Source organism: Dermacentor variabilis, chromosome 9 (genome assembly GCF_050947875.1).
Source record: "Dermacentor variabilis isolate Ectoservices chromosome 9, ASM5094787v1, whole genome shotgun sequence".
NCBI classification, from domain to species: domain Eukaryota; kingdom Metazoa; phylum Arthropoda; class Arachnida; order Ixodida; family Ixodidae; genus Dermacentor; species Dermacentor variabilis.
In genome coordinates this window covers 16,261,454-16,405,632 of record NC_134576.1, presented here as the reverse complement: position 1 = coordinate 16,405,632, position 144,179 = coordinate 16,261,454, and the positions used below count along the sequence as shown (strand labels likewise).

Here is a 144,179-nt window from a genome sequence, read left to right as displayed (position 1 = left end):
ATGTGTCGCGATTTCTACAAAAGAATTTTGGGAGCTCAAAAATAGTTGATCCTTTCCGGATAGCCAATTCAGATAGTGTGTGCAAGTACCTGGAAGACAGTTCGCTGAACATTCGATGTGCCTTCACCTTAGATGTAGAAAACCTATATTACTCCCTTCCACATGGCCAGGTTATGAAATGTGTTAAATACTGCATAGTGCGAGACAATGACGAACAAGCCTTCATCAATGGTTGCGGTATCTCGGTAGAGGCCTTTCTTGAACTCCTTTGCTTTTACTTGAGATCTACCTTTGTTTCATGGAAAGGAGGTCTGTATATATAAATATCGGGGGCATGCATTGGCTCATGCGTAGCTCCTAGCATTAGTGACATTTTTCTAGGTTGTGTTGATAGGCAATTAGAGGGCCACCTTTCTAAACTTTCGAATAGGGTTTTTCGCTATGTTGATGATTTCGTTATATTTTTTACCAGAGACATTCACGCCGAAGGTGTTGATGAAATTTTAGCGTTATTCAGGCAGCAAAACATGGGCTTCGCTTTTACTTTCGAAGTCCCTAAGGTCCATCAACTGCAGTTTCTTGACCGGAGAATAATTTTAGGTAAAAATCATGTGTGCTGGAAATATGGTCACAGGTCGGTTAAAACCATTTTGAACTATAAATCCGGTCATTCCAAAGTAGTGAAGCGGGCTATAGCGAGGTCTATCCTGAATGCTGCATTAAGAAATTCGTGTTTTTATATGACGAAGGCTGCTTTTTCCGATCAGGTAACGCCTTTACTGGACGCCGGTTACCCCGAAGCGATCATTTCATCGGTGAGTGAAAGTATGGTTCGTGGCGTCAAGAGCATAAATGACCAAGGTATTCAAACTAAATTAGAAGAAAAAAGAAAGAAGAACGGAGTTTTACTGTATGTACACAAGCTAGCGCACGGACATAAGAACGTTGGTTGAAGGAACAACACTGATGTTCGTTTTTCTGCGAAACATAAGATAGGTCGCATATGCCCGTTACTTGATAATTTCCTGAAGGAAAAGCAAGTGAAAGGAAAATGCACTGTCAAACATGTGAACAGATATATCAGTTGTGCTAAGCAGGCTGTGTATGCCATTCTATTATGTTGTGGTCGAGAGTACGTGGGACAAAGGAAGCGATGTGTGAATGTTCGATTTCGGGAGCATGAGCTATCTCTTCAAGGGGCTGCGCCACTTCATCTCCGGGGCACTGCAAGTCGTGCGGTTGTCGCCCTGAATTTAAAAGAACTAGTGTCATTTTTAAACACGGAAGCCAATTGACAAGGGAAATCGCCGAAGCTCACAATATAAAGATTAGGGACAAAGCGTGTATTTGTGAACCGTCTATCACTCTTTACGACAAGGTACTGCATTACCTATGCCAATTTTGATTATGTGTCACTTTGTCACAGTTGCCTCGACGCATATCTGTATCTTGTGCATGTCATGGTTATAAAATGGCTCCTATATATATGTTAGACATATCTTCAATAAAAATCAGTTGAGAGTGAGCGCTGTGTCATCGTTTTATTCTTTCTATTGTCCTTGTCTTGGGTGCGCTGTTACAACCCTTACCATGAAGGTCAAAACATAATTACAGTCTTCCTTTCCTGACTTTGCAGCTACCATGCATGTGCATTCATCTATTGCGACAAGGAATGCTTGAGTCTTACTGACTCCCTCACCTGGCTTTTTTGATTTCAGCAAAATATACATGGATCACTTCAAATGGTACTTGCGAATGATTAGCGATGATAATTTGATTACCTCTTATACGATACTTGGCCTTCTTAATCTGGTACTGGTGCCAGGTTGGCACGTACTTCTTTATATCTTCCTTCAAATTTTCCCACGTGAATCAACTTTTTATCTTCCAAGAAGTTTTGCAAAATCCAGCATGCACTCCTACTCTGGGCTGTCACGGTATAGCTTGAAAACCTTTTTCACCACAATTAGCGCGAAGAATTTGCCATTATCGCAAGTCAAGTCTTCAGTGCATCCCACAAGCTGTAAACGCGTCCATGAACAGACGTGCTCACTTCTGTGATGTGAAGCCGAGAAAAAGCATCTGCGTCACGAAGCTTATCACCAGGTCGACGGCTTATGTCGAAAGTAAACTGTTCTATTTCATTGATCCAACGCGCCATTCTGCCTTTAGCCTGGGCTAATCCCAAAAGGTACGTTAACACTTGGATATCAGTGAAAAGCCGGAAATGGTGACTCTCTATGTAGGTTCTCAAATACCGGACTGCCATCACAACAGCCACAGCCTCCGTTTCTGTTGTCTTTAACGTTCGTGAGCTTTTTAGAAAGTAGAAGAATAACAGCAAATCACTTTGAGTTGCTGTCCTTCTGCTTCTTTGTGTCTAATTGATATAGAACGGCCTCTGTACTGTATTGTGAAGCGTCCGTGCACAGTTGGAAAGGTTTGTTCAAGTCAGGTAGCGCAAGCACAGGATCCGACGATATAGCTTCAACAAGGTGCTGATGCGCTTTCTGGCCCTCTTCACTCCACATAAATGGCACATTCTTTTGCTTCAACTTAGTGAGCCATCATGTCTTTGCAGCACAATCGTTAATGAACGCACGGAAATGACCAGCGAGTCAAAGGAAAACATGAAGTGAGTGTAGATCGTATGGCTTAACGAGCTTCTTTTAAAGAATCCTCTTTTGTTGTTTTAGTTTTGCCGTCAAAAACTCTTACTCGAAAGACCACATTCTTCTGAAAAAAAATTCACGCTTCTTCTTGTTAATATTTAACTTTGACTTGCTAAGGGCTTCTAAAACGCACGAAAGTTGTTTTCCACGCTCATCTCTTGTACGTGGGTATATGACGTCGTCAATACGTAACAAAAATTTTCCTGAAACCCTTCAACAATGCCATTAATCATTTTCGGAAACCCAGCTCCATAATTCTTGCAATGTAATAGTAAGCGGTTGTACTCGGACAAACCGAAAGACGATACAAAAGCAGTGTACTGCTTCTAATGTTATTGAAGTGGCATGTGCCACTATCCTGTACAGAGGTTGATTCAAGAAAAAAAATTTGGTCTTGCAGTTTCATTGATGATCTCGTCTATTCTGGGCATAGGAAAAGGAAACAAATCAGTCAGCCCGTTTATCTGCTGGTAATCTGTGCAAAGGCGAAATGAGCCATCAGCTTTCGGTACTGTGGTGGTTGGTGACGTGAAGGTGGATGTTGTGAAGACTTTGTAATACCGGCATTTAGCATTTTCTGGAGTTCGGGCTTTAACCAGATATTTTTCTCGTGGGAGATGCTGTACGGCTTTTTACGCACTACTGTTACGTCACGAAGCTTGAAATTAACCTCTAGTACATCTGCTACTGGTGGGCACGTCTCAACACAAATGACTTCGGGACAATATTTGAGTATCTCATCACCATTTGTAACTCTACGATGTGGATTTTCAATTTCACACAAATTATGCCTAAATGATCCGTCAATAGTCACTTCATCTCTCCAAGAAAAATTCATCCTCAATCGCTTCATATCAGGGCATTTACTTTCAAGCGATGTCTATCAAGTCCAATTTCTACTTCTGTCCAGTGTCGCAACCTTCTAGTTTTTCCATCATAGCTTTGAACACTAACTATTTTTCCTTCATACACCTTGCTCGGTTGGACAAATTCCTGATTTACCAGTCTTACGGATACTCCAGTATCAATCAGGGAATCCACACTTTTTCCATTGACCATCATTTTAACAAATAAAAGATTTTGTTTCAAAAGGTATACTTTTTGATTCGTTTCACAATGGTCGGACTTGGTATTAAAGATATTCGACCGGTTCGCCAAGTGTGCCCATGCTAGGTGGTAGAGTACTATGTCTTTTCATGGGACCATGAATTAGGCAATCACTGGGCACGTACTTAAAGTAAGCAAGTAAATCATCCGTGGAGGTTACACGTTGTTCACTAACCTCTCTTTGCGATTCGTTAGTCATGCCTTCAATTATCAGCGGAAGGAATCCAGAATCCGGTAAACTAGGGTCGGCAATGTAGAGTAAACGCCTCTTCTCCAAAAAATAATCCATGCCTGCCGCTTCTCTGTGCCTGAAAGCTATTGCGTCGCCCCGTCTGTCAACTGGATTTCGCTCAAAAGCGGAATCCATCTATGCCATGAATCACGGAAGTGGCTTGCGATTCGCATGTCCTACCATTTTGTGGCATTGCCAGATAAAAAACTGCTCATGTTACACACTTTATTTATTTATTTATTTATTTATTTATTTATTTATTTATTTATTTATTTATTTATCATACCCTCAAGCTACGGTTGTACATTGCAGAGGGGAGGGGCAAAGTAAATAAAGAGGCAAATCACAAAGTAAGGAAGGAAGGCAAACAACATGGCAAAAAACATCGTATACGAAATAAGAATGGCAAATAGAAACTTGTAAGCGTGGCAAAAATACATGGCGTAACAAAATAAAGAAAGGAAAGAACATACGATATAAAAATACAAGCCATATTGTAAAACAATGGCATAAAAGCAGTTATTATACAGGAAAAGCAAACGCAACATTAATATATAAAATGAAGCTTTGAAGTGTGCTTTTAAAGTTAATGGTGTCAATTATGCTTGTAAGTAATGCGGGTAAGTTATTCCAATCTTTGCTCGTTTGGGGAAGAAATGAATATGAAAAGCCGACGGTGTTGCAGTGCGGAATGTTTACCTTTTGGCGGTGGTCTATGGGAGATGAAATGTATTGTGGTGGTTGGACAAAGATAGAACGTAAATATGTGTTGTGGTAGTAGATTTTATAGAAAAGATATACGCGAGATAGTTTTCTACGGGTTGATAACAGCGGGAGGTGAAGGAGAGCTTTCATGTTAGTGACACTCGCAGTTCATTGGTAGTTGGTGAGAATGAAACGGGCTCATCGATTCTGTATTGCCTCTGGAGACTGTATGAGGGTGTCATGACCAGGGTCCCATACTGATGATGCGTACTCTAGTTGTGGATGAATGTAAGTTGTGTACAATAAGAGGTTTAGTGATGATGGTGCTTGAGAAAATTTTCGACGAAAGTATCCCAGTGTACGAGTGGCCTTAGATGTTATGTGATCAATGTGAGTTTTGCAGGATAGATTGCTGGCAATGTGAACTCCCAAGTATCCATATGACGTTACACAATCTAGTGGGATGTTATTTAGCGTATAGGTGGGGCAGATGACGTTAGTACGAGAAATCCTCGTAGTCCTACACTTTCTAATGTTTAATTCCATGCGCCACGTACGACACCACTCATTTATGTTATTGAGATCCTCCTGAATTAGTAGAATATCTGAAGAATTAGTTATTTTACGATACAAGACGCAGTCATCCGCAAATAGACAAATGTTCGAGGAAACGCGAGTGGGCAAGTCATAAATATAAATTAGGAATAATAAAGGACCGAGCACAGACGATTGCGGGACGCCGGAGACAACTGGGGCTAAAGGTCAGTTAGCATCATTAGTGGTTACAAATTGAACACGTGATGTCGGAAACGCGCGAATCCTATTAATTACGGAGGGGTCTATGTTTAGAACGCCTAATTTATGAAGAAGCAATGCATGGTTCACTTTGTCAAACGCTTTAGAGAAGTCGGGAAATATACAGTCTCTTAAAAAACCAGAATCTAAATTGGCATGTAGGACATTAGTGAAGTAGATAAGTTGAGTGTCACAGGAGAAGTTTTTACGGAATCCATGCTGCATAACTGTGAAGATGTTGCTATTTTCAAGAAAATTAACCAGATGCGTGTATATTATATGCTCCATAACTTTGCATGGTACAGATGTAAGTGAAATAGGTCTATAGTTCTGTGGATCATGGGTTGGTCCAGTTTTGTGAATAGGGATTACTTTGCCAATTTTCCAATCATACTGTAAGGTGCCAGAGTTGTAAGATTGCGAGTAAATGCATTCTAGTAGGATTGAACAGTATTCCGCTGTGTTTTGTAAGAATATAGTGTTAATTTCATCTACCCCACATGATGCTTTAGGTTTTAAGTTTTGTACTATGGGCTTTGATACCCGTTGAGTCGAAAACGATCGGATCCATGAAATGGTAGTTAGTTGATTTTATCTAGGGCATTGGATCAGGGGTCTTAGGTGATGAGAATGACTGAGTGAAGGTATTGTTAAGCACAGTAGAACACAATAGGTCAGGTACTGGGTCCCCAGAAGTTTGTTAGCAATGATATTCCAGTTTTATCGTTCTTTCCTCGTATGGCTTCCCAGAAGCACTTTGGATTAGTCTTCAATAAATTTGGAAGTGTACAATTAAGGAATGAAAATTTGGCTGACCTTAGGGCTTTAATATAGGAAATTGCCGCGTGTTTATATGTTAGCCAATGTGTCTGTTTTGAGGAATGTTTCGCTGTACGGAATAAACGTTTTTTCCTGTTCGATAACCGATTCAGATATGTGCTGTACCATGGTGCTTTATTGTTAGCATAGACGGATAGAAGGGGTACGTGTTTGGTGATAAGCTCACTTATTTTATTTTTGAAAATAGACCAGTTAGTTTCTACGGAGCGTTGCAGATAAAGTGGTAGGAAAGTGTCTAGAAATATGCATAGTTCTCTGGTGATAATTAATAATAATAATAATATTTGGGGTTTTACGTGCCAAAACCCCTTTCTGATTATGAGGCACACCGTAGTGGAGGACTCCGGAAATTTTGACCACCTGGGGTTCTTTAACGTGCGCCTAAATCTAAGCACACGGGTGTTTTCGCATTTCGCCCCCATCGAAATGCGGCCGCCGTGGCCGGGATTCGATCCCGCGACCTCGTGCTCAGCAGCCCAACATCATAGCCACTGAGCAACCACGGCGGGTCTAGTTCTCTGGTGATGGCTTGATAGTTAGCTTTTTTATAATCTCGGAACTTTTTCCGCTGTCGGTATGTTTTTTGTTGTGTTGTTGTAAGTGTAAAATGCAACATGTCATGATCACTCAGTCCGGGCATGTGTGTCACCGCAGAAAAGTTATCGGGCGATGACGTTAGAATGAAGTCCAGGAGTGAAGATGTGTTTTGTGCTACACGTGTTGGAAGTCTGACGATCTGCGATAAGCCGAAGTCAGAGCAAATGGAAAGGAACCGACTGGTCTCGGCCGACGAAGGATTAGAAAAGGGATTGACATGTGACCAGACAATGTTAGGAAAATTAAAATCGCTTAAGAGTATAATTTCAGTTCCGGGGAAACGCATGGTAATCTTATTTAAACAATCATATAAGTCATCGCAAAAGGATGAGTCGCTTGATGGGGATCGGTAGCACACACCTAGTATTATTTTTTTTTAATCTAATAGTTATACAGCACCAAATTAGCTCTAAATTGCTATCAATGGTCACAAAAAACAATTAATACATTCTTTAACGGCGAGCAGAACCGCACCACCAATTCTACCAGTTCGGCCACTTCGGTAAACAACGTATTGGTTCTCGCACTCAAACAGTTCGGGGTTTGTTATTTTGCTATTTAACCATGTTTCTGTGAGTACAATGATGTCAGCATTATAGTCGTTAATAGCAACACATAATTCGTCTTTCTTAGGAAAAAAACTACAAATGTTAGTAAAAAGAACTGAACACCCGCAATCTTTTAAGGCACCTCCCCTCGGAAGGCCCTAACTTGGCTGTAACTTACGGCCAGAACGAAGAGTTGTGCCAGGTGTATGCGTTCTGCGCATTTCATAAATACTTTCACTGGCTTCGTCATATGCGTAGCATTTCCCATCCAACATTAGTTTTTTATATCGTAGTTTGAAAAACGTGCTTTTCGATCTGCCATATTCTATTAATTTTTTCCTTATGTTACGAGTTGCTTGGCAGAAATCTTCACTCATTTCTGTGTTCGTGTTTTTTTAACAAACCTTGCTTTGAAGAGACGAGCTCCCTGGTTTTATAGGTTTCAAATTTAGTTATTAATGGTCGAGTTTTTGCTGAATCAAAACGACCAATTCTGTGCGCCCGGCATATGTCAGAACCCGTTATGTTAACCTTCAATGTATTAGTCAGCAGGTTTAGTATCTTATTTTCTGATTCTGATGAAGTTTCGTCTGCGGTGTCCGGGATACCATAAAAGATCAGATTATTTCTTCGGGATCGATCTTCTGCGTCATCAAGACGTGAGTGAAACGCACTCGTGTCTTTTTTCAGGCGCTCTACCGTAACATGCAACTCTTTTATATCTTTTTGGCTCTGCTGGAAAACAGAAGTTTGGATTTCGACTTTCGCTAGTCTGTCCTTTATTTCGGACATCGCTTCTGAAACAGACTGCTGCTGTTGCTTTACTTCAGCTACTGTTTCCAATATTGTTTTTTGCGCTGATTCAATTCTCTTTGTGCGCTCATTGAAGTCCTTCATCGTTTTCAGAACTTCTGCAACATTATCGGGGCCAGGGTTGCTTTCAACATCCCCACAAAGAAGAAGCAGCAAGGAGCGAAAAGGCAATATCAATTATCCGATGACGTCCAGTGGTTTTGCCCACATGAGTATTCATAAAATTTGAGCGACAAGTTGGTGGAATTCGACGCAAACTATCAGGCTTAATATATTCTCGGTGTGGTTTCTGTGCATTTATTCAGTCGGAAACTGCTTCGAGAATCAGTCGCTCTTGGTAATAGTGCGTAGTCTTCTGTTGCAACAGCGCTTGCAAAAAGTTGTTGTGCGTGTGCTTACTCACCTTCTTCCAATCTGCTTCTGAAAGTCCCGGAAATATAGTCCCAAGTTCAGACATAGAAGCATTGATGCGTACCGGAATTTTCCCGACGAGGGCCGCTTCGGTTAGTTGACTGTTCTCAGTGTTGATGCAAAGCACTTCCGATGAAGTCGGTGCTTCCTGAAGAAGCATTGTGTCTTCGCCATCAAGCTGGTAGGTTTTCACCGTCGCCTGCTAAACTGCTCTTCTTACCAACGTTGCTTCAAGCCACATAGCCGGCTGCGCCAAATATAAAGTGCGACTTAAAATACACTCATTTATTTTGTTGTTGTTGTCGTCCTCAGTGGCCGCGGCACATACCCACAGTTGGGCATTGGCCATGTACCGGGTGGTTAAATAAAGTGCATAAAACTAATAATAATAGGGGAGTTAAAAATTTGAGCACTAGAGTTTAGAAGTAAATATTTTTTATTTGGAGAAAAAATAATCAGAAGAAAACCGGGTATGAGAATAATAATAATAAATAAGAACTAAAAGGAAGCTATGTTGAAGAGGGAGAACGATCAGCCTAACATGGAAATCGATTGGTTTCAGTGAAGAAATTTTGGATTGCCAAGCAAACATTTCTGTGACTCAGTCCAACAATGGAGGCTCGAAAAGATAGGATTACATGCACTGATAAATTTAGACCAATAATGCGAAGCGGGATTTCGAGTAGTCGTTTTCTCATAATATAAAAACGCCTGCAAGACAACAAGAAAGGGTCTATTGTCTCCGCTTCACCCCAGAGTGAGCATAATGGTGAGGGGACCACACCAGACCTGTGGAGATAGAAGTTCAACGCAGGTATACGGCAGCGCAGCCTCGTGATGGGCACTTCAATTTTTCGTTTTCGCAAAACTCTCCGTGCGAAGGGTATAAGAAATGTCGGTGATTCGCAGAGTTCGTAATTGTGAAGCCTGATACTGCCTGCATAATGACACTCCTGCAAAATCTAGCAGCAGTAACGTGAGCACTCAAAGGGCAGTAAGGAAGAATCGGGACACTTACCGACGCCTTGGCTTGAGAATCTGCAATTTCATTTATAATTAGTCCTTTATGGCCAGGCACCCAAATCAAACACATGCTTCTCAAGTACCCAGGTGCCAATGATTGGAATGTCCTCATCACGCGAGAATCACGAGAAGCAGTAAGGGATGGGCACAAGGATAACGAATCACTGAATATCATGGCTGACGTAATTGATGGCCCTAATTTGCGTAATTCCAGCACCATGGCCATGAATTCGGCTAAAAAGATCGGTATGAAATCTGGCACCCGAAGAGAAAATGTTCAGTCAAGAAACGGGGAAAACATTCGTACACCTGACGCTTCTTCACATTGTGAAGCATCTGTTGCAATTACAATGTTTGCTTGAAGGTTCTTCAGATGATCTTGTAATATACCATCTAGAATACGGTGTGAAATTAATTTTGCATTATTAAAAAAATATCATCAAATTGAAGATCCGTTGCAACAGCTTTGTCGGGTATAGGTAGCACAGCGCATATGCGCACGCCCAAAGAGTCAAGTAAATTTTCCATGAATATAATTTGCGGAGTAAGTGTTAAAATTAAATTGTGCGGTTTTACGTGCCAAAACCACTTTCTGATTATGACGCACGCCGTAGTTAAGGACTCCGGAAATTTCGACCACCTGGGGTTTTTTAACGTGCACCTAAGTCTAAGTACACGGGTGTTTTCGCATTTCGCCTCCATCGAAATGCGGCCGCAGTGGCCGGGATTCGATCCCGTGACCTCGTGCTCAGCAGCCCGATACCATAGCCACTGAGCAACCACGGCGGGTGCGGAGTAAGTAGTCGCGGCCAGTTGACACCCAAAAGCAACGCAGGCTGTGAAATAAAGATTGTTTGGGGATTACCCAGCGTTGATTCATAAATACTTAGGAATGTCAAAGCCGGACCCTGCACGATAGAGGAGGAACACGGGATTCTAGGTAAAGAATAGAATTTGCAACAAATTTAGGAAGACCTACACACAGACGTAATGCTTCTCTTTCTAAGAGGATTAGAGTACGGGACATGTAGGCTGGAGCTCCAGAGAAGAGCACGCAACCAAATTCGAAAACAGGGCGAGCGTACATACCATATATCATTAGGAGTGTATCTCTTCTCAATCCTATTCGACGACTGCTCAGCCTACGCAGTATGCCAATTGCACGGTTACCTTTTCCAGTCACATGACCTTTGTGTGGGCGCCAGTTGCGAGGGGGGTTTTAAATAATTCCGAGGTATTTAACAGATTCCACCTGTGGTATTTGTTGAAGGTGGTAAGACAATGAGATGTGCACTATGTCACGTATCGGAAGAACGAGAACAGCACATTTGCTGGCATTGTGTATCAAGTGAATAACATATAATCACATCTCCAGAGCACAAAGGTAAGTTTGCAGTCATTAGCATAGCGTGTGGATGTCGTTTGCAGGTGCGAAAACGCAATATCGTTTGAATAACCATAAGTAGTTACTTCTTGATGCCAAGGTAGTATGCTTATGAGAATATTAAAAAGCACCAGGGAAAGGACTGAGCCTTGCGGTACGCCTGTCGTTTGTTTGTGCTTAGAAGGAGAAAATCCGCTTTCGTAGCTATAGAATTCTCTTTTACCTAAGATTGACTGTATCCACGCTATTATATGCCCAGGAACACCTCAGGATGTTAAACGTTTTATCAGTACAGTGTGCTCCGCAGTGTCGTATGCTTTAGCGACAACATTATTTACAGGGTCTGTCTAGACCACTTCCTTCTCTTCTTCCACGTCCTCTTTTTCTTCGCCAGAACATCATAACTTTGCCAACGGGTTGTCTGTAACAGACAAAGAAAAAGAATAAGTGGGTTCGGTGACTGCACCTCAAAGCAGCCATCTATTTCATTTACCAGGCTGCGTTGCCGTATTCCAAGACTTAATTTTTACTTGCACAGGTGTGTTCTGGCGGTATCTCCTCTATGCTACCTTTGCAATGAACCGGAATCTATAGATAATTTTTATTATCCTGTCGGCGATGTTCTGCTCGTCGAGAACTATGTCTAGAAATCGCACTTCAAAATTTAGGATTGCCTTTAAACAGCACTGCTATTCTCTCCCATGGAGCAATAGTATTGGGATACAGCCAGAGGAACGTTTGCCTAGCCATTTATAATTTTCTATGGGGCACAAAAAGAATGCCTTGTTAATAGTTCTTAGTTTCCACAATTGATTTACGGCTACTTCAGTCTAGGAAATTCCAAAATAAAAAGCACAAATGCACAGTTTAAATACTTCTAGTGTTATTATTAAAAAATTTAGCTTACTCAAGTTTAAGTACATGTTTTTTATTATTATTATTCTCTGTTTTTTGTATTCCTATCAACGCAAGGCTTACTATAGTACTGATCACTAGTTTTACTCATGTATTCACAGTTTATTTTTATCTTGGATTATATATTTATTTTACTTTCCTGTGTTAGTTATTTATTAACCAAATTCTTTTATTTATTCAATCATATTACCACCCGATTCGTGGCCTATCCTCCATAGCTAGTTTGTGCCATTGATTGAGGCTTCATCATCATCATCATCTAAACCGCTAATCTTTGCAATGCAGGCGACACTCCGCTTGTTCGTCTGCCTGCTGCTGCCGACCTTGGCTGGCATTTCTGCTGGTGCGCCAGTGGAGTGCGCACTGCTATGCTCCGAAGCAGCGTCAGGATTCCACTACCTGCCGCTGGTCAACAATACCCCCAGGGTGACCATGCCACAAGAGGAACAGTGGCTGCCGCTGGCAAAGGTACATAACGGCCGCTTCATCATCGAAAGCAACCACCTCATCTAATTTAAAAGCGCACCAGCCGCCGACACCGCTCCTGGGCTCGGTGTCTGCACCTTAAAGCATCCATCTAAAGCGCTAATCTCTGCGATGCAAATTAGTAAATCATATAGCCTATTTGCTAAAAAATCCAGTAACTATCTTCCGGTGCAGCTCCCGAGCTCGCAGTGCTGTTTTGCCATTGCCGCTTTGTGTGCTTGTGTAATTCATTCTTCGCTCATGTTGTCGGGAGACATTGAAACTAACCCTGGTCCTGACGGAAATGATGCTGTACTGGAAGAACTTCAAAAAATAACCACAGGGCATACCCAGCTATTTACTGAAGTGCAGAGCCTCACGGACCAGGTAAGAACCCCGGATAAAACAATAACAGGATTATGCAAATGAATGGCTGATCTAGAACCACACTACAAAGCTCTCCTTCCTCTCCGAAAGGACATGGAAAAGATTCGAACAGAACCCAGCAGCATGATTCGAACATTTTAAGAATGAGAAACCACCCTGGATGACGCCGAAAACTGATCACTTCGATATAAAGTAATCTTTATGTTATATCTGAGCCTAATAACAGCGACAGATGCGCCGAATCTAAGGAAGCAATCATTAACTTTGGCCGCAATATACTGGAAATAACCATCGAAACTCGCGACTTAGAGCTCACCCCCTCGGTCGTCATTCTGTTGGTAACAATCGTCCTACAATCGTGAATTTTCCCCCTTACAAAAGTAAAGAAGCAATCTTATCAAGTGGCGATAACCTAAAAAAGACTGACTTTGGCACTGGCGAGGACTTTTCGCCTCGCGTTCGGCATGAACGGAAACAACTAATTACATTTTCAAAGGCTAGAACTGCCAAGTTTTCTTTGAGACTTAAGACCCTTCACATCGCCTCGAAACGTTACATCTTCAATATTTCATCCAACACCGTTAAAAAAATCGCATAGCAGGCGTTCCATCACCATGCACCAGCGAAACGTCAGCGCGTGGCACTAAGCAATCTTCTCTCGTTCTCCGTGATATTCACCACCATCCTCAGTTCTTTTTTTTTTCAAAGCGTGAACTCATCTCGAACGTAGTTTCATCATCACAGAGCAACATACTAAGATTAGGTGAAACTTGGTTGAACACTAACGTTTCAAACGCCGATATCTTAACCGACTTACCCGAATTCCACGTGTACCGTAACGATCGAAAGGGCTCGCGGTAGGGCGAGGGGGCGGTGTTCTTATCGCACCTAAACAAGGCATAGCATGCTCAGTTGTAAACGTAACATAAGAAATCTAATCATGGCTAATTTGTTATGCTACCCCCGTAACAGTACTTTTTGGTGTTTGTTACAGGCCACCACAGACTAATCCTGTTTTTTGTCGGCATCTGAACAATAGCCTAACAGAAGTTGTTGGCACTTATCCAAATGTGCATCCAAAACTATCCGGACATTGAATGGTACAACCTAGGTACTTCTTGAACAACATGTCACAAGGAGGCCAAGAATATTATTCATGTATGTTTACATTTTAATCTCAGCAGCCAGTTAGTCTCAGAAGCAACCCGCGTTAGGCAAGAAAACGCAAACACACTAGATCTGATACTGTTAGCCCTGAGGACCTATCATTCGTCAATTACCTCCCAGAAATACACCACCATAAAATCATACATGCTCTCTTCTCATTTAATTCCACTTGAAAGAAAACATTTCCGAAATCATTACACCTTTACAATAAGGGAAACTATGATAGAATAATGGAAGAGTTTAACACTTCTTTTTCCGAGTACAAACCGGCACTTCACACTCGCACTATAAATGAAAACTGGGCTATATTCAAAAACATATTAACCACGCTCAATAAAATGTTTATTTCGAAGGTCACCTTTCACAGTAATCGCAATAAGTCATGGTTTACTACACATCTAAAACGACTAGAGAACAAAAAGAAACGGTTGTTCCGTTCAGCCAAACGCAGTGACACTCAGACCATTTGGGAAAAATACCTCGGGGTTGAAAAATCATGCTGACTTGCCGTTAGGAACGCCAAGCGCTCATTTTATAACAATGACCTACCAAAACTACAAATCAGCAATCCCAGGAGTTTTGACAAGTATTAAATCCTAAGCACACTCATGATATTACACTAATTAAGCACTCTGACGAAGCTGCCACTGACAATGAAGGTGAGGAAATATTTAACAACGCATTCGCATCTGTCTTTACTAGAGAACTTGACACGCCATCACAGTTATCATCTTTTAACATAGAAGCATCCATGCAATCTATCACAATATTCAAAGAAGGCATTGCATTCATTATTGATAATATTGCTACGGCACAGTATGTGCGATCACGAAAGGCGAGCAGTGTGAAGACGACGACGACGATTAGAAGCTAGCGCAGGCTGTTGCCTCTTGGCCAAGCGCAGCGTGTTGCCTTGTAGCCTTGTAAATATACTTGTAAATAGCTTTTCGTCGGTGTCTTCCTACGTAACATATCTGGTGGAGGTGGACGTTCCCTGTACCTCGTCACGGAGCTTCGCAGTGGACGGTACGTCGTGCCTTCCTTCATGGCTCCCGGCGACGACAACCCGACTCCGCCGGCTCCGACACCTGCTGCCACTTCGACGACCTACATCACTCTCCCCGCTCCCCGTGATCCTGGCGTATTCTCAGGCAAAGATGGGGAAGACGTCGATGACTGGATCAGCCTGTATGAACACGTCAGCCGCAATAACCGGTGGGACCCTACTATTATGCTCGCCAACGTAGTCTTTTACCTCGGTGGCACACCTCGAGTTTGGTATCGCACGCACGAAGATGAGCTCACCAGTTGGGATTCACTTAAGACACAGCTTCGAGACTTGTTCGGCAACCCCTACGGTCACCAACTTGCCGCGCAGAAGGCGCTTTCCGGCCGTGTGCAGACGTCAACAGAGCCCTATGTCACGTACATTCAGGACGTCTTGGCTCTGTGCCGCAAAGTTGACACCCACATGACTGAGTCAGACAAGGTTTCCCACATCCTCAAAGGCATTGCCGATGACGCGTTCAACTTGCTCGTGTGCAACAACGTAGCGACGGTGGATGCTGTTATAAAAGAGTGCCGCCGCCTGGAACTCGCCAAAAGCCGACGTATTGACCCGAAGTTTGCCCGTCTGCCCAAAACCCCAGCGACATCTTCCTGTGCCGACGCTCCTCGTCCCAACAACACTGCTGATGTTACCAGGATCGTCCGGCGTGAGATCGAGGCCGCCTATCCGGCTGCCTTCGACTCCAGTCCCACCAACACATCTGCAGTCACGGTCTCCCTGATCCAGGCAGTTGTCCGCCAGGAGTTGGAAAACATGGGTCTTCACACCATCTGCTCGGCCCATCGCCCTGATACCCGCCCGGCTTCTTCCATTCCGCCCCGTCCCGCATCTTCTTACCCACCACGTTTCCGCAACCCATCTGAATGGCGCACTGCTGACGACAAGCCCATTTGTTTCTACTGCCATCGAATCGGGCACATTTCTCGGCACTGTCGCAGTCGCTGGAGTTCCCCGATCCGATCTACTTACACTGCCTACTCTCGCTCCCCAGGTGGCCCTTCTCGTCCCTATGCCGCACCTTCCGATAATGCCGCCACTGATTCTCCTGCAACGAACCGCCCCTATTCTCGTTCGCCTTCGCCCCAACGACGACAATCTCGCTCTCCCCAGCCCCGTCGCTCCTATTCGCCAACTCCCTTCGGACGCCGCTCCCAGCCGGAAAACTAGACGATGCAGCGCCTCGAGGTGACGCTGCATTGCTCCCTACGCCGCCAAATCCTCTACTGACCTTGCCCACTCATCTGAACCTTCTTGACGTGCAAGTCGACGGTGTTTCTGTGTCTGCACTCATAGACACTGGGGCGCATTTGTCCGTAATGAGCGCTGACCTTCGTAACCGGCTCAAGAAAATTATCACGCCCGCCACGACGCCTGTTGTCCGTGTCGCCGATGGCGGAACAGCCCCCGTTATTGGTATGTGTACCGCCCGCGTCTCCTTCGCCGATCGCTCAACAATCGTGCTATTCACAGTCATCGCCCACTGTCCCCACGACATCACCTCGGCTTAGACTTCCTCTCCGCACATTCTGCTCTCATCGATTGTTCCGCCAGTACTCTCCGCCTTGACCTGCCTGTTCTCGATCCTGCTGAACCACACCCCAGTCGCCTCAGTTCCGCCGACTTCGTTCGCTTACCACCTTCGGCACTGACCTACGTTGACCTAGTGTCATCCCCACCAATCCCCGACGGTCACTACATCGCGGCTCCTATGCAAGACGTCCTCCTTACACACGGGCTCACAGTACCTCATACAGTTTTATCTATTACGGCGAATTGCGTCTGCCTGCCAGTGGTCAACTTTGGCTTGACGACACAAGTGCTGCCACGTGGGATGTCTCTGGCCCACCTTTGCTCATTCGAGGATCACTCAGTAGCATCCATTGCAGTTGACAACACTTCATCCGATACTCCTCTACCATCGCAGTCGGCAAATTGTACCATCGCTGACTTCCAGAAAATGATTGCCCCCGACTTGCCGTCCGAGCACGCTCGTGAACTCTACCGCGTTCTGTTTTCCTACCACGATATTTTTGACTTTAACGATCGTCCTTTGGCCCAAACTACAGCTGTCAAACATCGCATTAATACCGGCGATGCCCCTCCTATTCATCGCCGCCCGTATCGAGTGTCACCAGCTGAGCGTCAAGTTATTCACGCAGAAGTTCGCAAAATGCTTGCCAAGAACATTATTGAACCATCACATAGTCCATGGGCGTCACCTGTAGTACTGGTCAAAAAGAAGGATGGCTCATGGCACTTTTGCGTGGATTATCGGCACCTTAATAGGGTTACCAAAAAGGACGTGTATCCCCTACCTCGGATTGATGACGCCCTTGACTGCCTCCACGGTGCTCGCTATTTCTCCTCTATTGACCTTCGCTCCGGCTACTGGCTGATTGCCGTGGACGATCTCGACCGCGAGAAGACTGCTTTTGTCACACCCGACGGTCTTTATCAATTCAAAGTGATGCCGTTCGGTCTATGTAACGCCCCTGCCACTTTTGAACGCATGATGGACTCCCTTCTTCACGGATTCAAATGGTCCACGTGCCTGTGCTACCTGGACGACGTTATCGTATTCTCTCCCACGTTCGCTACGCACCTCGAGCGCCTCTCAGCAGTCCTGGACGTTTTTCGTCGAGCCGGTCTGCAACTCAACGCATCCAAGTGCCGATTCGGCCGTCGCCAGATTACCGTCCTTGGACATCTCGTTGACGCGAACGGCGTGCAACTGGACCCAGGCAAGATCCATGCTGTTGCGCACTTCCCTGTTCCGAAGTGTGTCAAGGATGTGCGCAGCTTCATCGGCCTTTGTTCGTACTTCCGCCGTTTCGTGAGAAATTTCGCCGCCATAGCACGACCACTAACGGAGCTTTTGAGAAAAGACGCCCCTTTCCAGTGGGGCGATAACGAGGCCTCTGCATTCTCCCATCTAATCGACATTCTCACAACGCCTCCCGTTCTGGCCCATTTCGATCCTTCTGCGCCTACCGAAGTCCGTACTGATGCCAGCGGTCACGGAATTGGCGCGGTACTGGCACAACGTCAGCGTGGCCACGACCGGGTTATCCCTTACGCCAGCAGGCTCCTCTCACCCGTGGAGCGCAACGATTCCATCACTGAGCGTGAGTGTGTGGCCCTAGTTTGGGCGGTTGCGAAATTCCGCCCATACTTATATGGCCGATCCTTTTCCGTTGTCACAGACCATCACGCGCTTTGCTGGTTATGCTCACTGAAAGATCCTACAGGCAGACTTGGTCGCTGGGCCTTACGCCTCCAAGAATATTCGTATACTGTCACCTATAAATCTGGCCGACTACACAAGGACGCTGACTGCCTGTCTCGCTACCCGGTCGACGAGCCTGACGACGCCGACAGTAGTAGCGCCAACGGCATTTTCTCTGTGTCTGCCTTCGCTAACATCGCCGATGAGCAGTACCGAGACCTATCGCTGCGAGCACTTATCGAGCGTCTGCGTTCTACACCTACCGACGCATCCGTTCGCCGATATGTCCTCCAGGGCGGCATTCTGTATCGAAGGAACATCCTCCCTGACGGCTCTGACCTTCTTCTTGTCGTGCCAAAACAACTACGACAGACTGTGCTATTTGAGATGCATGACGCACCCACAGCAGGACATCTTGGGGTAACCCGCACGTACGACCGCGTCCGCCGCCGCTTTTATTGGCCTGGTCTCGCTCGCTCCGTTCGACGCTATGTTGCTGCCTGTGATCCCTGCCAGCGTCGGAAAACACCTCAGGTGCTACCTGCCGGTCATCTCCAGCCGATCACCATCCCTGTGGAACCGTTCTTTGGTGTTGGATTAGACCTGCTCGGTCCCTTTCCCACGTCATCCTCTGGGAACAAATGGCTAGCCGTCGCGACTGATTACGCCACCCGATACGCTATCACTCGGGCTCTCCCTACCAGTTGCGCCACTGACGTCGCGGACTTTCTCTTGCGTGACATTATCTTGCTTCATGGCGCCCCGCGACAGCTCCTTACTGACCGTGGTCGAAACTTTCTCTCGAAAGTTATCGCTGACATTGTGCGTTCCTGCTCCATTCAACACAAACTGACTACCTCATACCATCCTCAAACCAATGGCCTGACAGAGCGGTTAAACCGTACTCTTACCGATATGCTGGCCAAGTACGTTTCCAAGGACCACCACGACTGGGACATTGCCCTTCCTTACGTAACATTTGCGTACAATTCTTCCCGGCACGACACCGCTGGATTTTCTCCCTTTTATCTACTGTACGGTCGCGAACCTACCTTGCCCTTAGACACGGCACTTCCTCCTGCTTCGGTCTCAACAAGCGAGTATGCGCGCGACGCCATCGCCCTCGCCGACCATGCACGCCAGCTTGCCCGTGCTCGACTGACGGCCTCACAAACCACTCAGCAGTGCCAGTACAACGCCCGCCATCGTGACGTACAGTTTTCGCCTGGTGCGCTCGTGCTCCTGTGGTCGCCCACTCGTCACGTCGGACTTTCAGAGAAGCTCCTTTCACGATACACAGGGCCCTACCGCGTGCTGCGCCAGGTGACGCCTGTGACTTACGAAATTGCTCCTGTGGGTTCAACCTCGTCCACTCCTCTGGCATCTAGTGATGTCGTACACGTCAGTAGGCTCAAGGCCTACTACACTGCTTCCGAGTCCGATCTTTAGTCGCTCCGGGACGGCGCTTTTGCCGCCGGGGGTAGTGCTACGGCACAGTATGTGCGATCATGAAAGGCGAGCAGTGTGAAGACGACGACGACGATTAGAAGCTAGCGCGGGCTGTTGCCTCTTGGCCAAGCGCAGCGTATTGCCTTGTAGCCTTGTAAATATACTTGTAAATAGCTTTTCGTCGGTGTCTTCCTACGTAACAATATGAAACTGTCATAATCAGCTCACTTGGACCTGATTACATTAAAGCTTCTGCGAAATGTAAAATCTATTTGTGCCGCGTATTTATCTTTCATTTTTTCACGGGCATTCTTCTCAGGATAAATTCCAAATGACTGGCAACGGGGAAGGTCAATCCAGTGTACAAAACAGGCAACAGAAACTCAACCTTAAATTATCGCCCCATTTCATTAAATAGTGTGCCCTGTAAAATTATGGAACACATCATATATTGACAAATTATTATCATTTTGGATTCATGCAATTTCTTCCACCCTTCATAACACGGCTTTCGTAAGGGCCTCTCCTGCGAAACGCAATTAGCGCTTTCCCTTCACGACGTGCACACTAACCTTGACCGTAACATGCAGACTGATGCCATCTTTCTAGATTACGCGAAAGCTTTCGATAAAGTACCACACAGCCGTCTTTTACTAAAACTTTCGCAGCTCAACCTACATTCTAACATTCTTTAATGGATTGAACAATTTCTAATGAACCGTTCTCGACCAGTCTTTCATAATACCTACCTGACTAGCGCCCTTCCGTCCACACCAGGCGTGCCGCAATGAATTGTCCTCGGTGTTCTATTATTCCTAATATGCAACAACAATTTACCCGTCCATGTTTCCTGCAGTATTCGAATGCTTGTTGACGACTGTGTTATTTACCGCACTATTATAACGTTCATGATCATCTTGCTCTTCAGGAAAATATTAGCAGCGTATTTAATTGGCGTGGCAACTGCCTAATGTCCCTCAATCCTACTTAATCCAAATTTGTGCCCTTTCTCGTTGCCATAGTCCGAATCGCTTGCGGTATTCTGTCGCTAACATCCCAATTAAATTAGTACGATGTTATAAATATCTAGAAGTAACCTTGTCTTATGATTTATCATGGCGTAACCACAGTTGTAACATCATTTCACCATCAAATAAAATGCTCAGTTTTCTAAAGTGCCATCTCCGCCTTGACTCCCCCCCCCCTTCCAATGCAAAATTGCTCCTGTATAAGCCACTCATCAGACCAACATTAGAATATTCATCTGCTGTTTGGAGCACGCACCAAGCGTATTTAATAAGTGCATGAGAAGCTGTTCAAAATAGCTCTGCTAAATCGATTCAGTGTTCATACTCGTATTACATCAGCATTTTATTTTTGAAAGCTAAATCCGAATTACAACCCCTCTCGTTGCGTCGCCGCATTGTCAGACTCACCCTTTATCATAAATATTTCATTATTCACTAAATAAGCCGCCTTATATAACAGCTGCAGCACGCATATCTCCGCGTACCAGTCATCCATTTCTGTTTGCCCGCCCATGATCGCGTACTACTACTTTTTTTCCCTCGTTCTTTTACCGAGCAGCTACAGACTGGAGCGGCCTTCCCCGGGACGCCGCCACCATCGCTTCAACATCTACTCTTCAAGGTTGTGCTAGTGATCATCTTATATGTTAATTAATCTTCCTTGCTTGTTCGTTATGTAAAACATCCCCGCCCCTTATGGAATGCCCCCCGGTAAGGGGCCTTTATGATAATAAAACTGAACTGGACTGAACAGGCTTTTCTTCGTGAAGCCAAGTGTTGAGTTTTTCAGGAAAGCATACCTGGAGCTTCCCCGTTCAGGAGAACTCTTTGAGGTCGATTACATGATTGCTTTCACTGGCCGGTGCCAAATGCGGCAGTGTGTCCCAGGCAACTCTAACCCTGTTGAGCTGAAGAATTTTGTGTTTGCGGCGTCTGATGGCTTAGTTTTGGATTTCGCAGCTTACATCGGGAAAGCAGCTGTTCCTGAGAAGGAGTTGAAGCAACTGGGTCTTAGGGAGCCGTTGTAAAGAAACTGACTGAAACGGTGAATCAACCTGGTGTCAGCTTTCTATTCACTGATAGGTACTTTACTCGAATAAAACTACCGGACTTTTTACTGACGAAGAACTTTTTTTTTTACTGGACCCGTCGTGGCCAACCGCACCAATGGCGAGACACCGCGAATGCCAAATGACAAGTCTATGAAACGTGGAGAGTCCTACGGTAGTGTACGCAGTGACGACAAGCTTTGTTTGGTGAAATGGAAGGACAAGTCAATCATTTTGCTGTCCACTGCATTGGGACTGAGTCAGAAGGGAAGTGCCGAAGGTGGTGAAAAGAAGAAAAGAAGAGAATCGAAGTTTTCAAGGTTCAAGAAGGTTTCAAGAAGTGAAAAAGGTTTCAAGAATTGTTGCCTCAGGACTGAGGAGTTTAAGAGACAGAAAGAGAGCGGCTTGTATCAGAGAGCAAACGGGTATAGCCGATATAAGTGACATTAAGAGAAAAAATTGCGCTGGGCCGGTCATGTGATGCGCAGATTAGGTAACCAATTATAAAATATAAATACGCCAAATAAACGGACACACACAAGAATTGAGATCGGGACAGGGAAATGATGATAAAGAAGCCTTCATTAATGGTTGCGGAATCTGAATAGAAGCCTTTCTTGAGCTTTTTTCCTTTTACTTGAGATCTGCCTTTGTTTAATGGAGAGGGCGTCTTTACATACGAAATCGGGGGTATTCATTGGCTTGTGTGCAGCTCCTATCATTAGTAATATTTTTGTAGGTTATATTTATGGGCAATTACAGGGCCACCTTGCTAAGGATTCCAATAAGATTTTCCGCTATGATGATGATTTCATGCTATACCAACACGCCCAGTCTTCAACCTTGGCAAGTTGATGATTTCGCTATATTTTTATAGTGTCATTCACCCCGAAGGTGTTGATGAAATTTTGACGGTTTTCAGGCAGCGTGGCATGGGCTTTGATTTTACTTTGGAAGTTCCTAAAGATCATCAACTGAGGTTTCTAAACCTGAGGTTAACCGTTCATAAAAATCATGTGTGTGGAACTATGACCCCAGGTCGGTTAAGCCTTTATTGAAGTATACGTCCGGCCATACCAAAGCAGGGAATGGGGCTATAGTGAAGACTATTCTAAATGCTGCATTTAGGAAGTCGTGTATTCATATGTTCAAGGGTGCTTCTTCTCATCAGGTAAATGGTTTACTGGAAGCTGGTTACACCGAAATGATTATTTCACTTGTGTTTGAAAGTATGGTTCGTGGCGTCAAGAGTATAGATGACCAAGGTGGTAAAACTAAATTAGCAGAAAAATGGGAGAACGCAGTAGTACCGTACGTACGCAAGTTGGCGCATGGGCTTAAAAACGTCGAGTCAAGGTACAGCATCGACGTTAATTTTTCTGGGAACATAAGTCGCATATGCCTGCTAGTTGATAATATGATGAAGGATAAGCAAGTGAAGGGAAAGTGCGCTGTCAACCATGTGAACGGGTACACTTTTGTTGAGAACGTTGTATATGCAATTCCATTAACTTGTGGCAGAGGGTAAGTCGGACAAACGAACCGCTGTGTGGATGTTAAAATTTGGGAGCATGAGCTATCTCTTCAAGAGGTTGTGCCACTTGATCTCCCGGAGCATTGCAAGCCGAAGGGTTGACGTCCCTATCTTTAAAATAAACGAATGTGATTTATAAACACGCGAGCCAATGGACAAGGGAAATCACTTAGGCTTACACTATAAAGTTTAGGGACAAGGTATTTATCCCAGAACCGTCTATCCTTTTTTATGACAAGGAACCGCGTTACCTTTGCGAATTTTGATTATGTGTCAATTTGTCACAGTTGCCGCGATGTATCCCTATGTCTCGTGCATGCCATGGTTTATGAAGTGACACCTATATGAATGTTAGACATATCTTCGATAAAAGATCAGTTGAGAGTCAGCACCGTGTCGTCGTTTTTACCTTCTTTTTGTCCGTGTCTTGTGTTGCGCTTTTACGAAGCTTACGATGTATTTCGCTGCTCGCGTTCTAAAAAAGGTTTTCCGCTCTTCGCTGCACTGTCCTTGCTAAAACTTTACAGAACAATTGCGTTTTGGCTTCGCCTTCGCCTAGTATAACACTTGGACCAGTGAAATGGCTAGTTTTTTAGAAAAAAAATGTGAATTTGCCTGCGCTTGTGGCAATGCGAGCTGCTGATGCGACAGTGCAAACATAAACTTGTGTCGCCGCCGGCCGTCAGCTGCAGAAAGAAGGGTTTCAGAGAGGGCTGCGGCATGGACAAGGCGACTGCCCTCCGTGAGATGCTGCTTTCTGCATCAGACCGCACGCGGCGACACAAGTTTGTGCTTGCGCCGTCGCCGGTAGTAACTTGCATCCCTTTAACCCATTAAAGACCAGCGTGACCACATGGTCACGCTAGTCTGCACAGTGGATTCCAATTAATTAAGATTAACAAAATGGCACCAAAATCGCCTTTTACGTGCCGTTTGGAAGATTAGAGTTCCCTTTATGGATACCAAGTGGCAGCAGCTGTCAGTCGGATTGTGGGAGCCCCTCGCAAAGGCGGGAATAAGTGTTGCTCTGTGAGTAGCGTTGCCATGCATCACTCCAAGGAGTAAATGTGTTTTTTTTTCACTACTTTTTTAAGCAATAGTCAGATATCCTTACCTCCGTATTGCTCTTTGAATATGTGACCTTCGATGTACATTTGTGAAAGATTAATGTTTTATTTATCCATGAACGAACGTGTTATCTTGGGCGTTGCCATATGGTCACGCTGGGCCTTTAGGCTACCTAACTTTTTATTTTTTTAACTGCATTCTCATCTCTTGCACGTCTGCTGGCGCATTCTCGCAGTGGTTATTCCTTATTTTATTGTCTGAATAGGTTGATGTTGGAAGAAATAGCGAAGCTAGTCGTAGACGAAGATGACCACGTGTTAGTGATTTATATCGAGCTGCCAGAGGCTAGCACCTATTCGGATGAAGACTCGGCCGATGAAGACTCAGGTTGGCTCATTGGCAATCTAAGCAGGTGGCAGCTATGAGCCGGCGCTGAAACGCGGAAAGCCTATCCACTTCGGGTATAAAGTATGGTGCCTAAATGCCAAGAACAGATACATTGTAAACTACAAAGTGTATGAAGACAAGCAGGGGATCCTGGAACATCTGAAAAATATGAAAAGTACTTCGCAAAAGCAGCGGTGCCACTTCTTCAAATAGTGGAAGAACTCGCAGCAGAGACGCACGACCTTCCTTTCGTTTTCTATTTTGATAACTTATTCACAAGCATGCAGCTACTCAGGCATCTCAAGGCACAGGGCTACGAAGGCACGGGCACAGTGAAGCAGAACTGCGTTCCCAAAGAGTGCCCTACCGCTTGACCAGAATTCATCAAGCGCCAACCTCGCGGGTACGAAGATACCGTGCTGAGCGACGAATGGGATAAGTGCTGTCCGCTGGATATACAATTCTGTAGTAAAGATCGTCAGCACCATTCACCGCATAGAGCCAATGTCATCTGCAGACACGTACTCTCGTGTTGAGAAGAAGCGAATCAAGGCGGCCCGTCCAAACACTACTGCTCAGTACAAGTTTTATAGGAGGTACGGACCAGATGGATGCAAATGTAGGCGCCTATAGGATTGAATCTGTGGCAAAAAGTGTTGATGGCCGATTTTCTCTTGACTTTGTAATCTATCAGTAACGCTCGGGCGCTAATTCGTAGCGCAGGGTTCAACGTCACGCAGGTGGGATTCCGCAGGCAAATTGCACATAGCTACCTGACGCGAAAGGACAATAAGCCTAGAAGACCTGGTCCACCCAGAATCCCAAAGACTGGTGATGTCCAAAATGGTACACGGTATGATTAAGTGGCCCACTTTGTTGCACCAATACCTAATGGCAAGAGGTGGAGGTGTGCATGAGATAATTGCAACAGCGCGGTGCGCACACAATGTACAAAGTATGACGTCGGCATGTGTATTCCATGATTTAAACCATATCCCACTAAATAAGTGTTCGACTATTCGCTATGTATGTTTTTTGTGATGTTTCATGGCTTGAAATAAATGTTTTAAGTTCGCGTATTTTGCTGTAGCGTAAGGGCCCAGTGTGACCATATGGTCACGGGCTATATTTCAAAAACTAATTAGGCAAGAGCAATAAATTCTTGCATGTGTAGTATAAAGATAAGCTAACATATTAGATTTATTTCAAAATAGCAAGAAAAGAAAGAAACCGGTCTCTAGTGGGTTAAGTGCAGGCAAATTTGCACTTCTTTCTTGCAAACCCGACAATTACCTGTGCCAAGTGTTACACTAAACGAAGTCAACGCCAAGATGTGATCGTTCAGGAAAACTTGCGCAACAGTGCACCGTTGAGTGGAAAACGTTTTTTCGAGCACGCATAGCCAAATATTGAAGATCCTCTACTACGAGCGCTAAGGCAGCAAAACCAAAAATTACACTGCGAGCAATTGCGAATCTCAAAGATTATATCTTTTTGCGTACTGCAAACCGCTTTCAATCGCTCCATCGGCGCCGCGTTTAAAACAAATCTCAAAGGCTACGATTCCGCAGGCTAGGTTGGGTCATCGATCCCATTCAATATGTGTCTTCTTTATAGCTCTTTTGTTTTACTTACAACGTTTGGTAAAAATAAATAAGAATGTGTTCGAAACATAAATAAGGAACGTGCTTCAGTACTAAATTTTTTTTATTGTTGCTTACAGGGTTCACTCGTACCAATGCTAGTATTGCCGAGAATAGTTGAAACTATGGCCCCATTTAGCCGTCATCACTGTCAGACGCAGCGAACGGCTGTGCACCTCTACTAGGGTAAGCTTCACTAGCTGCAGTGAATCATGAGTCTCACCTGCAACTTTAGGTGCCCGCGATGCCCATTTTTCGCAAAGAAAGTCATACTTGTGACTTAGCAACTAGGTGAAGTACAGTACAGACTTCAATATATTTATATGTGGACTTTTCTTTTTCGGCTATGTTGCTTTGGACTTTGTTTCTTTGATAAACGTCCTTTTGTGTTTCACTCCTTTTATGTTTGTAGCATTGGGACGATGCTTGTTGAGAGGGGGGTATTGAGACGTAGACTTGCTTATGCTCTCGAGCGAGCGTTTTTCACCGTCTAACAAATGTTCCCACTAGCATGGGACGCACCTGCATGTATCGGAAGTTTCTCGAGTGTTATCGGTGGTTTTACGCACTGTCTGTTGTCACCGAACTTTGTGTTCTCTGATAGCATGTATGCGCGACGCGAATGGCGTAGAATTTCTCGAAGATATGCGGACACCAGCAATTTCTCTGGAACGTTCGCAGGCTCGTAGCATAGCTCGTTCGAAAGCCGCCGCGCTCGACCGGCAGATCAGATTTTCGACGACCGCCGACTCTGTTCACCGCTATCGTTGTTCTTCGAGTGTAGCCTGCTTTTGAGGACACAAGTTTGACCAATGAAGCACTAGTTTCGTCAATCGCAGTTTTGATGCCTTATTCACCATCACTACTAGTGATAATATGTTGCGGCGCTGAAGGCTGCCATAACACTTAGAAAATTGTTGGAAGCTTACGGAAGCACGTCTGCCTCCCACACCAGTGATGGCTTTCAACATGTGACAGTGTTTCAGCAACGGAAGCTTTAGAAGAATCGTGTGATCCCAATGATACCTCTGATTTAGCTGCTCCAGCTTGTCTTGACGACCGAAATGGTGGCGGCCCCTCTTCCCCTGGTCTGCAAATCCAGCCACCTGCGCAGCCTGGGACGTCCAACCAAGAACCGTTGAATCCGCCAACATCGCAGTGCTTCGTGACGGCTTTGCTGCGAAGCCTGGCAAACATGTGCTTTCATATTTCCGAGAGCTGGAAAATACCATATTCAGTCGGTGACAGCTTGCATAAAGAAGTGCAATCTCTGGGCCACTCACTACTACAGTAGTTTTCCTGGTACATTACGCAGGTACTCATTGAATGTTGCTGTGTTGTGCCAAAAAGTTTGACAGATGTCCTCGACTGCAACTTTCTTGTTCGCTTTTATAATGAGATTTAATCAGTACTAATGATTGCTACGCCAAAGCCAGCTTTCGATACACGGAGGCAGAGCAGTGCGCCTATGATGGTAATGACTGAGCCCCAAAGCAGTAAATTTCAGTTGGCAGTCATACGTCAGTTTCTACAGTGTGAACATGTTTTTGAACATCTTATGAGGACTGAAGTTTGTGGCAGGGCTACACGTCACACTTTTCGGAATGCTTCCCTCATAAACAGCAGCTGAACACTGTGTTCCCGAGCCCAAACCCTAACATAGTTCTCGTACATGGATGAAGTGGAAATAGCTAAACCGATCGGCTCTGCCAGGGGTATGCACAAGCTACTGGCTGTGTGCCATGAAGTTCTGGATGTAAATCCTAAATACCGTTTTCAAATGAAATTTATGCGTCTTGCCATTCTTGCGAAGTATGCTGATGTACAGACATATGGCTTGGAGACTGTTTTAGAACCATTGCTTCATGAACTAAAGGAGCTGCAAGAATGGGGCATAATGGTTCAAAAAAAATAAAGCGTGCTTGAAGGTTTTAGCCCTAGCATTCTGTGGAGATAGCCTTTTCATGAGCAGGCTTGGTGGCTTTACATAATCATTTTCACGAGGTGCAGTTTGTCGCTTTTGTACGGCACAAATGAGGAATTTGCATCTCTTATGAGGGAAGAATTGTGTCAAATAAGAACAAAGCAGCTCCATGAAAATCACCTCTCGGCCATTAAAGTAAATCCACTACTGTACAAAAACTCTTTGCCGTAAACGAGCCGTCAGCAATGGACGGCCTTCCAAGCTTTGATGTCACATGAGAGATTCGGCGTGACATTATGCCTATCTTATAAGGTGCATGACCATTTCTGAAGCAGCCTGCATTCGAAGGGCTGCTCCGAGACAATGCCCATAAACTATCGCACTTAGACGAAGTTTGCACATTCATACAGACTTCCACAACCCACAGAAGCCTTCGTACCAGGCACAAAAGTGGTGCCTTTCCGGACTTTTGCACCAGATTTTTGTTTCTAAAATTCCAGAGGGAACCGAAGACTGCGAGGGTTCAGAGAAGGTGTAGATTTACTTTTGTCTGATGAGCGCCACTCAGAGTCTCTTGTTTATATGGAGATGAAAATTCAGGAATTTCCCCGTCCAATCATCGCCCGCTACCCAGCAGCCCAAATAATCGCAAAGTTACATTACTTTCTGCACTACCCACGTATGACCGGTTTTCGGACCACTCAAACAGAAGGGGTGTATGAGGTTCGAGGCTAAATACCAGTACTTTAAGAATGTGCCATCAGCCATCAAAGATGAAAAACTTGAAAAGAAGACATAAGTAAAACACTTGCAGACAGTCACCAACTTTTACAAAGCTGTGAATTTAGTCATATTGTCTTCAACCAACGCCACACGATGTCAGATCTGAAACCTGTGCAAAGATCGGTTTTACGTACGTGTATTCATCATCATCATCATCATGATTTCTTATTTACACCACTCGATACAAGGTGAAAAAGGGAGCCGGAAAAAAAGCCGAAAATTCTTCGGCTTGACAAAGCTCTGGTCTCCCCAGACAGGCACGATAGCGGCTGGTGTAGCAATACAACCACGCATAAAGTGTGGATATAAGAGTATTTTTCAACAGAAATACATCGGCATTTTCGTGTTAGTACATAGAAACTAGTTATTATACAGTTGTGTCAAATAACTCCCAGTATACAATTACAATCTGTTATCTTGTATATTATTATTTAACACAGACTCAGTCGCATATATCATAACAATGCAAAAGCAACGTATATATATATATATATATATATATATATATATATATATATATATATATATATATATGCATATATATGCATATATATATACACATACATGAATAAATATAACAAATTTCACAGAAGTGTATAACAAACACAAGTTACCATCAGGAAACGTTCTTTCTTTTTTAGAAATTAGTTTACATACTTGCAAATACATATGTGCGTACAGGTTACAAAACAGAAAAAAAAGATAATCTGCATATAGACTGCTGCTTTCGAGCCAGACACCTCGGCAACGTAGCCCAGGGCGTCGTCACATCCTCGAATTTTTTTTTTCACGAAGACGCCCTTTACCCAAACCCAAACCCTGCCACGAGGTCCGGGGACAATCACTGCCGCGGAAAGCTGGATTGTACGAATAATAGTTACAAGTGTGAATGTATAAACGCAACGAAAGTACAGGATAAGTTCTGCGGAACGGTTAGAGCAGTTAACAATACACATCTATAAGAACAAATCCAATATTTTAGTTTTGTTTAGAGATAGCATATCAACATTTTGTTGGTTGAAATAGTTAAGTAGGGAAGGTAGTGTATGTTTAAGGCGTTGGCAGCCACAATTAGTACATGAGAAAGGAATCTGCCATAGTGCCTGGGGACGATATGAATATGCACTTCGATTTTGTTGTAGAGTTGCCAGGGTTAGGAATGAGTCGAGTTTTCCCAGCATAGCATTTCTATAGCTTAGTAAGGTTTTGAATTTATATATGTCACGGGCTCTGATTATCCTGTTTTGTTGGAAAAGCTCTTGCGTATGCTTGGAAAAAGAAACGTTCGCTATCGCCCGAATTGCTTTCTTTTGAAGTATTTCCGGCATTTGAATATTTTACGCTGTAGTGTTACCCCATATAAGTGTACAGTAACTGACGTGTGAATGGAAAAGAGCATGATAAATAAGACGCTTAACTTTAAAAGGTACTGCACTTCAATTCCGATTTAACACACCAACAACTTTTCGTACCTTTGAGGAAGCATGACTAACGTGTTCATTCCAGGACATATGCGCTGTGAATATTACGCCTAGGGTTTTTATGGATGACGAAATGTTAATTTTATACGGACCCAACACAATACTATCTGGCAATGTGGTAGAACTTCCCGGAGCATGAAAAATAACGCATTCTATTTTGGTTTCATTGAGGATGAGGCCATTTGCCTTATACCATGCTCGAAGTCCATAACAAACGGAGCTTGCTATAGGCGTTATTTCTTTTAAATCTTTGCCGGTAAAGAAAACAGAGCAATCATCTGCATACGCGACAAATTTACACATATCGCTCACTTGTACAATATCGTTAATGTAATATAGAAAAAGTATTGGGCCAAGGATGCTACCTTGGGGCACACCCGCTGTCAAAGGTTTCATCTGCGACCTGTACTCATTAATTTCAACAAACTGATGTCGGCTTTCTAAATAAGATCGGATAAGCTCAAGTGTTATTCCTCGGAAGCCATATTTTTCCAACTTTATCGGCAGCAATTTGTGGTTGACCCTATCAAAGGCTTTGCTGAAGTCTAAGTATAACCCTAAAGTCAGAAATTTTTTTTCGATGTTCTCTAGAATAAGCTCCTTCTGTATGCTTAAAGCAGTTTCCGTAGACCGCTTTTTCTTAAACCCGTGTTGACAGTGGGTTAGCAGGCTATGTTTTCGCGAAAAATTATCAATACGAAAGTTGACAATTTTTGCAGTCCCTTTGATAGCACAGGAAGTATAGATACAGGCCGATAATTGCCAATATTATTTTTGTCACCTCCTTTGTGAACAACGATTACTCTCGCTACCTGCATATTACGCGGGAAAACTCCGGTTGACAGGGAAATATTAAAAATATGCATTATTCCAGGTGCAAGTAAGTCTATGACGTACTTCATTCGCCTAATTTCTAAATCATCTACGTCTCGACTGTGGCTATTTTTCAAGGATGAAAATGTTGTAATCACCTCAGGGATGCTTGTAGGCTTTAGGAATAAAGATTCTCTTAATGAATCTGCATGCATTGTATCTTGAATATCGTGATCTACGCATCCTACTTTTAACAAAAAAATTGTTAAAATGGTTCGCAAGTTCGGTGCCACCTACAAAACTGCCATCAATGTTCAACGTATCTGTTCGTGTATCGACTGACTTCCGATTTAGTGTTTCGTTTATTTTTTTCCATACTTTGTCACTTCTGCGCATGCAATCATTATTAAATACGCGGCTGTAGTAGTCATTTTTCGCCTTTTCTTTTTCTTTGTTCAATTTATTCCGAAACTGTTTATATTCTTTCTACTTTGACAAGTCTTTCGACTTGATGAATGACTGATAAAGCTTATTTTTTTGGTTGATTTGCCTAATCATTTCTTTCGAAATCCATGGCTTGCGCGACTTTCTTCGACTGCGATAGTTTTCGAGCGGGAATGATTTGAAGTACAGCGTTTTGAGTTTGCTCATACACTTCTCATGTGACTCGTTGGCATCTACAATGACAAAAATATCGCTCCAGTTCATTTCGCGCAATGCTTCTCTGAATTTATCTAGTGTTTGAGGCGATATCTTGCGGTACGTTGTCTTTTCAGTGCACGTGCTTTTAACGGTGCCTTTACGCTCTACAAAAAGGTATATAGGCATATGATCGCTGATATCACAACTTATGACTGCCGATGTCGTGCTATCGATAGTCGAGCTTATTATGAAAGTGTCTAGTAATGATGATGTAGTGACGGTTACACGTGTCCGGGATCTGATGATGCTGCAGAAGTCATTGCACTCTAGAATAGATAAAAATTGCGCAGTAGTTGCTCACTTAGTCAGCATGTCAATGTTGAAATCCCCGCCCAGAATAAGTAGATAGCCGCTTCCATTTACGTATGAGAGAAGGTTACCTAAAAACTCAAAAAAGCAGAGTGGCTGGCATTAGGGGGTCGATACAAAACCGCAAATACTGTCTTTTCTTTCTTTATGCATAAGACTTCATAATTTTCTGTAGCTGTGTTATATTCTCTAAGAATTTCATACCCTGTTAGAGAAACTAGAATTGCAACGCCGCCACCTCTGCTTCCCCTGCGGTTCACGAAGAAATGCTCGTATCCTTGAGGTATATAATTTTCCGAGTCATCATTGTACCAAGTTTCGGTAAACATCAGTACGTCAAATTTTACCTTACATGATTCGATTAGTACAGTGACTTCATCTTTTTTGTTTAGCAGTGACCTTGCGTTTATATGCATGAATGTTAGCAGCTTTGCTTCGCTGCTAATTTTGTGTCTCTTAACGATTTCCTCAGGAATCACACAGCCTGAGGACGCCATCTCTACTGGAGGTACGAATGTGTCAAAGCTTATGTTTGTTAAACGCTTGTGATTTTGCTCAGGTCGCTTTCACGCCTGATGCGAACGACAGGTGAAGTCTCTGTGCGACGTGCAAGAATAATGCCATTCTTCGTCCACACAAATTTCCAGCTGTGTTCACGTTTGCGTGCTGTTGCCATCCCTAACATTTTCTTCACTTCGGGACAAAGGCGTTCATTTACAAACACAGGAGATTCAGTGGGCAAGCCGAGGGATGCATTTGTTAGCCTTTTCTTGCGTGACTTCTGAAGCACTTCGTTGCGTTTGTCACGGCGTGGAAACTGAACAATTATATTTGTCTGATTTTCCTTCTTTCTACGAATTCTGTGACAAACATCGATGTCCTCGGAGCTATAGGTTCACCAACCAGATTTTCGTTTGGTTTCTCGACTATTCCTTTAATTTCAAGATTTCGATTACGCGAGTACTGCTCGGACTGCAAGAGGCCCGACTCGCAATCTGCCAAGTCCTTCTCCAGCGTAGAAACTTTATGTTGTAGTAGTTTGTTTTCTTTCTTCAGCTCATTGTTTTTACTTAACGTTGCCAACAATTTTTCATTTGTATCATCAAGGCTCTTGCTGAAGAAATCCATGCTTTTCTTCATTTCATCCATTTCAGTGCGCAAGTTTCTCTCTTCAGATCGGATGCTTCGCTCTAGCGCTTCTTTCATCTGTTTCCACTCATTTCTCATTTCATCTTTGAAATCATGTAGCATTCTTGAAACTTCCTCGTTCATATTATACACCAGTTGTAACACAAAGACCACGAACACTCAAGATCGGGCTGCAGTGGCAGCTATTTAAAACTACAATTTGTATTCTGAAATGTGCTGAGTGCGCCACTAACCTGCAAAACACAGAAGAAATGGCCCAGCGCGTGCCTAGGAAGCCGCCACTGCTGCCGTATGCGATCGCCGGTAAGATGGCAGGCTTTATATGTCCAGATGGTCAGGTGGTCCCGGAAATCACGTGGTCCCGGAGCCAGTCGCTTCGAGGTGTTTTCGTAGATTGCGCTTGCTTCCTTTCGGGCAGTCGATGACATGGGCACGTGTATGCGGATCTGCAGTATATCTAGCTGCCCAGTGAAACTACAAAACACAGAAGAAATGGTTCGCGTGTGCCTAGGAAGCCGCCACTGCTGCCGTTGAGTTGCGTCTGCCTGCATGTAATGCGTGGCAAGAAAAGTCAGTCACTATGCAGATATGGTATACCAGGTGTGAGATGTGCTTTTAATGGCCGGGGGAGACGACCCAGAATTTGCACAGATTGCTGGTCTTTTCGCTGCTCAGATCGAACTTCGGTTCTTGTTAGACAAGATGGGACTTATTGAATTCCAGAGACATCGATACGCATTTAAGGTATCAAAAGGAAATGTAGTCTGTACAGCGCAGATAGAAAGTGATGGGAATTGTTGTTTCGTTAAAAATACTAGTATTTACTTAGCCCTATGTCATGATCTCTCTACTTGGCGTACTTCACAGTTTGTGTTCTTTTAACATTGTGTGCATATTCGTGTTATATTTTCATTTCCTTTTACTGTTCTGTGCATGTTCAATCAATATTGATGTACTCCCTCAGCCTGGATGTCTGCTTATATAAAAATATATATTAATGTGTAGCGTGTTGTATGTAGATAAAATCTAGTGTTCTGACTTTTAGAGTTCGGAATTTTACCTTTCGGCTTCTATTATTTCTTACGGAATAATTAAAAAAAACATTTCTATTTATCGCTGTTCTGATTATTCAGTAATGAAGCACTCCATGAAACACATTTTACTTCTTGCGGCTATATAATTAAGCTCGGGTTGGTATATATTGTTACGCATGAAGAAAACGGAGACCGGTGAACGTGCTTGCGGTCCCGAGTGGGGGAAGGAAGAAGAGAACGACGCTGAGTTGATCAACCAGCTGGCCGCTCTTGCGCTCACCTTCGCGACCTTAAGTAAACGATCCCCTTCCTCCGTAAGGGTTATAAACGGTCTCCTTCGCACGTAACAAAGCCCATTCGTTTGTGGATGGTGTGGTGTCGAGTGACGCAAGTGGGAATCACACAAACGAAGCAGCTCCTCTACGAGGTCCGCTGTGAATTGTCGTCCCCGGTCGCTGATGATCACGCGAGGCGGACCATGTGGCTGGATCACATATTGCAGCAGGAATGTTGAAAGGTTAGTGGCAGTTGCGGAGGGCACGGCCGCCGTCTCGCAGTAGCGTGTGGGGTAGTCGACGCAAACAACCAACGGTTTCGCTTGGCTGATTTTGGAAATGGGCCCACGAAGTCAATGCCCACTTGTTGGAAAGGCGTGCTTGGAGGCGGGATCGGCTGCAGGAGACCTGCTGGAGCAGTAGATGGCCGTTTGTGGCGCTCACACTGCATGCAGCTGGCCACATACGTCTCAACAGACTGTCCCATTCCAGGCCAATAAAAGCGTTCCTGAATCCGGTATAGCGTCCTCGCCGAACCTAGATGGCCAGACGTAGGGTCGTCGTGCATAGCACTCAGAATCGCTGTGCGAAGGCTCTCCGGTACCACAGGGAGAAAACGTGCGCCAGTTCCGGAAAAGTTTTTCTTATACAGGAGTCCATCACGTACACAGAAATGGTTTGCTGTCGTCGAGGCGGTCGTAGCGGTGAAGAGCGGTGTTAAGTTATCGTCTTTTCGCTGTTCGGTTCTGAAGCAGTTGAAGTCTGGAAAACGCGGCGACACAGAAGCCACGAGGTGATCGAAGTCGTCGGCGTCACAGTCCGTAGTGCTAAGTGGCATACGCGAGAGGCAGTCCGCATCAGCGTGTCGTCGACCGCTCTTATAAGAGACCGTGAAGCTGTGTTCTTGCAGTCGGAGCGCCCAGCGCGCAAGGCGGCAACAAGGGTAAAGAAGATTGACAAGCCAACACAATGAGTGGTGGTCGGTGACCACTGTAAAGGGGCGTCCATACAGGCAAGAACAAAACGGCTGAACTGCAAATATTGCCGCGAGGCATTCTTGTTCCGTGACAGTGTAATTCTGCTCGGGCCTACTTTATGAGTGGCTTGCATATGCGATCACGTGTTCGCGGTCACCGTAGCGGTGAACTAGGACGACACAAATACCTATCCCAGTGGCATCCGTATGGAGTTCCGTCGGAGCTGACGGACTGAAGTGCTGAAGAACCGGTCGGGACATCAGCAGAAACTTCAGCTGACAAGAAGAAGAGTCGCACTCCGGAGTCCACTCAAAGGGCATGGCAGCGGATAGGTGACGTCGGCGAATTTAGGAATAAATCGGCGGAAATAGGAACAAAGCCCCAGAAAACTACGGAGCTCCTTGACAGAGCGCGGTGCACTGAACGCTTCAACGGCTGCTGTTTTCTGGGGATCAGGGCGGATGCCATCCTTGTCGACGAGGTGCCCAAGCACAAGGGTTTGGCGGTCTCCAAAGTGGCATTTCTTAGAGTTTAAAACTAGACCAGCGTTTCTGATGCAGTTCAGGGCAACATCAATACGCGAGTTGTGTTCGCTGAAGGTGCGGCCAAAGATGACGACGTCGTCGAGGTAGCACATGCAGATATTCCACTTCAAGCCGCGCAATACAGTGTCCATAAATCTCTCGAAAGTTGCCGGAGCGTTGCACAATCCAAATGGCATCACATTAAATTCGAGGAGCCCGTCAGGGGTTACAAAGGCAGTCTTCTCCTGTCGTCAGGATGCATCGGAATTTGCCAACAGCCGGATCGTAAATCTACTGAAGGAAAGTAAGAGGCGGAATGAAGGCAGTCTATTGCGTCATCAATACGTGGGAGTGGGTACACGCCCTTTTTTGTTAGAGCATTCAAACGGCGATAGTCGACGCAAAATCTCCAAGATCCATCTTTTTTTAACAAGAATCACTGGAGCGGCCCACGGACTTGCTGACTCTTGTACGACTCCCTTTTTCATCATTTCGTGCACTTGTTCGTTGATAATCTGGCGCTCTGATGGTGAAACACGATATGGCTTTTGTCTAATTGGATTTGCCGAAACCGTGTTGATGGTATGGCGCGTTCGAGACGCAGGGATTGCAGGTATTTTCTCCTGCGCAAAGTCGAATACTGAAACCTGCTTCGAAAGCACAGCCACTAACGCTCGGCGTTCACTCGTGCTGAGCGATTTATTTACCATCGACAAGAGGGCTGTTTCTGAACTGTGGCCATCAGGTTCTTCCGGCGCATCTGTAAGCTCAGCCACTGATAAGGACGCGTGTTCCCTGGCGAAGGCTAATTTCATGCCGCCTGGTAATATAACGGGCTCCTTAGAACAGTTTACGGTCCGTAAGCCAGTGCGTCCGCCTTTGATCGACACCACACAATGTGGCACCAACACATTCTTCTTCACACAGTTAAAGTGCATCGGTTCTACGGTAGCTTCGAAGCTGTCGGAATCGGCGCCGCAACAGACAACGGGAACGCAAACGGTAGATGATGCAGGTATGACCGTATCACCACAAACACACAGTGTAGTTTCACGATCTACAGGGTTCTCCAGGAGTCCTGATGGAATCTTCCCACTTAAGAATACTTTTCCTGTGCGGCAGTCGACAGTAGCACCACACTCCCGCAAGAAGTTCATGCCGAGAATAGCATCATGGGTCGACCGAGGAATAATTACAAACTCTGTCGTAATAAAATGGCCTCCCAAAAACACGTCAGCACTACACACCCCAAAAGGTCGCAACGGCTCGCCACTCGCTCCACAGAACTTTGAATCTTCGTCCCATTTAAACAAAACCTTTCGCCCTAACACGTGTTTAAAAGGCACACTCATGACCGAAATTGTTGCGCCTGTGTCCACCAGAGCCATCACAGGAACATTATCTACAAGCACGCGCACTTTCTTTTTCAGCATCAACATAGGAGGTATTTCTGTCAGTAGCACGTCTCCAGCGACCTCACCTCCATCGGCCGCGCTAGCTAGTTTACCGGTGACGAAGGGGACGCGGTGCGACGCAGCGGTGAGGGAGAACGGGGACACGACGTTGCGGTGGGGGTGTCAAACTTCTGTCAGATGCCGGGGAGCGATTCCGGGAGCTGCTCGGCCAATACTCGTCGGCAGATGATACGTGTGCTGGCCACGGGGCACCGTGTGGCCGTTCGGAGGGCCGAGAAAACTCTGACGGCTGGCCATACCACGTGGTCAACACTGGTTGCAAAACCGCGATATATGACCCGGGATACCGCAGGAATAACACACCGGGAGAGGTCGAAACCTTGGTCGTTCGTCAATGAAGCGGATATTATCATTTTCCCGCGTGTAGTGGGTTGCTTCGGGGCGTGTGTCACGAAGATACGATGGGCGTCGAGAAGGCGTGCGCTGAGCGCGTTGATCATCAGTTGGAAGTCAGTTGGAAGTCAGCGCTTGTCTACGTCGTTCTTTTTTGTCCTCCGTCTATGTATGCGCTGTAAGTGACGATTGAACCATGGAATACCAACTAGCCCGTACTCAAACCTTGCTTAACCATAGCGCAGAGTCGGCGGGCGTGTTGTCATTCTCGACTGTGGGGCTGCGCTGTACTCTACGGCCGCTGCGGTAACCATCGGTTGCCAAGAGGCCGAATGGGGCGCCGTCATAGCCTCACGTGACGTGTACACACCATGGTGATAAGCAGTTGAATGCAACAACTCTTCGCGGCGGGAAAGTTCTTCGCGGACAATCTGTCGGATGGTCGACGGAAGGTGGAGGCAAGGACTCGTGTCCACACTGGCAACCGTCGTAGCGTTTGCCAACCGACCAAACTTTGGCGCAATCCGACGCATCTTGAGCGTTTCGAACGTTCTGCAGTGCCGAATGACGTCGGACACAGAACTGAGGCTCTCCTTTCCAATTAGAAAATTGTACACATCCTCAGCCACTCCTTTCAGCAAATGTCCAAATTTATCTTCTTCCGACATGCGAGCATTGACCACCTTGCACAGCTTTAACACTTCTTCGATATATGTTGTGCATGTCTCACCTGGTAGCTGCACCCGTTGCGACAGTGTCTGCTCCGCACGCTTTTTTTTGGCGAATGAGTCCCCAAAACACGCCTTTAGCTCGTCAACAAAATGTTCCCACGTCGCAAGCGCGCCCTCGTGGTTCTCGTACCACACGAGGGCGGTATCGGCCAGGGAGAACACCACATTGGGGAGCTGAGTGGTTGCATCCCACCCGTTGGACTTGCTCACTCGTTTGTAGTGGATGAGCCACTCGTCGGCATCTTCCCCCACTTTGCCTCCGAAGGTGGGTGGAACTCGGTAATATGGCCGTGCACTGCTAGGCGCTGCCCTTGGAGCGGCTCCTTCTTCTGGCATCTCGAAGACGGTCACGGCTGATGGCGGGAGGCCGGCAAATCGACGGCTTCGACAAAGCTGCGGCAGTGACGGTTCCGTTGTTGTGAGCGGTACCCCGCACCTCCACCACTTTGTTACGTGCGAAGGAGACCGTTTATAACCCTTACGGATGAAAGGAATTGTTTACTTAAGGTCGCGAAGGTGAGCGCAAGAGTGGCCAGCTTGTTGATCAAGTCGGCGTTGTCCTCTTCTTCCTTCCCCCACTCGGGACCGCAAGCACATTCACCGGTATTCGTTTTCTTCATGCGTAACAATATTATGCTCCTTTCTTTGGTATAGTCAATCAATCATTTGATTGAGTGAATCAATGAATACACATTAGTTGCAACCTATACCATAATATGTGCCTTTCACTGACTCCTTTCAAGCAGCATGGGAGTCGTCCATTTCATACGTTAGTACTGACCTCGTTTTGCGACTACCATTGGGGAGATGTTGTCAGTGACTGAAAACAGAGAGCCGAGGTAGACGTGATTCTCTTCTGACTCTCTTTTTTTGAAAGAGTGAATTCGTTCAGCATCGCGGAAACGTTCTTCGTCGGTGGCCGTCTCACCTCGGCGCCATTTACGTTGTCGTTGCTGTTCCCTCAGGCTCTCCTCGTACGCACGTACGAGGAGAGCCGGTTGTGGGGATTCGGTTGTGTGAACTATACCTGTACGCCCCATAGTTATCGCAGATGTTTTTAGCGCCGATACTGTTACGTCGGCGTGGCCGCCATGCAGGTCGGGCAGGCTGGTACGGCGGCCTGAAGAAACAGGCACAGAGACGCCGACGGGGTCTGAGGCAGAGAGTCTGTTTATTGGAGTGTGGCGCCTTAAATAGGCTCCGCGTCACTACCTTAGCGCCCCCTGAGGGCGAGTCAATTATGGTTTTGATGCCGAAAGCGCCGATATAACATCATCCCTCTTCTGGTTGAAATTCTTGTGAGAACCGTGTCATATTACACAATAGCGAAAAAGGTGTATTACACAAACGCAAGGATGCATCATTTTACATTTGTGAATGATATTTGTTAATGACTGGCTCTCGACTCTCTTCTCCCTGGAAAACAAAAAGCAGACAATAAAGCACTCGGTTTTTTTTTCAAGGAAAATACAAATTACAACCACATTTATACACATTACAAAAGATCGACATGTAACCCATGAACTGTACAGCAGCCAAATACCTGGACACGGGTCCAGGTTTGGTACATAAAAATAGAAGTAATGACATGAAATACGAACGTCAAGGAACGATGGAAGTCATGGAAATACACATCATTGAACGAAATCAATTAGGTGGCGCGGTTTGTAGCGCCGCCTCTTTGACCGCCGCGGAAATGGCGGTACAAGAAGCTGCCACTGTCCATAGGTGCCAGTAATGTCTCCTAGGCTGGTTTTGAGCTATGCTGCTCAGCTAAGCGCGCACCAGACGAAACTGGAGGTGGAGATGAAAACTCGGTATTTGAACTCCATAGCTCTCTTAAGCGCCCGTCAAACGACTGTGAAGGCAAAGAACAAGATTAAAAAGAATCTGAAGATTCATTTACGCGCTCCTCAGGCACAGTTGGGAGCGAAGACTTATGAAGGACTGTATGTGGGCACGAAGGCTCCAAGACATGAGCGTTAGGTGTTTCTAAGAAAGCTGGGGGACTGCGCACATCAGTCATTCGCTGTTAATGCGCCTGCATTGAACAACTAGGTTCAGTTACAAGCCTATCAGGGGAAAGAACATTTTGGCTGGGCCCCACAGACGTATAAAAAACTGGTGCCTGAATAGAATCCTCAGATCCTGTGAAACGGTCAGCAGTCGACGCTGCCAGCGGAGCATTTTCGCTTGGCATGCCAGTCAGCCTAAGTAAACGTGCCTGACTTTCCTGCCTTACGGCTAATTATTAAACTCTAATTCGAGCTACTTTACGAGCTGTAGAAGCATGCACTGGCGAATGAGAATAATTGCACTGAAATGCGGTATTCATTGAAGGCGTATCCGCAGTAACTGCTGCATCTGAGTGTTTTAGAGAAGAATTTGCAAGAGGGGTATATGCCTTAGCATGCGTGCGACAATAGAAAAACCTGGTAGGCATGCGGTCAACACGCAAATTGACCGGTGATGTACTGTCCACCTTGGTTGTCCGTGGAGGTTGCCGTCGCGACGTTTTAACTGGTGTAGACTGTTCCAACACTCTAAAGTGGTTTACTTTCACTCGTGGTGAAGTCGAACAGGTGTTGGCCTGCGGAGCACTGTCGAAGTCCACTGTATTTTACAAATACAGTGACTCCATATCATATACCGTCCAGCAGAAAACAATGTTGAAGTCCGGTGGTGAAGATGAGGATTGGAGACAAGGCGAAGTCACTCCATCGATCACTAGCTTGAGTGCCTTAATACCGCGGAGTCTCATAAGTGACGAACCGCGTTCAGTGACAAAGAAGTTCACCGCAGCAGAGTTATCTTGGAACTTCACTTTTGTGGAAAAAGAGCACCAATTCCTCACCTCTTGCTCCCAGTAGTTCTGAATGACTAGATGCGATTGAAGTAGGCAGATATGTGAGAATGGGCTATTGTAGTCCTGAACATTCATGAGTGAGACGACTGCCTTTGTGTCGATCATCAAGGGAAGAGTTACGTTGTTAATTGTACGGGAACGCGCGTAATCGATAAGGCGCCGAAAGTGTCCTCAATGTGTAGAATGGTCGATGTCCTTATAGTAGTAGTCTCGCGCTTATCCAGCTCGTTGAGTGGTCCCGATGTACATTCCGAGGAAAGGCACATTTGATAGAAATGTTCCTTCTTTCCACATGTCTCGCAAAATTTGTGGCGGGGACGACATCCGGAAAATTCGTTCAGCGCTGCGGCGAGCCTGAGCGGAAGCAGCCACCGGGCCGAGCCGACAGCGCGGAGGTAGAGGAGGCGTGTGGTTGCCTCCATACCTGACAGGGAATGCCACCTCCTCGCTCTCGGCGTCCGCCATCTCGGCACGATCGGGGAGGAGCGCTGGTTCGTTGGCCGTCACCTTTACTGGAACCTGGGCGGGGAAGGCAACTGCCATCTTGGACTGGAATACGGCCGGAAAGTCAACCGCCATATTGAAGGTCCCGAGCATGACTGGAGTGGTCGTGGCCGCCATCTTGTGGCTTACGACGCTGTGAAACGGAGTGCACTTGTAGAACGCCAAACTTCTCCTTTTTTTATCGGTTATTTCTTGTTCTTGCGCAATTTCCAATGCTTTTTTGACGGTGAACTACTCGCTGAGTTGAATGAAACAGCGAGGACGTTGTTGCGACTGCAAGCCGCAAGGGATCTCTTCTTGGACCATGAGATTGGTAGCGGTGCGAGCCTTGCAGATTTGGCGAGCGCTTGCACGTCCTGGATGCATCCTGGATGCGTCCTGGTTGCACGTCCTGCATTCATGCCGAGCAGTAACAGGCAGGGCCGAAGGTTGAGGACAGATGCAAGGACCATGACGCAGTAGCGTCGGGGTTCATACAGATGACGTCGAAGGCGCGTTAATATACAGACAGTCCAAGGATACTGCTGGCAAGGGGGGCAGCAGAAGTGGACACTGGGGTTGCAGAAGCATCAAGCAGAAATCAGTAAATCTAGAAAGTGCAGAAATACTGCTTAAATAAGGGCAGGCGAAGAGAAAGATGCCGTAAGGAATGCAGTTGGCAAGCGCAACTTACAGGTAGGTGCGATGTACTTGGATCATCTTCGTTCCCAAAATATTGTCGGAATGGCGACGGAACACGCTGCCCAGCAGATCATGGTGCAGGTGCCAACGCTAGTAGCGTCCGGGCAGAACCCCTTGCACACGGCAGCAAAATGGTTTCTAAATAATCTCGAAGGCATCCTAGTACGTACGGAAGGGTTTATCTTCGCCGCCAAAGTGTTACACTGGCGAGCCTATCGTGCCCGGCGTGGCGTTCATGGCGGCCACGCCGACGTAAGATACCTCTCCTGCTTATACACTGCGATAACCTTTATACCACACTATTGTTCATGAAGAGCGTTCTAATTTGTTCCACTTTTTGACATCTGCGCTGCCGCACACCACCTGTATGAGTTTGTTAGAAATCGCTAAGCCTATTTCTGTTGCCAGACGCCAAAAAAACTTCGGAAGGTTAGTCATATGCAGCATTCGCTGTAAAACAAATTAGTTGATTGGATCACAGTTGTGGTACACTTCATTCTTCTCGCGTGCGGGCGATCCTACATTGGTCAAACTGGCAGATGCATAAATGATAGGCTACGAGAATACCACAACAAAGTAAAAATGGCTGCTGATGGCTTTCTTGCAATCTATTGCCAAATATGCACATGCAAACCTAGAGGTAAACAAACAGTTATCATAAGTAGAAGCAGGTGTGAGATGATGTGCTTGATAATGCGTCAGGAAGCCTTCAATTTCATTACTCACAACATAGCTCGATTATCTTTGTTCGCTATGAACTTGTTCATGTCTGTCAATCTGCGTAAGGAAAGAGTACCGGCGTGTGGTTCCGTTTATTTTTTCATATTGTTACGGGGATGTTGGGGGTGTAGAAGATTATATTTACAACATATATAAAAAATGAGTCCAAGTAGTTAAAATGGCTGACCACCAACAACTCGCAGCAGTCAGCGTCTCGCAATGTTCTTCTTCCTCTCTTCGTTCATCCTTCCGTAACTGGAACCCCGGGTGGTGAAACGCCGTCTCGGCGCATGGTAGGCGAAGAACTGCAAGCGAAGTATGTCTACAGCCGCGAAACCTGGACGACGTCAACAGGCGGCGGACTTCAAGATGCATCAAATTGTAACGGCGCGATCTCGTAATTGACGTCGGTAACTTGACGTAGGACTTCATAAGGCCCTGTCTAGCGAGAGAGAGGCTTCTGGGAGACGCCGACCCGATGATATGGTGACCAAAGCAGCAACCAAGCACCTGGGGCGACGTGAACATCGCGATGACACCGGTCGTAACGCTCTTTTTGCAGATGCCGCCAGGCTAATAGGCGAGATAGGGCGTCCTGACGCGCCATGTGAGCGCGATCGATGACTTCGCGAGCGTACTCCGTTGCAACGCGGGGCACTGAAGGCAGGATGGTGTCAAAGGGCAAAGTGGGGTTGCGAATATACAAAAAATAAAAGGGTGAACATCCATCTGTGTCATCTCGGGACGAGCTATACGCTAATCTAAGGTAGGCCAGCATGGCATCCCATTCGCGGTGATCGTTGGAAACGTACATCGACAGACTCTCTATGAGTGTTTCAACAGCTACTTCATCGAGATAACTAGTAATTTTGTTGATTATATTACTCTTCATATAAGAAACGAGAAGTCATTGTTTTTACCGCTAATATCAAAATCAGAGATCATGTCGGTTTTCATGGGGTAAATATTAGCAAATGTTGTGACGCAGACGGCATTCTAATAAAACCGGTGAAGCTGGAGATAGGATACATAGCAGAGTGCTTAGCTTACATATATAACCTTCGCTTATCTCAAGGAGCATTACCGGTGCGAATGCAACTCGCCAAAGTGAGCGTACTCCACAAAAAAAGGAAGTAAGAATGATTTTACTAATTTTAGACCGGTGTCCATACTATCCGTTTTCTCAAAAGGATTTGAAAAAATGGCTCTTACTAGAATAACATATTTTGGAGAACAATGCAATATACAATACAATACAGCGCGCAGTATGGCTTCCGCAAATATAGATCCACAGAAATGGCACTGCTAGAACAAAAATAATTTATCCTGCAATCGCTCGAAAATAAAAGGTAGCCCTTGGAAAATACGTGGATTTTACGAAAGCTTTATATTATGTAAATCACTCGATCCTGGTAAAGAAACTTGAAATGTATGGATTCGGCGGAACGGTTCTATCGCTTCTTAGTGAGTGGAAGCAGTACGTGTATTTAAACGGCCACTCTTCTGATATATTACCAATTTCTGCCGGCGTACCCCGCGGGAGTATTATGGACCATTTCTGTTTAACTTATATTTGGATGACATTGTTAACGTCGACCCGATGGGGAAATTTGTCATTTACGCTGATGATCTGACATGCTATTCTCTGCAGGATGTACGTGTGAGCTAATTATGAGAGCAAACAGAACCCTTGTGGAATTAGATACATGGGCTCAACTCAACAAATTGAAAATAAATATTTGTAAAACTAAGGCTGTCGTAGACCTTGCGAAAAACAAGAAGATTAACATTCATCATCATCATCAGCCTGGTTACGCCCACTGCAGGGCAAAGGCCTCTCCCATACTTCTCCAACTACCCCGGTCACGTACTAATTGTGGCCATGTTGTCCCTGCAAACTTCTTAATCTCATCGGCCCACCTAACTTTCTGCCGCCCTCTGCTACGCTTCCCTCCCTTGCAATCCATTCCGTAACTCTTAATGACCATCGGTTATCTTTCCTCCTCATTACGTGTCCAGCTCATGCCCCATTTCTTTTTCTTGATTTCAACTAAGATATCATTAACTCGCGTTTGTTCCGTCACTCAATCTGCTCTTTTCTTATCCCTTAACGTTACACCTATCATGCTTCTTTCCATAGTTCGTTGCGTCGTCCTCAATTTAGGTAGAACCCTTTTCGTAAGCCTCCAGGTTTCTGCCCCGTACGTGAGTACTGGTAAGACACAGCTGTTATAAAATTTTCTCTTGAGGAATGATGGCTACCGGCTGTTCATGATCTGAGAATGCCTGCCAAACGCACCCCAGCCCATTCTTCTGATTATTTCAGCCTCATGATCCGGATCCGCAGTCACTACCTGTCCTATGTAGATGTATTCCCTTACCACTTCCAATGCCTCACTACCTATCGTAAGCTGCTGTTCTCTTCCGAGACTGTTAAACATTACTTTAGTTTTCCGTAGATTAATTCTTAGACCCACTCTTCGGCTTTGCCTCTCCAGGTCAGTGAGCATGCATTGCAGTTGGTCCCCTAAGTTACTAAGCAAGGCAATATCATCAGCGAATCGCAAGTTACTGAGGTATTCTCCATTAACATTTATCCCCAATTCTTCCCAATCCAGGTCTCTAAATACCTCCTCTAAACACGCAGTGAATAGCATTGGAGAGATCGTATCTCCCTGCCTGTGCCTTTCTTTATTGGGATTTTGTTTGTTTCTTTATGGAGGACTACGGTGGCTGCGGAGCCGCTATAGATATCTTTCAGTATTTTTACGTACGGCTCGTCTACACCCTGATTCCGCAATGCCTCAATGACTGTTGAGGTTTCGATTGAATCAAACGCTTTCTCGTAATCAATGAAAGCTGCATATAAGGGTTGTTTATATTCCGCACAGTTTTCTATCACCTGATTGATTGTGTGAATATGGACTAGTGTGGAGTAGCCTTTAAGCAATCCTGCCTTGTCCCTTGGTTGACAGAAGTCTAAGGTGTTCAGGATTCTATTTGCAATTACCTTAGTAAATGCTTTGTAGGCAATGAACAGTAAGCTGATCGGTCTATAATTTGCCAAGTCTTTGGCGTCGCCTTTCTTATTGATTAGGATTATGCTAGCGTTTTTCCAAGATTCCGGTAGGCACGAAATCATGAGGCGTTGCGTATACAGGGTGGCCAGTTTCTCTAGGACAATCTGCCCACCATTCTTCAACAAATCTGCTGTTACCTGATCCTCCCCAGCTGCCTTCTCCCTTTGCATAGCTCCCAAGGCTTTCTTTACTTCTTCCGGCGTTACCTGTGGGATTTTGAATTCATCTAGACTGATCGTCATCTTCTCTCTTCTCTTCTATTCATCTCTTCTATTCATCTCTTCCAGTATCGTCGTGGGTGCCACCGGTACTGTATAAATCCCTATAAAACTCCTCAGCCACTTGAACTATCTCATGCATACTAGTAATGATATTGCCGGCTTTGTCTCTTAACGCATACATCTGATTCTTGCCAATTCCTAATTTCTTCTTCACTGCTTTTAGGCTTCCTCCGTTCCTGAAAGCATGTTAAATTTTATCCATATTACACTTCCCTATGTCAGCTGTCTTACGCTTGTTGATTAACTTGGAAAGTTCGGCCAGTTCTATTATAGCTGTAGGGTTAGAGGCTTTCATACATTGGCGTTTCTTGATCAGTGCATCAGCAGTGCTCATCAGTGCATCAGCCGTGCAGATTAACATTACCTCATACATTAAGGTGCACAACTCAAAGATAGAAATAGTAAACGCATTTAAAATACTTGGAGTCTATTTTAGTGAAAATATTATTATTTTATATCAACCACTATTATCAACCACGTTGTGTCAAAACCGTCTTCTATCGTTGGACTGACGTACGCCAACAGATATATCCTACCGCCAAAATTTAAGCTTCTTTTGTACAATGCGCTATTCTGCTAAAATATGAAATATTGCCAATTAGTTTGGGGGAACACAACAAAAGGTAGTTTGCAAAGAATCATGATATTGCAGAAAAAGATGTTAAGAAATATTGAAAACGTTCCCATGAGTCACCCTTCCTACTCTCGGTTCTTAATGAAATAATGAAAATAGACGAGGTATATCTACATTGCCTGTGTTCACGGTGTAAGCTTGAAGTAAAAAATCGCAGCTATTCCCTACTACGGTTGGCATCGATTTCTAAAAGGACCATAGCTTATGAGAATCGAAACACACAGCCATGGCCAATCAAAACGTGCAGAACCGGATACGGACTACAAATGGTAAACAGAACACTTACGCGTTTGTTAAATTTCTGCCATAATAACGGATTATCCAACCACAAACTGAAATCCTTCTGTGGCAAAACTGCTTTCTCATAATAGAATTTCATATGGTTTATCATCTCTGCGCACGTAAGCTGTACGCATTGCAAAGTACCAATGTACGGTTTCATACTAAAAAAAATGTGTAGCATTTTTATTTTCTTTTTCTTTATTATGTAGGACTTATTGCAGTTTTTTCACGTTTATATGTTTTCCTTTAACATTGCTCTATCACGCAGTTAACAAATTTATATTTCTAGAGTTATTTATTCCCACTGTTGTGGACAAATTATTGCTGTGTTACTATTACTATTTGTTTGTGGTTTCTATGTTGCCATGCCAAAAGTGTTCTGTCTCTTGCATTTTGTACTCCGGGGAGCTGGGTACTAGTCAAGCTGACTTGTCAGTTTTTTTTCCGCACTCCCTCACTTCATGAGTTAAATAAAAATTATTATTATTATTATTATTAGGTTTCTGCCATACAAGCCCACAGAAGGCTTCGGCAGACCTAGCAAAATCATATGTACAATTTCATTATTTGTAATAAAGATTATTATTAAAGATTATTATTATTATTATTATGTTCGGTTGAGACGTTCCGTAAGACCATTCGTTTGTGGGCGGTGGACACCTTGCGCTCAGTGGCACAAGAGCGGAGGAGGTCGTCCACAACTCGGGCAGCAGCGGTCTGTAAGTAACTGTCGATGTGCACCGTGCTGGAGAATGAAGTCGTGAATGAGAAAATCGGCGACGTCTGTTGCGCAACTAGTCGGCAACGCCTTTGTTATCGCGTAACGTGTCGCGTGATCAGTAGCGACGGCGATCTATTATTCCATCTAGTCGTCGTCGGAAAAGGGGCAAGCAGGCCAAGGCCAACGCCAAAGAATCGTTCAGAGGAAATTTCAATTTAATGGAGTAGGCCGACAGGTGGCAGGGGAGGTTTCGTCCGGCGCCGACACAACCCGAAAATTGTGACATAACGACGCACAGAGCGGTGGAGACCCGGTCAGAAGAACCGGCGTCGTACGCTGTCGTATGTACGCAAAACTCCAAGGTGTGCTACCGTCGGTGCATCGTGAAGTTGCTCGAGAACAACGGATCACAGATGGCGAGCAAGGACAAGGAGCAACTCGCGGCCGTCAGGGTTGATATTGCGGTGGTAGAGGATGCCGTCGTGTAGCACGAACATGCAGCACGTGCCGTCGGTGCTGCCAGATTGGACTCCGGGGATTATGGACTGTAAGGATGCGTCGCGTTGTTGTGCAGCATACATGTCGGTCATGTCAGTTATTTTCATCACTCAGGTCACCGCATCATGCGCCACAGGATCAGGTGGATCCACAGGGTGACGCCAGATGCAGTCAGCGTCCTTGTGCAGACGTCCAGATTTACAATTGACAACAAATGAAAATTCCCGGAGCCGCAAAGCCCAGCGACGAAGCCGTCCTGTGGAGTCCCGGATGGAGAACAGCCAGCAGTGAGCGGAGTGGTCTGTAAGTACCGAAAACCTGTGGTAGTACAAATATGGCCGGTTACTTGGCGACAGCCCAAACAAAAGCCAAGCACTCCCACTCGATGATGGAATAATTTTTCTCGGCAGGTGGCAGCAGGCGGCTGGCGTAAGCCATCACGCAATCGGTACCATTCTGCTGTTGGGCGACAACAGCGCCGATGCCGTGGCCCCTTGCGTCAATATGGACTTGGGTCGGTGCATCATGAAAGTGGGCAAGTATACGAGAGGTGGTCAGAAACTCTATTAGAACGGCAAACGCGTGAACCTGCTCCGGCCCCATGTGAATGGTATGTGCTTCTTTAGAAGATCTCTCAATGGATGTGCAACGTCGGCGAAGTTTTTGATGAAAGTTTTGATGTAAGAACACATGCCGACGAAGCAGCACACGTCAGAAGCAGAACGTGGCACTGAGAAACTGCGTACGGCGCGAACTTTTTCCGGATCCGGTAGACCGCCGGATGCGCCAACAGTTGTCGCAACACGGTAATCTGACGCCGCACAAATTGACACGTCGTGGAGTTGAGTTGAAGGCCGGCTTTTCGGAAGACCGCATGAATTGCAGCGAGTCGGGTAAGGTGGCTGCCGAACGTGGGAGAAAAAACGTTAACGCCGTAAAGGTAACAAAGACAGGTGGTCCATTTGTAGCCTCGCAGAAGAAAGTTCATCATACGCCTAAATGTCGCAGGAGCATTGCATAGGCCAAAGGGCATGACATTGAACTGATATAAGCCATCCGGCGTTCAGAAGGGCGTCTTGTCGCGGTCCATTTAATCAACTGAAATCTGCCACTAGCCGCATCGAAGATCGATAGACGAAAATTATTTAGCTCTGTGCGAGCCGTCCAAGGCGTCATCGATGCGTGGTAGTGGGTAGACGTCTTCTCGCGTGATCTTGTTAAAGTGGCGATAATCGACGCAATCGACCATCTTTCTTTTTTACAAGGACGACAGGCGAAGCCCCAGGGCTGGCTGATGGCTCGATGACCCCATTGCGGAGCATATTGTTCACTTCTGATTGCATGACTCGACGTTCAGCATGTGATACCCGATAGGGACGCCGACAAATACGATTCTTGTCTCCAGAGTTTATACGGTGGCGAACGACAATGTTTGGCCAAAAGGCCTATCGCCGCAATCAAAGACGTCACTGTACGATTCAAGCAGGTGAATTATGTCCATGGCCTGTGCAGAGGTGAGGTCAGGTGCAATCATTTTCGCGAAGTCATCCGTTAAGGAACCAGAGCTGTGAGCTGCAAATGGCGCTAATAAGCTACTCTCGGCATTCAGACTGTCAATGTCAAATTCAGAACCACTAGAAACGCTGGCCAAGGGCATGCCGGCCGTAATCACTTGAGGGCACAGGCTGAAATTCACAAGCTGTAGAACGATGTCGTTGTTAGTATCCGTGACCAACGTATGCGGAACTGCAACGTTCCGGTTCAAAAGCACATTGATGTTGCTGCAAATCAGTTATTCACCGTCAGGAACAGGTAGTTTGGCGGTCAAACTGACGTAAGTAACTGCCTCGGGTGACAGACGCACATCGTGATGCGCGCACAATGCGGTGGGGCGGTGCTCAGAGCATCGGCGAGTTGAGGCAGTTCCCAATGAGGAACGCCGGTCACTCAGTCAATGAGACCAGAATGAGTGAATAAAAAGTCCAATCCAAGGATAATGTTGTGAGGGCAGTTGTAGATCACCGCAAAGAGAACAGAAGTAGAGCGGCCGGCTATAAGTAAACGCGCAGTACACATTCCAAGAACAACCAGCGCGCCACCGTCGGCCACACGAAGATCTCGGGCAGCTGCTGGGTTGAGGATCTTTTTTAAACGACTACGTAGGCTAGCACTCATAACAGGTGCGTGGGCTCCAGTGTCGACGAATGCTTGGACAGGTACGCCGTCTATTTTAACGTCTATTACAATTCTTCTTGTGGGCACAGACAGAGGATTTGCTGCGGTAGTAGCCAATGCAGCAGCACCTCCGAGGGCTGCACTTCTTAGTTTTCCGGAAGGGTGCAGCCAAAAGCCACACGGGACGAAAGGTGACGTGGCTGCGGCGAACGGGAAGATAGGCGAAGTGTTTACGGTGAACAAGACTGGGGTCCGCGCGGCGATGGTGAGTGGCTTTACCACGTATTCCGAGCACAGTTGTCGGCGCTGTTAGACTCGACGGTGGGTGAAACATTGCGGGCATTTCCATCAAAACGATTCAGGTTGGTCGGTGGGCGAGGTGTTGAGGGCCACAAGTTTTGACAATCTCGGGCGACATGACCAATGCGGCGACAGGTGAAACATATTGACTGGCCGTCCGCAGTTCTCCACTAAGTCGGGTTGTGATAACGCGGAGAGAAGCGTCGGGGTGGAGTAAAAATAGTAGAAGGGCGTTTGCTAGCTCTGCAATGGGTGACAGCACACACAGCATGTAAACCAATGTTCTAAAATTCCTAGCGAACGATGGCTTGTACGAGAGGAACTGAAAATATGATAGCATCAGGGCTACGCGAACAGAAAGCTGCTGGTGCCATAGCATCCAGGCAACTTCTAACGATTCGCACCACGTCGACGGATGCTGCTGTGCGGGTTGATCTTCACACGTCGACGTTGCGGCAGCATTGAGAGGTCTGATGAATGGTTGCAAGAAGCGTCGGCTATTGGCCTGCTCAAATTGTCGGTATTCTTTAATGATTGCATCAACTGTAGAGCAGCTTTTGCACATGAGGAGGTTAAACGCGTCGTCAGCAATGCCCTTAAGCACGTGCCCGATCTTCTCAGCTTCTGTCATGTCGTGATCTGCTGTACGACAAAGTGCCAGCACTTCCTGGATGTACGACACATAGGACTCCGTGGCGTATTCGGCCCGGGAGGTCAGCTCCTGCTTTGCGGCAATTTTGCGGCTGGCTGGTTCGCAAAACGACTCTGTCAATTTCTCTTTGCATTATTCCCAGCTAGTTAGCTCGTCTTCGTGGTTCTCGTCCCGCACCTTTGCCATGCACCTTAGGTAGAACAAATGGTTAGCTAACACAAGCATAGGGTCCCATCTGTTGATTCCATGGACGCGTTCGTACATGGCCACTCACTCTGCAACGTCCACGCCGTTGGTCCCGCAGAAAGTTCCAGGATCCTTGTGTTGCACAACGACAACCGAAGGTGACAGCGACGTTGCATGGAACGGTGATGTAGGAGGCGGCAACGACGTTGATCCCGAGTGCTCACCGTCCTTCATGGTGCTCACGGTGTTGCGACGTCGAGTGTAGAGCTCCGTTTCCACCCGTAGTACCCCGCACTTCTCACCAATATGTTACGCGGATTGTAGGAGTGTAGAAGTATATATTTGCAGTATATATAGAAAATGATTCCGAGTAGTTAAAATGGCTGACCAACAGCCCGCAGCAGCCAGCGTCTCACAATCTTCTTCCTCTCTTCGTTCATCCTTCCGTAACACGCTATACCGGGATATCACACGTGTTGTATGATGTTTCGAGGGTATACAGTGACGAAAACCAGAAATAAATCTCTTGTTGAAAGTTAGCACTGCGTGTGTGTCGAATGTACACCCATGAGCAAAGTGCATGAGCACAGGGTCGCTAAAAAAACTAAATTTATTTCTACTTACCGCGCATAAACTGAAATTGACGAGTACGCTACAAAGTTTGCGATTCAAGGTTTGGACTGAAGTACTCAATTTCAAGTTGCATTCACAGGCAGTAGAAAAAATGGGCTTTAATGCGCAATTCCTGGTGCGTATACGTTCGCTCACGTGTGTACCTTTTTGTTGTCTTTGTCGTTCAGTTTGCGCTGCAGCAACACAATAGTAGATGCCGTGCCAAGAAACCCCTCTAGCTTCTTTCGTCGGCTGCAGGCCATTAGCCCCAAAAACTTGTCTTTGCAATCGGCTCGACAAGAAGTTAGACTAACGCTTAGTCTGCTTCCTAGAAAACAAGAAAATGGTGAACAGCTTCCAGTGTGGTTTTTGAGAAGGTATGTCCACAGTTCACCACCTTGTCCGCGTTAAAGCAAACCTAATTTAGGGATGCTATTATACATAAACGGTTGTGTCTGTCAGTACTTTGAGAGCGAAAGAAAGCTTACGACACGACATGGCACTTCGGAATTCTCAGAGCTTTTTTTGGCAATTAGTGTGCGTGGCAACATGCTAAGCACAGTCAAAAGTTATTTCTCTAATCGCACATTTCGCGTAAGAATGTGCAGAGCTTTGTCTAGGTCATTCATCCAAGAGAGCACTTTGCTTCAGGGGTGTGTGCTTTTATTGTAGCTAAAAATACTATTTATTGTCAAGCTTTATTGGCTTCGTGCTCTCATTCGCCCCACAATGCATTATTCTGTTTATGTCGACGATTTGCATATAGGCTTCAAGTAATTTAATATCGTCGTCTGCAAACAAGTGCGGTTTAAAATAAACAGGTTGTCCAAATGGGCAGATCAAGAGGTTTTGAAGTAAACTTTAAGAAGAGCACTTGTGTACTCTTGAGAAACAAGAGAACCGAAAGCCAGTCCCAAGTATTGAAATCAATGGACCTGCACTATCTTTGAGTAGTGAGCTTAAAAGGACCCTCACTAGGCCCAATAGAAAATTATGGTTGTATATTTAAAGTTGTTACGTGACCGCTCAGGAGCATTCAGTCAGAAGAATTTTTCAGATTGGTTCAGTATTTGCCAAGATAGGAATGTTTCGGTGCTTCGAACCAATAATTTCAACAGGTGAGTACCACTTCCAAGAGAGACACTCTCTTCACTTGCACAGTCTAGCCTACGCAAGTGAAATTCCTTCCTTGCATTCTCCCATACCGGACCTCGAGGATCCTGCGGCGCATACGTCACGGGCCTGCTCTTCATCGCTGCTTTGCAGCGTGGCGCACGTCCACTGATGGTGTCACGTGTGGGCTGTTGTGTTAGTCTCGTTTCGCGCAGCGCGCAATTGTGCGCGCTCTGCACAAGAACTGACTAGCTGTATAAGTCAGTGCTACGCGAACACTGAGGCAGCCACAAACGGATCACAGAGCATGATCGCGCGCTGGAACATGGTAGAAAGAGTTGTTGCATTGAATAATTCTCGAAGTCACGAGTCATTAAGCGCTACGCTACAGCAAAGACAAATGTACGAAGGAGCACTGGCACGTATACGTCGTCCTTCCGACTTGGGGCGTTACGCCCGTGAGAAGGGCAAACGGCGTTCGGTTTGTAATTTCAGCTCTTTGCGCGCCCCGTAGTGACGCAATACTTAGCTGACACGATCGTTAACGCGCATTGTATGCATGGCGCTTGTCATCTCTACATGACCAGACCTGGTGAGCAGCCTTTTAAATTTCTAGGAATCCTGTTAGATACAGAACTCAAGTTTCTTCCTCACTTTGAGCATCTGAGAGCAAAATGATTGAAGACAATTGAACTTTTAAACTTCTGTCACGCACAAGATGGGGCAGTGATCGAAAGCGTCTGATGAACTTGCATAACAGTACTTTTGTATTAGTCATATCGTATGAAGCCAACAAACACTGATACCAAAGACAGCATATGGGAAATGACTTCTGCTTAATAAATGAAATAAAGGAACAATAAATAAATGCAAATGAAAGTGGATGGGAAAATAAAATCTAGCCGCAGGTGGAGAATGATCCCACAACCTTCACATTCCGCGTGCCATGTTCTGCCAATTGTGCTACTGCGGCGCCACTCCTAGCTACCGCGGCGCCGTTCCATAGCTCAATTGGTAAAGCATCACACACGAAATGCGAAGGTTGTCGCATTGTTCGCCCGTGCGGCGAATAGTTTCTTCATCCACTTTCATTTCCATTTATTTATTGCTTCTTTATTTCATTTATTAAGCAGAAGTAATTCCCCATATGTTGTCCGTGGTGTCAGTGTTTGTTGGCTTCTTACGATATGACTAATAAAAATCTGGCCCCTCGGTTTCTCGTTTCTCGTTCACTACATAACGAGGGTCTCGAGTCCGGCAACATTGGTGTCTTCAGGTAGTATGTGTGGGTTTATGGACCGGTTGCCTTCACCCAAAAATATCACCTTCTCGTGAGGCTTGTGGCAGAAAGGATGTTCCACGTCCGCCGCCAAGATCTGTGAGTGGTGGCGCTGGGTAACACTCCCAGGGTTCTACAAGGAAACATAAATATGCAAGAAAGTAGACGGGGAAACGGCACCGCGGTAGCTCAATTGGTAGACCATGGTACTCGAAATGCCAAGGTTGTTGGATCGTTCCCCACCTGCGGCAAGTTGTTTTTTCATCCACTTTCATTTCCATTTATTTATTGTTTCTTTATTTCATTTATTAAGCAGAACTAATTTCCCTGTGTTTTCCTTGGTGCCAGTGTTTGTTAGCTTCTTACGATATGACTAATAAAGACCGGACCCCTTGGTTAACCCCCTTTCTTCTCATTTAAACAACATGCCCGCCAGTCATGTATATTTCTGAAAAATCTGTTATGGTGTAGTTGTTCTTCAGAGCGATTTGAAGGCAATGTTGATGATGTACATTATAATATCGAAGGAGGGCAGCCAATGGCAAATAGTACTAAGGAAGAAAAAGTCTGTGATTTTGGTCTTTGGCGAATGAGTTGAAATATAACTGGTAACATGCTTCGGAATTTCGGAATGACATCTGATGGCGGCAGCAGTGTAGGGTAGGTTATTTCGGTATGAGTGGGAAGGAGTAAAAATGTAAGTTTAGAACGTGATAGCTCGGACGCGAAGACGTGCTATTTTTGGTCTGCGGCCATTGCGCCGCAATAGGTGCGAATATCTATGAGTTAAGGAGGCTGATTGAGCGAGTCGTATATTAAATTTGGTGAGCGTGTGTTTAAGTGAGTTTTGTAGATTTTCCCCCGAAAGATCTTATTTTCTTCACACACAAATCCTGAGGTCGCAACGCCTGCGCAAGGATGCACATCAATTTCATTGCTGAAACCAACAAGTGAGATCGCATTGTACAGAACGAAATGACAATTTATGCATTCAATATTTCGCCATGGAAACTTTTTGCAACTCTTTTTACACAGAGTTCTATAAACAACTTGTGGAGTTTAATGTGGCAAACTGCCCAGTGGTTTGTGAGGAACGCTGAAGCAGAGGGTTGCCAATTAATTTGGGCTACTTGGGGATTGTTGACTTGCATTCAAAGCGTAGAACACGATCTTTTTTTTTATTTACACTACTTTTGACGTGTGGCCTCAGCAGCCGGAAATCAAACCCGCGTTCTCTTGCCAAGCCGCCCACCACGATAGCAAGTGAACCATGACGGCGAGTACCTAGTAGAATAAGCGATAGGTGAGGCACATTAGGATAATCATGTTTTTACGTGTTGATGCCATTGTATTGCAAAAAAGAAAATCACGTGACGTGTTCGTGTTTTAAATACATGTAGCACATTCAGACGGGCAAGTATAGGAGTGAGTGAGGTGTAGCCTACGTGTGTCTGTTTTTTACGCTTCACTTGCAGTCTGAAGTATCGAAGCTGCTCGGCTTCTTTACAGGGTCAGAGGTAGCTCTCACCAAGAGGCTCTCACCGAGCTGGAGCAGTTTACGTGAACGAAACGCTGTTTAATGCAGATTTCTTTAAAAATAATTGAATTGCGCGCATAACGAAACAACTAGGAGCACTCAAGAAGCTTCCTGTCTTCATAGCCCCTATCATCCTTTAAGGCGCACAGCTCCTACTTTGACGCTTTTCATTATTGTACCCACTGATTCTTCTTGGCGATTGTTTATGTAACTTTGGGCACGCTTGCTCCATGCTGCGGAGAACGTCATGTAACATATCTACCGCAATCATCAATGCACCATTATGAAGTGGCGGTGGCTGCCGCTTCATTATTCCGATTAATCATTGACTGTACCTCGGCGATTCCAACAGTATCCCTATGACGTCAGCATCGCGTGGAACAACGATATTGCTACGCTCATAAAATATGTTTATTTGTAATGCCAAGCAAGATTTGTAAACTGCAACGGGCAAGCACGTTGGCATCAGCGGCGGACATTAGAGCTGCTTCGGAGATTTTACAAGAGTAGCCACGCCATCCTTGCCCGCATGTCCGAATTCTCGGGAAGGGCAAGAATACATTTTCGCAAGCCCGTGATGAGTAGGCAAGTGCTGACAAGGACGGCACCAGACACAGTATAGTGATCAGGCGTCTCACCGAAGAACGCCACCTGCCAAGCAAACACGAATATTATATCAGCGGCTGATCGAACCATTGACACGGGCCCAGCCTGTTCGAGCTGTAGGGCACGGGTCAGAAGTAGCTGCCCACCGAAGCTGAAAGCACCCAGAGCAACGAGCAGGCCGCTGTCGAAGGCCGTGCGCGGAAGCACCAACGATGTGGTAAGCAGAGCGATGGCACCTGTCTCCAGAATAGCGACCCAGGCGAAGTTGAACATTATTACCGAGTGGTGGATGTCTCGGAGCCTGCGCACCACAATGTAGACGCTTGCGCCAAACACTGCCGAAGAGAGAGCAGCCATCACCCCGCGGGTCTGCAGGACACCTGCTTCCGATACTCCACCGAAGAGTAATGGTAACTTTGTGATCAGCGCAAGACCAACCAGGGTGACAAGCACAGCAACTACGTGAAAGAGACCGCACGGTTCCTTGAGGAAGATCCTTCCTAGCGCGGACACGAACACGGGTACGCTGAAGATGATGACAGACGCATCGGCGATGGGCATGTGGTGGATGGCGTAGAAGCGCAGGAACAGGCTTGTGGCTCCCAGAAGACCTCGCAAGACGAGCAGCGCCCGCAAGCCTTCTGTCCCGAGTGGATGCATGCGACTGATCATCACCAGGGGCGTGGTGAACATCAGGATTCCCAGGAAGCGCACCACTGCAAGCTCTGCCGCTGGGATGTAGCTGCAATGTCGTATTAGGCTACATCAACAGTACAAAAACGCAATGGACATACTGCGCATTAGAATAAGCACGAAAGTGTTACAAATTAGGAGTGCGGAAATAGAACAAGACTGTATGAAGAATTCTGTCAGCAAAACCCAACTTCAAACTAAAGAAAACGCAGCTGTTTGATAAAGATAAAGCAAACATTGATATTCTCCTATATCCAAACGTTTAGTCAGGATCAAGGTCAACATCTACAAGCAAACCCGTAACTTGAGATGTCACGCACTGATAGAAGACACACTGAGCGTAGCCTTGGTTCTGTGAGTCCAGGTAGCATAAAATGAAGCATTTGCAATTCTACAATAATCAAAGGGCCTACAGTTGACGTAGTTAAACTGTCTCTCGCAGAATATGTTTATTTGATTTAAATTATAGATTTCTTGCGACTTCCAACAGCCTTGTGTCCTTGTCAACATTTCTTTGGCATATGCATCACATTTTTTTCACATTGGGACGAAGGTACTGTCAAAGAAAAACATTTGTGAAATGATTATTAGCGCAGCGCATAAGAAAAACGGCATGCCAAAGTTGACCATGAATACTACCTCTACAACACTACACAAGTATCTAAAGAAGCGCTCATGTTATGTCAGAGAAAAGGATCCTTGTTGAGAAACATATAATCATTCATTTCCTGCAGTCGTGGCACTGAGCAAAGCAAATGAAAATCTAGATAATGTGTGCGCATACACTGAGTTTTGCGAGATTCTATGCGAAAGCGCAATGACGTGAACAGAGTGGTAAATGTCGAGATCACCACGCTCAACTTGATGTTTCAATATCATCTAACGAGAAAGCCGTCTTTCACGCATGGTCACCTGATCCAAGTCTTCCACTATCAGCTCTTAACTATAAAACCAGGATAGGTTCGTGTACCTAACGTGAAAAACGCGTACAAACTTAAGCTGTACTTTTCCAACTAAGTTGCTTTACGAAAGTGACATACAGTTCAAAATAACTAATGCAAACTGCAGCCGTGAACGAACCAGCCACTTATAAAAGTCGCGGTTACACATATGTATGATTTTTTTTGTTAACCTTGAAGCTCATCCCGAAACCCAATGACTTAACTTCACTATCTCAAGCTTCCTAGTGAACGACATCAGTGTTTTTTTTTTCATTCTCAAATTACGAATGTTGAGTAAAGCATTCCTCAATGAAGCTGATGTCACGTACCAATTGGCACTCATTCGAGCTTACCACTGTGCGATGCAGTTTGAGATGCTCGGCAAATAGTAAGAGTTCAGAATGCTCTCTACAGAATGGCTATCATTAGAGAACGCTGAGAAGAGCAGTGGGGCAGTGTAGAACACTGTGGCACTCAAGAAGAAGGCACCAAGGTGTCAGAAGAGCCAAGCAAGAGATTTACCAGATCCTGCCGGTTGGTAGGTAGCTAGCCAAATACAAAACAATGCCGACATAACTAAATCTCACTTAATTTCGAGAACAGCATGTGGCGATAAACGTCATGAAGTGCTTCGTTCATGTGGTAACGCACTGTGCCAATGTCACCATGCTTTAATACTACTAGTGGGCTATAGGCAAGAAAAGCGTACAAATTTGTTTTTACTGCTGTTGGTCTCTGAAAGTCATGTTGCGCGGGCGAGAACCTTTGCTTTAACGGCCCCTGAAACGGTTTGGACAAACTTTGTAGACACGTACGGTGCAGTTGAAGTTAATCATTCGCACCCCAATTACTGTGAAGCGTCTCATATTAAGAAAGCTACAGACGATTACAAGTTACCCTCCTCCATAGTCAGGCATTTTCTCCCCAACACATTCGCCGAGTGATTGGGGCTAAGCTCCGCTTTTACTTGCTCTGCGTCATGATGGCCCGTCGTGTCGTCTATTTTCGAATGTTAGGAGCGAGCTCGTGAAGCCTCTACAAGATCTCCACCAGCTGCTTAGCAGTCAACCCATGCGAGAGCCATCGAAGCAGCGTGCGTTGCCAGCATTCTGTCGCAGCGCCGAACTAGTCTAATATACCAATGGCCACTGGTGAGCTGGGATTTTCAACGGATGGGTGGCGGCATAAACAGAAGCTGATAATGGAGCTTTAGCCTTGACGGACGTGAGCGGCATTATTGGTCAGCACGGTCCAGCCACCTGGTGGCGCACAGCTTAACCAGCCGAACAGACAGCTAAGATTGCTCTAAGTGTAAAGCATTTGAAACATTTACAAAAAAAACGTGTTAACCATTACGCTCCAGCGAAAAATTTACACCGGCAGCAAAGAAAAATGCAGACCATGCAAACCATTCACGTTTGGGCTTCTGCTCATCCCCTGAAACGGCACGGTCAAACGGACAGGCCCAGTCCCCTTTCGCTTATGTTTACCCGAATACCGGACTCGCGAAACGTAATTGTGCTACCAATCCTCCGGTGTAAAGTGACGGCCGCAAATGAGCAAATCCTGGCGCCGATGGAATAGCGGCAGTGCAATGCGACGCAGCCACTCCGTTCGTCTGCTGCCTTGCAGAGGGGCACGATGTCGCAGCTTGACATATGCCAGTCGCTACGTTTGTGGCCCACAATGCAACAGATGCCTATCATGGTGCTCGCGAAAAGACTAAGATGGACACTGACCGCACAGCTCTCGTCAAAATGCAGCACGTTGTAACACAAGCAGACGGCGCTTTCTGTGTGCCTTAAGTGCTTAAGGGTAGCGAGAAATTATTCCTGTGCGTATTATTTCTGTTAATTTCCTTTATTTAGAGTGGAGCTGTGTACCTCTACCTTCCAAGTAAATTTTCGTGTCGTTTGTGTAGTAAGCAAAAAGCTCTCCATACTTGGGCTCATACCAGAGATAGTGCAATGCGGTGCCAACTAGCGGCGGAGGTGAAGCAGGCGTTAAGCACTCCCCGGAACTGGGCTGATTCTGAAGTTAGTGCAATGCGGTGCCGACTGGCGGCGGAGGTGAAGCAGGCGTTAAGCACTTCCCGTAACTGGGCTGATTCTGAAGTGAGTGCAATGCGGTGCCAACTGGCGGCGGAGGTGAAGCAGGCGTTAAGCACTCCCCGTGACTGGGCTGATTCAGAAGTTAGTCCAATGCGGTGCCGACTGGCGGCGGAGATGAAGCAGGCGTTACGCACTCCCCGTAACTGGGCTGATTCTGAAGTTAGTGCAATGCGGTGCCGACTGGCGGCGGAGGTGAAGCAGGCGCTAAGCACTCCCCGTAACTGGGCTGATACTGAAGTTAGTGCAATGCGGCGCCGACTGGCGTCGGAGGTGCAGCAGGCGTTAAGCACTCCCCGTAACTGGGCTGATTCTGAAGTTAGTGCAATGCGGTGCCGACTGGCGGCGGAGGTGAAGCAGGCGTTAAGCACTTCCCGTAACTGGGCTGATTCTGAAGTTAGTGCAATGCAGTGCCAACTGGTGGCGGAGGTGAAGCAGGCGTTAAGCACTCCCCGTAACTGGGTGATTCTGAAGTTAGTGCAATGCGGTGCCAACTGGAGGCGGAGGTGAAGCAGGCGTTAAGCACTCCCCGTAACTGGGCTGATTCTGAAGTTAGTGCAATGCGGTGCCGACTGGCGGCGGAGGTGAAGCAGGCGCTAAGCACTCCCAGTAACTGGGCTCATACTGAAGTTAGTGCAATGCGGTGCCGACTGGCGGCGGAGGTGCAGCAAGCGTTAAGCACTCCCCGTAACTGGGCTGATTCTGAAGTTAGTGCAATGCGGTGCCGACTGGCGGCGGAGGTGAAGCAGGCGTTAAGCACTTCCCGTAACTGGGCTGATTCTGAAGTTAGTGCAATGCAGTGCCAACTGGCGGCGGAGGTGAAGCAGGCGTTAAGCACTCCCCGTAACTGGGCTGATACTGAAGTTAGTGCAATGCGGCGCCGACTGGCGGCGGAGGTGCAGCAGGCGTTAAGCACTCCCCGTAACTGGGCTGATTCTGAAGTTAGTGCAATGCGGTGCCGACTGGCGGCGGAGGTGAAGCAGGCGTTAAGCACTCCCCGTAACTGGGCTGATTCTGAAGTTAGTGCAATGCGGTTCCAACTGGCGGCGGAGGTGAAGCAGGCGTTAAGCACTCCCCGTAACTGGGCTGATTCTGAAGTTAGTGCAATGCGGTGCCGACTGGCGGCGGAGGTGCAGCAAGCGTTAAGCACTCCCCGTAACTGGGCTGATTCTGAAGTTAGTGCAATGCGGTGCCGACTGGCGGCGGAGGTGAAGCAGGCGTTAAGCACTCCCCGTAACTGGGCTGATTCTGAAGTTAGTGCAATGCGGTGCCAACTGGCGGCGGAGGTGAAGCAGGCGTTAAGCACTCCCCGTAACTGGGCTGATTCTGAAGTTAGTGCAATGCGGTGCCGACTGGCGGCGGAGGTGAAGCAGGCGCTAAGCACTCCCAGTAACTGGGCTGATACTGAAGTTAGTGCAATGCGGTGCCGACTGGCGGCGGAGGTGCAGCAAGCGTTAAGCACTCCCCGTAACTGGGCTGATTCTGAAGTTAGTGAAATGCGGTGCCGACTGGCGGCGGAGGGGAAGCAGGCGTTAAGCACTCCCCGTAACTGGGCTGATTCTGAAGTTAGTGCAATGCGGTGCCGACTGGCGGCGAAGGTGAAGCAGGCGCTAAGCACTCCCAGTAACTGGGCTGATACTGAAGTTAGTGCAATGCGGTGCCGACTGGCGGCGGAGGTGCAGCAAGCGTTAAGCACTTCCCGTAACTGGGCTGATTCTGAAGTTAGTGAAATGCGGTGCCGACTGGCGGCGGAGGGGAAGCAGGCGTTAAGCACTCCCCGTAACTGGGCTGATTCTGAAGTTAGTGCAATGCGGTGCCGACTGGCGGCGGAGATGCAGCAAGCGTTAAGCACTCCCCGTAACTGGGCTGATTCTGAAGTTAGTGCAATGCGGTGCCAACTGGCGGCGGAGGTGAAGCAGGCGCTAAGCACTCCCCGTAACTGCGCTGATACTGAAGTTAGTGCAATGCGGCGCCGACTGGCGGCGGAGGCGCAGCAGGCGTTAAGCACTCCCCGTAACTGGGCTGATTCTGAAGTTAGTGCAATGCGGTGCCGACTGGCGGCGGAGGTGAAGCAGGCGTTAAGCACTCCCCGTAACTGGGCTGATTCTGAAGTTAGTGCAATGCGGTGCCAACTGGCGGCGGAGGTGAAGCAGGCGTTAAGCACTCCCCGCAACTGGGTGATTCTGAAGTTAGTGTAATGCGGTGCCAACTGGCGGCGGAGGTGAAGCAGGCGTTAAGCACTCCCCGTAACTGGGCTGATTCTGAAGTTAGTGCTATGCGGTGCCGACTGGCGGCGGAGGTGAAGCAGGCGTTAAGCACTCCCCGTAACTGGGCTGATCCTGAAGTTAGTGCAATGCGGTGCGAACTGGCGGCGGAGGTGAAGCAGGCGTTAAACACTCCCCGTAATTGGGCTGATCCTGAAGTTAGTGCAATGCGGTGGCGACTTGCGGCGGAGGGGAAGCAGGCGTTAAGCACTCCCCATACGTGGGTTGATGCCTAAGATAGTTGAGTTCCCGGCCTACCCGGAGCGCAGGTGAAGCAGGAGTGAGGCACTCCCCATACGTGGGCCGATACCGAAGACAGTGCAATGCCGGGCCGGCCCGCGCCGGAGGTGAAGTAGGCGTTAAGTATTCCCAACGCGTGGGCCGGTCCCGAAGATTGTGTAATACCGGCCCGACCCACCGCGGACGGAGTTGAAGCAAGCGTTAAGCACTCGCCATACGTGGGCCGATCCCGACGATTGTGCAATGCCTGGGCGACTCGGGGCAGAGGTGGAGCAGGCGTTAAGCACTCCCCATACGTGAGCAAATCCCGAATATGGTGTAATGCAGGACCGACCGCGGGCGGAGGTGCACTTCGCCATTAAGGGACCCGCATACAGCGTCGAATTAGCCTTGACTGGAGGAGAGAACGGAAGAAACTGGTACATAAGAAGCCGATCAATGAGTTAGCGATAAGAGCGAAAATAGAGGAATTCTGGATGACGCTACAGAACAGGTATTCGGCTTGAACACAGGAAGAGGACCTTAGTGTTGAAGCAATGAACAGCATTCTTATGGGCATCATTTAGGAGTCTGCAATAGAAGTCAGTAGCAACTCCGTTAGACAGGATACCAGTAAGCTATCGCAGGAGACGAAAGATCTGATCAAGAAACGCCAATGTATGAAAGCTTGTAACACTATAGCTAGAATAGAACTGGCAGAACTTTCCAAGTTAATCAACAAGCGTTAGACAGCTGACATAAGGAAGTATAGTATGGATAGAATTGAACATGCTCTGAGGAACGGAGGAAGCCTAGAAGCAGTGAACAAGAAACTAGTAATAGGCACGAATCAGATGTATGCGTTAAGAGTTAAAGCCGGCAATATCATTATTATTGTGGATGAAATCGTTTATCTGGCTGAGGAGTTCTATAGAGATTTATACAGTACCAGTGGCTACCACTATGATAATGGAAGAGAGAATAGTCTAGAGGAATTTGAAATCCCACAAGTAACGCCGGAAGAAGTAAAGAAGGCCTTGGGAGCTATGCAAAGGGGGAAGGCAGCTGGGGCGGATCAGGTAACAGCAGATTTGTTGAAGGATGGTGGGCAGATTGTTCTAGAGAAACTGGCCACGCTGTATACGCAATGCCTCATGATTTCGAGCGTACCGGAATTTTGTAAAACACTAATATAATCCTAATGCATCAGTAACGGGACGCCACAGATTCGAAAACTTATAGACCAATCAGCTTACTGTCCGCTGCCTACAAAGTAGTGACTAAGGTAATTGCAAATAGAATCGTGAACACCTTAGACTTCTGTCAACCAAAGAACGAGGCAGGCTTCCGTAAAGGCTACTCAACATTAGACCATAATCACACTATCAATCAGGTGATAGAGAAATGTGCAGAATATAACCAACCCTTATATATAGCTTTCATTGATTACGAGAAAGCGTTTGATTCAGTCGAAATCTCAGCAGTCGTGGAGGCATTGCGGAATCAGGGTGTACACGAGCCGTATGTAAAAATACTGAAAGATATCTATAGCGACTCCACAGCCACCGTAGTTCTACATAAAGAAATAAACAAAATCGCAGTAAAGAAAGGCGTCAGGCAGGGAGATACGATCTCTCCAATGCTATCCTCAGCGTGTTTACAGGAGCTATTCAGAGACCTGGATTGGGAACAATTTGGGATAAGAGTTAACGGAGAATACCTTAGTAACTTGCGATTCGCTGATGATATTGCCTTGCTTAATAACTCAGGGGACCAACTGCAATGCATGCTCACTGACCTGGAGAGGCAAAGCCGAAGGGTGGGTCTAAAAAATATTTTGCAGAATACTAATGTAATGTTTAACAGTCTCGGAAGAGGACAGGAGTTTACGATAGGTAGCGAGGCACTGGAAGTGGTAAGGAAATACATCTACTTAGGACAGGTAGTGACTGCGGATCCGGATCATGAGACTGAAATAATCAGAAGAATAAGAATGGGCTGGGGTACGTTTGGCAGGCATTCTCAGATCATGAACAGCAGGTTGCCATTATCCCTCCAGAGAAAAGCATGTAACCGCTGTGTCTTACCAGTACTCACGTACGGGGCAGAAACTTAGAGGTTTACGAAAAGGGTTCTACTTAAATTGAGGACGACGCATCGAGCTATGGAAAGAAGAATGATGGGTGTAACTTTAAGGGATAAGAAAAGAGTAGATTGGTTGAGGGAATAAATCCGGGTAAATGACATCTTAGTTGAAATCAAGAAAAAGGAATGGTTATGGGCAGGATATGTAATGAGGAGGGAAGATAACCGATTTTCATTAAGGGTTACGGACTGGATTCCAAGGGAAAGGAAGCGTAGCAGGGGTCGGCAGAAAGTTAGGTGGGTGGATGAGATTAAGAAGTTTGCAGTGACAACATGGCCACAATTAGTACAAGACCGGGGTAGTTGGAGAAGTGTGGGAGAGGCCTTTGCCCTGCAGTGGGCGTTAGCAGGCTGGTGGTGATGATACAGCTTTGCTCGTCATCCTTCCTCACAGAGTAGACGGGCACTGAGTTTTTATAGGAACACCTTAACTAACATTCCAACTATTACGAACAACATTTGTTCTCCTTAAAGTTTGAAAAATAGTCGATTGCGCACCCTGGGAAGCTAATTGATTAGATCGTCGTATTAGCGTCATTAGGGCAAATTAAGTCAAATTGTTAGGTGCGGCTGAAAATTCAACCGAGCGTAATGTTGCGATCTGCAGTGATGTACATTTTTAAAACCTTATAGTAAATTAGACGCTTTACGCGGAGCACTTAGACACGCCTATTAGTGACCAAAAATACCTACTCTAATTACTCAGTACGCTTGTGCGAAATCGTCAAAATCGTTTCAGGGTCCCTTTAAAGTAAACATTTAAAGAGAGCCTGAAATTTAGACGATTGTAAATAGCAATTTTAACATCTTTCGGGAAACCACAAGGAAGGAACATAGGAGAAAAATTATTCATATTGCAGGAGGTGCCAGATTTAGTTAGCGATGCAACCAGTGCTAATGTCGAATGGGGCGGAAAACCATGGATTCCTAAACATAGACTAAACAAGAACGTTAAGGCGGTAGCGAAAATCAGAGTGCAGCCTTTGATTATCAAGTTAAGTATGCTGCAACTACCAGCAGTAAGCTTCGGTGGCAGCTTGTGCACTGATTTGAATATTTTGCCTACCGCTATAGGTGCACTTGCTCCGCAATCAACATTATCCATAAGATCGATGATTCCTGGCCCATTGAAGGGTTGCGAGAAACTTTCATTTATGCGAGAAACTTATACTTCCTTTGGTATGGGTAAATTATATTTCGGTTTCCCTAGTGTCATAGGCATTTGACCTTTCCACCCGCCGTGCTTGCTCAGTGGCTATGGTGTTGGGCTGCTGAGCACGAGGTCGCGGGATCGAATCCCGGCCACTTCGGCCGCATTTCTATGGAGGCGAAATGCAAAAACACCCGTGTACTTAGATTTAAGTGCACGTTAAAGAACCCTAGGCGGTTGAAATTTCTGGAGTCCTGCACTACGGCGTGCCTCATAATCAGAAAGTGGTTTAAAGAAAGTCCCATAATTCAATTTTAATTCGACCTTTTGCTTCGCTTTGGCGCAGATCCAGAAATGCTTGGTAGCTTTACTGCAGTCTTCCTGAAGTCTCGCTTGATAAAGGTTTCATAAGAAGCGAGAATTCTTTTTTCTATGCCTCTGCAAATGGCGATTATACGATGCTAGTATTCAGTCTAGTGATATGTACAGTTTATGGTACCTTTGTTTCTTTCGCAGGTCATATTTGAAGTCCGTAGAAAACAATGACGGAAGTTTGGGTTTCCTACAGTGAAGTAACGGGATAAATTTTGCCACAGCGCCTTCAACAGTTCATATAAGCAGATGAGGGAAAGTCTCCGCAGCCGTTTATTTGAACAGAGAAGCGCAGACAGAGTTATTCTGAGGGCAACTTGTACCGCTCCCACTGGTTTTCGTGCCTTGCTCCGGAGCTGCTGCCTAGGCAACCCGTTGCCTCCTTTAACCTTTCCTCGAACGGGCGATGCTCCTTCTTCACCGTTCGGCAGAAGCGCAGTCCGCGCAGTTCCGCCGATGCGTTTTCTTTTTTTCTTTCGGCGATGAGCTTGCGACTCTCCGCAAGTCAACACTGTCGCGGACGACGCCGCACGCGTGAGTGCGGATTCACGCTAGGTAAGCCTCTTGTTTGTTTTTTCCATTTTGCAGTTTCCACCTCAGCCATGCTGCTGCGGTTTTGTTTGTGTATCTTGCTGTTGTCATTGTTGGTGTGTTTAACTAACGTGAATAAAAGCCTTAAGTTAATGACTCATACTGCCCCCTTGCCTTAAGCTGCCGTGGTGGATAGTTACCGCGGGCTAGGGGGCCACAGGTCTGACTTGAAGAGCTACTGTGAAAACGCTGGTGAGTGACTACCTCATGCCGCCCATAGAACGGCCACGTGGGCATGCGCGAATATGAGTAACACCCCTAAACCCGTTCCACACAATTAACAGCAGAAAGCAATATATTTTTATGGGGCAACCATAAGTGGCGCCAGTCAGATGAAGGCGATTTGACGTGTCGAGGTGGAATTGGTCTCAACAGCTATGTTATTTATGCATCGTTGCCAGTCTTGTAAATATTGCAAAGACATCCATATAGGTGACTTCTGCAACGTTACAAATTGGTGAGAGCTGCGGGGTACCGACGAGAAACAACGGAGCTCTGCAGTGGTTGTCACCTCGGACTGGAGAACAATACAGTTGAAACAGGTCCCCAAATTGTATGGCACACATCAACCCGTACAACCCGGCGGTTGTGCTGGCTAAGCCGCGGGGTACAGGAACGTACTACAGCATCGACCAGCTCAACGTAGAAGGAGGGATATTCAGATATGAGCATGTAAGTCCTCACAAAAATGGGATCAGATGATAAGGTCGGCTAACTTGGTCTTCTACCTACAAGGCACGGCGAAGGTGTGGTATTACAACCACGGTGAAGAGCTCAACGAATGGGACGCGTACAAACAGAAGCTGAGGGACTTCGTCGGTGTCCCACCGGGCGGCAGAGACCGCTAAACAAAACTAACGACCCGAACACAAACGTTCATAGAATCGAACGCCTCTTACATCCACGTAGTGCTGGCTCCGTGCCGCAAGGCCGACAGCGATATGGCTGAGTCAGACAAGGTTGGGCGTGTACTGAAGGAGATCACTGACGATGATGTTAACCTCTTCATGTGAAAAAGTGTCAAACAGTAAAGGACCTGGTAATAGAGTTTCAACGCTTTTAGCCGACCAGGAGCCACTCCATTGCAACGCCATTCGCCTGTCTCCCGAACACACCTGTGACATCCTCTTGTGGCGACGGACTAGGAGTGCAGCGATCATCATCAACAGATCACCTGACGTGGATAGTGCTGCGAGAGCTTGAAGCCATGGCTGCTGCAGCGTTTTTTTTCCGCCCCTGTGAGCCAAACAACTTGCCCAAAGCACCGTTTTTGCATGCAATAGCCCTTCAAGAACTCGCTAATATTGGAGTTCATTCTGAACGCCCCGTTGCCGTTTAACAGCTGTCTCATGATCCAGTACCATCGGCTGGTTCAAAATGTCCTGCACGCTACCAAAATCCATCTGAGTGGCGAACCGGAGACGATCCGTCAATCTGTTTGGCCGGCCCCCGTATGGTTGACATTGCTCGCCATTGTAACAACCCTACTGTCTCCTCCTCTCTGCGACCACCATTGACCATTTATTATCGGCCCGAACATTGCGAGCGTCGTTACCAGCCTCCATTGCCAATGCAGCAGCCAAACAATGACACTCGCGCTCCTTGGAGCAGGCCTTCGTCATTATTCCGGCGCCACCAGGCCCGTTCGCCACCAGCTTGTCGAACATCGTTCATGTCGCTGCAGGTTCGTTTTTGACCGTCCCCGTTGCAGCTCCGACGCCCGTCTCTTGAAAACTAAGCGATGCAGTTGCCGAAGGTGACGCTGCATTGACAACTGGACGGCAAAACGCTCTGATCACTTTGCCGATCAGACAGAACTTGGTGGAAGTCGATGGCGTCACCGTCTCAGCAATCATTGACACTGGCGCACATGTATCAGTGATGAGTTCGAAATTGCGCCGACACCTGAATAAACATCTCATGCACACTATATCACGCACCCTCCGCGTCGCCGACGGAGGAACTACTACTGTGCTTGGTATGTGCACCGCTCGAATTGGCATCGCGGGGCGCCTAACGACTGTTTTTCTGCTGTATTCGAAAAGTGCCCCTGCGCCGTTATACTTGGCTTAGACTTTTTATCGTCCCATGCAGCCCTATCTGATTGCACATCTAGTGTCATTCAGCTTGAACTTTCGCACGGCTGCTATAGTCCACCAGTCCCACAACCATGGTTTTTCTCTCCAGAAGACATCCGCCTGTCGCCTCAAACCACTATGTACGTCACTCTACTGTCGTTGCCGTTTGTTCCTGACGGCATCTGTGGAGTATCTCTCACTGCTCACATACTGCTGGAAAGAAATTTGGCCGTTTCTCATAGTGGTCCTCACGGTTACAGGCAATCAGACTTCGCTCCTTCTTAATTTTAGCTGCTGGGCTGAAAAGGTGTCGAGAGGCATGTCTTTAACGACATCTCGCCTGTGAATGATAGCGAGATGTCGGCTCTTGACGCCGAAATCATGCCGCCCTCTACAGGAACCTCCGGTTCACCGACTATCACAGACGAACTTAGTACAATGACTGCACCTGATCTTCTTCCAAAAAAGCTACTTACCTCCACCGTCTCTTGGAAACATACCGCGACATTTTTTACCTTGACGGCCGCTCTTTAGCTCAGATATCGGTAGTCAGCCGTCATAGTTGCACCAGAGACGCCAATCTGATACGCCGCCGGCCGTAACATGTTTAATGACAAGTGACAGAACAAGAAGTCGATAAGATGTAGACTGAAGGCGTTTACGAACCCTCTTGCAGTCCGTGGGCGTCCCGTCTTGTCCTCGTTAAGAAAAAGAACGGCAGTTGGCGCTTTTGGGTGGATTAGAAACACCTCAATAAAATCACTAGCGAAGATGTCTATGCCTTGCCGAGTTTTCATGACACCTTGGATTGCTTGCATGAAGAAAACTACTTTTCTTTGATTGACCTCCGATCGGGCTGTTGGCATATCTCGGTAGATGACATGGATCGTGAGGAAATTGCCTTCGTAACACCTGGCGGCCTCTACCAACTCAAGGCTACGCCATTCGGCCCTTGTAATGCCACGGCAACCTTCGAAAGAAAGATGAACTCCGTACTTCACGGCTAGAAATGGTCCATGTGTGTGTGTTCACTAGACGATGTCATAATCTCTTCACCAAGTTTCACGAGTTATCTAAAGCGTCTATCGGCTATTCTCGCTACTTTCCGATGCGCCGGCTTGCAATTGAAATAAATCTTGTGCTACTTTGGACGTCGTCAAAATACCCTTCTTCGCCATCTCATCAGTGCCGCTGGCGTTCAACTTGACGTTGACAAGATTCGCGCTGTCCAGAACATTCCTGCTCCGTCTTCCGCCGCAAAAGTAAGAAGCTTTGTTATGCTATACTCGTATTTCCATCGTTAAATCAAGAATTTCAATGAAACCGGTAGCTCACTAACCTAATTTAGAAGGATTTTCCTTTTACATGGGGTCTTACTTAAACCAAAGCCTTCTGCGCTGTCGTACGCTTGCTCACGACTGCCACATTTCTCGCTCATTATGATCCATCTGCCGCCACTGAACTTCACGCGGATGCTAGTGGTCATAGAACTGGGGTTCTACTTGTTCAATGGCAGTGTAACGCAGAGCTTGTAATTTAATTCTCCAGCCGCCACCTGTAAGCCACTGAGAGGGATTTTTCCATTACCGAGCAGGAGCGCCCGGTGTTAGCCAGTTGCCAAATTCCGTCCCGACTTGTACGGCCGCTCATTTTCCGTGGTTACTGATCACCACGCTTTCTGCTGGCTCTCCTCACTGAAAGACCCCTGTAGACAATTGGGTATATGGACGCTAAGGCTCCAATGATATTCATCTGCAGGTTTATACAAGTGAGGCCGTTTGCGCAAAGACGGCAATTACCTCTGCCGTCATGCAATCGACCGGCTTCAATATGATGCGCATAACACCGACTCTTGGGTCCTGGCTGTTTCTGATCTGCACAACATCCACTCTTAACAACGAGCTGACGAATGCTTACGTTTTCTCATCAATCGTGTCAACTCTGGACATTCGGAGTCCTCGCAGCGCGTGTTCATGCTCCGCGACGACGTTCTCTACCGTCACAGCTTACACCCTGAAGGAATGAATTTTCGCTCATTCTACCACGCCATCTCCGGATGTCAGTCCTTGAAGTGTTGCATGACGCGCCTTCTGCATGCCCCCTCGGCATTTTGTGCACCTAATTAATTATAGATGAAGAATTCTTGGAATCGTAGTTGGTGGTACGTGATACCTTCCATTTATAAACTGGAGCTCTTCTGTGCCTTCCCATAGATTAATATGATTCATTGTCTCTGGATTATTGCTTGATTGCTGTACAAGTAACCTTGATAGTGCGTCAACGTCAGTGAGGAGTGGGCCAGGACGGTGCGAAATCACGAAATCAAATTGTTGCAGATAGTTCACCCATCTAGCAATGCGGCCTCTTGGCTGGGCCATGCTCAGAAGTTGAGTCAGTGCTTGATGGTCCGTGAAAAGTATGAATTTGGCACCTTCCAGGTAAGTACGAAAGTACTGCACAGCTTTTAAGACCGCCAGAGCTTCCTTTTCTGTGGCAGAGTAATTAATTTCGGCGGGTTTCAGGGTATAGCTGTAGTACCCCACAACGTAGTATTTGGTCTGATCAGCTTGTTTGGATGGCTTCTGGTATAGAACTGCAGTGATAGCATAATGTGATGCGTTCATGTTGAGCACGAAAGGCAGAGAAAAATCCGGTATTCGCAAGATGGGGTCCGACGTTATTAGTTTTACAAGCTCACGATAGACAGCTTCGCACTTCTCGTCCCAATGAAAAGGCACTTCTTTCTGAGTTAAACGTGTGAGGCACCTTGTTCTCAGTGCATAGTCCTTGATAAACGCCCGGAAGTGTCCTGCAAGGCCAAGAAAAAAGCGCAGAGAGTGCACATCATAAGGCTTTACCAGTTTGGAGATTCTCTCTACCGATTGTTGCTTAGTGCTTTTAGTCTGTCCATCAAACACCCTGCCAAGAAATACTACGGTATCTTGAAAGAACGCATTTTTCTTGAAGTTGACTTTGAGTTGGGCAAGTCTGAGGGCATGAAGAAATTTTGAAAGATGACTACGGTGTTCTTCCTTTGTCTCTGAGTAGATGATGATGTCGTCGATGTACACATTGCAAATATGCCCAGGTAAGGTTTCAGAATGTCCGTCATAATCTTCTGAAACCACGCAGGGAATTTTTCCAACCAAATAGTAGGCGGTTGTACTCAAACAAGTCAAATGGGGTTATGAACGCGGTGTACTTCTTCGTTTCTTCACTTAGTGGATTCTGCCAAAAGCCCTTGGAGAGATCTATTCGGGAAAAACAATGGCAACCACCAGTTTCGTCAATGATGTCGTCGATTCTCGGCATTGGATAAAGTATCAATTCAGTTTCACGATTGAGAGCCCGGTAGTCTGTGCAGAGGCGGAATGTCGCGTCTTCTTTAGGTGCAGTTAGGTGAATTAGGGGCAGGGTGTTTCCTTTTTGAGGGTGCCACGTCGTATGGGTTCCAGAACGAGTTCGCTCAGTTTCTGCAGTTGTAGATTCACTGTCACCGATCTTGTTTGCCCGAGAGCTTGGCGGCTGACTGCAGCTTGTTGCAGCACCACGTTGATCAGCGCGGCAGAACTAACTTCAAGAGGCAGGTCCGTCGTTGGCTCACCGTGCACTTGGTATCGGGTGAACACAACAGACTCCGATGACGCCTGCTCGACGAAAAACGCCACCCGCATGGCTGGTCTTCGGAAACTGTCGGCTGCGCCAAAATGTAGCTTTCCTAACTAGAACGGCAACAGAAATGACGTAATCTAAGTGAGACGGGTGTCGTCCGCCATTTTATTCCAATTTCTTCCTTCTCACTTCTCCCCTAGCCCCTTTCTGCGTCTTCTGTCGTGCGTCCAGCGCAGACCGCTTCAACGATCAGGTATGGCGCCGCTTCTGCTGGCCACGCTGCTACCACTCTGTGCACCGCTACGTTGCAGCCTGTGTGCTCTGTCAGCGCCGCATAAAACTTGCTGTACTGCCTGCTGGACGCCTTAACACCATCGATGTGCCCTCCGAATCATTCTCTCGCGTCGGTCTCGATGTTTTCAGCCCTCTTGCGATATCAAAATCTTGCGATAAAAGGGTCGTTGTCGCAACTCATTACGCAACCCGGTACACGATCACGGGAGTTTTGCGCGCAAGCTGTGCAAGTGAGGTGGCAGATTTCCTTTTACGTGATGTCATACTCCATCACGGCGTACTCCGGCAGCTGCTCACTGGTCGTGGCCACACTTTTTGTCCCGATTAGTTGGAGACCTACTTCGCTGCTGTTTTGCAGAGCACAAGCTTTCCACCTCCTCCAATCCGCAGACAAACGGACTGACGGATTGTTTAGCGCACGTTGAAAGAAATTCTGTCTATGTAAGTTTATGACAACGGCAGTGATTGGGGCAGCATGTTACCCTTCGTGACCTTCGCGTATAGTTCGTCCCGTCACGAGACGGCTGGCTTTTAACTCTTTTATCTTCTTTTCGGCCGTAACCCTTCTTTGCCCTTTGACACACTGCTTCCTTCTTCAACGAACACTCCCATTGAATACGCTCAACAAGTATTCACCCGCGCTCACATGACCCGCCATGTTGCCGACTCCCAGCTCACTGAGTCTCAGGCCGTACAGAAGATTGCGTACTACGGCCGACATCCGCACGTTCGGCTTCTGGCTTCGTTCTCCTCCTACGGATGCCACGTCACCGCGTCGGCTTGTCTGAAAAGCTGCTGCCATGCTATGCAGGGCTCTAAACGACATTGTGTCAGCCATCCTCAGCGAGGCACCCGAAGACCAGGAGTGGGCCGTCCAGCGGGCCAGGGCCGTTGCCGAGGACCTCGAAAGATTTTCCTCGGGCGATGGAACCCTGGCAGCCTAGCCCCGGGCACCAACATCTACAACCGTTGGACAAATAAAGTTTATTCCTATCCTATCCTCAGCTTGTAGATGTAAACTACATGATCGCTCCGCTTGACTCGCTTGTACTCATGAACGTCATGCATCTGTCCTGGCTGAAGCCTTCCTTTACCGCGATGTCCTTATAGTTAGTGCCAAGACGGTGCCTTTGCAGGCGCAACCCAGAGTAACGCCAGTGACAAGAAGATGATTTTACGTGTGGAGGGGGAATCAGTCTCGACAGCCATTCTGTTTGTGCATTGTTGCCTCTCTACTAAATATTGACACGTGTACTTGTTTACCTTTTCCGGGTTACGGCTTGTCACCGCCTAACAAATGTTATCGCATAGCGCAGGACGCAGCTGCATGTATCGGAAGTTTCTGGAATTCTATCGATGGTTCAATCCGCTGTCTGTCACCAAACCTTGTGTAATCTGATCGCATGTATGCGCGGCGCGAATAGTGTAGTACTTTGCTGAAGACTCGCGGATCCCAGTGATCACTCTGGAACATTCGACGACTGATGTATAAAAGCCGAGGCGCTTGACTCGCTGATCAGATTTCCTACTATGGCTGACAGTGTTCGCCGCTATCGTTTTGCTTTAATGCAATTTGCTCTTGAAGGCACAAGTTCGCCCAATGAAAATTTAGTTTCGCAATTTACAGTTTTGCTACTGTGTTCGTAGCAGGCACTACCACGTGACATCGTGTGGAGGTACGAGTTCGTTCATGTACAGGACGGCCCCGACAACCGGACGGCCCCGGCGTGATCCAAGCCCAGACCGAAAAAACAACGCCAACATCATCCCGAAATATCGAGCAAGCCGCGGACTGCAACAGCTGCCCCCGGAGCACAGACTTGTACATCAGAAGCAAAAAAGAGCATGGCCAAGACAACACCTATGGCTGTCCACGCGCCCCCCATTTTGCTGCAAAAACCTCGGGGCCCACCATCTTTCCATGGATCATCGACTGAAGAGCCAGAATCCTGGCTAGATACCTACCAGCAAATCGCAACTGTGAATAACTGTGACTCCGACGACAAGCTGCGGTATGTATACTTCGCCTTAGAAGACGCCGCCAGAACCTGGTTTGAGAACCGGGATTCGACCCTCGCAACATGGCCCCCACTCCATAAAGGCTTCCTTCGGACGTTTACGAACATGGTGCGCAAGGAAAGGGCCGAAGCTTTGCTAGAAGCCCTAGTAAAATTACCCAACGAGACCATAGCGATCTTCACTGAGTAGCTATTCGCCGGGTTGATACGCGACCTTCCCAGGGCTGTTGCTGTATTTGTTTATGAAGATAACCATTCTGAAGAAGCTCGCTTTGCAGACAAGGCAATATAATCGCCGAAACTACACCGATATTCAATCACTCGGCAGTGGACACAAGCGAGAGACCATCAGACCGGTCATTCGCGAGGAACTGCAGAAGCTCTTCCCTAGGTCACAGCCTCAACTGGCCTCAATCGCCCACATCGTCAAAGAGGAGGTTGAGCGATCACATGGTGTTACTGAAGTGCAACCGTCATCGCCACAGCCCCCACCGGAAATGAGGGCCTACTCCACCGTCGCCCGCTGCCAAGGTCCCCCTGCGCGATCGCGCCACGATTCCACAATGTAACACCGCAGTTGCGTCGTCCACGGCAGGCACCTCCAGCGCGCTCACCCGTCGCCCAGCGTAGCTACGCGAAGAATGCGGACATTTGGCTATCCGGCGACCACCACCCGCTCTGCTATCACAGCGGAGAAGCCGGCCATGTGTACCGCCGATGCCCATACCGCGTCGGACTGCAAGGGCTCGCCGTTAATGGGCCGCGTCCCCAGCTTGGGGAGCACCCACGTAACATCGCCGACTACCTCACCACCACTCAGGAGAGTTCTCGATGACCATCCCATTGGCCATCACCAGGACACTAAATGTCGCCGCAGCGCTGTTCATACACTGGCGCAGCCCGGGGCCGCTCTGTTAGCCCATATCCGGAAAACTAAAAGCAGCAACCGATGGAGGTGCGGTAGCTGTTCGTCTAAGTGACGAACATCTTCCACCGCCGACGAAGACGCGCAAGGGACTATCTCGACGACACAACAACAACACGCCGCCGTCCCGACGAAGTCTGGAAACAAGGAATACGCCGACGAAAGAAGACCTAACGACGCCACGTACCAGCCACAGGTTAACGCGACGCAGCCGTGATCTGACGGCAAGATCTAACTGTAACGCAAGAGAAAGAGCCACCGACCTGGAAGTGCTTCTCAACGGCCACGGCCACGTAATCACCGCACTAGTAGACACAGGAGCCGATTACTCCGTCATGAGTGGACACGTCGCCGCCCAGTTGAATAAAGGTAAAGCAGCATGGGAAGGCCCTCAAATTCGGACCGCTGGAGGACACCTCCTCACGCCGACTGGAATCTGCACGGCAAGAATTACCGTTCGTGACCGGACTTACCCTGCCACCCTCGTTATCCTCCAACAGTGCTGACGAGACGTCATTCTCGGCATGGACTTCCTGAACCAACACGGTGCCATCACCGGCCTGAAGTCGAAGTTCATAACTTTGTCGGAAGATCGAGCGATAAGGCCGGAGAACTCTCGTAGTCATCATGCCTTAAGCGTGCTCGAAAGTCAAGTCAGCATCCCACCCCATTCCAGCATTGTTATTTCTGTCAGCACCAAAACACCTGCAGACGTAGAAGGCTTCATCGAGGGTGACCAATGTATACTACTCGATTATGAAATTTGTGTCGTAAGAGGGAACGCTCCAATGCACGGAGGAAAAGCAAAAGTGTTGCTGTCAAACTTCAGCCAGGATTTCAAGTACATCAACAAGGGCACGACGATCGGGTACATTATGAAAATTCTGGAAACTAGCAATGCGTTTATTCTCTTCGATTTTGTGGCATCTACCCCGACGACCATAGTTCCCCGAACCAGACTTCGACATAAATCCAAGTCTCCCCATGATTAAGCAGCAACAGCTCAGAAGTCTGCTTCGGCAGTAAAGGAACGCTTTTCGATGTCATCGAGGATTCGAGAAACGCCAGTCGCAAAGCATCCAATAATAACTAGAGTGTGCTTGACCACTCCGCAAAAGCCATTATCAGAGTTTTGACGCGAGAACGTCAAGCTATAAGAAATCAAATCGACGACATGCAGCGCGAGGACATCATCGAGCCGTCTAAAAGCCCGTGGGCATCTCCTTTTGTGTTAGCGGAGGAAAACGACCGAAGGCCTACGTTTTTGCGTCAGTTTTCGTCAACTGAACAAGAAGACGAAGAAGGATGTATACCCCCATTCACGGATAGATGACGTATTGGATTGGCTATACAATGCTAAATATTTCTCGTCGATGGATCTCAAGTCTGGCTGCTGGCAAATAGAAGTCGACGAGAGAGATCGCGAAAAGACAGCGTTCATCACGCCAGACGTCCTCTACGAGTTCAAGGTAGGACCATTCGGACTGTGCTCGGCGCCTCCAACGTTCCAACGCGTCATGGACATGGTGTTAGTAGAGTTGAAGTGCCAGACCTGCCTTTTTTACTTGAATGACGTCGTCGTCTTCGCTGGAAATTTCAATGATCCCCTTAGGTGCCTTGCGACAGTAATAGAAGCCATCAAGTCATCAAGGCTCACTCTGAAGCCGGAAAAGTGCCACATTGCTTACGATGAGCTTCTGTGCTTGGGCCACGTCATCAAAAATCTAGGGTTCACCCTGACCTACAGAAGAGAGCCGCCACCAGGAAGTTCCAGCAGCCCACCGACAAGGCAGCGCGTAGATTCCTAGGCATGTGGGCCTACTGCAGGTGTTTTGTCAAGGACTTCTCACGCATCGCTGAGCCGTTGACACATCGAACGAAATGTAATGTCCAGTTCAAGTGGGGAAAACGCCGCAGGCCGACGCATTTGAAGAACTACAAGCCAGTAAATAGGCCTGATGACTGTGGTTTTCGCGTAAAGTTCAAAAGCTGTGTAATCGAGCGGGCTTCAGCTTATAAATTTTTAGGTACACTTCTTGATGAGAACCTGAGTTTTACACCTCATGTAACGAAGATTCATTCTAGTATTTGTAGGTCAATCGGCATATTGTTTAAGATTAGATACCTTGTTCCTACTTGGTTGAAACGCCGTCTGTATTATGCTTTAATTCAGTCCCATATTATTTATTGCCTGTTGGTATGGGGGACTACATTCCGATCAAGCTTGCATTGATGATATGTCTCTAATAGCAAGCAGTTCGCTGTGTTGAGAACCTTGGACCCCGCGATCTCACGGCACCCTTCTTCTTGGAACATGGACGTTTAAAAATTATTCAACTGTACGAGCTTAAGCTCGCTATATACATACAAGGCGAACTCGAGAAAAATTCATTTTATTTCAAAACTTCCTCTCAAGTTACACCCAATACAATTTCAGGCATGACCATATTAGAGTTATATTTTGCAGGACCAACTACGGCAGAAAACAACTGGCATACTTAGTCCCATTCTTCGTAAACGCACCTCCTAACACAATCACTATCGCGCAAAACTTCAGCTCAGTAAACTGCTTTAAAAGTGCGATGAAAAAATATTTGTTTTCCCTTTCTGATTGACATTGTGCTGATTCGTTTCTTGTGTGTTTTATGTAAAAATATTTTAAGTCGGTTTCATATTATGCTTGTATATATATTTTTCGAATTCATATTAATCTGTTGGACTTAAACTGTTTCTACTTAGAAAGTCATACAATGACTCGTGTAGTTAATGCACATATGCTTGTAATGTAGACAATGTATATGTAATCCAGGCTATTGATCTGTGTGTAAACTATATTTTACGGTACGCTACCTTACCGTCGATCAATGTAGGCGTGACAGGGCCTTAGCCAGGCAGAAAATGTTCTGCCTTTAGCCTTGCCATCCAAGACCTTCACTGTGTGGAACTCAATGCTGAATAAAAATAAAACTCAGACGACGCATGCAGTCGCCACGTGTACTTGCGCACTTCGACCAGTACGCCGATACAGAAATCTATACTGATGCCAATAGCCTCGGCCTCGGTGTCTTTCTAGTCCAGAGGAAAAACAGACTTGAACGGGTGATAGCTTACGCTAGCTGGACGCTGTCAATAGTGAAAGGCAATTATTCTACAACCAAAAAAGTATGCCTCGCCATCGTTTGGCCTGCAGCAAAATTTCTCCCTTACCTATATGGCAGTCCATTCAAAGTCGTCAGCGACGATCATGCGTTGTGTTGGCAAGCGAATTTAAAGGATCCTTCATGACGGCTGGCGCGGTGGAGCCTCAGACTACAAGAATACGACGTCGCTGAAACCTACAAGTCGGGAAGAAAACACTCTGGTGCCGATTGCCTTTAACGCGCCCCCGTTGACCCTCCACCGCAAGATGACGAAGATGACAACGCCTTCCTTGGGATAATGAGCGCGGAAGACTTCGCTAAACAATAACGAGCAGACCCGGAGCTAAAAAAGCCTCGTCGAGTATTTGGAAGGGCACACCGACGCTGTCCCTAGGGCATTTAAGCGATACTTCTCTTCGTTCTCGCTTCAAAGCAACATACTAGTAAAGAAGATCTTCTGACCAGTCCGCGCCAACTACTTTCTTGTTGCTCCCCCAAAGCTGCGTCCTGAAGTACTGCACACCTTGAATGACGATCTGACCGCTGAGCATCTCAGATTCTCCCGGACGCTGTCGAGATTACAGGAAAAGCATTACTGGCCGCGCCTGATCGTCGACGATACCCATTACGTCGAGACATGCCAAGACTGTCAGCGACGCAAGACACCACCGACAAGGCCAGCGGGATTGCTACAGCCGATCGATCCTCCGTGCCGACCATTTCAGCGGATTGGGATAGACTTGTTGAGACCTTTTCCGACGTCAACGATAGGAAAAAATTGGATCGTCGTGGCGACGGACTACGTCACCAGCTTCGCTGAAACGAAAGCTCTGCCGAAAGGTAGCGCAGCCGAAGTGGCGAAATTATTCGGCGAGAACATCCTGCTGCGACATGCCGCCCCATAAGTTCTCATCACCGACAAAGGAACAGCCTTTACAGCGGAGCTCACCTAAGCCATTCTTCAACACAGCCAGACAAACTACAGGAGGACAACGGCCTACTACCCACATACGAATTGTCTTACGGAGCGCCTGAACAAGACCCTCGTCGACAAGCTAGCATTGAAAGTCGACGTCGAACACAAGACTTAGGATGCCATCCTGCTGTACGTAAGCGTCGCTTACAACACGGTGGTGCAAGAAACAACACAGATCACCCCGTTCAAGCTGGTTTGCGGCAGGAACCCGACGACGACTCTCGAGGCCATGCTGCCGCACGTCACCGATGAAAGGAATGTTGACGTCGCCACCTATCTCCAACGCGCGAAGAAGGCCGACAGCTCGCCCGCCTGCGGATAAAGCACCAGCAGCGTACCGACAGCCGATACTACAACCTCCGACGACGCTACGTGGAGTACCAGCTCGGCGACCGTGTTCGGGTTTGGACCCCTATACGCCGACGAGGACTCAGTGAGAAACTATTGTGACGCTATTTCGGACCCTAGGAGATTATCCAACGTATTGGCGAACTGGACTATGAGGTCGTGCCAGACGGCGTTTCTCATTCACAGCGGCGCCGCGCACGATCTGAAGTGGTCCACGTGGTGCGCCTTAAGCCTTTTAACGCATGCTGTCGAAATTCCTTATTTTGTTGTTTCTTTGCTACGTGTGTTTGTGTTTATGTACCGATCTTGATTTGTCCTTATATTGATTCGCATACGCGGTGAATAAACAGTTGGAAGTTGGGCCTGTCCCGTCAACCATCACGCGCATGTGTGGTTCTTGCTACCCATCTTGATTTGTCCTTATATTGATTCGCATACGCGGTGAATAAACATAATAATATTTGGGGTTTTACGTGCCAAAACCACTTTCTGATTATGAGGCACGCCGTAGTGGAGGACTCCGGAAATTTTGACCACCTGGGGTTCTTTAACGTGCACCTAAATCTAAGCACACGGGTGTTTTCGCATTTCGCCCCCATTGAAATGCGGCCGCCGTGGCCGGGATTCGATCCCGCGACCTCGTGCTCAGCAGCCCAACACCATAGCCACTGAGCAACCACGGCGGGTACGGTGAATAAACAGTTGGAAGTTGCGCCTGTCCCGTCTCGCTTGCTATGTGTTGTCTTTTTCGGTGCTATAACCCTCTTCTGGAATTGTGTTTATTACTTTCGCTTGTTTGCAGCATCGGGCCGACGCTTTTTTTAAGAGAGGGGCATTGACACGTGTACTTGTTAACATTATCGGGCGGCCACGTTTCACCGCCTAACAAATGTTATCGCACAGCGCAGGACGCGCCAGCATGTATCGGAAGTTTCCGGAATGTTATCGATGCTTCGATCCGCTGTCTGTCACCGAACCTTCTGTAATCTGATTAGATGTATGCGCGACGCGAATACTCTAGAACTTTGCGGAAGACACGCTGGTCTGATGTATAAAAGACGACGCGCTTGACCCGCTGATGAGATTTTCGACGATCGGCAACTGTGTTCGCCGGTTTCGTTGAACTTTGAGTGCAGCCTGTTTTTGTGGGCACAGGTTCGCCCAATAAAGTTGCTTTCGCCATTGTTGCTGTGTCCTCAACCGTCAATGCAATGTGAGAATATTGTAAATACATCCGTATATGTGACTTCTGCAACGTAACATTATGTTTTTACGGGCCTAAATTTCGTTTCACTCGGCTATATTCGGGGTAACTTCGCGGAAAAATAAATTCTGAGAAAGTTGCACGCACTAAAAAGGTTTATTGGATGAATAAAAAACTGGCTCTTTCAATAGGAAGATAATAAGAAGCTTTTGTTCAACTGCAAGCTGGTTTTTCAATCACATTTTTAGGGCGTAATGTGAGTAGAAAATGACGGACGGCAGCGATTTAAACAAATTGTATTTTATAAGCTTAATAAATTCCAAGCTGTACAGATCCTTCTAAAGAAACATTTATTTTACTTCTCCAACTTCTTAATATGATTCAAATCTGTAAATTTATGAAGGGCTGGAGCAAAATATAAACGATTCCGTACATATTTACCAAAAACAGTTATCCCAATGCTGTCAACTGCGTCTGACAGAGCATCTAAAGTGGATAATTGTCATATATAGGTTTACTGCAGCTCACATCAATCCTAACGGCATTTACACAGGTTGTGTAAAAGCATTATTGGGAAATAACATATTGTCTCAGTGCTGCATAATATACATAACTTGTCCAGTTCAACTGCACCAATACAGTTTACTTACAGGATGTGATATCTTGTTTCACTACTTTGTCACAGAAGTGTAAAATTATATTTTTCAGCACACTAAATTTTTTAAGTAACTAATAACTTACACCTATAACTTATAACATAACTTATAACTTCTGCAACTTATATAATTAATTAGCGCCTTAAAAATTGATATATTTTATATTCGCCTTTGAAAAACGCTAAAATTGCAGCAGTGGCTGCTGAAGAACAATAATTTCTGTTGATTTTGTGTGTTTTATGTTACAGTTAGAGTGGTTGAAGCTTCCCCTTGAGACGAATGAATTTTGTTAGCGAATATGTGTCCGAAGTTCCCAAGAATGGGGGGTGGTCGGTGCGGAGGGACATAAAACAAACAAGAACAGTAATAGTGGCAGTTATGAAGGCCTTGTGTACAAAGTTCCGTAGAGCGTATCTATGCGGACCACGCATGTGGCTCATGTTGCCCGATAATAAAGATGATGTTGGCAATCACCATGATTTCTATAGACGTCAACCTTCGAAACGAAGCGGCAATAAACATCTATCTAGGCAGCTTCAGTTATTAGGGTACCAAGTGTATTTCCCAAATCTTTCCTTTAGATTCCTCTCATAACTCAGCCATATCTGCCCGCCGTTGTCTAGTGCCTGTGGCGTTGCGCTCTTAAGCATGAGCTCAATGGGATCGGACGTCGGCAGCCGCCTTTCGGTGGGGCGAGACACAAAACTGTCAGTGCACCACGCGTTGGTGCAGCTTCAAGATTCCATGGAAGTTAAAATTATTTTGGAGTCCCACACTACGGCATGCCTCATAACCAGATCGTCAATTATCACGCATAGCGATACAGTTTACAGACCCATATCTGCATATTGTACAGTTGAGGCACAATTCAGTATTACCGGGCACTGATCAAGGGCAGCATTTCAAACACCATGCACAATCTATTTGCATATAATCAAAACGTTGCTGAGTTGGCAGTCATTGGTGTCGACCTTAAATTGAACACTACTCTCACATATAACATAAAAAAGCTTGCTTGCGCAGCGGCAAGTACAATCAGCAAGATCAACTTTAACGTCACAACGAAGATCGCACACGAGTTATCGGCACGCTGTCAGAATTTCGTGTGAAACAGTTCCCGTCTCCACTATCTGCAGATGACCGCCAGACCATCAGAAGCGCATGTGACAGTGAAAAATTAACGGTGCTTCCAGAATACAATAAACAACGGCACTTTACCTTATAACTATGTAGCCTAATTGCTTTCCCCACTGACGCATTCCTTGCTCCAACACGTACTGCCGTCTCCCCAAGGCTACGACCCTTGAAGTGCAGAGGGCGATACAGAAGTCGCTTCCTAAGATTTGCATTTGCACTTCTCGAAAGCGCAAGTCTTCTATTGCTCGCTCTTATGTGACGAATATTCAGCCCCGGCACTCTGTGGACACCCGAACATAAGGAAGCCTGACGTCTCCATGCGCTCCCTATCCGCTGATTGTAGCTGTTCACCTCTGCAGGAGCTACCAGAACCGGAGGCCGCTCTTCGACGCATGCAAGTAACTCGTGCGATTTTGCCGAAAATTTGAGCGGCGTTTTAATCAATAACTATGAGATTATTGAGTCATTTGATGTCAAACAAGGTTTCGTCAGTCCTCTTATGGAGACTTGGCTGTGCAAATACGTTCCGATGCTCTTGAACGTGATCGTTATCTGCCAGAAAGAACGCTCATTGACGCAACAGATATTAGCTATCTGTTAATGTTTTGTCTCCAGAACGCCATTTCGTTTCTCACAGTGCTTTTTGTAAGCAACTTCACGGAACCGCAATTGCAGCCTCAGCCTTCCAGACCAACTTGAGCATGCATGGAGCACATGGAGCGCCTTGTACTTGCTACATTCTCTCTTAGGCCGGAACGGTTTCTCCAGTTTATTGATGATTGCTTTTTAAACTGAATATACGCTTTGGCCTCGTTTCACTTCTCATTTATATTTCATGAAGGACGCCCTTAGTTTCACGTATGAAGGAGAGGAAAACGGCCGTTTGCCTTTTCTTGTATTTGTCGAGTCTCGCGTTTACCTTTTCTCGCAGGCACATGCATTTAGCGCACTCAGCTGCACCATCATTATTAAATATCAAAGCTTGGAGATTCACCTTTGTTAACGGCTCTTCTTGACTACTTGGTCTTACGTCTGGTGTTTCATAAACATTCTTTTGTGCTATTAACTATTCGTTATCTATATCAATGACGTTCGATTTGCTCTTACAGACCTATATGTTTATTTGTTGATGACTGCATTTTCTAATGTAGGATTTTAACCACGATGCTGGCCCTCCAGTTCTAAAACAGTATCTAGACCGAATGTCCCAGTTTCATTCTAGCCATAGTAAACACCGGAAAGTGTAATTTAACGTTGTTCCCCGAATGCGGCCAAATTCAATGTGCGGCTGGCTTCAATACAGTCGTATCGCGGTAACGTGCAGCTGCTTCCGTGTATATATCGCACCAAATCTTTCCGGGTTTACATGCGTCGTGTTAATGCATCGCTTCCGATAAGTTTCTTAAAACGATGTGTTCACGGGCCACCTCTGTAAGTCGAAAAGTGAACATTACATCGCCTATTTGATCACTTGATGAAGGCGGTGTAACTTTTAGGACACGTTAAAAACACGCAGCATGTCCGTATCACAAGAATTTATAACTGACACTCCCAATGTGATCGATATCAAATAGTTCTTTTCACTTCTACCTCTGGAATCGCGGAAAAAACCGCGCGGCTTTGTTAGCTTCCCAATATTACGGAACAAAATTATCCCTATAACACCCTCATCGCAAATCATGCCGGCTGTTAACCAAATGGGCCTTGCGCGTCCTTCAGTTCATCGCGTGTGCGCTGCAGCATGCGAACAGGGGCTCATTTATCTCCCCGCCAGTATTTGTGACAGTAATATGATTTTCTTTTGGTGCTGAGAGTGACTGATAATTTCAAGGATAGGGCCTGCTATCACATTTGCACTATTGCATATTCAACTTAGTTCCTGCAAAGTATGAAGATTTCGAATGAAAAAGAAACGCATTTTGCGAAGAATCACTCATGTAAATTATATTGGAGCGATTCTTCGCAAAAGGCGTTTCTTTTTCATTTTTTGTTCCATCCTTTAACACTAAGTAGCTACCGACAAAAAGCTGTAAATTAGATCCCGCAGAAAAATAATTGCTTTTGAACTATTTCACATCAGAAACATATATGCGGAACAGTTTTTCAGGAATGCTAATTGAGACTTTGCTATCTAGTAATAAAAATTTTCTCTGTTTAATAAATAAAAATATTAGCCGTAATCTTCTAGTCTTAATCTTCTTGTGGTTGTCTTGCACATGCAGAGGAATAAATGGGTGAGGCTTTTCGGCTGAGCCATCGTACATTTGACCATCCTCTTACCCGACCTAAAAAATAGAACTTGACCTAATTTGTCATCCCCTCAGCCTATTTTATGTCAACTGCATTACGAAGGGTTCTCCGTGCGATCTCCAGTTACCCCTGTCCTGCGCCAACCGATTCCAACTAACGCCCACGAATTTCCTAGTTTTATCGCACCACCTAGTCTTCTGCCATCCTCGACTGCGCTTCCCTTCTCTTGGCACCCATTCTGCAACCCTAATGGTACACCGGTTATCTTACTACGCATTACATGACCTTCCCAGCTAAATTTCTTTTCTTAATGTGAATTTGTTAGCATTTCCTACGTGACAGTGGCATATTAAAAAGACTATACTGAGCCGGTACCTCTTTTTTTCATGCCTTTCATTTTGTCCCTGCTCTTATTTCCGTATTTACTTCCGTTTTCCCATCCCCTAGTCCAGGGTGTCGAAGTGGAGGCTTTAACTTTGGTGACCTTCCCTTCCTTTCTCTCATTTACATCTCTCTCCCTCGTAATGTCAATTAGAGTATCGGCTATCCCCAATTGCTCTCTGATCCACACCGCTCTCTTTCTGTGTCTTAAAGTTACGTCTAACATTCTTCGTTCCATCGCTCTTTGTGCGGTCCTTAACTTGTTTTCTAGCTTCTTTGCCAGCGTCTAAATGTCTGCCCTTTTGTTAGCACCGGTAAAATTCACTGATTGTACACCTTTCTTTTCGATGATAATAGTTAGCTTCTAGTCAGGATCTGGCAGTGTCTGGCGTACGTGATGCACCCTATTTTTATTCTGTAAATTTTCTTCACATGATAAGGGTCGACTGCCTGTGATGGACGTAGGTAAACCTACTGCTCCACAGACTCCGGAAGCTGACTGGAGATCCTGAACTCTTGTTCTCTCACTCTCTCTTGCACTCTCTCTGTTAAGGCCCTCAATCATTTGTTGTAACTAGATCTTAGTGCTGCTTAACAGCACAATATAATCTGCAAACTGATAATTGCTGAGATATTTGCCGTTGATCCTCACTCCTGAGCCTTCCAAGTTTAATTGCTTGAATATTTTTAAGCACTGAGTGAGTAGCATTTGAATGATTGTGTCTCCTTCTCTGACCCCTTTCTTTATAGTTATCTTCCTACTTTTCTTGTGGAGATTGAAGGCAGCTGCGGAATCTCTGTGGATATTCTCCACTATATTTACTTAAGCGTCCTGTGTTTCTTGATTACGCAATGCCTGTATGACTGATGGTATTTCTACTGAATCAAATGCCTTTTCGTAATTTATGAACGACATATCGAGAAGCAAACTGTATTTTGTGGATTTCTCGATTACCTTGTTGATGACATGGATGGCATACGTTGTAGAGTATCCCTTCCTGAAGCCAGCCTGTCCCCTTGGCTGACTGATGTCCAGTGTTTCCCTTATTGTATTGGAAATTGTCTCGGTAAATATTTGATACGATACTGGAAGTAAGCTAATGGGCCTATAACGTTTAAATTCTCTAAAGTGTCCTTTTTGTGGAATAATATAATGCTTGCGTTCCTCCAGACAGTTCGCACAAGGGACCGCCAGTTTTTCAAGCATCATGTCTCTTCCGTCTTTGAATAGATCAACTGTTATTCCATCTTCTCCTGCCAATCTCGCCCGTTTCACGTCTTGTGGGGCACCTCTCACCTCAGCGCTAGTTATAGGAAGAGCCTCTGTAACCTGTTCACTAATACTTCGAATGGAGGCATTGCGACTGCTCTGGATAATGTACAGGTCAGTATGGAATTCATCCGCTCCTTCTACTACATCTCCGAGATTGCTAATGATATTACCCTGCTTATCTTTCAGCGCATACATATTGGTTTGTATTATGCCAAGTTTCCTTCTAACTGCTTTATTGCTGCGTCCATGTTTACTACTTCCTCCGTCTTTCTCACGCCTTCATTTCAAATGTCTCGTATTTTCACCTTGTTGATCAGTTTGGACAATTCAGCGAATTCTATTTGATCTCTTGAGTTGGACACTTTCATTGTTTTTCGTTTCTGTATTAGATCCTTTGTTACTAGGAACAGCTAACCTACTGCTTTCCTTCGGTGGCTTACTTCCCACTTCAAATGCTCCTTCCGAATCCAGCCTAGTTATGAGTTCATTCACAAGCTCTATCATCTTCACCTCTTTCTCCTATGACTGTGTATTATTTTGCAAGTACAAGCCTAAACTGGTCTGCTTTTACGTTTACTGCGTCTTGGATATTCGTTGTCTTCCTGAACAGTTTTACTTTTTTCTTTCTCAAAATTGAGGTGAATCCTAGACCCCATCATTCTGTGATCACTATGCTGTAATCGGTAGAAATTAGGAAATGTATCTCATTTCTCGTTTCACCATTAGGACTTTCCAGGAGCACTTTCTGCTGCTACTCTTCCTGAAGAAGGTCGGCATTATTCGTAACTTATATTTTTCTGCGAATTCTACCAGAATCTCTCGCCTAGCGTTCCTGGAATCGACGGCGTAGTTCACCAGCCTTTTTTCCCCACTGCTTCATTGAAGTCACCTATACTTGGTATACTACAGTATGCGGAGTTCGAACTTTTCTCATCGCTAATTCAACATGTTATAAAACTGACCTATTTCACCACTTTCATGAGAAAGATAAGTGCAAAATGCAGCCATCATCACTTGGCGAAAGTGTCACTATAATGATCGCGGTACACACTTTAACATTTTGACGATCACAGTGCAAGTAGAGAAGAAGAAGCTCGAGAGCGAGGAGTACGTAAGGCCTCTGTACAGTGTCCACGTGTGGAAACCATTTCCTTGGCCTCGATTGACCTCACTAGCCTCGTGTAGTTGATCTTGTGCTGCTGTGCTGGGGCAAGCCTTATTCTGCACTGCTCCTTCAGTCGGACAGCTATCACTCTTTGTGGCCGTCTGGTCCGCCGACGGCAAACGCACGAGAGTGAGAGAAGAGCTGGAGAGCCTTGCCGGGGTCCCGAGTACTGCTTTTCCTACTTTTGGCGGTGGAACCTGCGTTATAACGTAATCAAATAAATGCGACTGGTCACAGCAATCCATATTTGAAGTAGTAGCTTAGCGCGAATAAAACCACGGACTCAAGAAAGACAGACAAGCGCTAGTCACAACTGTTTAATGGAAGGAAGGATAGTGCATATATATATACATATCCTCTTGTCACGCATGCGCCTACCAATCAGAAGAGTAGCCGGTACATACACATCAAAGGAGGCTGCGCAACAAGTTACATTCGGCATCCAGTAATGTGATGGAAAGCTCACTCACACATCTATCTCTGTTCTTCTTGATAAAGAAGGCCTCAAGAGCGAGCCTGAAAAAGGTGTTGCCGCTCCTGCCAAGAATAGATGTCGCAGAAAATCGAGCGTCGCTACCACACGCGGTAACATGAGCCCATAGAATAAAGAACCAACTTAGAGAAGGGAAACTGTACCTTTCGCAGTGGTTCGAAAATAAGCAGTGGCAGCGCATGGAACTTACTTAGGTGGACGCCAGATGACGTTGCTCAATCCGGAAGCGGAAGTACACTTTTTTTTAAACAAAATCCAATATGGCCGTTTTTCGCCGGTCGCGTACGCTGGTACGCGCCGTGCTTGTCCTGCCGGATATGCGGCATGCCTCAATGCCTTCGCTGCCGCGTAGCAGGTGCGTTCTAATTGCCAAGAGCCTCTACTGACGCCCATACAAACAAGCCACAAGTGAGTGAACAGAACGTGCAACTTTATTGGCAGAAGACAAGCAGTGTACATTCTCGTGCAATAGCAGAATTAAAATTTGCATGTCGAGATACGCTGGAATCATTGACGCGAGCTCGTAAACGGCTCACCGTCGTCGTCGCACGTGGTGGGCAGGTTAACGAGCGACAACCAGCAGCGGAAACACATCGGACAGAGTGTCCCACCTGTATGCAGCGACAGTCGTTGTTAAAGATGAGCAACTTGCAGTGCGAAGCAATCGGGTGACGCAAGCATCTGCTGCCGCAGCCTACACAGCGACATGGACTACCCCGGATTCGCTCGTTTCCAACCTGCACGTTTCTTTTCTTTCGGGGGCCGCTAATGTGTGGCTCAAACTTGATGTCTCACATTGTCTCAATGTGGACAACTCGATTTCGTTGGCATCGCTTTCATCAGCTACTTTTGCGGGCCTTTCCAACCATGTGGCTATCAACTTCATACGCATCAGACTATGTAAGCACGTATGCTAGTCTCCGTTCATGCTTAATCGCGGCCGAGAAAGACCAGAGGCACAATTTGCCCATGGCTGCAGCAGGAAAGGGCAAACGGGGAGCACGAATCACGGTGCATGAAAATTGGGACTCTATGTCGCTGTGCTGGCTGCAGGAGCGAATGATTACTTCGAGAGACTGCTTCCCAATGCAACTGACGAGGCCGCCACATTCGAGAAGAATAACACGGCGACCATAACCAAGTAAGATAACATCTAAATTAAACAGCAATCAATCACCACATAAGGTTGAGGCAATACATCATACATTGGCTACGAACCATATGGCAACAGTGAGCATTCACCATACACGGGTCTCTTACGGTACATTCAGCCGCCCAACTACAGGCGTAATGCTTGCCTTCGTCGCACGTAGTGGTCTAGTAACGAGCGACAACCAGCAGCAGAAACAGATTGGACAGAGTGTCCCACCTGTTTGCAGCGACAGTCGCTGTTAAAGATGAGCAATTTGCAGTGCGAAGCAATCGGGTGACGCAGGCATCTGCTCCCGCAGCCTACACAGCGACATGGGCTACCCATCATTTTAGCATTGACTCCTTTCCAACCTGCATGTTTCTTTTCTTTCGGAGGCCGCTAACGTGTGGCTCACTCTTGGTGTCCCACATTGTCTCAATATGGACAAGTCGCTTTCGTGGGCATCACCTTCATCAGCCACTTTTGCGGGCCTTTCCACCCAATTTCATGCACGTCCGACCATGTAAGCACGTATTCTGGTCTCCGTTCGTGCTTAATCGCGGCCGAGAAAGGCCAGAGGCACAATTTACCCATGGCTGTAGCAGGAAAGGTTGAACGAGGAGCACAAATCACGGTGTGTGTAAATTTGGAGTCTATGTCACTGTGCAGGCTGTAGGAGCAAATGCTTACTTCGAGAGACTGCTTCCCAGTGCAACCGACCAGGCCGCAATATTCAAAAACGATAACACTGCAACCGTAACCAAGTGACACAACAGCAAAATTAAACAGCAATCAGTCACCGCATGAGGTTCAGACAATACATTATACATTGGCTACGAACCATCTTACAGGCATAATGCTTGCCTTTGTCGCATGTGGTGGTCTGGTAACGTGCAACAACCAGTGGTACAAACAGATTGGATAGAGTCTCGCACCTATTTGAACCAATAGTTGCCATTGAAGATGAGCAACTTCCATTGTGAAGCAATCAGGTGACGCAGGCATCTGCTGCCACAACCAACACAGCAACATGGACTACCTGACATTTTAGCGTTAACTCCTTTCCAACCTGCAAATTTATTTTCTTTCGAGGGCCGCTAATGTGTGGCTCACACTTTGTGTCCCACTTTGTCTCAATGTGGACAAGTCGCTTTTGTGGGCATCACCTTCGGCAGCCTTTTTTGCGGGCCTTTCCACCCATACGGCTATCAACTTCATACACTTCGAACCATGTAAGCACATATGCTGGTCTCTGTTTTGAGCAAACCATGGCCGAGGTAGGCCACACGCACAATTTTCCCATGGCTGCAGCAGGCAAGAACGAAAGGGGAGCACCAGTTACGGTGTGTGTGTATAGTGGGAGTCTATGTCGCTTTGCGGACTGCAGGAGCAAATGCTTACCTCGAGGGACTGCTTACCAATGCAACTGACCAGGCACCCACATCCGAGATACGTAACACAGTCACCGCAACCAAGTGGGGCAGCAAAACCAGATTCTGCAATCAATCACTAATCACTTCAGTGTAGCTTGCGCAAAGACCCAGGCTTTGAGGAAGAACAGCAATCATCAACGAGACTAGGAATATGTAAAATGATAAAACTGGCATTCAAGAGAGAAGCTACTCTGCTCTGCAGGCATTGAAGGCTAAAAACATAAAGAAAAGTAAAATGGTGCATAGGTTAATGCAAGACACATGCCGATGCTGCATCAACTATTTCAGGAGAGGAATTGTGCATGGCAACATGCACTAGAAGATACTGCTACAGATATGTTAGACTACTAGACAGTGACTGGTATTGAGTATCTGCGAAGAATCGGTTGACATTTATGTTTGGATCGGGATAAATGATCTCTAACAAAAATGGGCAATGAAAAAGCTTGAATTTATAGAAGAAAAATGACACTTGGCACAAACAGAATTGACATGGCTAGGAAGCTGATTAAGGGCAAACTGACGGAATTCGATCTTTTTGCCAGCGTCGTCCGTGCTTGGTCGGATGTTGCAGGTGCATCTGAAGGCGAATTTTTAGAAAGTCCTTTTTGAGTTACCTGGATGACTCAGCTAAATGTCCGTGCTGGTGGAATGGTGGCTAAAGCTCTTTTCAGCTTTAACACAGTCCTCTGCAGACTTGATATCTCATCCATATTCTCCTGCATGCGCTTCTTTGTGGTGTAAAAGGCTTTCAAATTCGGCTCCAGCCCCTTCCTGTTGGTGCAGATAGGAGCTCCTGTGATGACCAAGATGTGCTTGGCATAGACTCTGTTGGGGCAGAACGGTGACACATGAGATACAGCACAGATTAGCCAAACTCATGTGCATTTTCTTTTATGTTCGAACCAATTATACTGAACCATAAATATGAACAAACATTCATATCTGCTGAAAACAGCAAGCCAATACAGCATATATGAAACATATTTATTTCTGAACCACGTGTTGTTTACCTTGTAGTAGCAGCCAACGTCCACACAACGACCTTGTTGCAGCAGGCAGCAGCTTCTGTTTAGTGCGTGGAGTGTGTTGCTTTATACTGGTGTCGTCCTCATTACTGCATGTCTGGAACAGAAATTTTGACTGAATCAGAAATTGAAAAAGCAATGTTTTGCAATATGAAATGCAAAAAGGTGTGACATATATATTGTAATGGTTTGCGACTACAGAACACATGCAAATGTACACTGTCTGTTCTAGGGTGCTTAGGCAGCATGTAAAATAAATATTGCTATTGTCCATAAAATTAACGTCTGCCTAACTACAATGCATGTCAACAGCTTAAGTATTATTAAGATCACAAATGAGAAAATTTGTGCGTTCATTTATACACTAGAAGAGATCACACTGCTGGTTCCATGCATGAAAGTCATGAAGCTATTAGAACTGATGCATTATTTTTCTGTACGAACGTGATGCACAGCTTCACTACTGCGAAAATAAATGCCCCACGGTAAACCAAACTGAAAAGAAAGAACATTTGGAACCAATAAGTACGAAATATGGGTGAATTATTATGCTTGCAACTGTTTAATACATTAAATTCTGTACTTTCACTTCATTTTACCAAAGGATTATTCGGTTTTGTGGACGAAAGAAGTTGCCGGCGGACTCGAAAAAAATGTTTAATATGTATATTGAGAAGGCTACTCAGTCACCTACGACCACGGCTACAATAAGATGAAAAATGAGACGCCCGTTCCGATATCGCTCTTTCTTTCCTGCTTGTGTGTGTATAACGACAGCATCGCAATTAAAGGTTTATTTAGGAAACAGCAACTGGAGATCCTGACTGCCCATATGTAATGCAGCATCTAGTTCGTGAACTTGTGCCCGCCTGGAAGGTAATGAGACGGATGTTGTATAACGATTCAAGCAGCGGTGTTAAACGACTCACCGTTATTGCCGTTGTCAGCCGTAGCAAAATCCAGCTCCCGTTTCGATGCAGACGTGTTCCGAATGGCTCACGACCGCAAGCAACCCAACTTCCGGGCTTACATGTCCGCTTGCAAAACACGTAACTTCACCCCAAGTTAAATAACGCGAGACATCGAAGCGCAAGAAACTAGTTTCAGAAACAAAGAAGAAGCCAGTCTGAGTGTACGCACGAATGAATCCGTGCCGCCGTGCACTCGAAAATACCGGTAAACATTTCAAATTCAGGCCAGAGGTCACGTGAAAGATCGACGATGCTGAACGCTATTTGTGTTTATAATGAAGAATAAACAATAAACTTACTAACAAAAGAGTACAATATATAATTAGCAATGATAATTTTGCCCTGTTTTTTATGTAACGAAAATGCTTCGGTAATTGTAAGAGAAAGTTTGTAAGATAAAATTGCGCTTATTACGACGCCTCTACCGGGAAATGTTGGAACTAACGTAAGCATCCCGAAGTGATGCTACTACGCTGGCTTTGTTAGCAGCGGCGCGTGGTCGATTTTTTTCGCCCTCTGTGGCCATTTGTTGAACTTGAGAGTGTGCTACCCCTGATGAGCCACCAAATGTTCGCCCTTATCCTCTTTTTTGTTTAGTTTTTGCGCATGTTCCCTTAAACGGTCATTCACACAACGCTCAGTTTGACCAATGTAGAGCTGCCCACAAGGGTGCAAGGGAATTGCATAAACAACCCCTCTGGAGCACTCAACAAAGGGCTTCTTATGCCTCGTGCGGCAGCCCCGCCTGCTCTTACAGCAAACTCGAGAACACAGCTTCAAAAGCTTGTTGGGTGCAGAAAAAAAACAGAGGAATGCCATGACGGTTAGCAACCTTTTTAAGGTTGTGTGACACCTTGTGTACGTAGGGAATAACCTCTAGCCTTACGTTCGGTCGTTTGACCTCTGCTCTCGCCCTTCGTGCTCCAAGCTTTACTTTTTGCAGAAGAGACTCAACTATAGCGTTGAGGACCGTCAAAGGGAAACCAGCTGCCAAAAGGCGTCCAACTTGGTTCTTGAGACTAAACCGCATTTGGTGTGCGCCCGATTTCCGCAAAGCCGATTCCAAGCAAAGACTAGCAACTGCTCGCTTCACCACTTTAGAGTGTGCGAAATCATACGGCAGCAATTGCTTCATGGCTCGCGGTGATAGGACCAGCAGACGTGGCCAACTTCAAGAGATAGTTTTAAATCCAGGAACTGCAGGCCTGTGTTGTCAGGAAGTTCATGGGTAAAAACGAGCCCTTGGCCTTGGTTGTTAAAAGCTTCTAAAATAAAAGCAGGGGATGTAAAGTCACCCTTATTGTTTAAAAGCACTAAAAAATCATCGACATACCTAAAAACTTTCAATACCTGCCCCCCCCCCCCCCCCACATAAGAAACCTGCTCTAAAGACCTATCAGCAAAAGACAAAAAATATTTCGCTCGAAATAGCAGCAACACAAGACCCAACACACTTTACCCGGTGTTGCAGATATGGCTGCTCGTAGTAAAGGATAAAAGTCACACTATAAAACTCGAGCAATGTTAAAAAGCTGTCCACTTATAGGTCCGGTGAGTTCTGGAATTCGACCACATCGTTGTATTCAATACATTCCTTTAAGAAAACCAGCAGCTTGTCCTGAGGAATTGAGTAGAATAAATCTTCTACGTCAACGGAAAAACCATACTTGATGCCATCATTACACTTAACAAATTGCGCAACCTCCGAAGAACTTTTAACACGGAAAGGGTCATCCACTTGCAGCCGTCTTAAGCTTATTCAAAAGAAAAAGGCTCGCGCAATGCTGCCACGACCCGCGCTCGCTAACGATAGTTCTGAAAGGAATACCGGGCACGTGCGTTTTCGTGGTAAAGAACACAGTCAAACAGCTTTCTTTGCTATTCTTAATACCTTTAGCAAGGGTGGTCAAGTTCAAACTTTTGCAGAACTCGATGAATTTTGACTTGACTCTAACTGCACTCTTACTAATAGGAACGAAATTCTTATTCACCGCTGCCTGCGCTTTTTCTTCAAACCGACCTTTTGGCAACACAACCAACCCACCTTCCTTATCTGACTGCAACAGCATAAGCTCATTTTGCTTGAAATACTTTACGATACCTTCTAGGCTCTTTTTAGCATGAACGTCTGAAGCCCTGCTTGAACACCTTGAGATGCCGTAAAGTCCCTCCTTCAGGCACTGGTCATAGTCCTCTTGGCTACACCTTGCAGAAACGTCTCAGTTGATACCTACCAAGTCGTGGGGCCGGACGGAGGGTGGAACGGCATACTTCGGACCTTTTTTCGAGTAGCCTAGAAACGTCCTAGGGGAGCGATACTTGGTCTAATACGACCACTGGTTTTCCCTGTGCACGTATGGTGGTCTATGACCTCAGAAGGAAGCTCAGCATGGTCCTCCACCTTGTCTCCGTGGTCTGAGTCGCAAGTTTTCTAAACTCACGCAACTTACTGCTTGCTAGCCATTCCGGATTACCGTGGAGGCACACCACGCGCAGCCAGTCTTGCAGCAGTCGGACATGGCGCCAGAGCTCAGACTTCAGGAGTTTGCAAAGCCTCTTGAAGTGTCCCCAGGACGGCTTCACCAAACCAAACAGAACACAAACATCTCGAGGGTATAACCCTTTCCGGACACAGAAGGCGTAAAACCTGGCCCGGCATGTGGCTTCGACGATGTGGGAAATAGGAACTTCGGTGACAGAGGATTGCAGAGGATACACAGAAAAGGAGTTGCCCAGTGTACGAGAAATGAATTCTAGAAGAGTTTACTGTGGGGCTAGTTGGTCGTCCATATTGGAAGTGCTAGCTTAGCGCGAATAAAACCACGGACACAAGGAAGACAGACAAGGACAAGCGCTACTCACAACCGTTTCTTGGAAGAAAGGATAGTGCATATATATATATATATATATATATATAATCCTCTTGTCACGCATGCGCCTACCAAGCAGAAGAGTAGCCGCTACATACACATCAAAGGCGGTTGCGCAAAAAGTTAAATTCGGCATCCAGTAATGTGATAGAGGAATCTTCTACACAGCAATCGAGGCGGCGATAAGCAACCAACCTATTGCATGAAAGGCAGCTTCCGCAACCGAAGTTCCTGTTGTCCGCATGATGCTCCGAATAATTCTACCATATGCACACTTGTATGGCTGTTTAATTGCAAGTCTTTCTTATGACACAATCTGATGTTTAATTAATGACAGTTTAGTAAGTAGCTGTGAATTCATGATGGCTCCACAAATCAAGGGAACGAAAAACGGGGGGACAATGTTTCAATGTATCATCAATGAGAGACGCTACGCTATGTTTTTTTCGATACCAAAACCCTCTGGCCTTCTTTCGGAAACAATATACAAGGGAGGTGCAACAAACTAAAGCTACTTGCACAAAGTACCGTAGTACATGTGATGATGGGGGCAGCATCACCGAAGTCCCTATTCGCACTCACAAGTGTCCTCTCACAACTCACAAGTGTCCTCTTCGTGGTAAAATACACTAGTGAAACCGCAGCTTCGCATGAGCTTTGTGCTTCATGAAAAACACAACGACGAAATACCGCGTAACTCTGGCAAAAGCATTCTGAGATGGTAAGATAAAATATAGAAAATGACTGAAGGAGAACCCATCTCAAGATGCTTGTCAGCGGTAATGTGTTAGCATTGAACAAATATAAACAAAAATAAACGCAGTTTCAAGGAGTTATTCTTGATGCCTGTTCTACTGCGGAACTCCTCTCTCGCGCTTCCTTCGAAGACTTGGCGTCATCTAGCGCCGCCACCGTGAAGCGTCGTGAGGCCTCCTAAATCCATGGTGTACTGGTGCGTCCAAACGCTGAGTGACACGTTATGCAAGAACTAGGCTCTTCCCCTATGTTTCATTCTGGATACGCTGTGCTATCTTGTGGCGCTGCCGAGAAATCCACGTGTGACCTCCCAGACCAGAAACGTTCTTGCCTGCGAACGTTGAGAATTGTTCTTACGCTTACCGCACACTCAGTGGCACATACTCAGTGACCCATATTGGAGAAATGTTCATTCAAGAGCGGAACATAGCCAGTGCATTTGCGGCTCAGCCTGCAAATACTTCGGGTTGCGGTCCTTAAGTAACGCTTGTGACGTGGGTTAGAAATTTAGGGCATCTTTTTGGTCATTGTAGGGTGGCACATTCCCAGTGGTACATACCTATTTACCAGAAGACGGCGCCAAAGGCGTTCATTGAAGAACGGCACACACCCACTAGCGCAGGCCGGGTGACCGATGTCGGCCTCTTCACAGCAACTTTCAAGTTGCTGTGAAAGAGGTCTATTGAAGACCAGCGCCAAGTGAACGACTATGACTCAGCGGTCTAAGGCGGTGCCGAGGACTTTTTTTGTATGAGCGCTGCTTACCGAACCCGCATCTACAGTGATGCAGGTCGGCGTAAAACCTGTTTTTTTAAAGGCGGCACGTACAAACCGATGTGAATTCGACGGTTGGTCTCAAGCCCTGGTACCTCGTCAACACAGCCCGATGCGCCAGCCGTTAGACCACAGGCTACCTAGTGACCCAGGCAGATAGCAAACTTGTTAGAAGTATATCTAGACAGGCAGACAGATACAGACTGCCAGACAGGCAGGCAGCAGCCAGGCAGACAGAAAGGCAGGCGGGCAGACAGACAGACAGACAGACAGACAGACAGACAGACAGACAGACAGACAGACAGACAGACAGACAGACAGACAGACAGATAGGCGTGAGAGATAACTAATAAATTACGTAATCTCTTTCTTATATAAAGTAACCGAAGGCTGACTCACGCACGAACTTCCACCATTATAGATATGCCATACCTCTACCATATCACGCGTATCTTCATTCTCATGCCTGTACAATATCGCGCATTCTTATAACTCTGGCGTTCAGTTACAATCTTGGCAATGTAGGGAGAGATTAGAAGGCGATCCACCGGTTAACGACCTTTTATGTTCCATTAGCCTCTGAATGATACACAGTCCCGTTTGCCCTACGTAGAACTGGCCACAACTAAGGGGAATCTTATAAACCACACCCATACGACAGTCAGTAAAACTGTTGTTCGGATGGTGATTCCCTTGACAAATATCTGTTCTTTTTTTGCCGTTTACCTGCTCCTTTCTCCTCTGTACGGCAGTGCATATCTTACCTAGCTGATTGGGAGCACTGAAAGCAACATTAACATCACATCTACTTGCATTTTTTCTAAGCCTGTGTGACACTGAATGAATGTTACTGCATTTATCGCGCACAATGACAAGAAGGCTCACCCATTCTGTAGGATGAGTCACTGTCGTGATTATGCCTTCCCGCTCCATGCGCTCCAACTCATCTCGAAGCTGCTCTTTTAAGGCCAGTGGTACTCTACGTGCCGGCTGGACGACTGGGAGCGCTCCGTCATGCAGGACCATGCGATAGTGGCGGTGGATACAGCCGCTGCCAGTAAAATGGTGACGAAATTCACAACTTTTTTCTTAACTGCTGTGCGATACGCTGTGTACTTTTCGGAATACTAGCCACAGGGTCTCGCACGCCTGCAGACCTAGAATTGCTTGACCTCCCTTGCGGGCAATGAAACAATGCTGAGCGAAAGGGTGGTTGCGCAGCGTCGCTCCTTGCCTTACGGTTCCTAAATGCTTGATTTCGCTTCCACCGTGGGATTGCAACACCGCACTGCTGGGCTTTAACATTGGCTTCATCTCTGCGCAGAGCACTAATGGTAGTAGATTGGCCTGCGATCAAGTATATTTCAAAATCAATCAGTTTTCCTCCAACCTTAGCTTTCGCCTTCCAGTCTGCACGGCTGGCCTTATTTCCAATAGCGAGAATTTCAAAATCATCTTCACTGTCCCGCAACTAGCCTACATGCGGATTTGCTTCACAACATATAGCGAACTGTTTTTTTCCTTGGCATGCACGACATGTTCATCCATGAACTATGAACTGGGCATTTTCGTGGTGCGCGCGCGCGCGCCCTTCGACAGCTTTGACATTTGCAACTTTTGCGCTGCTTTACTTCCTAAGCACCACTTGTCTTGTGCATTGCGTCGACTCTGTTTTGTTCTCGCATCCAAATTGTCTAGTTCGCTGTCACTACTTCAGCTGCCCTGCACAGTTCTTGTGTCTTTTGCAGCGCCAACTGGTTGTTAGAAAGAAGGTTCTCTCGAGTTCTTGCGTCATTTGTGCGAAAATCAATTTGCTCTCTGATCGTTGACTATGCTAGCCCACCAAAGTTACACGCTGGTGCCTTCGTCTTCAGATCTATTAAATGTTCGAAAGGCCCACGTGGCTCTTGCATTAGGCTACGCAAAAGGTAGCGCTGATGGACCTCATTGACTTGAGAAGCGAAGTATTTGTCTCGCTCCTTAGTTACTGCGTCATAAGCATCCTTTGACACGTCTTCCGTGATGCTGTTATATACCTCGATGGCTCACTCCAGCGACACAGTTATCGTCCACGCTTCTCTTTTCTTACTCACTGGTTCCGTTTCAGCCAGGAATAGTTGAAACCGTTGCTTAAACAGCCCCAGTGCTTGTATACGTCCCCTTCCAACCGCAACGGCTTCGGTGGCTTCATGAAATCCATGCTCGCAGCCTCCGTTTGGCGACTGCAATCCTTCCGACGAGCGGATGGGTGCAGGGGCTAGACACATCTGACACCATGTATCAGAAAGACACCACCTTCCCAGTTGCCAGGGCACGAGTGCCCAGGATTTATTGAGGTTTATACAGTGAACTGGGGCACCGCCCTTCAGATGATCAAGCTACGATATACAGAGAAGTGGACGACGCCCCCTCAGTTTACCATGCATAGCACATGTGTCATACGTGGGTGTGCGCTTTCCACCGTCTAACAACTGTTATCGCTCAGCGCAGGACGCGCGTGCATGTATCGGAGTTTTCTAGAGTGTAATGGATGGTTATATCCACTGTCTGTCGTCACCGAACCTTGTGTAATCTGGTTGCATGTATGTGTGACGCGAATGATGTAGAACTTTATAGAAGGAATGCGGGCACCAGCGTTTACTATGGAACCTTCGATGACTGACGTATAAAATCCGACGCGCTTGATCGGCTGATAAGATTTTCGACGATCGCCGACCGTGTTTGCCGCTATTGCTGTGCTTTGAGTGTAAATTGCTTTTGTGGGCAGCATAAAAAGCGCCTAATAAAAAGTTAGTTCCGTGACTCGAAGTTCCGTCATCACAGTGCTAGTGCGTTCTGGTGCCGAACACCACCGCAAGGTTGTGATCCAAGCCCGAACAACAAAGGCAACACTGACATTGCCAAGAACCAGCCAGCTAGCCGCAGGCTGGAAGGAGCAGGAACGTTTGCCTGAGACGACCAGAAAGATCTCTACCAATCAACGCCCACAATGGGAGCGCCAGTGTCCCTCATCGTGCTTCAACAACGTAGGGAGCCACCTACCTTCCTTTGATCTTCGTCGGTGGATGCGCAAACCTAACTCGAGACAACCGCCATGATCGCTTAGTGGCCGCGGTGTGGAGCTGCTAAGCACGAAATCTTGGATTGAGTCCCGGATATGGTGGCCGCATTTCGATGGGTGCGAACTGCGAAAACACCCGTATACTTAGATTTGTGTGCACGGTAAAAAAGCCGAGGTTTCCGGAGTCCCCCACTACGACATGCCTCATAATTACAAAGCGCTTTTGCGCTTAAAACCCCCTAACCTAATATTTCTTTGGCTCGAGACTTTCGATAGGATTTCGGTTTTCAACAACTGGGCCTCTGAGGATAAGCTGCCTCACGTGTACTTTTCCTTGGAATATACAGCGAGGACATGGTTTGAGAATCGAGAGTCTACCTTTAGAAAGTGGGACCTGTTCTGCAGTAACTTCCTGAGGATCTTCACGAGCATTGTCCCGAAAGAAAGGGTCAAAGTTCCGTTGGAAGCCCGAGTGCAGCTAGGTAATGACAACGTTGCAATTCTTACGGAAGGAATGAGCCATCTGTTCGGCCGCGCCGACCCAAAACTGTAGAAGGAAAAAGTCCGCCTACTCATGTATGGTGAGATGGAAGAACTTTTCGGCGGAATGATACGAAGCCCACCAAAGACCGTCGAAGAGTTTCTTCAAGAGTGAACCAGCATCGAGAAAACACTGCAAATGTGGAACCGACAATGCAACAGCCTGCAAGAGCTCGGCAAACTACGTCGGTGTTCAATCAGTGACCACCGGCAACCTGCATGAGACGAGCAGAGCGGTTTTGCGGGATGACCTTCAGAATCTGTTCCCTTCATCACAGACTCAAGCGGCTTCGATTGCCAACGTCGTACGTGAGGAGCTCCAAAAATCACTTGTATTCCTTTAATCTCCGCAGCCTCAGCCGCAAGCGATGACGTAGGCGACCGTCGCCCGCCGTCACTGCGTCACTCCGTGCCCGCGGCAGTGCCCAGTAAGGCCACATTTCCGTAATCCATAACCACCGCTTCCAGCATGCTACCCCATCACTCAGTGCTGTATTCCAAGGAAGACTGATAGCGCGCCCCGACCACCGTCCACTTTGCTATCGCCTCAGAGAAGCCGGCCACGTCTACAGCCGGTGCCTATACCGCTAAATGGGATTGAGAGGGTTCGCCGCCAACGCAGCGCGCCCTCAGCAAGCTGAACACCCACGTGACATCGCCGACTATCTCGCTGCCACACAGTAGAGCCCTCGACGACCATCCGGTTCCCCGTCACCTATCCGCTACCTGTAGCCTCAGCACAGACTATGCACTGGCCAAGCCCAGGGCTGGTCTGCAAGCCCATATCTGGGAAACTAAAAGCAGTCGATGGAGGTGCGGTTGTTCGTCGAAATGACGAAGACCCTCAGCCTCTGACGAAGACGCCTAAGAGACTACCTCGACGACGTAACAATGACACGGCGCTATCCCGATGAAGCCAGGAAGCAAAGAAATCGCCGACCAAGGACCTCATGCCGCGACGTACCAGCCACACATCAACGTGACGCAGCGGCGATCCGACGCTGCGACCTAACTGCAACGCAAGACAGAGAACCACCGACCTCGACGTGCTTCTCGATGGCCATGCAATAACCGCTTTAGTGGACACAGGATCCGACTACTCCGTGATAAGTTAACCTCTTGCCACCCATTCGAAGAAAGTTAAGACTGCATAGGAAGGCCCTCAAATCCGGAGAGCTGGATGACACCAGATAACGCCAACTGGAATCTGCACAACAATTATCAGCTTTCATGACCGGACTTCCCGTGCCACCTTCGTTACCTTCCCAAAAAGTTCACGAAACGTCATTCTCGGCATGAACATCCTGAACCAAATCAGCGCAATCATTGACCTGAAGTTGATAACGATGTCGGAAAATCAAGCAATAACGCCGGAGGGTTCTCGTATTCACCACGCCTTGAGTATGCTCGAAGATCAAGTGAGCATCCTGCCCCACTCCAGCAATATTTCCGTCGGCACCGAAACACCCGCAGATGTAGAAGGCGTCATCCAGGGCGACCAACGTCTTTTCCTCAACCGTTAAATTTGCGTCGCAAGAGGAATCGTTCGACTGCACGGAGGGAAAGCGAAAGTGATGCTGAGAAGCTTCATCCAGGAGTTCAAACACCTCAACAAGGGCACGACGATCGTGTACGTCGAGGAAATTGTGGAAACCAGCAATTCGTTTGTCCTCTCGGATTCTGCCGCATCTGTCCTGACGACCATAGTTCCTGAACCAGACTTCGGAATAAATCCAAGCATCCCCATGAGTAAGAAGCAATAGCGCAGAAGTCTTCTCCGACAACACTAAGACCGCTTTTCGACGTCATCGAGGATTTGAATAACACCAGTTGGAAAGCATGGTATAAGAGCCGAAGAATGCGCTCGACCACACCACTAAAGCCCTCTACCCAGTTCCCACGCGAGAACGAGAAGCGATGAAGCAACATGTCCACGAAATGCTGCGCGACAATATCCTCCAGCCGTCGCAAAATCCGTGGCCATCTCCTGTAGTCCTGGTGAAGAAAAATGGCGGAACCCAGTGTGACTGGTCTTTCCCTTTACATATGTGCCAACTGGCCTGGATTTCAATCCTTCTGCCCAGCGTTTCTGCGTCGGTCATCGTCGACTGAACAAGACCACGAAAAAGGACGCATACCACTTCCCACGGATAGACGACGCACTGGGTCGGCTCTGTAACGCTAACTACTTCTCATCGATAGATGTAAAGACTGGCTACTGGCAAATAGACGTTGACGAGAGAGATCGCGAAAAGGCAGCCTTCATTACGCCAGACGATCCCTATGAATTCGTGGTCATTTTATTCTGACTGTGCTTGGTGCCTGCAACGTTCCAGCGCATAATTAGCAGTATTAAACTGGCAGACTGTCTTGTTTTCTTGGGTAATGTCGTCGTCATCGCCGGAAAGTTCGTCCATTAACTTACGCGGCTTTGGATCGTACTAGAGACCATCAAATCATCAGGGCTAACTCTGAAGCCGAAAAAGTGGCGCTTCGCTTACGATGAAATTCTGTTCCTGGGCCACGTTATAAGGAAATATGGAGTACGCCCCCAACCTGCAGAAAACAGCTTCCATCAAAAAGTTACCGCACACCGTCGACAACAAGGCGGTGCGTAGATTCCTTGGCATGGATGTCAACTACAGGCTCTTTGTCGAAGGCTTTCTACGCATTGCTGAGTCGCTGACGCATTTAACTAAATGTGATGCCGAGTTCAAGTGGGAAACGCCACAGGCCGACGCATTTCAAGAACTCAAACGACGCATGCAGTCGCCCCAGTACTTGCACACTTCGACGAGGACGCCGAAACGGAAATCCACACTGACGCCAGCAGCTTAGTGATCGGGGCCGTCCTAATTCAGGCGAAGGACGGACTTGAACGGGTGCTTGCTTACGCTAGCCAGTCGCTTTTAAAAGAGAAAGGTAATTATTCTACGCCCGAAAAGGAATGCCTCGCCATCACGTGGCATACAGCAAAATTGCGCCCTCACCTATATGGCAGCGACCATCCGCGTTGTGCTGGCTCGCAAATTTGAAGCACCCTTCAGGATACCTGGCGCGTTGGAGCCTGCGATTGCTAAAATATCACATCACTGTAATCTACAAGTCCGGTTGAAGACACCCTGATGCGGTCTGCCTATCACGCACCCGCATTGACCCGCCGCCGTAAGACAAAGATGACGACGCCTTCTTTGGAATAATAAGTGCAGAAGTCTTTGCTGAACAACAACGAGCAAACCCAAAGCTAAAAAATGCCTTGTCGAGTATTTGTAAGGCAACATGGACGTTGTCGCTAGTAGATATAAGCCAGAATTGTCTTCGTTTTTGCTTCAAAACAATCTACTCGTAAAGAAGGACTTCTCACCAGTTCCAGCCAACTACCTTCTTGTTGTTACCTAAACACTGCGTCCAGAAGTACTGCATACCCTACACGACGATACGACGACATTGCACCTCGGATTTTCCCGTACGCTATTGAGGATAGCGGAAAAGTATTACTGACCGCGTCTGACCACCGTTGCATCACCGAGACTGTCTGTGACGTTGCATCAAGACATGCCGAGAAGGCCTGCAGGATTACTGCAGCCGATCGAGCCTCTTTGCCGACGATTTCAACAGATCGGGATGGATTTGTTGGGACCAATTTGAACGTCAACATCCTGAAATAAGTGGATCGTCTTGGCGATGGACTACCTCACCCGCTTCACTGAAGCGAAATCTCTGCGCAAAGGTAGCGCAGCCTAAGTGGCGCAATTGTTCGTTGAGAACATCCTCCTGCCCGAAAAGTCCACCTCACCGACAGAAGAATGGTGTTCACTGCACTGGTCCACGACACTATTTTGCAATACAGTCACACAAGCCTTAGGAGGACAACCGCCTACCACACACAGAAGAATGGTCTCGCGGAGCGGCTGAACAAGACTCCCGTCGGCATGCTTGCAGTGTGCGTGGACGTCGAGCCCAAGACGTGGGATGTTGCCCTGCCGCACGTAACTTTCACTTAAAACGCGGCGATGCATGAAACAATGCAGATCACGTTGCTCAAACTGGTTTACGGAAGAAACCCGACAACTCTAGACGTCATGCTGCCGCACGTCACCGAAGAAGAGAATCTCGACGTCGGCGCCTATCTCCAGTGCGCCGATGAAGCCCGACAACTCGCGCACGTGCGCAACAAGGACCAGCAGAGGGCCAACAGCAGGCACTACAATCTCTGACGACGCTACATGAAATACCCTTCCGGCAACCGTGTTCTGGGGTGGACCCCAATACGCCGATGAGGGCTTAGCGACAAACTTTTACGCCACTATTTCGGACCTTATAAGATCATCCATCGCATCGGCGCGCTCGACTATGAAGGCGTGCGCGAGACGGCTTTTCGCTATCACAGCGGCGCGGCTCACGACTTGAAACTGTCCATGTTGTGCGATTTAAGCCGTTCTGCCAGCGCTAAATAATTTTGGGACTTTGCACACCCGAACTTTCGACTTTTCTTTTATTTTGATACCAATTATACGGACAATCCAGGCGCATTTCTGCCGTCCGTGTCGCCATCGCCACCGCCATGAGGTTCCGCATTAAGTCCAAAATAAAACCGTCGTTGTGTGCCGTATGCTGCATGTGCGAGTCAAAGCACGTGAGTGTTAGCTGGTGAACGCTGTTCAATCTCGCTTGTGCGAGCGAGGAACGTGACCCAGATGCGTGCCCTCTCCCAACGCGCGCGAGGCAAGGAGGAGCCTTCTACACTGGCAGCTGCTAGGCTGCCTCGATGTCCTCGTCGCCAGCCGCTCCATACAGAATGGAGACAACCACGACGTATCTTACGGTGTTGGCCACGTGAATCGCGGACGCCATAGGAGGGCGTTGCCGGCGCTCGTGTGTTATGAAAACGATTTACGACGGGGCCAAAGGGCGCGCCCACGCGGGCGTCATCTTCAAAGCGATCTCTGATGTTCGCAGAGTGCGCATAGTGCATGTAGCTTTGTATGCGCTATGCTTTCAATGTTTCGTTCACATTGAAGTGAGAGATGCCAGAAAATGAATTCTCTTGTGGCTGCCGCGATTTTTTACTCCAGAATTTTGACAGCGAGTGTCCGCGCTCATCGAGCGAGATTAGATCTGAGTGCATACCCAATTCACCAGTATACGTGTTTAGTTCTGGAACAAGTTTACATTTGGCACAGAAGCGGAGCCACTTCGGCTCTTGACTACACATTCATGTGCTCTCACAGTGCTAATAGGGGCATTATTTATTTGGCTACCCGAATACTGAATAGATAATTTAGTACAACAATCATTCAATTTTACGTATAATACCTTGTGCATTATTCGCAAAACTAAACCTAAGGAACTATTCGCTTGTTTATTATGCAAAGAAGGAAAATGGCAATGAATGTTTCCTCACTTTTCGTGCGGCCCTTTCTGCCGCCATGTGAGCCTTCACTCCATTGTCATGTGCATGGTAAATGGCGTACCAATCAAGAAAGACAAACACAAATCCACTAACTACATCAACCTTTTCACACAACGAGAGGACACGGAACTCACTGGTATGCTCTCACTTGATAATCTCGTTTTGCTTTCAAATAAAATAGAGGTACTGGCCAGCTGTTTATGTTATGCTAGGCATTTTTTCTTTTGCTAAAATATGGCTGTGCATCAGCTCGCTAGGTTGTTACTGCATAAATTCATAAACAACATGCTACCGAGGCCGAACTAACTCAAATGACCTGAGTAGAGCTTACAATAGTTCATGTGTCATGTGGATCCTATGTGAGCTTAATTTTATACAGAGAGCAACCGAAAGAGAACACGCATGTATGATGACAGTGTGAAACAGTTTCAACTCCACAATCCTAGTTTGCTGACCTGGGTGAGAGAGGGAGTATGCTGGTCATGGCACTGCTTAATTTTCTGTACTTTGATAATGTTTTGTACATTGTTCAAATGTTACATTAGGCGTGTGTAAGTAGTGAGGTGGCAACAGGTTGGCCATCCAGGCTGGCAAGAAAGAATACAAGTTTGTGATTTCACTCAAAATAAGTTATCTTTTCCGCAATATAAATTATTTACTTTCAAATAAATACTCCCCTTGGAAACATCTTATGAGCATACATCTGCATAAGGTCACCGCTATTACATATTGCTTTTAAGCCAGTCATAATGAACTGTACACGCACTGCTTAAACCTTCAAATCCTTGCTGCATGAACCTAACCACTTATGCACAACCTTTTTTCACACGGTAACAACTTCATTCATCGCTGAGCACACCATCTAGCGTTATATTTTGGTTGGAAAGTTTACAACAAGCAGCAAGTATTAAATTTCCAATATGCATGTTGGTTGTCTCATCTTTGGTGGCTTTGTATATGTAGAAAAAGGAAAAGGCATTTCATGCATACCGTGTTTAAGCACCCTAATAAGATTAACCGACTGAAAAAAAGCATGAGCTAGCAAATACAAGCATATCAGCAAGCTGTATTCGGAGCCTCAGACGCGTGCTCAGTGGTAAAGAGGCGTGTCTTGGCAACCTAAGCAGCTCTATTTCGCAACAGATGTGCGTGTGTTCCGTATTCTTGCAAGCTGTCACTAGCACTACAGAAACTGCGCCATCGCACCGAGCACGAGAATTTCGGACGAACCGTTTGCGGCGACGCTATCACGTTCGCTTGACGTAGAACGCAGCATGTTGGGTAATTCGAGAGGTTTTGCTTGAAAGTAATCGTTCGAGAATACTTTGGATGTTGCGACATGATGTGATTGCAATACATCTTTAAAAGGTGGCGCAGGTGAGATGACTGTGCAGTGTAACGAAGAAGAATGACGGTGCCAACGCAAGACATGCGGCTGCAGAACAGAATCTGGCAGCCATAGAGTCACATTTTCACCGTGAAGCGGAAGCTTGAAATCACATCTGCAAAAATATGCCAGCGTCGTATGCCGCAGCACCTTCTCTACGTAAAGAAGGCGATGTCTGCTGTCAAAGGTAGTTGCCAAGCTTGAACACCTTTGCTCTGCCAAATGGTTGCCAGCTGTCTACAGGCCTCGTCGCCCAATAGGAGAGTGCGTGCGATCCGCCCGTATGGATTGAGTTTGCACCGAATTTTGCGACACCATCCGCCTTTTGGGCTAGGCGCGTGCGTCCGCCCGCGGGCCGACGAAGGCGGAACCGAAGGGCGGATTGACCGTGTTTGGGCCCTAAGCGGTATGTCATGGCTCACTGCGCAGCAGCGAACCGGAGCATACTTGACGACGTAATAGGTGCAACTACGAGTCGCTTCGCGTGGCAAGTGAGACAAACGAGCCCTTATTTATCAGGTTTTTTTTTTTTGCGTCGTATTATTTTAGTCAGCTAGCCGCACATTGTAAACATCTGGAAAACCCGTCGGCTTGTTCAGGATGACTTTCGATCGTGCTTTTTTCTCAATTCAGAGACATGTTTAGAGCCTATTCTGGTTGATTCGTTTGGGACCCATTCGGAGCCATCTGCAGCTGAAAAGCGAGGTTTATTAACCAAGAAATCTCAATTTATATGACGAGAATGTTAGTTTTTCATCTCATTATTTACAATGATCGAGGTTCATTATGCCCTTTTCACGAAGCCTTATTTCGCTTGTGAATTCGTTTGCTTGCACATGCTTTTGCAAGGCGATTTGACAAATGGAAAATCACAAGAAAACTCCCCCCATGTGAAACTGCGCCTCCGACTCCAGCAGCCGAAATGAGTATCGTCTATGAATTACCACTGGTTAACATAAAATAAGCTTCCTCGGCATAAAATATTGCTCATGACACACACCAGTGTTATCCTTATCGTACCAACTTACACTAAGCAGTCGTCAAATTAGCAAAGTCGTGACAAATATCTTTTAAATGTTGAGCAGCTGACCCGGCTACGACCACTGGCGTCGCACAAGCTGCGAAATGCGCACGCATAGCAGGATTTACAAAACAAATCCTTGTCACAAATATGATGGGAAAAGCTAATCTGCTTTACTCACAGCTGCGATCTAATTCTTTCGCCGTTCTGGTTCGTAAGGCCTGCCAGGAAACGTGTACCAATTTATCACGGGCTGGCGTTCATGGCTGTGAGTTTCTTACGCAGCAGTATCGCCTATTACACTTCTTCTTTTTCGCACCTCCCTAATTCGCACGCTTGCCTATGAAAGGCATGTCATTGCACCATCCAAAGACGTATACGAAAAAAAAGGGGGGATGGTTAAATAAAACAAAACAGCCACAACCATGGCCGACACGAATTGCGGTCCACGTCAAGCGATACGCATCGAGCCGCCCGAGCCGCTGATTCACCTGTGGTGTCGCATCGCTGCGGCAGATGGCGTCAGAGCCGCTGCACACTCGACCGTGCTGAGCTTATACGGCGGAGCGTTCAGGTGATTTAATGCCCGAACCCACTGAACTACCCGCATGCGCAGTCCTGGCAGCCAGTATACGGTAAGGCTCTCCTTAAAATTATGACCCGCGAAAAGGTTTACTCCCTTTCGACTCCGTGAATTAAAAAGTGGGGAAAAGGGCTATAGTGACGATGTGTCTTCAGCCTGCGCTTCTGACGTCATGCTATAGAAGAGTGCTTTCCCTTGCAAGAATCGCGGCTGGTTCCAGCCGGTTTCCCTACCTACGTCCTACAATTAGTCTGTCGAATGTGCTTGTCCAGAGGTTAAAAGGTGTTAGAGGAAGGCCCGGCCAGCGGCAGTGAAATAAGAAAAGACTCCAAGTTGCGCCCTATATGCACAACCTGAAAAAGGTGGCGAATCGACACGATGTGCCTGTGGTTTTATCAGCGCCCAATAAGAATTCGATCCCCTGCGCCTGCCTTTCCTCTCGAAAGCTCAAGACTGCGTGTACACAGAAAAACGCCAGGCCTCTTCTGCGCCGTACTGTCGGCAACTATTTACGAGGCACCTCTTAATGGCCGCTGATATATATTGGTCAAACTGAACGTTGCAACAGAAGTACATGTCGCTGGGCTGGTCGGTTGATATTGCTGAGTAGACCATAAACATGATCGCTTTGGCGCAAGCAAACTAGGACGCAAGGGAACAAGCGGAGCGGCAATTGTCGACAGCTCATTCTCTATTGTACATCATGCAATATACAGGGTGCTCAAAGGTCGATTTTACGCGTTTTAAAAAAATGCAAAAAAACATTTACCTAGGTTATGCGGCCAGGCGGTCGGAAACTGTGAGGATAATTGTCGTCGCAATGTCAGTATTTAATTAAATTGGCGCATTACCTAATTGTTTACTGCCCTTAGAATGCATGTTTACATTGGAAACGCGGAGGCGGCGCGATTTGGCGACTATCCAATTTTGTACAATTTTAGTAACGCGCCTGTGTCCTGAGATGTCCACGTTTGAAATTTCAGCTCAAAGCATTTAATTACGCATGCGCGCCCCCTCCCTAGTGTGACGCAGCTATTGCGTATGGTGCTCCATCTGACAAGAATGTGGGGTGTTAGCCGACATTGATTACTTCTCATTCTTGGCCAGCGAAACTGAATAATCAATGTGCGGGTGATGTGAGGCGAGCCCTGTTTCTTTGAGCAATTGTTAGTAGAGTGGCTGACAAGACGCCGTGTCGCCTAAGACTTCCTATGCACTCATGTGCAGCGGTACTGCTCTACTTTTTTTTTATAATAATGGAAGCTTTACTTGCAGAATGATTGAAATTAATGCCATCTCATAACATAAAGCGACAGCGTCAGCTGCTATACCACGCATTATTAACCACTAACGTTTACAGGGCTCCTGGCACATACTAAAGAGAATTTACGACCCTGGCATTGTCAGCGCTTACGGAACGCGTATTCTCTGTGTACCTTTTAAAAAATTGTAACGCATCTACCAGTCCTCATGACAGAGCACGAAATTTTGTCAACGTAATCAATTTCACATTTATTTAGTTACACACAGCTCGATTCCGGCATTATATCGGAAGAAGTGGGAATAACAGACCAACAACAAAAGAAAAACAAGTACAGTGTAAATGAATGGCTACATACGAAGAAATTATACACTCTAGCAATTTGCTTCAAATATACCACTGCTTACAGAATATTAGTTTCGAGTTATGTGAAATCTTACCCAACTTAGGGAAAAGACGGGGAATGCGGGAGATGGAAATTCGAGACGATGAGCAAAACGTACACAAGGTGAATGCAGGAGCCAACGTTTCGACAAGTGGACTTGTCTTTTTCAAGGCGACGTACGCTTTCCTTGCCACAGTATATATAGGTGGGGTTCTTCTAAAGGGGAGAGGACGTGAGGCGGGAGGGTGCGGAAACGAGGGAAGGTGTGTTAGCATGTCGAATTGAGAGTAAAGGAACACTGTGCACAAGGCCAAAGCCAGGGCCACCCCTCACCCCCACCCCGATCTGTCAACGCACGCGTGTTAGCCAGGGTGTCAATGGCGTCTGACACGCCGGCTGAAAAAAAAAAGAAGAAAGTGGAGGGAATGGAAAGGGAACAAAAGAAAGAAAAAAAGGGGGGGGAGTTCGCCAAGAAATTAAACTTAGTGTTGTTGCCTATACCTTGAAGTTTAGCACAGCGAATAGATTCTAAAGCTCTCTTTGAAACGTTTATGCCTATTGGTTGCAATGTCTTGAACTTATGGATAAAGTATGATTCTCTGTATTTTCTTTCTCGTTCAGAACGGAAATTTGACTCGAAGATGTAGAGTTTAGGTTCATCAGAGTTATTACCTGGTGGGTTGAAATTCTCAGCGAAGGCTTTGGAAAGCTTTTTAGCTGTGTCCGCGCGATGTCCGTTTAAGCTGACGTTCATTGGTTGTCCTGTTTCACCGATATGTTGTTTCTTACACAGGGAACATTCAAGCATATAAATCACATCCGAACTTCTACAAGTGAAGCTAAATTTGACTTCATGTGTATAACTATTTGCGGTGCTTTTAATTGTAATGTCACTTTGAACGTGCCTGCAGGTTTTGCACCAAGGGCGACAACATGCTTTTATTACGGGGGAATGCTGTTGGCTGACTTGCGTGCACTAACATGCCTTTAAAGTTCCTGTTTCGGCGATAGGTAACCCTAAGTACATCTGGGAACGCTTTTCGCAAACGCTCGTTACTTGATAATATTGGGTGGTATTTTCTTAGGATGCTGTTTATGTTTGGGAGTGCATTAGAATATTTTATTATAAAGGCCGGCGTTCTGTCAGTTTCTAGTGTGGGCTGTCTCTTCGCCAATCCCGACTGTCTCTCCAATCTGGACGCGACGTCATAAGCTCTATCGAGAGCAACTTGGGGATAGTTCCTTTCTGCTAGCGTTGTTTTAAGGTCATTTAGGTGGTGACCGTGGTCGTGGTGGTGGTGATCGTGGTCTTCGCGGCAGATTCTTCTTATACGTTTCCCTTGTCCGACAAAAATTCTTTGCTTGCAAATGTCGCGGGTGATGACTGTTGTAGTCTAAATATTGCTGGCTATCTGTAGGCTTCCGGTAAAGTGTCGTTCTCAGTTTTCCGTTTTTTATGTAGATCGCCGTGTCCAGGAACTTGATCTGACTAGGAGAGTGGTGAGCAGTAAATTTAATGCTCGAGTGAAAGCGATTGAAACAGCTAATTAAGTCGGTTAAGGCGCTTGTGCCGTGTTCCCATATTATAGATAGGTCGTCAATGTAACGAAGATAGATGTGGGGTTTTAAAGAGTAGGATTTCAACAGGTCTGCTTCAAGCTGTCCCATGAAAATGTTCGCATACGTGGGAGCGAATGGCGTACCCATGCTAGTGCTGAAAATTTGCAGGTAGTGTATAGAATCGAATTCGAAATAACTTTAAAGACATGTTGCACGCAAAAGTCAGCCAACAGCATTCCCCCGTAATAAAAGCATGTTGTCGCCCTAGGTGCAAAACCTGCAGGCACCTTCAAAGTGACATTAGAATTAAAAGCACCGCAAATAGTTATAGACATGAAGTCAAATCTAGCTTCACTTGTACAAGTTCGGATGTGATTTATATGCTTGAATGTTCCTTCTGTAAGAAACAATATATCGGTGAAGCAGGACAACCAATGAACGTCAGATTAAACGGACATCGCGCGGACACAGCTAAAAAGCTTCCCAAAGCCGTCGCCGAGCATTTCAACCAACCAGGTCATAACTTTGATGAACTTAAACTCTACATCTTACAGTCAAATGTCCGTTCGGAACGAGAAAGAAAATACAGAGAATCATACCTTATCCATAAATTCAAGACATTGCAACCAATAGGCATAAACGTCTCAAAGGGAGCTTTAGAATCTATTCGCTTTGCTAAACTTCAAGCTGTAGGCCACACTTAGTTTGATTTCTTGGCGTATCCCCCCCCCCTTTTTTTCTCTTTCCATTACCTCCTTTTCCTACTTAATGAAAAAAGAGAGCGCTACGAAGGCAAGGACGAAAGGACAACGTGCACGACAGACAAGGCGCTACTTCCAACTAAATGCTTTTTATGTTTCAATGTTTTTCATTAAGTATGCTCAACCAACTCGCCCACATCAAGCTTCTGCTCCTTTTCCTTTTTTTCAGCCTCAGTGTCAGACGCCCTTGACACGCCGGCTAACACGCGTGCGTTGAGAGATCGAGGGGAGGGGGGAGTGGCCCTGGCTTTGACCTTGTGCACAGTGTTCCTTTACTCTCGATTCGACACGCTAACACACCGTCCCTCGTTTCCGCACCCTTCCGCCTCACATCCTCTCCCCTTTAGAAGAACCCCACCAATATATACTGTGGCGAGGAAAGCTTACGTCGCCTTGAAGAAGACAAGTCCACTTGTCGAAACGTTGGCTCCTGCATTCACCTTGTTCACGTTTTGCTTACCCAACTTAGAATTATGAGAATCTCCAACAAACCAACGGTTTAAAAATGTTCTAAATGCTTGCCTTCCGCTGCAACACACCACATCAACCGCTCTCGCGAGGAGTCAACAACTTTGCGCAGCTTTTCTGGGTCGATGCTTCTACAGGTGGCAACTATCGCCATCTTCGTGTCGTTGACATAGGTGGGCTCACCGGCGTAAACGTGATCTTTCACGTAGCCCCACAAAAAGAAGTCCAGTTGAGAGAGATCAGGGAATTTCGGTGGCCAAAGCATCCCTCCTTCCCGGCTAATCCACTTCCGTGGAAAGTTACATATTAACCTGTTCTTTGCAGTGGAGGAGACATCTGGTGGGGCCACGTCATGCTGGAACCAAACTTGCCGCTGATCGTTGAGAGGGAAACTCGAGGCAACTTAACTGACGACACCAGGATGAATTTCATACGCATAATCCTATCCATCGAGGTTCCCTTCGAAGAAGTGAGAGGCAATGATTCTATCCCCAAGTATGCCACACCAACGAATTTGGTGGTTGTGTTGCTGCAGCCAGTGAGGATTTCCTTGCGACCAGTAGTGAGCATTGTGAATGTTCACTTGCCGTTCCTGCGAAATCAAGCCTCATCACTCCAAATCACTTTGCACGAAATCCTTAACTTGGTCAATTTTCATTAGGGTCCAATCACAAAAGCATGCCCATTTTTCAGTCTGCTTCACCTAGATCCTAATGAAGACTCACTTGGTATTGATGAAATTCGAGGTTTTTTTAGAACATTGTGCACTGTTCCCCCATTCTTTAGAAATCTCTCTGATGCTTACATTTGGCATTGCATGCACGCAGGCAAGGACGTCAATTTCAAAGTTCGCATCAATGATGCCCTTGTTGGGCTTCTTTGCTGAACTGAGCCTGTTGTGTTAAAACGTTTGAAAATGCCAACAAATCTTGGTTTGGTTGGAACTCGCCAATCCAGATGACGAGACGCGTACAGACCCATTGCTAATGAGGCATTGTCGTTTTCTCCACCATTCATAGCACTAGATCAATCTTTTCTGCCGTAGAATAGTACCTCGGCCCAGACGAGGCAGCCATTTTTCAGCACAGAAGGTTCCAACGCAGGGTTTGCTTTTTCCAACGGCCCAGCTTAGTTGATGGAATCAGTGGCAAAGGCACATAATGGCAGCTCGGGGTGCACGGGATACGCTTGCAAGGCGATGCCTCATATGTCCAGTACTTTCACAAAACCACGAAGAATAAAAAAAATAGTATCAGGCATACACCAATGATATGCATTGCTCACGCCAGTTCACAGTGCTCCTTATAGTAAACAGCACTTTTTCAGGCATAGGCGATGCAGGGCCCGCAAATCACACACTTCGGACAGGTACAACGTCCCTGGCACACCACTGGGAACTAAGGTGCTGCCCCACAGCTGTCAATTTTGTTTCATGCTTAACGCATGCACGATTTTGAGCCTCCAAAATGCAAAAAAAAAGAAAGCCAGTATCATAATCTCGCACCTGCTTGCTTCGACAGTACGTGTACGGGAGCACCACGCTTTGTCGCCTACTCTCCAAGTTATTGCTTCAAAAAGGGCTCGGTCAAGTAGCCGCGCAAAGTAATCCTTCAGTTTCGCTGGCCACGAACGAAAATGGTGGCTAAGAAGGAAAAGTAATCACCGTGGCCGGTCAACCAGCATTCTTGTCAGACGGAGCGTCATACGCAATAACTGCGTCTCACTAGAGAGAGACCTCATTGCGGGTGCCACCATCTCACATGCGTAATTAGACGGCTTGGCCCGAGATTTCGAAAGTGCATATCTCAAAATACAAGCGCACTACTAAAATTGTACAAAATGGAGTAGTCAGCAAATGACACAACCTTTGAGTTTTCAAGATAAACATAGATGCTAACTGCCGTAAACAAAAAGGCAATTATCGAATTTATTTAAGTACTTACATTACGACGACAACAACCCTCACAATTCGCGACCGCCTGACCGCATAACCTAGGTAGAAAAATGGCTTCTGTGTACTCCTCTTAAGAATTTAAAAGAAGAGAACGGAAGTCTAACTTTGAACACACTTTATACGCGCAGGCACATACGCAACATACAAAAAGAGCTTCAAAGGCGCAACACCCTAATCACAGCAGGCTATCAAAAAGCCTTCTCTCTGCTTGCAAAAGTAAAACTGATGTGTCGCTAACAGCAGACGCACCTCGCTCTTTAATTCACCAACAAGCGATCAGGTTCGCACATTACCCGACATTCTGCTTCATGTGGAGCAGCAGTTTAGGGACACGCGTCTACTAAGTCGAGGATCAAAGGCACCGCAATTGCTGGAAGCGTATTAAAGAAAAGTGATGCGTCAGTGTCTGCTCGGTATTGTTTCACAATATTTAATACCAAATTTTGAGTCTCGATGCTGATTTCTGGTCGTCGTGGCACCTCTCGTCGGTCCTGACGGAGATAACGTTGTTATCTTTTGCACGTGTTGTGCACTTGATACGTTTACGCATGATAATCCTGCTTGTACAAAATAAATATAATATAGGTTTATAATTGTAAATCTATAATATCAATATAATAAATTCAGTTGCAAGTTAGCGCTCTTTCAGTGTTTTTTTTTCCTTTTGCTTAGTATTTCTTGGTCCAGGACTCCATTTTAAAAGAAAAATTTAGTTATTAGCATAGATTGTAAACCACACGGCACATATAGCTAACCTATTTCACTTAGATGTATAGGGCAGCAAATAAGACTGAAAAATATTTTTTAAGCGACACCTTGACATATGTTCTTGCACGCTAGTGTAATCTTGTGAGTGTTGCATCATAAAGTGACATAATAAGTGCTCTGCTCGTTAACTTAATAATTGGTCCTAAAGTGGGGTACAATAAGATGGCTGTATATTAGTTCCTATTGCTTGATATTAACTATGTCTTTGCAAACACAGGCTAATTTTTTTAGTGTTTTGTCTTATATGCAAGTGGGTTGCTTAACATTGTACGCCTAATTAATTGTAAGCAATTATTATTTCCACATTAACTCTTCTGTATGATCGCCCCATACAAGGTTTGGTATTAAGCCGACAGCTCCATTTTGAAGGGCTGTTAACTTATCTAATTTTGCTTTGCTTCTTGTGCCCCAGATCAGTAGCTGGTGTGTAGATGGGAATGAATGAATTAATGATGCAGCTGACGTTTTAACCAAGTCGAACCAGGTGCTGCATTTCAGAAAGCGCGCTACTAGATCTGGGAATATTAGAGTGTACTTTATACTTAGGAGCTAATGTTAAATTTTTCTTGAAATGTACGCCTAAAAATTTAAACACAGACATTGTTTTGCGGAAGTATAAAAAAAAGCAATATGAGTGTCACCAGCTTGGTTTCGAGGTTTAAATTAAAGAACATTCTTCTTAAGCTTAAAAACATTACTTTAGGCCCATTGAGAAACGACTAAATTAGGAACTCATCCAATCAATAATTTGCCACCGTTTATAATTCAGCTAATCCCTGACAAGAAGAAATGTTAGCGCCGTCAGTGCTGCGTAGTATCGGAGATACATGCATCTTAGCTGAGACGTTCTTTGGGTATCGTGTATCTGCATCATGATAAGTCTGCCAAGACGTGTATCAGTATGTGTATTTCTTATACATGAAAGAAGGTATCGTACATATTAAGATGCAGTGTTCCGCTATCGCAACATCACCGTGCGCAACAGTAAAATTTGGCTGAAATCTGCTTCTCAAGCTGATACGGCTGCACTAAGCCACCTGAATAAAACGAAAGACAGAGGCGTTCTTTCATCTTTCTGCCAGAGCCATCCAGCGAGGGCAAGCGAGGCGGTCTGCGCCTCCCTATTGGTGGGGCAAGATCACGAGGTGGCGCTCGCGCCGTCTCGACAAAAACAAGCGCGCAGCCGGCCTTTGGTGTCTTGATGGTTTATTTTTAGTCGCATCGGTGCCCTGTCATTTGCTCGTAGCCACTGTGCTCTACAGTGTACGCCAATGCGTGTGGCGTCCTTCGCGCAAATTCTGATGCCGCTAATAGTGTCGTTATCGAGGTTTCTGTTGCGTGGTGCTTTGTTACAAAGCCTGAAGATTGCCGAAATTCCTGCGTCTAGTGCCTTTCACACAGCAGCAATTTGAGCGATTTTGTGGATATAAGTTTTACTGTTGTGCAACAAAGCGTGGATGGGGCTGCTTCTTTGAGATATGTGCATAAGCTGGCAATTTGTCAGCTTATGCCGGCAACTGTGGCTGCAAATCACTAAAAGCGATTTTTTGGACTACTTTGCATGCGTAAACGATAATACATTTAAGGACGAGGTAAAACACCACAGCGGTATTCGCCCCATCGTGCAGAGGCTTCTTATTAACGTTCCTGTAATTAGATAGCGATCTTCAAGCTGGTCGGGAAGCAGAACAGCGTCTACCATCAATCAGAAAAACGACAAGCAAAAACGATTGACAGCGCACAGGGCAAGGACTTTGATCGTAAGCACTTAAAGCAACTACAATAACTTGTTTCGGAATGAAAATATTTCATCAAGAAAGAGAAAATTGGGTGATAGTAACAGACATTTTATTCAAATGACACAGTGTTGGACGGAGTTAATTTCCAAGCAAACATTTTGATGCATAGGTATTTTCTGCTACATTGTATTGATCTATATTATTAAGTTTGCGAATTTATCAAAGTATCTTAAGGTACAAACGGTAAGTATCGAATCGGATACAATAATTGCGGCAGTATATAGTATCTGTATCTTAAATACTTGTTGCCCGAGTATCTCGTATCGTATCACGATACAATAGCTAAGTATCTTTGCCCAGCGCTGGTCGCCGTAAAGGACCGGCATATATGTGAAGGAATTATTTACAATACTAAAAAATAGGGGACCTAAAATTACCGCTTCAGGTGCGCCGTACTTAATTCCATCAATTCTGTACAAACACTCTTATAGCTTTAAAACTGATATCGAACTGAGGAATAATTATGAATCGCATATTAAGTAACACCTCCAAATACATATATAGGGTGTATTTCGAAAATAATGAGGTGCCTAATAGAATCAAGAGCTTTTCTGACGTCAACAAAAACTCCAGCAGTGTATGCATATTTTCAAGATCACTAAATAGTAGTTCTTTTTTCTTAAGTGATACCGCTTCAGTGAATTTGTTTTTCCGATAATATACTGATTTTCGACAAGTGCGCGTTCTTGATTAAAAAACTTAGTTAACCGAATCCTTAATATTCCCATTGGTCATCCGTAATCGCTGAGGGTATGTCTAGGATGGGCTAGCGTTTTGTCTTATAGAGAATTGTAATGTAAGATGTTTTTGTTAATACGGGCCCGATTGTTGCGATTGCTCTAATTTCGACAACGCCATCTTTGTCCAATAAAAGAGTGGGGAGCACGGTGTAAGAAGAACATGCGATCCGACGACGCGGGTGCCACTAGGGAAAGACGCGTCTCACTAACGGTGGTGTTTCAATTCTGCGCCTCAGCACGCCAGCACACCTAAGGAGGCTGTAGAGGGGAGAATTTCGAAAGGTGAAAGTGTTTAAAAAATGCATGGAAGTGAAAGAAAAAAAAGGCAACAAAATTATTTGAGCGCCTTAAAAATGTGCTGAAATTCCACACGTAGCCGGGAAGCTGCTGACTATAATCCAAGTTATGTAAAACTTACCGGCCGTCGTCCACTCGTGTCCGCACTCATTTGTCTAAGTTTAAACAGTATGCTTACATGGAATGCACCAAACTTGAGATGAGCGTTTCTACACCTTTGAGCACGGCTTATTTTTCCCGTCCAGAGGACGCGAAATGCGCACGTCTAAAGGTGTTACGTGCGGGATGATTGTCTGCACAGCTGCGGCGGGAAAACTCGGAAACGCCCCGTTGCCTCCACCGCATCTTCCTCCTCGTTCTCCAGCCGGGCCTCTTTCTTTGCCGACTTCTTTCCGCAACGCTGCTTTCCTCGTTGGCTGTGCTCGCAAGGCACTGCGGCTCGCTGTGACGCCTCACTCTCACTCCCGGCCCTGAACGCCTGGTCAATCAAGGACGAGCAGGTGGGAGCCACCGCCGAACGCCTTCCCGCCCTGGGATGCGCCATTTTGTCGCCACAATGAAAAACTCTCAAGTGTCGGCCGCGGTGCAGGCGCTTGTCGTATTTGTTGGCGCTTTCGGTGAGAAAAACAGAAACAACGTGATAAAGCACACTTAAAACTAAGAGATTAATAAACTGGACAGTTGCTGTGTTCGCTCACCACAATCTTTTGTTGTGCCCACTTTTTTATTACAACGTCTACTTTTTTCCCATTCAGTTTCGGAATTTAGCGGTCATCGCTGGATGCCGAGGGGAATTGTCTGCCTCTGTCTTGTTGTTCTTAGCCTCCATCTTTTATTGGAACCTAGTGTCGATAGGAGAACGTAAATTTTTTGGCATATCTGACGACGTTCACAAACGGCAGCACGAACGACACTGGCACCACAGGAAAACTTGGAGGAATTCCAGGTCCTATTGCTTTACCGGAGCTTGCTGATACGTGCTACCTGTTATTGAAACGGTGCAACAACACTTATTTCTATGAGTGACTACGGAGTCGTGTTTAAACAACGTCGAATTCACATCGGCATATTTATTCCTAAACACTCGTTTCATTTGAAGGCAGTTTTATATATAATCATATTTCTGCATCTAACAATATAGTGTTTGCAGTCCAATATACTTTATGAAGAGAACAAAACACAAAAGTAACTTTTTTTGTGAGCCTGTTTTCAGTAACTGAGCTTCGACTGAACAGGACGGACTTATTCCTCCAGCATTCTGTAGCGTGCCACGCAACCGCCGCACCGACACGAGAGACTCCTACGTAGGCTCCACGTGTTCCACACAGCGGGATGTCTGTTGAAAGCAGGGAGACTTATTGAAGAATCCACATGGTAGATATCGCTTTCTTGTCGCACATGCAGAAACAGGTAGACAAATTTCAGAGTGATTTTTGCTTGTTAAAAAGATTTGCTACTAATACAATATAAAATAAATGAGCAGCACATGAATCAAATGGTGAATGGAAGCCGAGCGGCTATGAAATGGAAGCACAGCAGTTATGAAGCAATATTCCTTAGGCTGAAATTGCGTGCTTCATTCACTTTCGACAAATGCGTGCTCAAAATTTCTGATGATATGCAATGACGTTACAAATAATACATATGATTACTTCCTGTACCCCGGCGCACATAACCGTTAAGTGCAATGTCAATATATCTTGCAATTGATTTTCATTACTCATTTCTCGAAACAAGTGCCCATCAAGCATTTGTTTGCTTAGCGCGGAGATCCTTTACCTTAGAGTCATGTTGTCCTGCATCAGCAGCTGCGGGGTCAGGAAAGTATGCCACTATTTGGCGTTTACCGCTAGAAAAGACGAGGGCAGCAGCAAATGTAACGTGCAATGAAGCTTCGACTGCGGCTAGTTAATATGACATGGTTCTGCTTGCTGCGCTATAGTGTTACACACAGAACAAAAAACACACACACATGTGCGCACATATGTGTCTGCGTTTTTCGTCCTTTGTATAGCAGTATAGCGTAGCAAGTAGAACGGCAAATGTAACGTGAACACCGAGACGGGTGTTTAGCTTCAAGTATTTTATTCGGGAAAAGGACGCAGCTATATATAAAAAAAGACTTCGTGATTTCATAAACTCGTCGTTGCGTTCCACAAATGTGAAATCATTTTGTTTGTTCAGCTATAGCGTTCTTGTCCTGAGTTATTTGAAGATTACCGCCCGTGCACATGTTCAGGTTTCTCTCACTGTTCACTCCGTTCTTTTGCGGTAACCGTTTCATACATGAAATACGAACTATGTCAAGTTAATCTTCTTCCGAATTAAACAATGGCCATAATTAACTAATTACAGCGGTAACGTACACTTCTACATATATTATAAGCAACTGGGCACAACATAGCAAACTGGCTACATTTGCTCAGTCGCGCATGCTCTAATTTCGACAATGTCATCTTTGTCCAATAAAAGAGTGGGGTGCACGGTGTAAAAAGAAATAACATGTGATCCGACGACGCGGGTGCCGCTAGGGAAAAACGCGTCTCACTAATGATGGTGTTTCACTTCTGCACCTCAGCACGCCAGCACACCTAAGGAGGCTGTACATGCGGGAATTTCGACAGGGTAAATATTTGTAGCTGCACGTAAAACGGGTTGAAAGAAATAAAAATGAATTTATTTTGTGCGTCTTTCAATCATTATAATCATCAAAGTTCTTTAGGCGCCGTAACAGATGACAATGTCAAAAGATTGTCACTTGTTCTAGCAGACGGCGTTCGACAAAGCCTGGAAGCCGTCGCGGGAAAGCGGTGCGGCAGACGATAAGTTCTCTCTCCTCCTTTTTTTTTTTTTTGCAGTGTTTGCCTTATCGTTGAGCAATCAGTCATCCTTGTTCTCGGTATACGCTTAATAACGGACGAATAAGCGAAATCGCAAGAGGGGGAAAATAGAGATTTGCCGTTTGAGTGGGGACGTTGCTGGCGGAGACGGATCGAACCGGACTATGGGCAAAAACCGCAAACTACAAACTGCAAGAACGAACATCTCGTGTAAAGACGAAGTATCCATGTTCAGTGTCCCTAAAGAGAAGAGTTTATTGCAAGCATGGCGGGATGCCATAGAGCGTGAAAACTGAGTCCTACAGCCAGGCGACTACGTGTGCGAGAAGCACTACTTCGGCCCAGTCTATGTGACAAAAACATGGACGGCGGTGCACAGCGGAGTTGATTTAGCCCGCACGACCCGAAGAACTTCTCTAGCTAAAGATGCTGTGCTGAGTAATTTTCCTGCTTGTTCACACTTCACTGTCAAAGAACGGTGTTCCGTGACGAATGACGCTTGCGGGGCACTTCCGAAAGAAGGGCCAATAGGCAGAAAACACCAACGAAAACGAAGAACCAGAAAGCAAAATGTAGCTAATTACGAGTTACTGGATTTCGGAACTGATGTGCCAACAGAAGGCGGCCAGAACCAGATTAGAAGTGCTAACATAAGATCCACGAAGAATGATGAAGAATGCCACATGTATATGTGTATATCTCATAGTTTGCTAGTTGATTCCATATTGGTTTTCTGTTGCCTAGTGAATTTTGAAGAAAAAGAATAAGAACACGATCAGCGTCTTCTGTCATGAACATTTTATTAAGGAGCATGATTCTATTCAGCGCTATCAATGCATGAAAGGCGCTGCGTGGTTCACAAGAAACAAGCAGGCTTTGTATTGGTGCTTTAAGAACTTCACTATTGCGGATGCCGTAAGCGAAACGGGCAACATTTAATTTTCTTTGTAGTCTACACAACAATGAGGGTGCAGCTCACTGCATCACGCGAAAGCCCTTACATACGCGCAGGAGAACTTTGTACGCGGTTCTCCCCAACACGCTGCCTTCGCATGAGAAATGAAAGCGGGGGCGCAGCGTATAATGACAACAGATAACAATTCTTCATCTAAACGGAACTTGCTAATTGAATTGTCAGCAGCTCTACAAAAAATGCGGACTGCGAGTACTGCGTTGAGCTAAATGTACATGTTTGATTTAAAAATGCAGCACGTGTTGCGGCAATGCCAAACAACTCTTTAAGCTTTCGGGAAATTATGATAGTAATCTCAACATGAGAGCGTTAACACGTACTTGGCTCTAAAAATGCAGGCTGAAACGCGCAAGCACGGGACATGTCAGCCTGGGGCGCCCAGGATGGTGGATGGATGGATGTTATTAGCATCCCCTTTAGAACGGGGCGGTGGGTTGAGCCACCAAGCTCTTGCTAATAATTCAGACTAGGATACATAGCGCAAAAATTTTGACACAGGGACACAAAGAACACAGGACGAGCGCTAACTTTCAACAATTGATTTATTGCAGCTGGTGAGTACATATATACTCACTGGGACGCCACTGCAATAGAACACACTGAAGGGAAGGAGGAAAAAGACAGTCATGTGACCATTATGCCCAAAACTTCAAGCTCTTTCCTTGATAAAAATATAGACGGCGTGCTGACGCACTCGTCGCCTGCTCTGGCTATCTCGGCTGCTTCCACAATTTCCCTCGTAATCTTATTCCTGTGGCGATAGACAACAGCAGTTTGTTTGAATAGCGGGAAGCATGGTGCCTTCGCGTCACATTTTCTGCGATGCTTTCCACTTTGTTACTATGTTCCGCCAGACGCACGTTTAAACATCTGCCCGTCTGGCCCACGTAGTACTTCCCACACGAGAGTGGGATCTTATACGGTGAGTACTCAGCAGCTGCAATAAATCAATTGTTGAAAGTTAGCGCTCGTCCTGTGTTCTGCTTGTCCCTGTGTAAAAATTTTTGCGCTATGTATCCTAGTCTGAATATATCCCAGCAACAGGCCCAAACTTCTTCCCTGCTATTTTGCTATTACACTATGAAACAAACAAACACTATGAACTCCCACAACCAAATTTTCTGATCCCCTATTGCAAACTTTGCTTTTGTACGTCTCCCTTCTTTGTTGTTTTTTTTTACTTTTCTTCCACTAATCCACCAACCGCCACTTACTAATCCCTAGTGCGCACATGTCTACTTTTCCACTGCTCTAGCTGAACCCAAGGACTTGAAGGAGGCCAGTGGTGTCTAAATTGACCGCTGGGCGGAGGTCTGCCTCCCAAGCTCCTTAAACTTCGTAAAGTAGTGACACTCTCCTCCTCCGCCTTCTCTCCTCCTCGTTTCTCATCTCTTTCACACTCCCTCCTCAACCGTGGCTCCACCTACACTACTAGAGACCAGCAACGGCGCCAACATGCACTCCTCGCCACTCCGTAGACGCTTCTGGAGCAAAAATGGCGCTGAAGGAAGGCGCGAGGGCCCACGTGATGCTATTACGCCAATAGCGACGCGGCAGCGGCCTCGGCCAGAGCGCACGAGGGGGAGGCGGCATTCTTCAAATCGTGGCACTACTTCACGAAGTGTAAGAGGCTTTACTCTCTCCTAAGGTTCCTCTATGGAGAACCAGCGCTGGATAGGCGGCGCGTCGAGAAGAGTGCGTTGCACGCCGCCCTGGCGACGAAACGCGGCCTATTCCAGCCTCTCGACCAGACGACAGACACGTGCGCGGCCGTATTATAGTTCGTATGTTTGCGTTTTCCTGCCGCTTCAAGCGGACAGTTTTCGTAAAGAAGCTAGCGCCATCAAATGAAGAAATGACGAAAGAAGCTTTTTAAACTTCATATATTTTTCACAGTTTGTCGCAGCGAGCACGTGTGTTTCTTTAGCGGTTGCACCATATGGTTGCGCCGTGGTCCGTTGCCATGCTTGCGTGACAGCCTGCCTCGCAAATCTAGCAGCTATGGCTCCGGTCGTGCTGCGCTATGGTTTCGGAAGTATTAGTTGGCCTGAAGACATTCCATATTTCTCTGGCTAGACATAAAAAATTCTAATGTTACTTCGCCACAGCAGTCAATGGAGAAGAAAGCTTTTTCGCATTAGCCGACTCGCGCAAGCAAAGGTTTGAGTGCTCCGCTGCTGGATCCGTACCAACGCTGGCTACATTTAGCACTAATTACATAAATTTACTGGATGCATCTAAGCGCCGAGTCCTCATCCGCATGCGCATTTTTAAAAAACACATAGGCGGCTTAGTCGCGCGTGCGCCGGCAGTATGCGCACGCAATTCGTATTACAAGGCAGCTTCCCTACCACATAATTCTTGGCAATGAATGGATAATATTTACCTTTCGAATCGTTCGCTTGGTGTGGTGGCGTTAGAATGGACTCGGCGGCGGTATTGCGAAGGAAAAATGGTTGGTACATATGCCGGATGGTGCATGCTATTGCTCATTTTGTTTCCGACGAAATGCCGACTGCAGATTCTGCTGTTTGGTACTGTCTGCTATGGCTGACCGTCTTCACTATCGTGTAAACCAAGCACACACGCGAAATTCGATTTAGAAACCAGCCCGACACCGCTTGACAGGGCGACAAGACGGGAACTTACTCCGCTCGCCTGACTGCTTGGATCCAACGCCGCCTCCGTTCTTGTTCTTAGGGTACAGATGGAAAGACGCAGAAGGATACACCCTCCCTCATCCCGACGCAGTTGTGGCACCTGTATACGCAACAGTATCGTCGGCGTCCTCTTGTTTTCCTTCGATTTTCGAGGCACGCAACGCCACTACCAGAAGCAATTTCCTTCCGCGGGTGCGGCTGCATTGTGCACGTTCTGACCGCCAGGGCGGCGGTGCAGGCGTCGTCGAAACTCCAGCGCTGGTTCCCCATAACAAAGTAGCGACAGCTGCCGCGCGCGCCACCTAGGAAGTTCTTGTAGCAGACGGCGCCCAAGCTAAACCGCGGCGCCGCGGCATTCGTGAGCTGAAAAAATATTTGCACACGCGCGGAAATAAAACGCTACTGGTGCCTGACTGCGGTGAAAAACGAAAGAAGGGCCCGAACTGCTAAATCTAGTCCTTTAATTTCAAATGAGCGCTGAAAGAGAGCGCAATGAGTGCTTAATCGCCTCGCGATTCCACATGTTTACCTTTCGTTCGTTTGCGCGTTCGCCTTGGTGATTGCTTGCGCTTAATCCTGTTTGCTCTGTGAATTATTTTGCTCGTAAGTGTGCTGCGTACACATAGCGCTTACTTTGAACGAAGAATTTGGGTAAAAAAAAGAAGGCTGACAGTGGCTTGGACCAAAAAGTTTCGACATAACGTCGCTGAAACGTGCGACCCTCACGGCAACTAAACAACATCCTTTATGTGTGTGGAAACGAGTGCGCCAACAGCCTTCTTGCCGCTGAGTGTGTTTGTCGTGTACCGATTACACGACGACTGTTTTGTTTTGTGGTTAAGTGCTACGAGCCAGTGCAACTGTCATGACATTCTAAAGCGCGGTATGGATCATGTCAGCGAGTCTCCTGGATTGTGTTCGGGCTGCCAGCGCGATCTAATGTCGCGGCACACCAACATCGAGCGTAGTGTGTGCGCGTGTGTGAATGCGGTTGGCTGTTATCGTGAACCGTGCGACGTCGCCACGTAAACTTGAATCATGACACGCATTGGTGTGTTTATGCCTTTTCGCCTCCGTGCACCTCTAAAGCCCCGTAAGAATTAGAGGGCCCTTATACGAAACGCACGCGGATTGGCCTAGCTATTACTGCATTGTGTTTTGCTGGCAATCCGTGTAACGCTTCTGGCGTTTTTCTTATGCTAATTTGCAGTTGTGTGTTTTTCATCAGTAAAATGGCATCGCCGATTACTGAAAATTCTTCGAGTGTAAGGGAAACTTGGAAGGAACAAGCTCGCAGCTGTGTGTAATGTACTTTGATAAACTGCATTATACAATCACACTTTATTATTTGATGGCCAGTAGCAGTGGCTGTGCAGTATTTGTTTTTAAAAGCAGAGTAATTCAGACTTTAGGAATATCTTTATTCACATATGCAATGCACAAGAAACGATTAGGATATGCACAGTTGGAAATGACTTTTTGGACATATTGTAAAGCGCAGTTAACAACGCGCGCTAACACAGGAAAGTGTGAGAGTAGAATTTGCTGCTGAAATTTATTTTTTTATCGCCCGTAACGCAATGCGGATATTTGTCAGCGAGGTAATGAGTTTCTGCCCCACTATTTACTTGCATGCTAGGTCGTACTGCACTAAAATCAATAATCTTCACAAACTTCGACCTTCAACGTTCCTGCGCGTGAATGAAATACCATCGCAGCTCTGCACGCACATGTGTATACTTTCTATCGCACCTTCGTATCGCTCTACGTTACTTTCCTCGCATAGTCGAGCAGTTACCGACGGTTCTGTCTTTCCGTCCGATTCTATGGGACCACATTTATCTTCTGGTTAGGTTTTGTTTGCCGCGCGGAATGCAAAATAACTTCTTGCCGTCCTTCGTCTGATCTCGGCACTCACCCGCACAGCAACAAGGCATTTCGGTCCTTTGCATCCTTGGTCATACTGAGCTATTCAGCGGGCTCATAATGAACTAAAATAAATAACATCCACAAACTTCGGCCATCAACATTCATGCGCGCGAGTGAAATACTATCACAGCTCGACGCATGCACGTGTATACTTTCTGTCGCACCTTTGTATCGTTCTGTGTTTCTTGCGTCGCATAACCGTGCAGTTACCGCCAGTTCAAAGTCCTTCCGTCCAATTCTGTACAAGCATACTTTTCTTCTGGTTAGGTTCTGGTTGCCGCGCGGGATGCAAAATAACTTCTTGCCCTCATTCGTCTGGTTTCGGCACCCAACCGCAAAGCAACAAGGCCATTCGGCCCTCCCGGAACTAAATTATCGCAGCAATGTGCGTAGCACAACAGGCGAAGCGCGCGCACTTCGCCCGGCACGCAGGAACTTTCATGGCGACAAAGGGTCGGAGCAAGGTCACATGTCACCGATCAGCCTATCGCTGGCGTCGTCGGCTGGATCAAAGCCTGTCTGTACTTTGGAATTATTGAGGGAATTTACTGCTTCCTAGTCGCGTGCGCCACCTTTCGGCTCGCCTGCATTAGTGAGACGCGCTGCCCTCGGACCATTTGCTCTTCTTACACCATGGTGGGGAACTTTCAAAGACGTTAGCCCGCCAAGTGCAGATATCTTTTGAAATCCCCCTTTTGCAACGCCGAACTGCGCATGCGCAGCGCCCTAGCAGTGGACGAACGACGCACGGCCGAACTCGGACTCCCTCCTCAGAGTGAGAGGAGTACGGCGTGGCAGGCGCTGCACTTGTCTGTGGAATAGGGTGCCAGCCGTTTCTCTTATACTTTTACAGACCGGCCCATATCCGTGTCTTCACGTTCTACGCGGTTTACCCCGACGTATATGGCGACGACGCCTTCCCGTCCAGCAAGGCAGACCTCCACTCTAGCACGCATGCTCCGGGAGTGCGGGTCGAGTTACTCCAAGTTCAGCAAGGAAGAGTGGGACTCACATCTGCGTGACTGCGCTCTAGACAAGCAAATCCCCGCTGTCCGGCGTGCCCATGACTGGGTCGGCGGGCTATACCTACCAGTCGCGATGTGGGACTAGCCGGATACGCGACGAGTTCGCGTCTTCGCCGGTACTCCAATAAAGTTCTTTCACTCACTTGCCAGCCTTGCCCTTCTCACTGCGGCGCGCATGGAGCGCCTTTCGAACATTATTGCCATCGAAATTTGGTGCGATGCCAATGTCGTGCCTTGTTTACGTCTGCGCCTCCTGTGACCATCCCTGCGGGGCAATGCAGATTGTCGGTTATCCGCCGGTAAAGCGCGATCGAAACCGCCTTGAAGCTTGGATTAGGTTTGCACTTTGTGACAGATATGCATTGGTATATGCAGTTCACTATTCTGTTTGTGTCATTACCCACTCATACAAATAATCTCGACAAAGACATAAATGTTTGTTTGAGCTAGCGAAACAAACGATCTCGGATAGGCGTGACCTGTTTGACTGAAACGCGAAGTGTTCTTTTTTTTTTCTATCGTCTCTGTGCGTCCGTAGTTAGAAGGCCGTTATTTCTCCAATTCCCACCGTGCACACTTTCAGCTTTATAAACGCTCAGTGAATGCTTGCGATGTCGGCACAGTCATCTGTCGGAGCCAAGCTCACCTGCACTGCCGCGCTGACGTGGTAAACATCGTGCACTGTGGAAATAGCTGATAGTGCCAGAGAGCAATTGTTGTTAGTTGCCGTTTCGTCGTTCTTGTCGACAACAAGTAAATATTAACTTGCAGAAGGTTTTTATGTTCGTTTAGGGATTGGGATGCAGTACGGTATTTACTAAGTCTGATTTTCCTGTGCGGCATCTTCTGGAGTCGTGTGGCGGGTCTTACTGCGTAACTGACACATTTCAGGGGCGCCTTCACTGTCGCCCAGACATGTGGACTTCATACTGACACGTGTACTTGTTTATGTTTTTCGGGTGACCGTTTCTCACCGTCAAACAAATGTTATCACTCAGCGCGGGACGCGCCTGCATGTATCGGAAGTTTCTCGAGTGTTCTCGATTGTTTTATCCATCTGATAGCATGTATGCGCGACGCGAATGGTGTAGAAGCTTCTGGAGGACACGCGGGCACCAGCGGTTATTCTCGAATGTTCGGTGGCTGGTATATAAAAGCCGACGCGCTTGAGTGGCAGATCAGATTTTCGGCGATCGCCGACCGTGTTCGCCGCTATCGTTGTGCATTAAGTGTAACGTGTTTTGTGGGCGCAGGTTCGGCCCATAAAAGTTAGTTTTGTCATTCCCAGTATTGCTACTGTGTTCTGTGCCGTGTAAGATTCGTCGGACGATCCTACCGCTGTCAACCAGATGTAGGAGTCGTCGGATGACCTCGCCACTGCCACCGTTTGAAGGAGTTGAAGGTCGTAGATAGAAACTCGGTGAACAGGATTTATTTACATTATTTACATCTTAGACAAGACATACATCGACAGTCTAGCGTGACTCCCATATGGAGCCCGCAAGACTAACATACAGCAAACCGCTTACTAGCACAGAGCTCACGAGTACATTTCTACCATGACAGCGAGCACTCAGGTACCGACGACGAGCACTAGTACATCTCGAGCCTGACAACGAGCAGACTCTAGCAGCCGGCAAACGCTGCTTATAAGCACTTCATCCCCCTTGATTCCCAGTGAACGGAAATGTTCGTCCAGTCATCGTTCGACGTAACCGTTCGACCTCACCGAAGATGACCCGCCCTTTTGGAGGAGGGCTCACAAACACGTGTTGCACAGGTTTCAGTGCCGCACACACACATAGGTGTAAAGGTCCGGAGCCGACGTCAGAGGGGCTTCGTAGAACTCTGCTTCGTCCCGGATGGCGCGGCCAGGTACCACATTCCTGAGCTGACCCCGCGCCACGTGTCTGCCGGTAATTCGTAGTTCTCTGAAGTGCGCCCCATCCAGTTGGATAGGAACACGTGCAGCGGGCTGAAATAGCTGGCGGGTTGTCACCCCGTATAGCCATTCCTAACAGCTCCTCCATGGCCTGGAAAATCTCGCCTGGCCAGTGCTGGCAACCGCTGGGCAGGAAGAGAATGGCTGGCGAGCAAGACTCGCTGCAACCCCTGCGTACTTGGAATGGCTTCAACTATCTCACAACAACTGGCACAGAAGAGTCGACCCGGCAACACAATACACCTCAGCGTTCAAACGCCTGGAATTAGCTGTTAACCCACCAGGCCTCCTATTAAAACTTCAATGCAAGTCACTCAACTGGTAAACCCCAGATTTCGCCCCAAAATTTTGTGCCGCCGAAGCGAGCGTTCACGTTCCTCTTGAGTTCGACCAAACCCGACCGTCGCGCTGCACAAGAGTAAAGGTTTACGCAGAATTAAACCGAAGGCTCTCAAATACCAATACCCAAACCTAACTTAGGCAGCCTAAGTTCACGAACAGCCTGTTCTTATCCTATCACAGTGGGGTACTTATCTCATGTACTGTTGCCACTGAACCGTCTGGCCAACTCCACAGGTACGTAATCACAATCGCGCTAGCTTTGTGGTCCCTCTTCAGAACGCGCACTTGCGTCATACGTAAGCATTTCATTACTCTTACTCACATTTGTTCCTTTATTCCACACAGGACACTTTCCTTAAAAGAACTACCAAACTTGCGTAACTTACGCAACACAGAGGAACCTTCGAACAAATGTGTCTTCTAATAACTAGCTCTACACACGCGTACTAGAGAAGTCAGAATACGGCGGTCCTCAACACACGCGAGCAACCCAGCCATAAACCTTCTGCTTCCTTCCGTCCGCACAGGACACGCGCTGATGGGACTAAGAGCTCTTCTCAGTGCCAATCAAGCACTTACTGGAAACCTACGTGGTTAACCTTAGAAAATAAAAAACACAAAAAAAGAAGGTTAACTAATACACGCGCGTTACCATAGGCCTCTCCACGATAACCTTGACACTTAGGTTACTCGCACATAAAAAAAAAAGAAAGCCTATCTACTTATTGATGAACACCTCGCGAAAATACATGTTTACTTAAAACGCGTCTTTCAACTCTCGGAGCTTCTCAAACAAAACATAAACAAATCTCATACTCTACATATTGAAATAAACTTAAATCGCGAAAATTATCCCAGTGCTCAAAAATAAAACAAAACAACATGCTTTACTTCCACGGAAGCTCTCTTGGCCTCCCGTTCTCGATTGCTTACGACTGACTCATACTTTGAGCCGTACCCGAGGTGGTCGCGGTTGGAAAGCTACTTTGGCTACCGGGGAACAACAAAAGGGCTGACTCACTATCAGCTCCCCCAAGACTTTACAGTCCCCTGCCAATCTGCGTCCTGGCGCCCCGCTTTCATGATGACCTCGATTGACCGCGTCGCTACTCCCCACCTGGTCTCGTCTTGGCACCTTGCGCTTCTTCGTACTGCACGCTGAGCTTCGAAAAGAACGACGGAACGACGAGGAATTCAACTGCCCCGTGCCCTTTGTCCGCGTCGGTGCAGAGCATGCTTCTCAGTCCCCCTTTGACCGGTGGCTCGAACATGTTTGATGCGTCAACATCGTTCGTGACGACCGCACCTTTCTTTTCCCCGCGCCCTGCCTTTTCGCGCCTGTCGCCGTCATTGGATTCGCTACATTAGCCACCGCATTCCGATCCTTTCGGCGTGTCTTTCTGCGGCGCTTTCTCCTCGAACTCTCTTTCATGCAGTCATCTTGCGCCTCGTGCTGGCCGTTACACATCTCGTCGGCCCGGATCAGTCTCTTACCCGCACAATCTGAGCGATTAATAATTAAATCACCCCTCTCTTAGCTAACTAGACTGGCGGAGAGCCGCACCGATCCCTGAACAATGCAGTTGTTCTCTCGTGAGCTACGGAACTCGCCATCCCGAAAACTACTCTCAACTGCATTGTCCAGCTGGCACATCTCTTCGGCACGGAGATCTGACTCGACATGGGTGCTCGTGTCTCTCAAGTCCGTAGTATTCTGTACCTCGCTACCATGAGAGGCGACGCACACGTGCAGTAACTGTGCCAATTTGTTTGCAGCTGGCCTAGCTGTCTCTACAGTCCTCTGTTGGCACAGCACCTCATCGCTCTCACTCTGGCCTTTAACGGCCTCTGTTGCCACTAAGGCATCGTTAGCTGCTAGCACTTCGAGTTCACCTGTGAACGTGCTGCTACTCTCACAGGTACTACTACTTGCTTTGGCTTTCGAGTGAAATCTGCTATCTACTTCCCACTCGCGCTGCGTCCAGCCTACAGATTTCTCAAGCCGCTGTTGACTTTGTGCGTTTAACTGCTGTAAATTTTGTATCTGTTCCTACACTGCTGCAATTTATTTTTCCACCTGTTGCCGTTTTTGCTCACGCTCTTGGCGTTTTCGCACGCGCTCTTGGCGTTCTTGCCTAATTGATTCCTGTTCCTGTCTTTTGTTTAGAATTCGTTTACCTAGTTTTTCGATTAGTTTCAAATCATTGCTACTTGCGAGAATGGTTTTCCGAACTTCTGCTTCCGTCAAGTCATTCTCTACGTCTACCTCGAGCTCTTCACACAACCACAACAGGTCAGCTCCCGTCAAACACATTAGGACCATGGTCACTACTTTAAGCTTTGGCTCTGCTGTCACACAATACTTGCTGCGATACCCACGCAAATCAGAATACAAGTAAAAGATCCCCAGCGAATCAAATTCAAAAACACAGAGAAATTGAAGCCTGGTAAATCTTACAGCCAAAACCAAACGCTTACCCACTGAAGCAGCACCATATCACCAGTCTCTTCGGGGGCGTGGGTTTGAATCCCACCGCTGCCACCAGTTGTAAGATTCGTCGGTCGATCCTACCGCTGTCAACCAGATGTAGGAGTCGTCGGACGACCTCGCCGATGCCACCATTTGAAGGAGTTGAAGGTCGTAGAGAGGAACTCGGTGAACAGGATTTATTTACATTACTTACATCTTAGACAAGACATACATCGACAGTCTAGCGTGACTCCCATATGGAGCCCGCAAGACTAACATACAGCAAACAGCTTACGAGCACACACCTCACGAGTACATTTCTAGCATGACAACGAGCACTCAGCTCCCGACGACGAGCACTAGTACATCTCGAGCCTGACAACGAGCAGACTCTAGCAGCCGGCAAACGCTGCTTATAAGCACTTCATCCCCCCTTGATTCCCAGTGGACGGAAACATTCGTCCAGTCATCGTTCGACGTCACCGTTCGACGTCACCGTAGATGACCCGCCCTTTTGGAGGAGGGCTCACAGACACATGTTGCACAAGTTTCAGTGCCGCACACACACACAGGTGTAAAGGTCCGGAACCGGCGTCAGAGGGGCTTCGCAGAACTCTGCTTCGTCCCGGGTGGCGCAGCCGAGTACCACATTCGTGAGCTGACCCCACGCCACGTGGCTGCCGGTTTATTCGCAGTTCTCTGAAGTGCGCCCCGTCCGGTTGGATAGGAACATGTGCAGCGGGCTGAAATAGCTGGCACGTTGTCACCCCGTATTGCCATTCCTAACAGCCGTCACTACTAAGTGACAATACCGACGCTGTTTGTGTGCACGCACCAGTTGAAGATAAAAAAGGACGCGGTCGGCCGCTATGTTCGTACCGCGGCACGGTCTAAGTGGAAGACAGGCGCCCCACAAATAGAGGGTATCACCGATTTGGGTGATTCTGACTATTTTTTTGGCATTTTTGTAGATGTACAAGCACTTTATCTATGTAAATAACGCATGCAACGTGGAATTTTGTTGGCCTCGCCATTGCCTGTGTATGTATACGCACGCATAGCACACGGCGCACCCTAAAGCAAGACATGCTGTGGTGAAACGTAATATTCGCCCTAAGAACGATACCTCATGCCCTATTTGAGTCAAGCATTTTTTTTGCGTACTACTAAGGTTTTAATACTTATTCACTTTACGCCACAGATGCCGGGGTTTCAGGCCAAGGAGGAGATTGTAAAGCCTTGCCGAAGCTCTTCTTCGAGCCGTTCTTCACGCTGAAGAAACCTGCGGGTACAAATCTTTCACCAGCGGGCTTGATTTGTAGCGGACGATGAAAAAATATGACGGCGCGTACACGTTGTTTCGGTCTTGTCTCACACGCTGCTTATTTGGTCGCGAGTCTCGCAATGGGCGGCTGTCGCGGCGCCTGTCAAATTGTTTCTCGTTGCCACCGCACCATGACGCCACAATGCATCGTAAAAGGCAGATTGCAGCCGTGGATCAGGAACTCAAGCTCGTCATTCCATATCTGCGAATGTGGCAGCCTGCCATATGCAGACAAGGCTAAACACTACTGTGACGTTAAACTGCTTTAGTTGGACGTAGGTAACAAGCCTGCGTACGCTGCAAGGCTGCGGGGGAGAAGTGCAAATGCGCAGAAAGGAATACATCTATTTCACAGATGCGCGCGCACGCCCCTAACAAGACGTTGCGTGCGTGACGCAAGGCTTCAACACTCTCGTGAAAAGTCGATCAGACGAAAGTGCTTGATAACGCCAATAACCTCCAACGCGGACAGCAACAGCATACTCTACGCAAATAGCTTCTACTTTTCGTTGAAAGAGGATGTTGCGACGCTACCGAAGGCTCAAACAAGTGATCCGTTGCGGCGTGGTGGCTACTTAAACGTTAACAATGCATACAGGCAACGCCGCGGCTTGACTTGGATGCTTGGGGCCCTTATCATGGCCCCTGCAATTGACCGGCACGACAAACGCACACGCCACGCCGTTAGTAAAACCTAGCACACTTCTGACGCTTCGTGGTGCTGGGAAGCACCCAGAAACGCTTACAGATCCTATATGACAAGTATACTTGAGCTATCAGGGCGCTTGAAACGTAGCGTACACAACATATTGTGTACTATGTACGCCTGTGCTGCGCACGCCCACTTAAAAGTGTCTACTGTTACAAGGCCACCACTCACATCTACAGCGTCGACGTAGTACCACCCTCCTTTACAAGTTGAGTCACTATTTCGAACCAAGCATCCACAGGGATAGCCAATTTTTCGTCTCGTAGGTCTTCCTTTATGTCTAGTGCTAATCCCAAATAGATTAACTGAATAAATACTGCAAAAAATATCTATGGACGCTGTCTAGCATCGATTCTTTTGACCGCAGCCTGGGACTACAATATCAAGAAAAGGTCAGCATATTAGGGTGCCATAGCAGAGCTGTGCGTGCATCTGTGTCGGCACGCGTTCTGCGGCTTCAAGAGAACATGAAGGAATTCGGTCACTGGCCAAGTCTGATGAACAATCTGACGTTTCGGAACCGCGTACGGGTTCCTTGTTCACTGACTTGGACAAGAAATCGTCGTCACTTATATAGCCAGCACGTGACGTAATGAACGTGCGTAAACGGCAGGCATAGTCCCTGGTGTCCGGTTCATTGTAGCTGACGTCTATTGAATGATTAGAGATTCTAGCAGCCGTCGGGATGACACGTTCTTTTCTTTGGCAACACAGTGGCATTGTCCCAGTCAATCTTGTGATTATGTTCATGCGCATGCTCGGCAATGGCGTTCGTCGTGTGGCTATTATTTCTTACATCACGTTTATGTTCCTTGAAGCGTCTGGAGAACTTCACTGTTTCACCAATATATACTCTGTGGCAATCAGCGCATGGTATCTTATACACAACTCCTGATAATGATTCAACAGGTAACCTGTTTTTCACATTCATGAGCTGGTTCCGGAGCTTGCTAGTCGGGATGTGGGCAATGCGCAAATCGCATTTCGAAAATACGCTACAGTGCCTCGCTGATTCCTTGGACGTAAGGGATGGCTGCACGTGCACGGATTGTCGTGTTGTCCTCCGAGCTTGGCTCTAATATGCGCTTCTCGGTCCTGCATATGAAACGACTAGGGTAGCCGTCGCGGTTTAGTTCACGGTGGATCGTCCGTAATTCCTTTTTTAGTGCATCGTCGCCTGAGCATACGCGTACGGCGCGTGTTATCAGGGACGACACTACGGATGTCTTGTGGCCGACAGGGTAACAAGAATTAAACTTAAGGTAACGACCTGTGTGTGTAGGCTTCCTGTATACCGAGAAGGCGAGAGCGCCCCCATGCCGACGAACCAGAATATCCAAGAAAGGCAACGAGTTGTCCCTCTCGTGTTCCACAGTGAAATGTATATGCGCATTTTGGGCAGTCTGGACTGTCTGAACGCCCAAAATGCGCACACATAATTCACTGTGGAACACGAGAGGGACAACTCGTTGCCTTTCTTGGATGTACTGGTTCGTCGGCATGGGGGCGCTCTCGCCTTCTCGGTATACAGGAAGCCTACACACACAGGTCGTTACCTTAAGTTTAATTCTTGTTACCCTGTCGGCCACAAGACATCCGTAGTGTCGTCCCTGATAACACGCGCCGTACGCGTATGCTCAGGCGACGATGCACTAAAAAAGGAATTACGGACGATCCACCGTGAACTAAACCGCAACGGCTACCCTAGTCGTTTCATATGCAGGACCGAGAAGCGCATATTAGAGCCAAGCTCGGAGGACAACACGACAATCCGTGCACGTGCAGCCATCCCTTACGTCCAAGGAATCAGCGAGGCACTGTAGCGTATTTTCGAAATGCGATTTGCGCATTGCCCACATCCCGACTAGCAAGCTCCGGAACCAGCTCATGAATGTGAAAGACAGGTTACCTGTTGAATCATTATCAGGAGTTGTGTATAAGATACCATGCGCTGATTGCCACAGAGTATATATTGGTGAAACAGTGAAGTTCTCCAGACGCTTCAAGGAACATAAACGTGATGTAAGAAATAATAGCCACACGACGAACGCCATTGCCGAGCATGCGCATGAACATAATCACAAGATTGACTGGGACAATGCCACTGTGTTGCCAAAGAAAAGAACGTGTCATCCCGACGGCTGCTAGAATCTCTAATCATTCAATCGACGCCAGCTACAATGAACCGGACACCAGGGACTATGCCTGCCGTTTACGCTCGTTCATTACGTCCCGTGCTGGCTACATAAGTGACGACGATTTCTTGTCCAACTCAGTGAACAAGGAACCCGTACGCGGTTCCGAAACGTCAGATTGTTCATCAAACTTTGTCAGTGACCGTAATTCCTTCATTTCCATGCGTGACCAGACGAACTTTCGTCGAACTCCTAATTATTAAAGAGAACATCTAGCTGGGCTTTTTAAAATTCTTTGTAAGGGACACTGATTAGCGCCATGCTGTTGCACGGCACCTGCCTTACAAGTTTCTCATCATGTTTTTTTACTTCCGTATGCTTCAACAGGGAGCGCCGCATTCATATTGCTAAGAGGTTTAATAGCGTGAGCAGGCCTGTATGAGACGTTAAGCAGTAAATTGTAGTAAATTTCTTCCAACGCTGTATTGAATTCCGGAATTTTACGTGCTAAAATCACGCTTCGATTATGAGGCCCGCCGTAGTTGGGGTCTCTGGAATAATTTTTACTACCTGCGGATGCACGGGACAGGGGCGATTTTGCCGCCGTCGAAATGCGGCTGCCGCGATTTGATGCCTCCTGCTTAGCAGCATAACGCTACAACCGATAAGCCACCGCGGTGGGTAAGTTCTTCCAGCGTTTCTTGTTTCACATTTTCTTAGTTCTTCAATAGCGAATGTTTTATTATCAAAATAGAAACACAAGCAGGAATTGTGGAGACATGAATACAAAAGAAGGAAATGCGCTGGTCCATTGTTATTATAGTAGTCTGGAAACCAAATGAAATCGTTAAAATAGCTGGCCTGGGGCCCGCGGTAGTCGGAGAAGTGAGGCATTTCGTGAAAGTGGCCTCATTTTCTCGCCTATTTATAATCACTATAATTTCTCTTGCTTCACCTAACATTATCGGCTGTAGCTTCCTTTTTTTGTTGTTGTAGAGGATACATGATTTTAATATAGCTTTGAAATAGGATCTGTTGAAGGATGTCGTCGAATTTACTTTGTGTAAGCCTCTGCTTTCTATCCAATGTCAGTGACCTTCAGCAAATTTCACGTGGCTGCTTTAGGTTCGACTGTCCATCGATAAATTCAGAGCGCGATCTAAGAGATACAAGCTGACACACAAGAAAAAGCAGGACGCGGCGGTTCCATGCTTTCGTACCAGCTTTCCCATACCATACCATAATTTAGGCATTCCGCCATACAAACTCGCCTATTTCTCAGTTTTGGACTTGCATATAGCAGGTTGACATTTTGTGGTTAGGTACGTGATACAGAGTCGAGGCAGCGCTAACGTATAAAAAAGTAGTGCCGTGATTCCCTCTAAATGCTTATTAAGTCAAAACCACTTATTGCAACATCGCAATCCGATGAACTACCAATGTTGAAGACCGCGGACTAAAACCCAGAAAACGGCCCGACGACGCCCTCAATAAGATAAGCGCAGAAATAAAACATTGCTTACCACAGCAACAGAGTAGAGAAGAAAAAGAAGAAGAAAGAAATACAGCAGCAAATAGCAATTTCAGTATCAACGAAAAGTAGCGGAGGATCGTAAGACGGGAATTCCTGCATGCAACACGTATACGTGCAATCGGGAAACTTGGCCTTTCGATCGCGTCGCTAAACAAGTTACGCCGGTCCTAACTTCTGTTGTAAAGTGACGCATTCTCATAATGCGAAACGCTTATGAGCCCCGCAATACGAACCAGCTGGTAATTGACGTCAAAAACGCATTTTCTTGGCACTTTCTGAGCGATCAAGCTTGACCGTCATGGCGCGTGCCGGACACGAGGTAATGGGTGCCGCTAATTTTATACACGAGAAGATGCTTCCAAGCGATCTCGCCAGCAGCGCGTAATCTAAATGACACTTTTAACCAAGAAGGTTTTCTCTCCTTGCTATGAATCGACATATAATATTGGGAAGCAGGTTTCAGTGACATTATCAGGCGGTGTTCTAGAGATATTGAGAAAGCGTAGCGTGCTTCCTCATTAATCTATTTATTTATCCCATTGCCCAGAGCACTCGCAGGCATTACAGTGTGTGTGTGCGTGGGGGGGGGGGAAGTGGGCCGTGAAGGCGTTCAGGAAAAACAGTACAGGTAGCAGAAACAACTCACGGTAAGGAACATGTATAAATCATTTACAAGTTCGCAACATTTAAACTAGTACGCTTTCATGACGAAGCACTGAATTGAAAACCACAAATACACAAGGCAATGACAGAGACGAAACAAAAGATTCAACTTTGAGGTACTACTGACTACGTCTTGTGGCAGTGTATTCCATTCACAGATTATTCTCAAGAAGGAGGACACATAAGTATTTCATTTTTTATACCCGTATTCAAGGCGTGAAGCAATGCACTCGGGTCTTATAGATATGCTACCCGATCCGTACCGCTCTAAGTATGGCATACTTTATGAAAAAATTTCAAGCGGAGCTTTTTTATTCTTTCCTGACGAGATTGTAGGGTAACCATATGTTTAGGAGCAGATAGACCGAGACTTCGATTTTACTTAGCACATATGATACGAACATCACAGCTCTGTATCCACTCCAACTTGTGTATTTCAGTCAGCAACCAAGGGTTCCGCGCGCAACAACCGTATTCCAGTGCACATCATACATTTGCTTCGTAGACCAGTTTCGTGCATTGAAGTTCTAACGTTTTTGCTTTTCGGCACAGGAAGGACAAAAAGCGAAAATCCTTGCTCATAACAAAGTCCATAGTTAGTGCCCCGAGAGTTCTGAAGTAAAGTGCACGCCGAAATATTTTAATTCTGAAAGTGACGAGAGTCCTCGGCGTCCTATATGGAAAGTGTAAAGATGGGCTTCCTTCTTGTGAAACACATGTGTACAGCTTTCTGCGAAATGAGAGACATGCGCTAGGTCTCACACCAGTTTGAAATTATGTTCAAGTTGTCCTGGAGTGACGATCAATCAGTTGTACAAACATGGTATAAGGCGCAGTAATCAGTGAGTAATACTACGTGAGGCGAGACTGCAGCACGTATGTCATTCATGTAAGTTGAAAACAGAAGTGGGCACCAATGACACGCCCACTTTTCTTAAGGGACTCTGCTCCACCAATCACAACTCGCTGCCTTTACTTATTTAGACATTCTTCCATTTGTGGCCTATATTAAACCACCATAGCTCTCCAACTAGCAGAGAATAAGGCACAACGTTAAAACCTTTCTTCAAATTTAAAAATATATATTCAAGCCTTCGCCCGACCACGGTGGCCGCATTCAGATGGGGGCGAAAGGCAAAAACACGGTGTCCTTAGATTTATGTTCACGTTAAAAAATGCCCCAGGGGGCCCATATTATTTCTAAATAATAATAAAAAAGGGTATGCTGCGGTAAGCATCCCAACTACATTTACACAAACACAACCGGTCACGTGATGCGGGAAAAACCACAGTGCTAATGTTGTTACCTGAGACATAGAAATAAAAAGCAGTTAAAACGGCGCATGATGTTCTTGAAATAAACATGCTCGAATATTTTGCAAACCCCGCTCGTCAACTATATTTAACGGTGACTATATGCAAGTCTGGGGGACCCAAATGTGTGCGTTGGTGTGAAGTTGGCCATTTTCCAGTCATCTGAAAAAGCGTTTGTTACAACAAAAAATTTAAAATAGGAGTAAGATATTTTGACACTACACGCGTGCAAGACAGAAGTATCGCACGTGTCAAGACAACTGGATCTGGGGCGGAATTCGCGATGTTGCACCTTTCTTACAACAAAAAATTGAAAATATTGACACTGCACGCGTGCAAGACAGAAGTATCGCACATGACAAGACAACTGGATCTGGGACGGAATTCGCTATGTTGCGCCTTTCTTACAACAAAAAATTGAAAATAAGACTAAGATATTTTGACACTGCACGCGTGCAAGAAAGAAGTATCATGACAAGACAACTGGATCTGGGGGCGGAATTCGCTATGCTGCGCCTTTCTTACAACAAAAAATTTAAAATAACAATAAGATATTTTGACACTGCACGCGTGCAAGACAGAAGTATCATGACAAGACAACTGGATCTGGGGGCGGAATTCGCTATGTTGCGCCTTTCTTAAAACAAAAAAATTAAAATAAGAATAAGATATTTTGACACTGCACGCGTGCAAGACAGAAGTATCATGAAAAGACAACTGGATCTGGGGGCGGAATTCGCTATGTTGCGCCTTTCTTACAACAAAAAATTTAAAATAAGAATAAGATATTTTGACGCTGCACGCCTGCAAGATAGAAGTATCGCACATGACAACACAATTGTATCTGGGGCGGGATTCGCTATGTTGCGCCTTTCTAACAGCAAAAAATTGAAAAGAAGAGTAAGATATTTGGAGAATTCACGCGTGCAAAACAGAAGTATCATGACAAGACAACTGGATCTGGGGCAGAATTCGCGATGTTGCGCCTTTCTTACAACCATAAATTGAAAATAAGAGTAAGATATATTGACACTGCACGCGTGCAAGACAGAAGTATCGCACATGACAAGACAACTGGATCTGGGGCGGAATTCGCTAAGTTGCGCCTTTCTTACAACAGAAAATTGAAAATAAGATTAAGACATTTTGACACTGCACGCGTGCAAGACAGAA

The 144,179-nt window shown here is 46.5% G+C and overlaps 1 protein-coding gene across 2 annotated transcripts; it reads right to left on the bottom strand.

Moving 5' to 3' along the window:
• Nucleotides 1-57,335: 57,335 nt before the first annotated feature.
• Nucleotides 57,336-121,423, bottom strand: LOC142558625 (solute carrier family 35 member G1-like). Of its 2 annotated transcripts, XM_075670799.1 has the most exons (4): nucleotides 121,268-121,423; nucleotides 100,034-100,199; nucleotides 89,578-89,888; nucleotides 57,336-58,493 (listed from the first exon to the last, which is right to left on the bottom strand). In XM_075670799.1, the coding sequence occupies exons 2-4, from the start codon at nucleotides 100,172-100,174 to the stop codon at nucleotides 57,644-57,646; spliced, it is 1,302 nt and encodes a 433-aa protein (XP_075526914.1). In that variant the 5' UTR covers nucleotides 100,175-100,199; nucleotides 121,268-121,423; the 3' UTR covers nucleotides 57,336-57,643. The 2 variants fall into 2 exon arrangements, with proteins under 2 accessions (XP_075526914.1, XP_075526915.1); XM_075670800.1 differs by lacking the exon at nucleotides 100,034-100,199.
• Nucleotides 121,424-144,179: the final 22,756 nt, after the last annotated feature.

Excerpts from the sequence above, each read along its gene's own strand:
- LOC142558625 (XM_075670799.1), bottom strand. The coding sequence starts at position 100,174 with ATGGTCCTGCATGACGGAGCGCTCCCAGTCGTCCAGCCGGCACGTAGA. Across the intron at positions 89,889-100,033 it reads TGACTCATCCTACAGAATGG|GTTCCACCGCCAAAAGTAGG; the intron begins GTGAGCCTTCTT and ends GTTATAACGCAG. Across the intron at positions 58,494-89,577 it reads GTGATCGTCAAAATGTTAAA|CTACATCCCAGCGGCAGAGC; the intron begins GTGTGTACCGCG and ends ACGACATTGCAG.